Source organism: Hevea brasiliensis, chromosome 1 (genome assembly GCF_030052815.1).
Source record: "Hevea brasiliensis isolate MT/VB/25A 57/8 chromosome 1, ASM3005281v1, whole genome shotgun sequence".
NCBI classification, from domain to species: domain Eukaryota; kingdom Viridiplantae; phylum Streptophyta; class Magnoliopsida; order Malpighiales; family Euphorbiaceae; genus Hevea; species Hevea brasiliensis.
The window spans coordinates 2,546,134-2,681,891 of NC_079493.1; the positions used below are offsets into that span (position 1 = coordinate 2,546,134).

The 135,758-nt window shown below is 35.3% G+C and overlaps 9 protein-coding genes, 2 long non-coding RNA genes and 1 pseudogene across 26 annotated transcripts; 6 read left to right on the forward strand and 6 right to left on the reverse strand.

The window, feature by feature from the left end:
- Positions 1-32,480: 32,480 nt before the first annotated feature.
- Positions 32,481-36,339, forward strand: LOC110659935 (DNA-binding protein REB1). 2 transcript variants are annotated; one of them, XM_021818044.2, is made up of 2 exons: positions 32,481-32,815; positions 33,914-36,339. In XM_021818044.2, the coding sequence occupies exon 2, from the start codon at positions 33,972-33,974 to the stop codon at positions 36,108-36,110; it is 2,139 nt and encodes a 712-aa protein (XP_021673736.2). In that variant the 5' UTR covers positions 32,481-32,815; positions 33,914-33,971; the 3' UTR covers positions 36,111-36,339. The 2 variants fall into 2 exon arrangements, with proteins under 2 accessions (XP_021673736.2, XP_021673737.2); XM_021818045.2 differs by lacking the exon at positions 32,481-32,815 and adding an exon at positions 32,912-33,306.
- A 5,581-nt stretch (positions 36,340-41,920) lies between these two features.
- LOC110659937 (transcription factor TCP22) lies at positions 41,921-47,325 on the forward strand. Of its 7 annotated transcripts, none has more exons than XR_009145391.1 (5): positions 41,921-42,108; positions 44,129-44,254; positions 44,830-44,920; positions 45,037-45,166; positions 46,414-46,912. XR_009145391.1 is itself a non-coding variant. In XM_058138879.1 (2 exons), exons 1-2 carry the CDS (start codon positions 45,756-45,758, stop codon positions 46,578-46,580), a joined length of 729 nt encoding a protein of 242 aa, XP_057994862.1. In that variant the 5' UTR covers positions 45,716-45,755; the 3' UTR covers positions 46,581-46,912. The 7 variants fall into 7 exon arrangements, 1 of the variants encoding a protein (XP_057994862.1); XR_009145308.1 differs by lacking the exons at positions 41,921-42,108; positions 46,414-46,912 and adding exons at positions 42,123-44,012; positions 46,968-47,325 and having other exon boundaries at positions 44,129-44,268; XR_009145206.1 differs by lacking the exon at positions 41,921-42,108 and adding an exon at positions 42,123-44,012 and having other exon boundaries at positions 44,129-44,268.
- A 1,910-nt stretch (positions 47,326-49,235) lies between these two features.
- LOC131180277 (transcription factor PCF1-like) lies at positions 49,236-50,128 on the forward strand (annotated as a pseudogene).
- Positions 50,129-51,841: 1,713 nt separating this feature from the next.
- Positions 51,842-60,371, reverse strand: LOC110659938 (OVARIAN TUMOR DOMAIN-containing deubiquitinating enzyme 12). Of its 3 annotated transcripts, none has more exons than XM_021818047.2 (11): positions 60,186-60,371; positions 58,903-59,342; positions 58,624-58,796; positions 57,943-58,016; positions 57,632-57,686; positions 56,484-56,558; positions 56,318-56,391; positions 56,183-56,231; positions 55,097-55,181; positions 53,555-53,611; positions 51,842-52,317 (listed from the first exon to the last, which is right to left on the reverse strand). In XM_021818047.2, exons 2-11 carry the CDS (start codon positions 59,228-59,230, stop codon positions 52,214-52,216), a joined length of 1,074 nt encoding a protein of 357 aa, XP_021673739.2. In that variant the 5' UTR covers positions 59,231-59,342; positions 60,186-60,371; the 3' UTR covers positions 51,842-52,213. The 3 variants fall into 3 exon arrangements, with proteins under 3 accessions (XP_021673739.2, XP_021673740.2, XP_057995075.1); XM_021818048.2 differs by lacking the exon at positions 60,186-60,371 and adding an exon at positions 59,911-60,155; XM_058139092.1 differs by lacking the exon at positions 60,186-60,371 and having other exon boundaries at positions 58,624-58,791; positions 58,903-59,198.
- A 1,810-nt stretch (positions 60,372-62,181) lies between these two features.
- On the forward strand, positions 62,182-70,407 carry LOC110659939 (ABC transporter G family member 28). Its single transcript, XM_058138933.1, has 14 exons — positions 62,182-62,682; positions 62,785-62,861; positions 63,665-63,940; positions 64,435-64,498; positions 64,587-64,733; positions 64,921-64,955; positions 65,133-65,206; positions 66,188-67,095; positions 67,663-67,959; positions 68,119-68,601; positions 68,791-68,939; positions 69,175-69,464; positions 69,576-69,709; positions 69,791-70,407. The coding sequence occupies exons 1-14, from the start codon at positions 62,426-62,428 to the stop codon at positions 69,945-69,947; spliced, it is 3,348 nt and encodes a 1,115-aa protein (XP_057994916.1). The 5' UTR covers positions 62,182-62,425; the 3' UTR covers positions 69,948-70,407.
- On the reverse strand, positions 70,406-75,408 carry LOC110659885 (ATPase GET3B-like). 2 transcript variants are annotated; one of them, XM_058138990.1, is made up of 12 exons: positions 75,011-75,408; positions 74,107-74,318; positions 73,820-73,882; positions 73,592-73,702; positions 73,177-73,251; positions 73,014-73,082; positions 72,862-72,927; positions 72,361-72,435; positions 72,173-72,283; positions 71,546-71,680; positions 70,793-70,959; positions 70,406-70,668 (listed from the first exon to the last, which is right to left on the reverse strand). In XM_058138990.1, the coding sequence occupies exons 1-11, from the start codon at positions 75,135-75,137 to the stop codon at positions 70,822-70,824; spliced, it is 1,182 nt and encodes a 393-aa protein (XP_057994973.1). In that variant the 5' UTR covers positions 75,138-75,408; the 3' UTR covers positions 70,406-70,668; positions 70,793-70,821. The 2 variants fall into 2 exon arrangements, with proteins under 2 accessions (XP_057994973.1, XP_057994945.1); XM_058138962.1 differs by having other exon boundaries at positions 70,406-70,959.
- A 719-nt stretch (positions 75,409-76,127) lies between these two features.
- Positions 76,128-77,390, reverse strand: LOC131168830 (uncharacterized). The gene has a single exon (XM_058153031.1). The coding sequence runs from the start codon at positions 77,244-77,246 to the stop codon at positions 76,128-76,130; it is 1,119 nt and encodes a 372-aa protein (XP_058009014.1). The 5' UTR covers positions 77,247-77,390.
- Positions 77,391-79,804: 2,414 nt separating this feature from the next.
- Positions 79,805-81,707, forward strand: LOC131175342 (uncharacterized). Of its 3 annotated transcripts, XR_009145455.1 has the most exons (3): positions 79,805-80,387; positions 80,497-80,566; positions 80,680-81,707. It is a non-coding gene; the product is annotated as an uncharacterized LOC131175342 (long non-coding RNA). The 3 variants fall into 3 exon arrangements; XR_009145444.1 differs by having other exon boundaries at positions 79,805-80,581; XR_009145436.1 differs by having other exon boundaries at positions 79,805-80,566.
- A 1,642-nt stretch (positions 81,708-83,349) lies between these two features.
- LOC110659940 (lysM domain receptor-like kinase 3) lies at positions 83,350-85,068 on the reverse strand. The gene has a single exon (XM_021818050.2). The coding sequence runs from the start codon at positions 84,848-84,850 to the stop codon at positions 83,453-83,455; it is 1,398 nt and encodes a 465-aa protein (XP_021673742.2). The 5' UTR covers positions 84,851-85,068; the 3' UTR covers positions 83,350-83,452.
- An 18,845-nt stretch (positions 85,069-103,913) lies between these two features.
- LOC131175358 (uncharacterized) lies at positions 103,914-107,448 on the forward strand. Of its 3 annotated transcripts, none has more exons than XR_009145469.1 (4): positions 103,914-104,135; positions 105,048-105,357; positions 105,914-106,155; positions 106,801-107,448. XR_009145469.1 is itself a non-coding variant. In XM_058139266.1 (3 exons), the coding sequence occupies exons 2-3, from the start codon at positions 105,083-105,085 to the stop codon at positions 105,996-105,998; spliced, it is 360 nt and encodes a 119-aa protein (XP_057995249.1). In that variant the 5' UTR covers positions 103,915-104,135; positions 105,048-105,082; the 3' UTR covers positions 105,999-106,275. The 3 variants fall into 3 exon arrangements, 1 of the variants encoding a protein (XP_057995249.1); XR_009145473.1 differs by having other exon boundaries at positions 105,914-106,149; XM_058139266.1 differs by lacking the exon at positions 106,801-107,448 and having other exon boundaries at positions 103,915-104,135; positions 105,914-106,275.
- A 10,327-nt stretch (positions 107,449-117,775) lies between these two features.
- LOC110659943 (uncharacterized) lies at positions 117,776-119,525 on the reverse strand. Its single transcript, XR_009145508.1, has 4 exons — positions 119,297-119,525; positions 119,116-119,185; positions 118,922-118,967; positions 117,776-118,058 (listed from the first exon to the last, which is right to left on the reverse strand). It is a non-coding gene; the product is annotated as an uncharacterized LOC110659943 (long non-coding RNA).
- A 504-nt stretch (positions 119,526-120,029) lies between these two features.
- LOC110659942 (uncharacterized) lies at positions 120,030-121,856 on the reverse strand. Of its 2 annotated transcripts, XM_058139353.1 has the most exons (4): positions 121,336-121,855; positions 120,985-121,065; positions 120,836-120,895; positions 120,030-120,715 (listed from the first exon to the last, which is right to left on the reverse strand). In XM_058139353.1, exons 1-4 carry the CDS (start codon positions 121,807-121,809, stop codon positions 120,302-120,304), a joined length of 1,029 nt encoding a protein of 342 aa, XP_057995336.1. In that variant the 5' UTR covers positions 121,810-121,855; the 3' UTR covers positions 120,030-120,301. The 2 variants fall into 2 exon arrangements, with proteins under 2 accessions (XP_057995336.1, XP_021673745.2); XM_021818053.2 differs by lacking the exon at positions 120,985-121,065 and having other exon boundaries at positions 121,336-121,856.
- Between the last annotated feature and the right edge of the window lie 13,902 nt (positions 121,857-135,758).

A 135,758-nucleotide genomic window follows, 5' to 3' on the forward strand; every position in this document is an offset into this window, starting at 1 on the left:
TGAGAGTAGGAGTGGAAGTACTGCTGGATGCGCTTTGTGTAAAAACATGGAAGTTATAATTCTAAGGGATGGCATGGGTATTGGTAACCGAAAGCTGGGGTAGTGTTCTGATAACTGTCCTTGGAGGCACCGATAGTGTCAGTGCGGTAGGAGCAGAGAAAATCATTCTTGGAGTAGGGCTTGAGATGTCTTTACCATATCTAGCTGTATTCACTTCCTTCTCTTCTTTTGACTTTTGTTGACTCTCAAAATCCTGAGCGATAACATTCTGAGGACTTATTCTTTAAATTCATTGCAGTTTTCTAGCTCATGATCGCTTACTCCTTTATGGTAAGGACATTCTGGGCCAAACCAGCCACTTTTAAAGTTTGTTTCCTGTGGGCTTATACACCCTTCTTGTACTGCCATCATGAATATTTCATTAAAGTGCGGGGTCAACTGATCCATCTCTACAACTAACTCCTCATCTGAAAATTTTGCCATATTCACACCATTTGCCTCTCCTGCGTCATGGCTGGGTAATGGGTTAGTGGTCACATTAAGTGCAGAATCATTTCTTTCAATCTTTAACCACCCGTTCCTTATCAAGGACTATACCCTTCCTCAGAGTGCCCCACAATTATCTGTTGAGTGTCCAATAACCCCTCCATGATATTCACATCTGGCATTTGCATCATACCACCTTGGATACGGTGGCTGCACGGGGTTTAGTGGGATGGGCACTATCTGATTGATACCCAACAAGTAATAGTAAATCTAGCTAAGTGGGAGAGGGAGGGGCAGGTTTGGATTTCTTGGTGGTCTAGGGCCAGGCTAGGGAGCAGGTTGTAACACCCTCACTGTAGCAATTCTGTGAATTTTACTGTTCTGGTGACTGGTGTCAGTTCAGACAGCTAGAACGTCTGGAAAAATATTTAAACTAAAGTGAGGAACCATAATTAACTCAAATATTAATAAGAAAAATTTAGAAAAAATTTTAGAAATAAAATACAACCAAGTTAAATGAGCCGGTGCCCTAGCGATGGTAACCCAGTGGGAAGTTGCGATTCTCGCAACTAGGAGCCCTAGACCCGGGGGAAAATTCATAAAAAAAATTTTGGGACTCCAGAGAAGGGTCATTGAGGTTTCTATGGCATTAGAATGCCATGAAAATGCTTAGAAAAATTTTTCAATCGGTACAGATAATTTTGGTCTGTTAAGCCAAACGGAGGGCATTTTGGTCATTTCGCCTTCATAGGTGATTTTTGGCCGACTTGTCTAGTTAAGTAAATAATTATTATGACATAAAATGTGAATAAATATTGCTAAAAATTAATTTAAAAATGAGTAGAAAAGAAAAGGGACGAAAATAAAAGAAATTAGAATTTTGACATCATTATGATGTCATTAAAATCCTCATTAAAATCCTCCCACCCAATCAAATTATGACACTTGAAAATAACTCATTTAAAATGAGTAAATGGGTAGAAATTAAAGAAAAACAATCAGATTTCTTTATCTCTTCCCTTTGGTCGAACCAGCACCTCTCTTCCTCTTCCACCATTAAAGCTTCACCAAGCTTTGGGTTCACCCTCCAAACCACCTCAAAACCCTAGCCTCCCTTCATAAAAACTCATCCTCACACCTAGAGCAAGCTTTGGACAGCAAAAAGAAAGGAAGAAAGTGAAGTTTTGAAGCCTTGGAAAGTGCCTAGGTCAAGGTTAGTGCCAATTTCTTCTAAAAATGTTGTGTATGGTTGCCATTGAACATGGTGTTGTAAACTATGGGTTGTATGTGTATGAAAATTTTAGTTGTTAGAGTTAGGGTTTGAGGCACAAAACTTGGATTTTGTTCATATGTTGGTGAATAAAAGTTTAAATGGTCAATTAGTGACCATTTGGCTGTATATGATGAGAAAATGAAGAGAGTTGTGGCTTGGTATTTGAGATTTGGTATGCTGCCCTTGGTGACCTGCAGGACTAGGTGTGAGTCCAGCAGGTTTAGGTAGCTATAAATGGAGTTGTAGAGGTTCAATTGGTGCAAGTCCAATTGGACATGAAACTAGACACATAATGGCACAACTTTGGTGAAGAAACCCTGCCCAGAAAACCAAACTAATTTGACCAAAAAATTACCCTAATCTGGATGACTTGCATTCTGCCCAGGCAAAATGACCAAATGAACAGTGTTTATTCATTTGGTCATAACTCAGTGTAGAAAGGTTCAATTGACCTGAAATTTTACCAGCAGAAAGCTAAGACATAGACCTACAACTTTCATGAAGAACATAAATCCAAATTCTGACCATAACCTAGTCAAATTGCCAACCACACTTAGGTTACCAAATTTGGTAGAATCAGTTTTGCCTAGAATTTTGGGTTCTGTCCAATCCGGCCAGTTATGGTGTTTAGGCCATAACTTGAGTTACAAAACTTTAAATGGAGTGATTCAAAAAAGGAAATGTAACTATACACAATAAGAAACAACTTTCATGAAGAAAATTTTGCCAAATTTCTACTGTACAAATGACCAATAGAACAGTAAACTTAGTACTTGAAATCTAAAAATTGTGAATAACTAACACTAAGCTTTGAAATGGTATTGGCAACCAATACTAACAACTTTAGAAGGCAAAATGTGGTATGTTAGGGATATTAGAACCAATGTACCTATTGTCTATAAAAAAGTCAACATTTTAGTTGACTAATAAAATGAATAGTAACAATTAAACTTCAATTTCAAGAATTGTGTAATTTAAAAGTGTAACATGCCTTAGTACACCTAGTAAGATTGGTTTGGATAGGTTGGCACGCTAATAGGGTTCAGTTAGCAATACTGCACATGACATTATGCTATTCTATGATTTCATGGCTTTTAGTCATTCTGACATTATGTTGATACTTGGCTTTTGTGCCTAATGTTATTACAGTTTATTAGTTGTTCTGTTGCACACTGGGAGATACATATGTGATCGATGGTGTGACGGCCCGAGGTACTTGATACCCAGTGCCAGTTTACCCGTTTATCCAGTCCAGTCATCCAGTATAGGTTACTTGGGCAATCAAAAATGAAAGTGAATAAATTTAATGAAATTATGAATATAACAACTACAAAATAACCAATAATGATCGAAAAATTATCGGCATAAGACATCAGAACATGCACTGCAAATTTATTTTTTGTTATTTCTTTTTTTTTTATTCTATTATTGGCACCACTAAGCATTATTGCTTATCGTGTTGCTTTTTGCCACGCGTAGGTTCTGGAGAGACCGACCAAGAGCCCAGTAGACCACAGACTGGGTGAGACCTTCTGCAGCTCTGCATAGTATCCGTGTCACCTCACCATCATCAGTGCATTGGTAGGACACTAGGTTGTGTTTTGATATTTTGTAATTAACTTTTACTTTCTCATGTGAAATTGAGACTCATGTAATGTATTTTGTTATCAATGTAAATAGTGAAAATTATGTTTATGAATGAAAAAGTAAATATTTATGGATGACTTTTACATGAATAGCATATGAAATGAATGATTGAGAAATGGAAATATTGTTGAAAAATATTGAGATTTTGTTGATGAAATGGAGTTTGGGATTGATTAAAAATTTTGGAAGTGTTTTTTATAGGTTCCGAAAAACTGTTTTATCCATTTTTAGCCGGCACTCTGCCAGATTTTCTATAAAATTTGAGAAACCTCAAATAAAATATAATTTCAATAAATGACTTAAATGAATGATATTTCACGAATTATACTTCATAACTATGAAAGAAATAAATTAGGAAGAATAAAAATAGTTGAATTAAAATAAGGTATTCCGATACACTGTGTAATATATCTTACTCGGCTATATAGTAGACGAGTAAGGGGTGTCATATTTAATGGTATCAGAGCACGATTTAGGCGTTTCTGGGCCTAGATCGAGTCCATACCATGCATTGCATTTGTAAGAGTTGAGGTGACACTAATGTAGATCTGTTTGTCTTTGTTATTTTGATTAGGATATGGACCCCACATCTCAGAGGGCAGTTGAGGAGGAAGTGGAGAGTCATGCTCCACCTAAGACTGGGGGTAGGGGAGAACCTGCTCCGTCAGCTCCAGTAGAGCCTGCTCAGCCTCCACAGGCTATGTTCCAGCAAATGGCCGAATTCTTCAGTCAAATGGCTGGGGTAATGCCACCACCACCTCCACAGCAGAAATCACACCTGGAAAGATTGAGAAAATTTGGAGTAGTGGATTTCTTTGGCAAGAGAGAAGATGATTCTGTTGCAGCCGAAAACTGGTTAAATAAAACAGGTAGAGTTTTAAAACAACTCCACTGCACTCCAGAACAAAATCTAGAAGCTGCTGTATCTCTGTTGCAAGATGATGCCTACCAATGGTGAGATATAGTGTCTAGTGAAGTGCAGCCAGAAGTAATAACTTGGGACTTCTTCCTCTCAGAATTCAAGAAGAAATATGTGGGTAGTGTATACCTAAAAGAGAGAAGAAGAGAGTTCATTAACCTGAGGCAGAGACAGCTAATAGTGGCCGAGTATGAAAAGGAATTTATCAGACTGAGTCGCTATGGAAGGGAGATAGTCCCTAATGAAGCTGAAAGGTGTAAGAGATTTGAAGAGTGATTAAAGGACAACATAAAGATCATGATTACTGCCCTGGGAATCACAAACTTCACCAAATTAGTGGAAGCTACTATAAAAGTTGAAAAGGTTAGAATAAGTGAGCAGACCAAAAGAGAGAGACAGCAGAAGAGGGACTCGGGTCAATCTAGCTCATCACCTGCACCAGGAAAGAAGTTCAAAGGTCCACCTGCACAAAGTTCAGGTCAACCACAAGGTCAGGGTCAATCACAGGGGCCCAGACCATAGTTCACCCCTAGGAAAGGTCAGTCCACACCATCAGTGGGCAGTTCTCCAGGGATGGGGTTCAGGGGACCAGCCCCAGCATCTTCTACATGTCCGCATTACCTGAAATGGCATAAGGGGGAGTGTTGGAGAGTGACTGGTGCCTGCTTAAGGTGTGGATCGACAGAGCATCAGTTGAGGAACTGTCCACGTAGAACTGTTACAGCTGCTCCAACACAAGCAGACAGACCTGCCCCTGCACCACAAAGGGGTAGGAAATCTAGAAAATCTGAGGCAGTGGGACCATTACAGAGGCCTGCATCTGAGCCAGCAGAGAGGCCTCAGGGTAGAGCACGTGCCAGAGCCTATGCCATAAGAGCTCAGAAGGAGCAAGATGCCCCGGATGTCATCAGGGGTACATTCTCCCTCTATAATACATCTGTGCATGCATTGGTGGATCCAGGATTCACTCATTCATACATCTGCATCAACCTATTCGTAGAAACGGGGATACTAGTAGGGGAGAGTAACCAAGACATCCTGGTTACTAATCCATTGGGCCACAGTGTAGTGGTGAACAAAGTGTACAAAGGTTGCCCATTAAGGATTCAGGGGTATGAATTCTTGGCAGACTTGACTGAGTTGCCTTTTCATGAGTTTGACATGATTTTGGGAATGGACTGGTTGTCACATCATCAGGCAATGGTTGATTGTAAATTGAAGAGAATTTCTTTGAAAACTCCTAAGGGTAATAAGATTAAAGTTGTGGGGGAAAGGACAGATTTCTTGTCCAATGTCATCTCAGCCACAGTGGTAAGAAAACTGATGAGAAAAGGCTGTGAAGCCTACCTAGCATATGTGGTGGATACTAGGCAGGCTAAGCTAGATCTGTGTGACATATCCACAGTAAGAGACTTCCTCGATGTGTTCCCTGAAGAATTGCCTGGCTTGCCACTAGAAAGGGAAGTCGAATATGCTATTGAGATACTTCTAGGTACAGCACCAATCTCTATTGCTCCTTATAGGATGACACCCACAGAATTGAAGGAATTGAAAATCCAGTTACAAGAGTTGCTGGATAAGGGGTTCATACGCCCCAGTGTGTCACCATGGGGAGCTCCAGTGTTGTTTGTGAAGAAGAAGGATGGGACTTTGAGGTTATGCATTGATTACAGGTAGTTGAATAAAGTGACTGTGAAGAATAAGTATCCGTTGCCTAAAATTGATGATCTGTTTGATCAGTTGAAGGAAGCAAGAGTATTTTCCAAAATTGATCTCAGATCAGGGTATCATCAGTTGAGGGTTAAGGATGCAGATGTACCAAAGACTGCATTCAGGACCCGGTATGGGCATTATGAGTTCCTGGGGATGCCCTTTGGCCTAACAAATGCACCAGCAGCATTCATGGACCTTATGAATCGTATCTTTCATCCATACCTAGATCGATTCGTAGTGGTCTTTATTGATGATATTTTGGTGTATTCCAAGACCAGTGAAGAACATGATGAGCATTTGAGGATTATTTTGCAAACCCTAAGAGAAAAGAAGCTGTATGCTAAGTTGTCCAAGTGTGAGTTCTAGTTGGATGAAATTGCATTCCTTGGACACATAGTGTCAGCTGATGAGATTAGAGTGGATCCCAAGAAAATAGAAGTAGTGATGGAATGTAAGCCTCCCAAAAATACAACTGAGGTCAGAAGTTTCTTGGGGCTAGCTGGGTATTACAGAAGATTTGTGAAGGGATTTTCTTTAATAGCTGCTCCAATAACCAAGTTGTTACACAAGAATGTCAGATTTAACTAGAATGACAAGTGTCAGGCTAGTTTTGAGAAGTTGAAGGCTATGTTGACAGAGGCACCAATGTTAACACAGCCAGTGTCGGGAAAGGACTTTGTGGTCTACAGTGATGCCTCTCATAATGGGTTAGGATGTGTATTGATGCAAGAGGAGAAGGTGGTCGCCTATGCTTCCAGGCAGCTAAGGCCACATGAACAGAATTACCCTACCCATGATCTAGAACTTACAGTAATTATTTTCGCACTGAAGATATGGAGGCACTACTTGTATGGTGAAAAGTGCTACATTTACACAAACCACAAAAGTCTGAAATACTTGCCAACCCAGAAGGAGCTCAACCTTAGACAGAGGCAATGGATTGAGTTCCTAAAGGACTATGATTGTGTGATTGACTATCATCCTGGGAAGGCAAATGTAGTTGCTAATGCTTTGAGCAGAAAATTCATCACAACTTTGAGATCATTGAATGCCCATCTATCTTTGGCTCGAGATGGAGCTATTTTGGCTGAGTTGCAAGTGAGGCCAAACCTGCTACAGCAGATTTTAGATGGGCAGAAGGTAGATGAGAAGTTAATGACTACTATGAGTAAAATCTCAGAAGAGAAGGCAACTGACTATAAGGTAAAAGTAGATGGGTGTCTGTATTGCAAAGGAAGAGTATATGGACCAGATGATGAGAAATTGAAAGCCAGTATTATGAAAGAGGCACACACCAGTGTTTATGCTATGCACTCAAAAAGTACAAAAATGTATCATGCTATGCACTCAGGAAGTACAAAAATGTATCATGACTTGAAGCTTCATTATTGGTGGCCTGGTATGAAGAAGGGCATAGCTGATTATGTGACTAAATGCTTGACATGTCAGCAAGTCAAGGCAGAACATCAAGTTTCATTGGGTTTGCTACAGCCTATACGCATACCTGAATGGAAATAGGATCGGGTCACCATAGATTTTGTAAGTGGTCTACCTCTCACCCAGAGGAAGCATGATGTAGTATGAGTGATAGTAGATAGATTGACGAAGTCAGCACACTTTCTGTCAGTTAGGACTGACTACTCACTGGAGAAGTTAGCAGAATTGTATATTAGTGAGATAGTTATACTGTATGGAATTCCATTTTCCATTATATCTGATCGAGACCCAAGGTTTACATTGAGATTTTGGAAGAAGTTGCATTAATCCTTGGGTACACAACTCCACTTCAGCACAGCTTTCCATCCTCAGACGGATGGGCAATCAGAAAGAGTAATCCAGGTAAACAACTGAAACCAATTGAATTAATACAAATATTGAATTGAAATGATAATAATAACATGAAATATATGTCAGGTCCTTGAGGATATGCTAAGGAGTTGTGTCATTGAGTTTGAGGGAAGTTGGGATAGATACCTTCCACTGGCAGAATTTGCATACAACAAGAGCTACCAAGCTAGTATCTAAATCGCCCGTATGAAGCACTGTATGGGAGGAAATGTAGAACTCCAGTGTGTTGGACTAAATTAGGCAAAGATAAACCGGTAGGGCCAGACCTGGTGAAACAAATTGAGGAGAAGGTAAAGTTAATCAAAGCCAATCTGAAGGTTGCCTTAGACAGATAAAAATCTTATGCCGACCTAAAGAGAAAAGAAATAGAATATGCGGTTGACGACAAATTGTTCCTCAAGGTGTCACCATGGAAGAAGGTACTAAGGTTTGGAAGAAAAGGTAACTTAAGCCCTAGGTTCATTGGCCTATTTGAAGTCATTAAACGTGTGGGTCCAGTGGCCTACAGGCTAGCTTTACCACCAGAGTTGGACAAGATCCACAATGTGTTCCACGTATCTATGTTAAGAAGATACCGCTCAGATCCTTCACATGTCATCTCCATGGAAGAAATTGAAGTACAATAGGATTTGACATATGAAGAAGAACCCATACGGATCCTAGCTTGGGAAGTGAAAGAGTTGAGGAATAAGCAGATTCCATTGGTGAAAGTGCTTTGGAGGCACTACAACACTGAAGAGGCAACTTGGGAAAGTGAAGAGACAATGAGGCAACAGTTCCCTCAACTGTTTGCATCAGGTAAATTTTGAGGACGAAATTTAAATTAGAGGGGAAGAGTTGTAACACCCTCACTGTAGCAATTCTGTGCATTTTACTGTTTCGATAACCGGTGTCGGTTTGGACGGCTAGAACATCTGGAAAAATATTTAAACTAAAGTGAGGAATCATAATTAACTCAAATATTAATAAGAAAAATTTAGAAAAAATTTTAGAAATAAAATACAACCAAGTTAAATGAGCCGGTGCCCTAGCGATGGGTAACCTAATGGGAAGTTGCAATTCTCGCAACTAGAAGCCCTAGACCCAGGGAAAAATTTATAAAAAAAATTTTGGGACTCCAAAGAAGGGTCATTGAGGTTTTTATGGCATTAGAATGCCATGAAAATGCTTAGAAAAAATTTTCAATCGGTACAGATAATTTTGGTCTGTTAAGCTAAACGGAGGGCATTTTGGTCATTTCGCCTTCAGAGGTGATTTTTGGCCGACTTGTCTAGTTAAGTAATAATTATTATGACATAAAATATGAATAAATATTACTGAAAATTAAATTGAAAATGAGTAGAAAAGAAAAGGGAAGAAAATGAAAGAAATTGGTATTTTGACATCATTATGATGTCATTAAAATCCTTCCACCCAATCAAATTGTGACACTTGGCAATAACTCATTTAAAATGAGTAAATGGGCAGAAATTAAAGAAAAATTTTTATACTATTTACTCATCGATTAGATATTTAAAATCTCCGTAATTTTTATAAAAATTTCGACAGAGTGCCGTCTGTATTTTGAGAAAACAGTTTTTCAAAACCTAAAAATAAAGACACTCCCAATATTTTTCTCAATCACAACTCCATTATTCAATCTCCTTTCACAAATTCGCATAAACAACTCAATCCACCATTTAAATCAAATCAAATATTGAAATATCTCATTATGATAAACAAATTAATTTTCATATTCATGGGAGCATTAAAATTTAATAGTGCAAAACTTTATAAGTATATAAAATCTCAAGAAAATATTACAATAATTTGTATTTGATTACAATCGAAATATATATTACAAAATAGTTGGTACAACTGCTCAAAATAAATTTCATACATATAATTACAGAATTACATCAAAATCTAAAGTATAAGGGTATACCTATAATATACCAGAAGATAGTCTTACTATGCCTTTTAGTAACCTTGCTCAGCTACTTTATATTTTCTTTCACTTGCGACAGCATACAAAACTATCGCTGAGTGGTGAACTCAGTGGTGCACAAACTAATAATTTAAATCTTAATACAAGTTATGCTTGACAATTCATAACAAATAAAAATTTAAAATTTCTAAATTATTCAAAATCCATGACCTTCAAAAATCAATATTTTCATTCATGCAAATTATTCATTTGAATAACATTTTGATCAAATAGTAACTATTTATTTACATTTCTTTTAAATTCCAAAACAATATAAAAATATTTTGAATCACTGACAATTTATTTATTTCAATTATAATTTATCAAATTATGCATAATTTAAAGGGCGTTGCTAACAATTCACACAGTTGAACCCATGACCCAAAATTCAAATAGATGCCGTGTTGTACACCACGACATTTCACACTCTCCCAATAACTGATGCTAAAAGGGAGGAACAAAGACTAGCTAGTATATATGAGTACTCATTCAAATTCTTCCCCAACTGGCAAGTCAGAGAGGAAGGAACTCACCCCATCTAGTGGAGGAGATATCTCACTAGACAAGCTAATGAGAATTCACAACATATTTTGCCATGTCAACTGTGGTTTCAAATCATATTCAAAACAATTTCTATTTACAAAGTGTTTATAAATCATCAATATATTTAATCATCATAAATTCATGCTCAAGGTTGGCAACATATCAAACTTAAAATTTACAATCCTCAAAACCATGCAATAAATCCTTAAATGCATAAGAAAATTTACATTTAATTTATATAATTTCATTCAACAAATTAAAATCCTCAATACAACAAAATTATAAATCATAAAATAAACTTGTTCAAATCAATTTAGAAGTGAAAAGTAACAAAATAGTTAGTTGTGCACAAATCTTAAGCGAGTCGCCTCTTGGCCTTAACTCGATTCCTCGGGTTCTTTTCCAGTATTCTTTTCAACTGAAAAACACAGTTTTATAGTGTTTCAGTATCATAACTCATCGTAAATCCAAAAATAAATTTAAATTCACTTATACCTAGCTTTAATATGCTAAACTTGGCGTTCTTTAAGTTTTGTATTTCGAGGTTACTATTTACGATACTATTTAAGTCAATTTGTTGACTTTCTAAGGCTTAATAGATATGAGAATTCCAACTTCACCCACATACCACATTTTGGTTACTAAATTTGTTGGTTTTGGTTGTTTACTCAAATTCTAAGTCTTTTAGGCAAATTTGCAAATTTTTAGTTTTGGTGTCTTATGTTACACTATTCCATTGGTCATTTTTCTGTTAGAATTTGGCAAAACTTTCTTCATAGAAAATGTTTCCTATTGTCTTAACTTTATTCTCCTTTTTGAATCACTCCAATAGGAGTTTTGTAGCTCAAGTTATAGCTATTTGAATCATGGCTGCTGGATTAGACTTAACCCAGATTTCTGGGCACCAAACTGGTTCTGGCAGTTTTAGGTCACCAACTTTGGGTGGCCAAATGACTTGGTTAATGACATAATTTGGGTTTGTGTTCTTCATGAAAGTTTTAGTTCTCTATCTCAACTATCCATTGGTAAAATTTCAGGTCATTTAGACCTGCCTAGCTCAAGTTATGGTCAAATGAACAAACACTGTTCATTTGGTCATTTTTGTACAGGTAAGACTGAGAAAATTAGGATTTGGTCAATTTGTTCACTAGGTTTTGGTCACTTTTTAGGCATGATTCCTAAATGAAAATTGTGTCATTTTGTGTCTATTTTCATTCCCAATTGGTCTCATACCAATTGGACTTGTAAATTTTCAGTTTTGGTCCCTCAAAGGGACCTTGGTCCTGCTGCCTGCAGCATGACCATTCTCAATCCGAATTCACTCTCACTTCCAACACTTCCAACACATCTCAATTGGTCACAATTGACCATTTTTCATCTCAAACCAAGTCCAACATACCATTTAACCAATTCTCACACTTTTGGCTTCCAAACCTAGATGCCAAAACCCTAGTTCACCTATTTGATGCATTTAACTAATTTCAAGCATACTAGCATTACTTCTATACTCATGTAAGCTTACCTTCACTTTGAATTCAATCAAATTCATGCACACACATCAAAACCCTAGCTGGCTGAATTTTTTTTTAATCCTCCAACAATTAATTTCTTTTCATTTTAAGCATAATTCTAAGTTAGTTAAGCTATAAATACAGTAATTAAACTATAAATTCCACATTTAGCTACTAACCTTAAATGAAGCTTTTCAATATTCAATTCCCTCAACTTTTTCTTCTTTCTTTCTCCTTTAACCTTCTTTCCAAGATTTGTTTATAATTTTTCTTTAAGAAAATTAAAGGATTTATGGTGGAATTTAGTGTTTAGAAAGCTTAAAAATAAGCTTTCATGGAGGAAAATTTGAGAGAGAGAACTTGGGAGAGAGAGAGGCAGCAATGAAAGATGAAGTCCCCTTTTTTTTTTTCTTTTCTTTTATGAGTTAGCAAGACCACAAATTTAAATTAAATAAATTTTAATTATAATAATTATGGCATCATGCATGATGTCACGCATGATGTCATTTCTTTTCACCTTTTTCATTTTCTTTTTTTTTTAATTTATTTTTTCATTAGTTCTTTAATTTAATTTTTGATCCCAAAATTTTCTTTTCTCTGATTTTATTTGACAGTCAGGTCAAGAGTTAGCTCTCGAGGTCAATTGACTAAATTTAATATTTCTTCCGGCTCCCTGACCTAATTATTTGACTGGTTTAATAATTCTTTTTCGTGATTTTCTCTTTTCCACTATGTTCGTAATAGTCCTAAGGACCGCAGCGTTATATTTTACGGTTCAAAATTTGAGTTTAAATCGACTGCGCAGTCCTTCTCGAGAAGGTCACCCATCGCTATGACTCTCGGCTCGTTTAACTTCCTATGTTCTGTTTTTCTTATTTATACTTAACTAATTGGCAATTACTAATTATTTGTGTTTATAGTTTATCTAGTTGTCTTAGATGTGGTTCTCATCTCCTTAATTGTCTGGACCGACACCAGTCACCAGAACAGTAAAATATACCAGGCTATACAAATAGGGGTGTTACACCACGTATCTCTTAAACGACATCTTGAGATCAGGAGGAGTCCAAACTATAGGAATAAGATAGGTAGAGTGTAGGGTAAGGGATATTTGTAATTGCTGATATGAAGAGATCATCCAAATGATGTAATCTAACCTTTGAGAAACGAAATAGACTTTTATTTACTTATTCTGTTTTTATTTTATTTTATCTTTGTTATTCGCATTGCATTAATCATTTTTTTGATCTCTAATAAATTTCTCTGATCTGATCCCTAATTGAACCCAAATTCCATCGATCTCTTTCGTCTGAATCCCATTGATATCCGCTCTATGGTCACTCTCTCCAACTGACCTTACTTATCTGATCTCCTCCCTATGCTTCTGGAATTTTCTCTTGACGCAAAACTGAAATGATTGGGCTTTTGCTAATCAATGCGTCACCTAGGGTCTCGCGAGCATTTAATGCTCGGACAAGTATAAATAAGAGAGGAGGGGTAGTCATTCACACACTTATGCCATTTCCAATTTCTCCACGCAACCCGATGTGCTCCCTCAGTTTCTGAATTTTCTAGCACCGATTTACACACTGGTAAGGGTCTTAGTCTTTTTTCGATTAAATTTATCTTTATTCTTCGAAAATGAGCGATACCGAAGGTCAAAAAGTTGCAAGCCCTCCTTCCGTTCACATTTCATGGATCTCAGAAGAAGGCGATGCGACCGGATCGAGCGGTGATTTGAACCTACTACAGCTATTATTCCGATCTCTAGTCAGCCAGCTGGGTCAAAACAAGCACAAGCTTCAGCTATAAGGAAAGAAAATCTACTCATGGATGAACTACCATCGATCCTCGGGGAAGCCGAACTCCAATCCATTAGCCAAGAATACAATCTCCCAATCAACTCTTTCAAGCTTATCAGATGCCATGGGGATCTTCAAGCCGATTATTTCTTTGATGAAACTGACCTGATCATGGTGTATGAAGAACAATTAAAAGCCAGCCTGCGATTTCCCTTGGATGAATTTTATAAAGATGTTCTGAATTTTCACCGAGTTAGTGTAGCTCAAGTGCATCCGAATTCTTGGCGTACTATGGTGGCCTTCAGAGGTCTTTGTCGAGCTAAAGGACTTGAGCCCACAGTGAAGGTTTTTACCTAACTACACAGACTTGCTCGGTGAAAAGATAATGAATATTAGTTTTTCCAAGCAAAGTCGAACTGCGGGTTCTTCACTGATCTCCCTTCTTTGCTAAAGAACTGGAAAGATCAGTTTTTCATACTCAAGAGTAAAGATCCTAATGGTTTCTAGGGCATTCCACATAGCTGGAATTATTTGGTCCCCAAAGCACCAAAGAAGATCACTCTGAATAATGTCGAGGACGCAATGGTGAAGGAATTGAAGAACCAGATGATTACTCACAAATATTCATGTTCGGACGTGATTATGGCTGAAATAAAATAATGGATGATGGGAGTGATCACCTGCAAAAACTAAAAACTACAACTCTCTAATCTCAACCCTGGTAAAACCTGAACCTTAGGTCTTTTAGTCTTAGCGAACTCACTAACTTATTGTATGTGCAGGTATAGCTGGGGGCAAATCCGCAAAGGAGAGTCGCAAGCAAAAGAGGGAGCTCACTCGAAAAGTGTTGAAGATGAAAGAAGCCACTGCCGCTGCCCAAGCTTAGAGACGGGCTTTGGTGGAGGTGCCGAGCTCCCCATTCCTACCTTAAGAGCAGCCAGCCTCGAAAGTAGAGGTTATCGTTTCAGAGCCCCCACCCCAACCAGCTGAACCTCCTCCTCCACCTTTGGTCTCTTCGGATGCAAAGGGCGATTCTTCTAGACCAGTCATCCTGGCCGCCCGACTGCTTTCCCGAGGTGCTCAAGTTCTACTTCAATCACTGAAGAGGAACTGTAACGACCCAGCCCAGCCCAGTCAGTATTGTCCGCTTTGGCCCGTGGGCCTCACGGATTTGTCCCTTGGGAGGTTTCGCTCCCAAAAGCGCGCTGACCAGTTTAGGCTGACCCCCACATATATGGCCCAGATTCCCTTCTCCCATTTCCGATGTGGGACGGGCGGCACCTGCAGGCGTTACGTATCGCCGTCCCCACAGTCCGTTACAACCCACCAACTTCCGCTGGGGGCGTCCTCGCACCCACTCGTACTGGAGGGAGTCCGGCTCTGATACCAATTGTAACGACCCAGCCCAGCCCAGTCAGTATTGTCCGCTTTGGCCCGTGGGCCTCACGGATTTGTCCCTTGGGAGGTTTCGCTCCCAAAAGCGCGCTGACCAGTTTAGGCTGACCCCCACATATATGGCCCAGATTCCCTTCTCCCATTTCCGATGTGGGACGGGCGGCACCTGCAGGCGTTACATATCGCCGTCCCCACAGTCCGTTACAGGAACCGCTCAGTTTGGGGAAATCTTTATCTGGCTAAAGTCTTGGGCGCTTCAATCTAATTTTCAGAAGATCGGACTCGGATGGCCTAAGATAGCATCGAAGATCTTCTAACTCATACGATGAGTTTGGGCTTGGAGGCAGTTGCGAACCAGCAAGTGATCAGAGAGAAGGCCCATCTCTTAAGGAGGGAGGTCATCAAGGCGGTCTAGGATGCGGCAGCTACAAAAATGTCACACCTATTCCCTTATAAGGCATGACATATTCCCGTAGCATACCTAATGAATTACCGAACTTCACCTATCAATAACCCATTAATTATGCTACAAGAGATTTTAAACAAATCATAACTTTTGATCTTATAAATTCTTTTGCAGAAAACTGCATAGGAATAGTTAAAATTCTATATAAACATTCATTGAAAATAATGATAGACTAAATATTGCAAAAGTTACATTTCCATAAGTCTTAAAATAAAATACAAATAGTTACAAACTCAAAATATGATAGCAATGTAATGCTTTTAAATACAAGCTGCTCAATGTCCGTACATACATATATATAGGTACAAAATACATCAAAAGGAAATTACAGGGGTATACCTACGATATATACCTACAATCAAAACCAAAATGCTGCTTCTAAGTCTCTCACTAGGTAGCCTTCTCCTTTCCCTTACCTGCAACAACATAAATAAGCTATCGCTGAGTATATCACTCAGTGGTGCACAACTAATAACTTTAAAACTTAAGGTAAAACACAACTTGTCAAAGCATAATAAATCACATTTTTCTTAAGCATGAAAACTTCATAATAGTTCTAAGTCCATAAGAGCCATTTATTGGAATAACATTTCAAATGAGAAATCACACTTCATAAATCACAATTCATAAAGCATTAGTGTTGCCAACATCAACACACAGTTTAGGCCATGACATAAAATTTTACGATCAGTGTCGTATTGTACACCATGACAAAGCAATTTCAACCTCACTAACCGTTATTAATGAGGGAAGGGCTAGCTAGCTAATGTGTATTCATGTAGTCTTACCCCACTAACCGTTATTAATGGGAGACATAATCAATATCCATTATCAACCCCAAGTAGCCATTACTACTGGGGAGTTCCGAAAGGGACTGTCATGCTAAATGTGGTTTTAAAACAGTTTTCAAAAGTTTTCCACTCAACAATCACATTTATAAACCAATAAATACATTCAAATCATCATAATATTCATATAGAGGTGGCAACACCCAAATTTCTCAAATGCAAGAGAAAAGCCATATTTTAGTCAAAGTAAACTTATTCAAAGCAAATTCATTCAAATAAACACATTCCAAATAATTTAAAAGTTTAAAAATGAAGAAAATGTTAACAAACCTTCAATGAACTCCTTTATCTTTACTTACTTCTCCTTGTCCGTCCCAACCTCTTTATCTACTGAAAATACACAAATAGAATACCTCAATACTCATCTCAATTAAAGTACTCATTATATAAATGTCTAATGCATCCCAAGTTAGCTTGGGAATTTTCAAAGAGTTTTGAATTTTAGAAATTTTGGTGGCCTAATCTTTGAACGAAATTTCTATCTAGTTCCCATCATAATTTGATGAGGTATTTTTTATGAAAATTGTTCATCTGGGTCTTAACTTTATTTTTCTTTTTGAATCGCCTAATTCAGAGATGTGTATCTCAAGTTATGACCAAAACAGTGGTTACTGTTTATGTTACTGTTCACAGGGCTATTGCTATTCTGGCAGATTCATTGGTCTAATTTTGCTCAGCAATTTGATCAAGTTAAGTCCATAATTTGGTCTAACATTCTTCATATAAAATGTTCTACTATGTCTTAGGTTTCCATCGGTTTAAGAATTGCCTAAATTGAAGTTTTCTAGAGAGAGTTATAGACTTGCAAAGTTTACTGTTCATATGATCAACCAGATTCTGGCAGATTCGATGACCCGAATTCGTTCAGCAATTTGATCAAGTTAAGTTCATAATTTAGCCTTATATTCTACATATGAAATGTTCTACTATATCTTAAGTTTCCATCGGTTCAAGAATCACCTAAATTGGAGTTTTCTATAGAGAGTTATGGCTATTTAAAATTTACTATTTATGTTACTATTCATGTGCTGGCAGATTCATCAACTCAAGTTTGCTCAGCAATTTGGTTGGGTTAAGTCCAAAATTTGGCCTTAAGTTCTTCATATGAAATATTCTACTATGTTTTAAGTTTTCATTGGTTCAAGAATCGCCTAAATCGAAATTTTCTAGAGAGAGTTATAGCCATGCAAAGTTTACTGTTCACATGCCTAATTCTGCAGGTTCCAGAATTTATCTCCAAGTTCAAGCCAAGTTTTAGGCAATTTCTGGGCAGTTTCTGAGTTAGGTCTCCTCATGAAAATTATAGCCCTATGTCTTAAGTTTCATTTTCAATTAGTTTCACACTAATTGGAGTTGTGTAGCTCAATTTATGGGCTGTCAAACACACTGAACTCAGTGTGCAAAATTCTGCCCTAAGTTCAAATTTTCATTTCTTTAATTACTTTCACTAGCCAATCTCAATTCACATTTAATTCATCCCCAAATGACTATAATTTAGCATTGACACATCCATAGCACTCATAGCACAAAAACCCCCAATTTTCCAAATCCCTAGTTTGCACTTTTTGTAACACCCCAAAATTTTAAATTTATGAGCATTTTTGGTATTTTAATTTTATTTAAATTTTAGGAATTTTTTTGAGATTTTTCGGATTTTAAAAATAGGGTTCGATTTTCCGAAAATATAAACTTTGATGATTTTTAAAAATTAATTTAAAGACCACGTGGCAAAACTAAAAATATATTTGGAGTCTACGTATTTTTCTCGAAGTTTTACAAATTTTTGAATTTTGGACCTCGTTTTGGTCCGAGGCGTGATAAAATTCAAAATTTTGTATTTCGAATCGAACTGGCCGAATCGAACCGGACCGAATCGAACTGGTCGAATCGGACCGGCTCCCTTCCCTTTTTTCTTCCCCGCGCGCGTCGTTCCCTCTCCCCTTCTCTCTCTCTTTTCTCTCTCCTCCCTCCCCTGCCGCCGGCCAGCCACCTCCCCCTGCCACCCCAGCCGACCGGCGCCGCCACCCAGCCTCGGCCCGGTAGCCGCCTCTCGAGCAGGAAACGCGAATTCCCTCCCTTGCGCGAGCGGCGTTTCGGCTTCTTCGGCCAAAATCCGGCCGATCCGGCCACCAATTGGACTGGGTCTTGTGTCTAAAATCATCTACTCGGCGAGAGCTTTCCATAGACACCAAGAACGCCGAAATCCATCGAGCGGTTTGTCCAATTTTTGCTCGGGAAGATTTTAGCCCATTTCGACTTTTGGGCTAGATTTCTCGAAAACCGTGAATCCCACGAGAAAACCGAGCTTCGCGGCGACATAAATTTCAAATTTTTTCGACACCGTTTTTCGATGGGTCCCACGGAACTTCGCAGTGTTTTTCCGAGCATTTAATGAGCTTAGAAAATTCTGAAAAATTTATGTACTAACCCCCGTGTTATGGGCTTCGTGTAGGTATCCTCGATTCGCGGAAATTCGACAGTTGATCGGGTCTGCGAAGTTCCGGCCAGACAGACCCGTTACCGGAAAAGTCTCCGAATTGGACCGAGATTTTGGCTAGCCCCCCCATTGTTAAACGTCCCGAGCGCGTCCCCGAAGTCGGAATCGGCAAAGGTAAACCCGAACCTTGCTTTTTCATAATTTTCTAGTGCTTAAATAGGATTAAAAATCCATAAAATATTCGTGGTAGCTTAGAAAATTATGATTCTTTTTGCAATAGCTTAGTAATATTGCTAAGGACCTCGGGGCAAAGTTTTAGAATTTTTAGAGCTTAATTGGGCAGTTTTTGCAAAAATGGTCAATTATAGGGACTAAATTGAAATTTTACATGTTGTAATGGATGATTGATTTGGTGGGCCCAGGAGGGGCTGTGTGATGTGATTGAGTTGTGGACATATGGATTGTGAATATAGAAGTGTGTTTTGAGCCCTTTTGCAGGTTGGGTAGGTCCTAGGTATAGGGGAGACTCTGCCGGATTTTCGGCACGACTTAGGACGTATTGGTCTTTTTCTTTGTTTGTATTGAGTCAAATTTATTAAATGATTGTAATAAAATTGTCAGGTGAGCCGGGACAGCCTTCTTCCTCCGCCCAGCCGCCTCAGTGACCACCATCAAGTCTGAGTAAAATATTAATTTTAATTGTAATTTCGATATTATTATATGTTCAGCATGCCCATGCATCACTTATATGCATATATTTATGTAGTTAAACTCTAGGCACGATTTATGATGCATTGATAACTGTTAAAGTGCCATGATGTTGTTGTGGTAATTTGGAGCAGTGTGCGTGCGTTGGCGTGCGTGTGATGTGGTGTGGACTATGGATAGGACGGGTAGTCACGGCTTGAGTTCTTCGCTGGGACCCTCGATTTGGTTTATTAAGCGAAAGTCCGGCTTGAGTTCTTCGCTGGCACCAGGTTGGATTTAAGAGAGCTGTATAGGGGATCAGCTCCCATATGTTATGATTGATGCTACAGGGTGCGTGAGTGCTCCAAATTACCTTTTTGATGTTATGATGTGAAAATGATGTTGATGTTGCATTTCACTCTACAGGGTGCATTAGTTTTAGATAGTTATAGAGATTATGGTTAAAATTGATATTTTACTCTCTGAGTCGAACGCTCACTCCTGTTCAATATTTTTTCAGGCTACAGGAGGATTTTATTTTGGTTAACCTGCTTTTCTCCTTTGCAGGTTGTTTATCAATATTTGTGTAATTTTATTTACTCCTAGAATTTCCGCATGTGTTAGAAGTATTTATTTGATTATGGTCTGTAATATTATTATCATGTTGGACCTGTAAACGTATAATGATATGCATGTTTGATGGATTGGATGAGGGAGCTGAGCTCCCATTTATTTTTATGAGGATATGAGTATGTGGAGGGTGAGCTGAGCTCCCCAATTGAGTATTTATTGTGTTTACAGGTCGGGTGAGTCGAAAACCCCCCGTTGGAAAGTCCATTTTATGGCCGGACTCTGTCCGTTTGTTTTCTTGATATTGGGCCCAAATGGGCCTTAAAGTTGGGTTAATGAACAGTTAGGCTTACTACGGGCCTCGGGGGCTTTAGGCTGGCCCAGGTCCTAGTGTCGGTTCGGCCCATAGGTTGGGTCGTGACAAATGTGGTATCAGAGCTTAGGCTCCAGATTCTTAGGGAATGTTTGTCTAAAGTGTTGGGAAGAGTCTACTAGGAGTCACATTCGGAAAAATAGGGTCCACATTCGTCTTGCATTGTTATCTTTGCTTCTAGTTTCTGCTCCATATATTGTGTATAAATATGAGTCTATAGAGCTGTGTAATGTACAATTTTGAATTTTGTGGGCTAATGCTGCTGAATTTTAGGAAAATGCGTAGAAGCAGGAGAGCTGCCACTGCACCAGAACCAGATGTGCCCGACGAGGTGTCGGCACAGGATGAGGCGCCTGCCCCGAGGAGGCGGGGTAGGAGGCCTAGAGCTGCTCAAGTAGAGGAGCAACACCCCCATCTGAGATCGGTCCTTTATGGCACAGGTCCCATGGACCCCATGGCGCCTACTCTAGGTAGTGCAGAGAACCATCGATATGATGGCGCAGTATATGGTCCACCCTCCACAGCAGCAGCAGTCCACCGCACCAAGAGAGGAATCTTACAAACAGATCATAAATTTCAAGAAGTTGGTGCCTGGTACTTATGATGTGTCAGACGATGCATATCGATTTTTGGATTCCTGCATGTGCAGAAATGTAATTACAATTGACTGATAGAAGACTGATAGAGTGTATGCAGTATGTCATGGGGCCTATGCCTAGACAATGGATGAATGACTACGTGTTACCCCGGATGGAGGGTTTGACATGGGCTCAGTTTGTGGAACTTTTTATCAATCGGTTTGTGCCAGAAAGCTTCAGAGATCAGAAGCAGTGGGCCTTTGAGGCCTTAAGACAGAATGGCAGGTCTGTAGATGAATATGCTACAGAATTTTTGGAATTGAGCAGATATGCCCCTACAGCAGTAGCTACAGAAACTATGAAGGTGAAGAGATTCTTAAAGGGGCTTGACAGGAGGTATGGGAACCTGGCCATGATGTCTAATCAGTCTTTTGATGTGGTGGTTGATCGAGCGAGCATTGAGATTAGCTATCTTTGCGGATGACAAAGGAGAGCAAAGAAAAACAGAGCAGAGGGTTCCTCAGGTGTCCCTTCCATGGGTACTCCGGACAGTGGTGGCCAGAGTAATTACAGAGGAAAAAGTAGGAACAAGAAGAGTGGTTTTAGACATAAACCTCGAGGATTCGCACTGAGTACGGATCCGGAATGGTCACGATTCAGGTACAACGATTTTGGGTGCAGTTCAGATCCTCCTTGGCACCTTGTGCACAAAGTGTGGAAGAGGACATTCAGACCTTGTTTGATGGGATCGAGTATGCTTGGTGTGGCCAACCAGTCACTTTGCTAGAGAATGCCCGTTTTCGATGAGCCACAGATGGGGTCACGAGTTACATTGCAAATGTTCCTCGCCGATTGTATCCGGTACTTCCAACATGGCGGCGATCGATTCGATGTAGGCCGAGGACAAGGGGACGTGGATTTGGAGGCGGTCGAGGTAGAAGTCGAGATCAAGGTTACGCCACTCAGGGTAGTGGTCAAGCTCGGGTTTTCACCCTGACCCACCAGGATGCTCAGGCTTCCAATGCAGTTGTGGCAGGTATTCTTCTGGTCTGTTCTTATGAGGCTCGTGTTTTGATAGATCCGGGTGCTACGCACTCATTTGTCTCCCCTGTGTTTGCCATGAGGTTGGGTAGAAACCCTACAACTTTAGAATGCCCTTTGTCGGTAGCTACCCCACTTAGTGACAACATAGATGTAGATATGGTTTTTTCGGGTAGCCCAGTGGTAGTGGATGGAAAGATCCTCCCAGCAGACTTGGTTCCTCTACCAGTAATGGATTTTGATGTAATCCTGGGGATGGATTGGTTGTCAACTCACTATGCCACTTTAGACTGCAGGAACAAAAAGGTGTATTTCCACATACCTGGTGTGGAAGAGTTTAGCTTTGATGGTGACAGGAGCGTGGCTCCATATAATTTGGTGTCAGCAATTAGTGCTAGAAAAATGTTGAGGCGTGGATGCCAAGGGTATTTGGCATTGGTGAGAGATACATCTGTAGAAGGTGTCAGCATGGAAAATGTTCCTGTTGTCAGAGAATTTATGGATGTCTTCCCAGGAGCTTCGGGGTTGCCACGGGAAGGGAAATAGAGTTTTGTATTGATGTTGTGCCGGTACAAACCCCATATCCATGCCACCTTACAGGATGGCACTAGCGAGTGAAAGAGTCAAGGAGCAACTACAGGAGCTGTTGGACAAAGGTTTCATACGTCCGAGCACTTCACCCTGGGGTGCTCCTGTTCTATTCGTGAGAAAGAAGGATGGGTCATTGAGGTTATGTATTGACTATAGACAACTGAACAAGGTGACTGTGAAGAATAAGTATCCACTTCCTCGGATCGATGACCTGTTTGATCAGCTCCAAGGGGTTAGATTCTTTTCCAAGATAGACCTGCGATCAGGCTACCATCAATTGAGAATCAGGAATGAGGACGTGTCCAAAACGGCTTTCAGGACAAGATATGGTCATTATGAGTTCTTGGTGATGTCTTTTGGACTCACTAATGCACCAGCAGCCTTCATGGACTTGATGAACAGGGTGTTCAAGCCATTTTTGGACCTTTTTGTCATCGTATTCATAGATGACATTCTGGTATACTCTCGGACCGAGGAAGAACACGTGTGGCACTTGAGGATGGTGTTGCAGACGTTGAGGGAGCACCAGCTATATGCCAAATTTTCAAAATGTGAATTTTGGCTAGAAAGCATCTTATTCTTGGGACACGTGGTTTCTAGGGATGGCATTCAAGTGGATCCCAAGGAAATTGAAGCTATGACTGATTGGCTTAGGCCTACAACAGTCACTGAGGTGCGAAGTTTTCTGAGTTTAGCTGGCTACTATAGGCGTTTTGTACAAGATTTCTCCAGGATAGCGGCTCCCCTAACTAAGTTGACCAGAAAGAATGTTCCATTCATTTGGACAGATGACTGTGAGGTGAGTTTCCAGAAGCTTAAGGAGTGTCTAACCACTGCCCCTGTGTTGACACTACCTGTGAGTGGTGAAGGATACACCGTGTATTATGACACCTCCAGAGTTGGCCTAGGGTGTGTTTTGATGCAGAATGGAAAGGTAGTGGCTTATGCTTTAAGGCAGCTGAAGTGGCATGAGCAGAACTACCCCACCCATGATTTGGAAATGGCGGCTGTAGTCTTTGCACTTAAAATCTGGAGACACTACCTGTATGGTGAAGTGTGCGAGATATACACCGACCATAAGAGTTTGAAGTACATCTTCCAGCAGAGGGATTTAAACTTGAGACAGAGGAGATGGATGGAGCTTCTGAAAGACTATGATTGCACCATCCAGTACCACCCTGGGAAGACCAATGTTGTAGCAGATGCCTTGAGCAGAAAATCTTCTGGTAGTTTGGCGCACATTTCAGTAGAGAAGAGACCATTGATTCAGGAGGTACATGAGTTGATGGATCAAGGTTTAATCCTAGATCTTTCAGATGAGGGGGTATTGTTGGCTCACTTTTCAGTGAGGCCAGACTTGAGGGACAGAGTTAGAGTTTCCCAACACAGAGACCAACAATTGATGAAGATTATAGAAAGAGTACAGCAAGGTGAAGGTGGTGAGTTTGGATTTGCCAATGATGGCGCCCTAGTGCATGGTTCGAGGATATGTGTGCCCGATGTAGACAATCTCAGAAATGAAATCATGCAAGAGGCACACTATACACTGTACAGTGTCCACCCAGGTTCCACCAAGATGTACCATGATGTGAAAGATAGCTATTGGTGGAATGGCATGAAGAGAGACATAGTAGATTTTGTGTCCAAGTGCTTGACTTGTCAGAAGGTGAAGTTTGAACACCAGAGACCGTCAGGGAAGCTGCAAGAGCTCCCTATCCCAGAATGGAAGTGGGAAATGATCACTATAGATTTTGTGACTGGGTTGCCTCGTACCACGCGAGGATATGATTCAATATGGGTAATTGTAGACCGTCTAACCAAATCAGCTCACTTCTTGCCTGTAAAGACTACATACTCTGTGGCACAGTATGCCCTGCTCTACATTCGAGAAATAGTCAGATTGCATGGAGTTCCGGCTTCCATAATATCTGACAAAGGGCCCCAGTTCACTTCTCGGTTTTGGAGAAAGTTGCAGGAGGCACTTGGCACCTGATTGAACTTCAAGATGCGGCTTTCCACCCTCAGACAGATGGACAGTCCGAAAGGACAATCCAAACACTGGAAGACATGCTTCGCATGAGTGTTTTGGATTTTGGAGGTCAATGGGATGAGCAGCTAGCTTTGGTGGAGTTTGCCAACAACAACAGTTATCACTCCAGTATAGGGATGGCACCCTATGAGGCACTATATGGAAGAAAGTGTAGGTCTCCTCTGTGTTGGACAGAAATGGGGGAAGCGAAGGTGCATGATGTAGACCTAGTGCAGTACACTTCAGAGGTAGTTCCTTTAATCAGGGAATGACTGAGGACAGCTTTCAGGAGACAAAAGAGTTATGCAGACCCCAGACAGAGGGATGTGGAGTTTGCAGTGGGCGACTATGTATTCCTGAAGGTTTCTCCAATGAAGGGAGTCATGAGATTTGGAAAGAAGGGCAAGTTGGCACCTCGGTATATTGGACCTTTTGAGGTTACTGATAGAGTTGGAGCTACCACCCAACCTTTCTCACGTTCATCCCGTGTTTCACATCTCCATGCTCAGGAAATACATTCCCGATCCTTCTCATGTACTACAGCCGGATGTGATAGAGCTAAAAGAGAACTTGACATTTGAGGAGCAGCCTGTAGCCATAGTGGACTACCAAGTGAGGCAGCTGAGATCCAAACAGATCCCTATGGTTAAGGTTTTGTGGAGGAGTCAATCAGTGGAAGAGTGCACCTGGGAGTCAGAACGGGACATGCGTAGCAAGTACCCTTATCTGTTCAATGTATAATCATGTGCTTTATTCTGCCTTGTGTAAAATTCGAGGATGAATTTTCTGTAAGGGGGGAAGAATGTAACACCCCAAAATTTTAAATTTATGAGCATTTTTGGTATTTTAATTTTATTTAAATTTTAGGAATTTTTTTGAGATTTTTCGGATTTTAAAAATCGGGTTCGATTTTTCGAAAATATAAACTTTGATGATTTTTAAAAATTAATTTAAAGACCACGTGGCAAAACTAAAAATATATTTGGAGTCTACGTATTTTTCTGAGTTTTTTAGAATTTTTTCGGAATTTTTGGACCTCGTTTTCGGTCCCGAGGCAGAGTAAAAATTCAAAATTTTGTATTTCGAATCAAACCGGCCGAATCAAACCGGACCGGATCAGACCGGTCGAATCGGACCGGCTCTCTGCCCTTTTTTCTTCCCCGCACGCGTCGTTCCCTCTCCCCTTCTCTCTCTCTTTTCTCTCTCCTCCCTTCCACCTTGCCACCACCTCCTCCCACCCACCCGGTAGGCCGTGCGCCACCCGACCTCCCGGCCGCGCGCCGAAACCTGTCGCGAATTCCCTCCCTTGCGCCTTGTGGCCGTTTTCCTCGGTCAAAATCCGGCCGATCCGGCTACCAATTGGATCGGGTCTTGTGTCTAAAATCATCTACTCGGCGAGAGCTTTCCATAGACACCAAGAACGCCGAAATCCATCTAGCGATTTGTCCAATTTTTGCTCGGGAAGATTTTAGCCCATTTTGACTTTTGGGCTAGATTTCTCGAAAACCGTGAATCCCACGAGAAAACCGAGGGTACCAGCACGCTCCACTCGTCGAGAGCTTCGCGGCGACATAAATTTCAAATTTTTCCGACACCGTCTTTCGGTGGGTCCCACGGAATTTCGCAGTGTTTTTCCGAGCATTTAATGAGCTTAGAAAATTCTGAAAAATTTATGTACTAACCCCCCGTGTTATGGGCTTCGTGTAGGTATCCTCGATTTGCGAAAATTCGACAGTTGATCGGGTTTGCGAAGTTCCGGTCAGACAGACCTGTTACCGGAAAAGTCTCCGAATTGGACCGAGATTTTGGCTAGCCCCCCATTGTTAGACGTCTCGAGCGCGTTCCCGAAGTCGGAATCGGCAAAGGTAAACCCGAACCTTGCTTTTTCATAATTTTCTAGTGCTTAAATAGGATTAAAAATCCATAAAATATTCGTGGTAGCTTAGAAAATTATGATTCTTTTTGCAATAGCTTAGTAATATTTCTAAGGACCGCGGGGCAAAGTTTTAGAATTTTTAGAGCTTAATTGGGCAGTTTTTGCAAAAATGGTCAATTATAGGGACTAAATTGAAATTTTACATATTGTGATGGATGATTGATTTGGTGGGCCCAGGAGGGGCTGTGTGATGTGATTGAGTTGTGGACATATGGATTGTGAATATAGAAGTGTGTTTTGAGCCCTTTTGCAGGTTGGGTAGGTCCTAGGTATAGGGGAGACTCTGCCGGATTTTCGGCACGACTTAGGACGTATTGGTCTTTTTCTTTGTTTGTATTGAGTCAAATTTATTAAATGATTGTAATAAAATTGTCAGGTGAGCCAGGACAGCGTTCTTCCTCCGCCCAGCCGCCTCAGTGACCACCGTCAAGTCTGTGAGTAAAATATTAATTTTAATTGTAATTTCGATATTATTATATGTTCAGCATGCCCATGCATCACTTATATGCATATATTTATGTAGTTAAACTCTAGGCACGATTTATGATGCATTGATAACTGTTAAAGTGCCATGATGTTGTTGTGGTAATTTGGAGCAGTGTGCGTGCGTTGGCGTGCGTGTGATGTGGTGTGGACTATGGATAGGACGGGTAGTCATGGCTTGACTTCTTTGCTGGGACCCGATCCTTCGAGGGGTAGTCACGGCTTGAGTTCTTCGCTGGGACCCTCGATTTGGTTTATTAAGCGAAAGTCCGGCTTGAGTTCTTCGCTGGCACCAGGTTGGATTTAAGAGAGCTAGCTGTATAGGGGATCAGCTCCCATATGTTATGATTGATGCTACAGGGTGCGTGAGTGCTCCAAATTACCTTTTTGATGTTATGATGTGAAAATGATGTTGATGTTGCATTTCACTCTACAGGGTGCATTAGTTTTAGATAGTTATAGAGATTATGGTTAAAATTGATATTTTACTCTCTGAGTCGAACGCTCACTCCTGTTCAATATTTTTTCAAAGCAGGAGGATTTTATTTTGGTTAACCTGCTTTTCTCCTTCGCAGGTTGTTTATCAATATTTGTGTAATTTTATTTACTCCTAGAATTTCCGCATGTGTTAGAAGTATTTATTTGATTATGGTCTGTAATATTATTATCATGTTGGACCTGTAAACGTATAATGATATGCATGTTTAATGGATTGGATGAGGGAGCTGAGCTCCCATTTATTTTTATGAGGATATGAGTATGTGGAGGGTGAGCTGAGCTCCCCAATTGAGTATTTATTGTGTTTACAGGTCGGGTGAGTCGAAAACTCTCCGTTGGAAAGTCCATTTTATGGCCGGACTCTGTCCGTTTGTTTTCTTGATATTGGGCCCAAATGGGCCTTAGAGTTGGGTTAATGAACAGTTAGGCTTACTACGGGCCTCGGGGGCTTTAGGCTGGCCCAGGTCCTAGTGCCGGTCCGGCCCATAGGTTGGGTCGTGACACTTTTCCTCAAATCCTATCATTTCATTACTTCCATTCATAAACCCAATATCAATTCAAACTAAAGGAACCTCAAATGACCATAATTTAATACTACACACACTAATTTCACTCTCTAGTACTAAAGCCCCAATTTCCCCTTGAACCCTAATCTCCCATATTTCAATTTATGCAAATCTCATGCAATTTTTTTACCCTAATTATGCACACTACTTCAACTAAGCTTGATTTCATCATCAATTATATTAAAATACATCGAACCCTAATTTTTTCCAAATTGGCTAAAACCTTAGATTACCCAAGCTAGCCAAAAATCCCTTTCAAGATTCATGCATGTTTTTCATGTTTTCTCATATAAATTCATCACACCCAAACTTGATTCAAAGCATACTTAGTTAATCAAGCATGAAAGAGAGAGCTTACCTCACTTGATGATTTTTTCCACTTCAAATCTCTTCCAATTTCTTGTTCTTCTTGTTTAAATCTCTCAATCAAAGTTTGTTTTGATGTTTCCTACTAAATAGATGAAGGACCCATGGAAAGAAAGTGGGAAAATCAAAGATGGGGAAGAAGTGTTAATGGATGAAGTGAAAAAAAAAAAAAAGAGAAGAGAAAGAGAGAGTGGAGAGGGTGGTGGGCCTGGTGGCACAATGGGGAGAAAGAGAGAAAAAATTATCTTTTTAATTTTTGGTGTACTTGTCTCCTTTATATATTTACCCTAAAAATTTAATTTATTTTAATTATAAGTTTTTAATTTGTGTCATAAATGAAATTAAACTTAAATTTTATTTCTTTTCTTTTCTTTTCATTTTATACTTTAGTTTTTTTCTCAAAATTTCTTCATAGTTCAATATATTATTTTTATTTAATTTAATTGATATTTTGGTCAAAAATCAACTCTCGAAGTGAATTAACCAAAATACCCCTCATCCGATCATAATCTTTCTTTTTCATAATACCCGATGAGTCCTTAGATTTTTTATTCACTTGAATTTTTATTGTGTCTATCTCAATTAATTTTCCTTTAATTTTTGGTCCTTAAGGTGTCTTTGAATAGTAATAGTCACAGACCAAAAATGGTGCTATTCATAACTCAATGGTTCGGGGTGTTACAAAAAACCCAACTCTCAGTTGCTAATAATCGGATCACTGACTTAGAGAGCCAGGTGAGGTCTTATGAGGAAAGAATGGCTCAACTAGAGAGAGAACTGAAAGATGCTCAGGCCAGCTGAGCTTTCGATTTGGCCCAATTTTCTAAAGAGATTAGGGCCAAGGAAGAAGAGGCTCTGGTGAAAGTGACCGGTGCTTATGTAAACGCCCACAGTGATCTCTTAGTCGAGCTGGTGAAGCGCTACCCTGAAGAAAACTTCACCTGGTTAGAGAAACTCACCCCTGGTGTTGAGGCCAAGAGCGAGGAGAAACATGAGAGAGAGGAGGGAGAGAATATTGAAAATGTATCAGAAGAGCAGGCTAGGGAAAACCCTCCTGCTGAATGACTTTGTATTTTTTCTCTTGAAATAAATTAAGTTTTTTTGTGATAAATTCTTGATGAGATCGGAAAATATCAAACCAAGTTTGCATGAGTATTGAATCAACTCCTAATTGATTGGATAAGATCGAACATAAAACCTGAGATCGGTTATTGATCATAAAACACAAGACCGCTTAAAGAGATTGGAGAATATTACTCGCGAACATGAGAACAGAAGACTTTATGACTGAATATCAATTGAAACTTTGAAGCATTTGAGGAATGAATTGTAAAATTATAAAGATAGGAAATGACTTGAGATCGGGTCCTAGTGAAAATAACTTATTAGAGTCGGGACAATTATTTAGAGATCGGATAAAATATCAACTTGGTTAAGAAATGCTTGAATAATTTGAGCGAGATGCATGATCACGAAATTACCCGCAATTTGGGATTTTGAACACAGAGAGATCGGAAAGCAACAAAATGTAAGATTAGGTGTTCCGAATATTCGACACCAATCTGAACAGGTTGAGTAGAGACGGAGAGATCAGAGAAAACTTGATTTGAACGTACATGAGGTCGAATAAACTTGAAATTTATTATTTATTTGGGAGATAACTTAAGATTACTATCAGTTCAGAAAAATGACTTATGGTCAGGTAACTGGCTGAGATCAGATAAAATATTAACATGGGAGATCGACTAAATTACAACCCTTATTAAAAATTGTATATTAATTACACAAGTTATGCCTTTTGAAGATCAACCAAAATATGGTGTCTACAATTCATTTAAATAAGAAAATTGCCGACTAAAATAATGTTTTCGTGGTTTTGTTAGTACGAGCAGAGCAAAATTGGTCTCAAAATTGCCAGTCAAATTGACAGTTTTATACATTGTTTCATCACCTGTATATGTTGTCACATCAACTAATTGTGTCAATTTATACACTAAAATTATCATTTTATTTGGCGATTTTAAGAGAAAATTACAACCCTATAGCAATGCATAGGAAAAGAAATGTTTCAGGGATGCAAAAAATTTATTTCCTCTACTCATGCGTGAGTTTTTGTTGCCCGCGAGTTGTTGCTAGCTTTAAAAACTACAAATAAGTCTTCAAAATTGAAGGCTGTCTATCCCTTGAGCATCAGGTGCTCTCTTATTTCCTTATTTTATTGATTTCTTTCTTTTTTTTTTTTTTCCAAATATAACTTAAATTTACATTACCTGAATTTATGTGAAACTTTTCCTTAAAATATTTTTATAATTTTTTTAATATTGAAATATTTATAATATAAATATTTATATTTATAATATAAATTAAAATAAGAAAATTACACTCATAAAAAAATGTAAATAAAATATAGTTACAATACTCTTAATTTATTTGAAATTATTCATTAATTTTCATTTTAAGGAATAATTTCAAAATAAATATTTGTATGTTTATTTATTACAATAAATAGACATAAAATTAATAAATATAACATAAAATGTTTTATAAAAAAAAAAGAGAGAAATCTATATGCATTAATCAAACTAAATATATGAAGAACTAAGGAAATTATTGTATAAGAGAGAAAAGAGAAGGAAAAGAAAAAATAAAAGTTTGGAAGTAACAGGAGAACTCTAAAAGCTTCACAATCTTCTCTCTATATTTCTAAAATTTGCATTCTAAGTAGAGGAGAAGGAACTTAAATTTGCATTGAAGGTTTAGTGTGTCGGTGGGGTAATAAATTTTCTGTATATCACATATTTTAAAGTTTTGATAAATTTTGACACATGTTTAAGAAAACGTCAGTTGGAATGGCATTTTCATAAGCAATCTGACACACTCTGAAAATGCTAATTTGACTGACGACTTTGTGTATATCTACTATACTGATACGTTTATGCTGAAACATGATTTTATTAACTTTGCCCTTGAAATTGACTAATTTTGTTAGTCAAATTACTTCTTGAATTTGTGATTTTATAGTTATTAGTTAATCATTGAAATTACCTTTTCAGTTGATATTTTTACAAGCACACATTATATTTATAAATAATTTTATATTTACATTATTTTGGTAAAAATTTTTAAAAACATATTATTTAAATAATTAAACCTAAGTTAAGGGTGATAAATTGGGCATTTGAATTTCTTGTTGCAGAAGAGGCAAGATTGATCGAGGCAGAAAGGGAATAGGTAAGTGATAGTATAGTATCTCTATTGTGAGGTTAGCCTGATTTGAGTTGAAATAGCAACGAGATAAGTCAGAGTGAGGATGGGCGAGGGCGGCTCCCCCTTCCTTACCTCATAAGCGTTCGAAATCGAAGCAAGCAAATTTCTTTATGAGAACTTTTCTTTTTATTTTTTTAATTTATTATTATATAATATAAGTTAAAAAATATAAATTTTAAATATAAATTTAATAATATATATTTTTTATTAAAATCATAATATTTAAATATATATAAATAAATATATATAAATAAATTATTTTTAATAAAATATAATAATATATCGTCATGTGAAGCAAGTCATGGTATTCTTATTGTCATATCCTTCACTCGATCAAAATTAAAACAAAATAAAAAAAAATCGATCGAATTTGGAGCTAGTCGAATATGATTAAGAACAATTGCCATTCTAGGAATAAAAATTACAGGGCCATGTCCTTTTGGAGGAAATAATATTTATTTTATTTGTTTATTATTATATTAATACTATTTTTTCACAATATTAAATAAACGAGCATGCTTATAAAAAAAAAAAAAACCCTATACACGAGAAACGGGGCTAAATGAACATGTGACCTTTCATAAATGTACTTATTTGTTAGGTCTTTCCCAACCTCCATTATTTTCTTCAAGTCGTCCGCTTCTGCCATGCCTGCGCTGCCCCTGCATCCCCCCGATTCCCCAATTTGCCCCATCCCGCTACCCGCATGCCTCTCTAGTCTCTTAGAGTTCTGGTTGAGAGTGCAGACTGCTCCCTTGTCAGGGAGTTCCCGCAACCCGCATGCGTATCTAGTCTCTGAGAGTTCTGGTTGAGAGTGCAGACTGCCCCTCTTTCAGAGAGTTCATCATCTGTGCCTGCGCCGCATCCTCGATTCCCCATCTGCGCCTTCTCCATTGATGTGTGTGCCTTTGCCTTGACTGTGAATTGTGACAGCGACGCCTTCTCTCTGCTTTCAGCTACCATCTTGAGTCGACTGGTAAGTCCATTTTATTGTATACTTCTGAGCCGTGATTTGTGTGTTGTGGATGCATGTTGAGAAACTGTGAACTCGTAAACGGAACCAACTGATTGTGAATGTATAATGCAACTACAGGATCGTCATTTCGTGACTACTCAATTTGAACAGCTTTTGTTCTTTCAATTTTTGCTTAGAATTTATTTATTCTTTCAATTTCAACAGCTTGTTGCATTTTGTTGCTGTAAGCATTCTATCTGCAATTTCAAATAATTGCTACAATACGACACAAATTGGCCGAATTGAATTGAAATATATCGGTTTGGTTCAGTTCGGTTCAATCAACACTACGGTCCAGGTCGGTTGATAAATATAATTAATTCCGTTCGAAATCGAACCTACTGATTGTACATCCCTACAATCCTCCACCTTCTATGTAAGCATGCATAGCTTTTTAGCGCTCCCTGGTGAAAGATTTCAGTTGCTAATTCGAAAGCTGATTCTATAACTAGGTAAAACTAAATCCCAATCCCTTTAAGCCTTGTGGTTTCATCTTTGTGGATCTTTACTCTGTTTCTATAACAGAATATATCGGCCTTTTGGTTTTTGATGCGATTCAAATTGATGCATGTGCTTTAACCCATTTTACCTTAAGTGTGTTTCTCTCGATCCGTATATCTTAGCTTTCAGAAGTTTGTTTGCTCCTTTGTTTAGTGTATTTTTTTGTGTTTCTCTCGTTTTCAAGGCACATCAAGAGGTTCTTAGTGTGTCGTGGGTTAGGTTGTAGATATTTTAGGGTTTTAGGTGTTTGTTATTTTGGATTTTATGATTTAGGGTTTAATTGGAGGCGACAATTTTTTGTTTTTTTTTGGGTGTTCACTAGGTGGAGGTATGGAAATACTGAAAGGGATTTCGGATTGCCCAATTAGAATGTGTATTGACCCGCTGCATATGCTGATTGTGGAGATGGTTTCATATGGACCCCCTTATGTAAATTGGTGTTTTATAGCACATTTTAAGCCAATGGGGTTGTAAAATTTGAAATTTTATGAAGGGGTTTATATTAATTATTGAAATGACTGGTTATCTGACTTCTCCTTGTGTATCTGTTGTTTTCAGATTTGTATGAGGGATTGACAATAACCAGTCAAAAGGTTTGAAGGAAATTCTTATCTACATGGGCAGTAAAACTGTTGGGAGGAAAGGGCATGAGGGAGAGAAAATGAACAATGGAATGCATTCCTCGAAGGATGTAAATGCTTGTGCAAATTCATCAGTTGTGAGTACAGGGGAAGGTTTGACTTTGAGTAATGAGCATAAGAAAAAGAAGACTAAGAGGCATGAGGCTAATGGTGATGACGTTGAGCTAAGTGCTACTGATACTGGGGCTGTTGGCCTAGATGGTGACATAGATCTAAGTAATCATGAGATAGAGAAGAATAGGAAGAAGAAGAAGAAAAGGAAATCAAAGAAGATTAATGCTGAATCTGATGTAGTATCTCAGAAAGTTAGGAAGCGAGACAAGGCATGTGATGGTGGTTGGGAAATTGGTGCAAGTAAAGAAAATTTGAAGGAGGGTCGCACTGGAGTAGGGGAGAAGGTGAGCTTGCAGAAGGATGGCAAGAAGTATATGGAGCGCAATTTTGAGTCCGGAGTACTAAAATATAGAAAAAAGAAGCACAAGGAGAAAAAGAGCAAAGATAAAAATGAAAATGGAAGAAATCACCTGGATGAAAATATCATGGACCATGATGAGTCTGCGAGGATGGAGAGGAAGCAAAAGAAGCAGCAGCTTATTGTTAATTTGGAGGCTAAATCACTGAAACTCATGGCTGAAACACCTGGTAATTTTAGCAATGCAATAGAGGAAAATGGAGGTAATATAGATTCAGGTGAAGATGAAAACCTAGGTGCTCATGCTTTTAATGCAGAAGACGGAAGAAAAGATGAAAAGAAGAGAAAGAAACGAAAAAGAGATAAGGATGTTAGTGATACAGGGACAATGATTAATGAAATTAATCAAAAAGATGTTGGAAATATTATGGAAAAGGTTCAGCATTCAAGGAAGAAGAGTAAAAAAAGGGAAAAACATAATGTTGATTTGGCAGCTGCATTGCAGGAGAAAATGAATGGGAAATTAGGTAGTAAAAGTAATCCAATGGGAGAAAATGAAGGTAATGAATATTCAATTGAAAATAAAGTGGGAGGTGGAAAAATAGAAGACCATACTGTTAAGAAAGTCAAGAAGAAGAAGAAGGTCAAGTCAGTTGTAAATGGTTCAGAAGGAAAAGGTAGTGATAGAGAACAGAGAATGGGCAAAGGTGTCGAGGGTACCAATCCATTGGAAAAGTCTACACTGAAAGGGACATCTAAGAGAGTAAGTTTTTCTGAAGAGGTGGAGGTTTTCCCTTTATCTGATGATGGTCCAAGCAGTAATACTGTTCAGAAAGAGGAAATGGTGCGAGGGAAGCGATTCTCACATGAGGAAGATGAGATGGTTAAAGAGGCTGTTTTGAACTACATGGATGCTCATGGATTAGGTGAAGAAGGCCTACAGATGGTTCTGAGCTGTAAAAAGTACCCTGAACTTAAAAATTGTTGGAAGGAAATAGGGGCAGCCTTACCTTGGAGGCCTTATTTGAGTGTCTATAATCGAGCCCATATCTTGTTTGAAAGGGATGAAAAAGGATCTTGGACCCCAGAAGAGTATGAACTCGTGCATAAGTTTCATGAGAAACATGGTTCTGATTGGAAAACTTTGGCTGAAGCACTTGGCAAACACAGGATTCATGTGAAGGATACATGGCGGAGAATAAAAGTTATCAATAGGAGAAGGGGAAAGTGGTCCCAAGATGAGTACCAGAATTTATTTGATTTGGTGAACATGGATTTGCGTATGAAAGCTTGTGAGGAAATGAAATCATCCAAACATGGAATGTTGCGAGATAATATCTGTTGGACAGCAATCAGTGAGAAGTTGGGGACTAGAGCTACTCCCATGTGCTGCATGAAATGGTATCACCAGTTAACTTCACCTATGGTAGCTGAAGGTAAATGGCTTGATGTAGATGACTACCATCTTGTGATTGCACTTTATAACTTGGACGCTTGCTGCATTGAAGATGTAGACTGGGACAATCTTTTGGATCATAGATCTGGTGATTTGTGCCGAAAGAGATTGAACCAAATGGTCAAACACATTGGGGAGCATGGGAATAAGTCATTTGCTGACCAGGTTGAAATTCTTATAGAGCGATACTGCCCAGACGTGCTTGAAGCAAGAGAGGCTTATAATAGCATACCTGTAGTTCCCTGAGTTTATGGTCCTTTTTTCCTCTTTTTTTAGGTTCTTTTGTAATGTTCTGAAGCCTAAAGATGTTGCAATCTGCATATCTACACGGGGTTGGGAACATTGGGTTGTTATGTACTGGTATAAAGTTTTTCGTGGCCCCGGTTTAGTTTGGGACTGATATTAGTCTGATTATAGGAATATCATGTTGCAAAAAGAAATTGATTGCACAAGCTCAGAAAATCTTTTATGATTCCTTTCCGTTTTATTTTATTTATTTTATATTATTTTTAAATATTACAGAGTCCAAGATGAAGATAATATTAGGCAAGCACTTGATGTTATTGGGAGAAACACTTAAATCAACTAAACCTTTATTCCAAAAATTTGGGATCGGCTATATGGATTCGCTTTCTTCACTCTAAACGATTTTGGGTTAAATCCTCAGTGATGTGAAATGCTTCTAGATCATGTTGTACTACTCTCCTCCAAGTCAATTTAGGTCTGTTCATTTTTTTCTTTTTATCCTCTAACCTACTCTGCTCTACTTGTCTAACTGGAGCCTCTGTATGTCTACGCTTCACATGACCAAACCACCTCAATCTCCATTCTCTCAACTTATTCTCAATTGACATCACTCCTACCTTTTCTCTAACACTCTCATTACAGACTTTATCTAATCTAGTATGGCCACTCATTTACCTTAACATTCTCATCTCTGCAACTCTTATTTTGGGAGAAACACTGTATAATTTTATTTATTACTTCATTTTTTAAAAAATTTTCTGGTCATTTCCTTTATTATTATTGGTAAAATTGGTGATCATATTCTCATCCATGATTTGGTTGTTTCATTTGGCATGGAGCGGGGCTCCAGAATGTGTGTGATAGAATGGAGAGGACTTACTTGCGACAGTGTATTATCAACAAATGATGGACATTAATTTTTGAATCTCTCATTCTTATTTAAAAGGCATTTTTTTATAGAGAGAATTGTTTATCTTCTTCACATTTGGTAGGATTCCTGCCAAAATTTTATTTGGGCCTGTTGAATTATTCTGTAATTATTTTTCTGGCATTTAAATTGGTTTGGATGATTTTTATAGGAAAACTCTAGGCTGAAGTTCATAATGTTTGTTTAGAGCATTGTTCTGCAAATAAATTACCAAATCTTTGTTTGAATGCCTTCAGGCCAACTTTTCAAAAGTGACCGGGAAGTGCTATTTATTATCCTTTCTTAAAGTCCATATCTAAAAAGACAAATTATAGAGTACATATGGTGCACTAAAAAATTTCTATTATGCAGAGAAAGCCTAATAGATGGCGTTGTTTTGTTTTCAACGTAAGGTTTTATTTTTTTTAATTTCACATATAAATTCTAGCTAATTTTTGTATGCACAATCAATTGCCTTGTAATTGGCTTACTGCCACTCCTAGCCTTCTTTGGTTAGCTTGTTGAAATGATGCCCCTGAGGTCTTGCAATGCAGTATATGTTGCATCTCCTAAAAAAAAAAAAGAAAAAAAGAAAAAAAGAAAAAAGAAAAACTGGGTTGGCCTCTTGAGACTGCCTCCAACAAACAATTAGAAACTACTTTTTAGTTGTTTTGGAGCTTTTATGTCCAAAACATGTCAGAAAAAAGTGTTAAAATCAAATTTTAATTGCTTTTAATCAAAGGATTTTTGGGAGTGCTTTTCTCAATCGAAACAGCTTCAATAATACCAAATGCATTAAATTGTGTCCTTCTCTATTGCAAATTTCTCTCTCTCTCTCTCTCTCTCTCTCTCTCTCTATCTGCTGAACTCTTGTGCCTTGTACGGATGTAATATACCCTTGTACGGATGTAATATACTGCTTTTGGTTACTTTGTGGTGAGTGGATGCCTCTTAAAGTTCCTTCCAGGATTTGATTAAATTCTCATACCTTTTGTGCGTGTATTTGCAAGCTGACATTGGTTCACACTGGTTGTTGGTAGAATATCTCGCAAATTCAATTTGTTTCTTTCAATTGAAAGCACTGATAATCTTTTGAATATTTTTTCTTAAGCCATCAAGAGATAAACGAGTCATCATAAAAAAAAAAAAATTCTTACTTCTCTGCTGGCAACAACTGGCAGTGAACTTTCTGTTTCATTGTTTATATGTTTGTATGTTGAAGAAGTTTGAAGGTTGGAGCTGCTTACTGTTTACATATATGCGTAGATGATTGAAGTACAGTGTGACAAAGATTGTTTCAATTTTAGAGTACTATCGTTACTATTTGTCTATTTCTATATACTGTCACCACTTACTAGTGTGTTCCATTAATTTGTAAACTACTTGACTGTAATCTGTATCCATGTATTTCAAGTTCTTGTCTCATGGATGCATGATGTCCTTGTCATAAATAGAATATTATTTTTACTACAGGTGATTGATAGACTTAATGGCAGATCGGAAGCACAGAATCTTGATGGTTTCAGATTTTTTCTATCCCAACTTAGGTGGCGTGGAAAACCGATTCTATTACCTATCACAATGTCTATTAAAGCTTGGTCACAAGGTTAGAGGTTGTCAGTCAGTTTGTAAATTTGTCAACTTTGTCTTCGAGCTTGCTGTGTTATTACTTATTAGGCATTGGTAGAATGCAGGGACCGAGGAAGAAGATTTTGGGAAATGCATATATTTGGTTGAGAAATGAATTAATGGGGAATAAGTTGGACATAAATTATTTTAAATATTTTTCCTTTTGTTTGGTAAGATATAGAGTAATTTATTTCCTAAAAAGTTCTTACCAACCTTACTTTCTCTCTTTTTTGCTTTTTTCCCCCAAAACAGGTAGAACTTCATTGACAATTGCCCACTCTTATTTGTCTTTATTCCTTTGTTCAACTTTTCTTTTCTGGTTTTTCTTATCATTTTGCTTCCAGTGTATTGGTTGTTGAGCCTTGTATCTGCCTGAAAGTAGCATCAAATTTAATTTCCTTGTTGGTTTTTAGATATTGCTGACTTCATAAATTATTTAATATGTAAGTTTTCAGGTGGTTGTTATGACTCATGCCTGTGGTAATCGATCTGGGGTCAGATACATGACTGGTGGCGTGAAAGTTTACTATGTACCATGGAAACCATTTCTTATGCAGAACACATTACCAACGTTTTATGGGACACTTCCAATTGTAAGGACTATTCTTATTCGAGAAAAAATATCTTTGGTGCATGGTCATCAAGCTTTCTCGACTCTTTGTCATGAAGCTTTGATGCATGCACCAACTATGGGATACAGAGTTGTTTTTACTGATCATTCCCTCTATGGTTTTGCTGATGTTGGGAGCATACACATGAACAAAGTATTACTGTTTACTCTGGCAGATGTGAGCCAGGCCATCTGTGTTTCTCATCCAAGCAAGGAGAACACAGTGCTACGATCAGGTCTACATCCAGAAAGGGTCTTTGTGATACCAAATGCTGTAGAGTCTGCCATGTTCAAGCCTGGTCCTGAGCGACCTCAGGGTAATGAAATTGTTATTGTTGTCATAAGTAGACTGGTTTATCGGAAGGGTGCAGACTTACTTGTTGAAGTCATTCCCGAAGTTTGCCATTTGCATCCAATGTAAGTTGTTCTGACCATGTTATCATTCGGGCTTTTATTTGTGCTTTTACACCTTTAAGGCATTTGCATTTGCTTTTGTGGTTTCTTGGCACAATGGTTTTTCTTCTATTTAAGCAATAAGTAATTTTTCAAAACAGCATAGATTAGGCAACTGGGTGGAATATGCCCATCTACATAATGATGGATCAATAAATTTACTATCATTTTTCATCATATCAACACCCTCCACTCCAAAAATAAAATAAAATAAAATAAGAAATAAGTGTGACTAGTTCTTCTGGACGATATACTCTCACTCCTAATTTTACTTTGTAATCCTGTGCTATTTTGCCTTTATGTTGTTCCAATACAAATATTGATTTTTGTGATGTTAGGTTTAACATGATGTTGGAGTAAATTTTGATTCATTTATAGTCTCGAAGAATACTAGGAATATCTCTTATGTACTCGTTCATAGTCACAAAGTTTCCATTGTTCCAATTCTGTTGGATCTTTTTTTTTTTTTTTGTCAGGAAGATGCTACATGCTCTTTATTGAGCTCATTTTTCTGCTCTTCCTCAGCTTCTTTATCAACTTAAAAAAAAGAGCAATGTGTAAAGCATGGTTGATGATTTCCATTCCTTAGGACAATAAGCTTCATGAATCAGCTGTGAAAAATGTATACGTAGACTAAATCTACAATATTGCTTTTTCACATAGAATTCAGGAAAATTCAGGTATAGTCTTGCGAGAAGTAAAATGTTCACATACATTTTCTTTTCTCATGAAATTCGTGAGAAGTTTGTTTTCATGTATCATTTACTCATTTGTGACTTTGGTGCCATAGCAAGTTTGCTTTTATCATGGGTTTCAATCCCATCCCTTCTGGAAGAACTAGCAACGAGTTGAGAGGACCTCCTGGTGGAGTCCTTCAATTAAATACTTGGCTTCTAGCAGCAGATGGCCTGTTACTTTTTTTGCGCTGGCGTTTATTTGATATTTAGCATGCCTCATGGTCATCATTGTGACCTGCAGGTCATGGATTCAAACCTCTGAAAGAACCTGCCCAATAGAAGGGGAAGGATGCTTATATCTAACTGATGCAGTGGCCCTGTCATGGCTGGAAAGATATTATCCTCTTTGGAAATCTAAAGCAAATTTTTGGTCTAAGAATTAGTGCCCTTGATAGTTTTCAGGACTATTTATTTCCTATTTAGAATTATTTTAGAGCTTTTTCTAGTTTGGGATTCCTAAATCCAAATGAGAGGAATGCCAAAATGAGCAAATTTAGGTTGTTTCTTATTTAGTATTGTGTGGATTTTTCTATTTGGGAGTCCTAACTCCGATTAGGATTATAGTTATTAAGTCTGTAATTACCTATGAAAGCAGCTTTTTTTTCTTCAGCTTTTGATGATGGAATTATAAGTATTTGATTAGAAAGGCTTTTTGTTAAGTGTGTAATTACTTATGAAAGCAGTTTTTTTTTTCTTCAGCTTTTGATGATGGAATTATAAGTACTTGATTAGAAAGGCTTTTTGCCTACTTCGTATCTCTCTCCTTACTCTTTTTCCTTCCCTGTATGCCACTGCTTCATTCTTCTGCTGCTGCAGCACTTTAGGTACTGTTCTCAGGTTCAAAACAACCAGCAGTTTTTCCTGTCTTCAATATATCTAATTCAAACTCTTAACCATGTTTCCCTTCACACTTAAATTAGAACCCCAAAACTTATAAATTTTTTGAGATTTGTCAAACATAAAGCTTCCTTAACCTCTCCTACATCACTGACTCTCCTTAAAGCCTGTAATGCAGGAAGCCTCACACGATAAGACTCTCTTTTTAAAGTTCAAAATTTTGACTATTTGAGAGTTTTCTCTCTTGGATTTGAAAAGTGGATATAATTCTTTCACGGATGTTTCGTTTATATCAACAAAATTCGGTTATTCTTGACACACTTTGGTGAATCATTTCATTTCCTGAAATTTCAATATCAATATCACATTAATAAAATTTCATATTTTTAACATACTTTGATTTTCATTTGAAATAAAGATCAACACTTGCTTCTGTGCCCTTATTTGGTTATCTCAAGTAGTTCTCATAATTGATGTGTAAAACTTTGCGGTAAAAAGGGTTTCACCATATGAACTGGATGCCATCTTTGTTCTGTAACTAGGGCTAGTCTCTGTTAAGTCTATTTATTTCGATCTAGGTAAATTCTGTTCTTATTATATATATATATATATATATATATATATATATATATATATATATTGTGTCAACTCATTGGGAAACTTGTATTGAGGTTCGTTTTGTTGTTGGTGGAGATGGACCTAAATGTGTGCGGCTGGAGGAGATGAGGGAGAAGCATTCTCTTCAAGATCGAGTCGAAATGCTGGTGCTGTGCCCCATGCTTGTGTACGTTTTGTCCTGATTTCTGGCCATATATTCTTAAACAGGTATAAAAGCTTCTACAGTTTCTTAACTCTGAATTTAATTTGTACCATTTGATTTGGCTGCTTGATCAATTTACTTGCAATTGAAGTTCTTCAATATGAAAGTTCACTTAAATTCCTGATCAGCTGATAATTATTAGATTTCACTTTTGATCACTTGGTCACAAAGAAAAATAGTTTCACTTGCTATAGGCTTAACCTTTCTTTGTCATGGACAATATGACTTGTGTACCATAGCAATAGCTCTTAGGGCCTTTTGTTGCAAATAAACATAGCAAGTGGGTGTGTAGCAGCTTTCCTTAAAGAAGGTAAAAAATTTTGGTCTTCCATCCCTCTTTTTAGTTCATTTCAGAAATACTGTAAAAGATGCCAGTTTTATTGCATATTTTCTGGCTTAAACAGAGCTTTACATTGCACAACCACAGGTTTTTATAATCATTCAGGAAATAAAAAGAATGGATGAAAAGGCTAAAACAACAAATTATGGGCATTGCGCTCACCATATAGATAACTGCTAAATTAAACCTGAAGGAGGAACAGCTAATGCTGACCAGGAAAAGGTATGTTGAGATTTGGAAAATTAGATGGGGGTAGGGGGAGGTTTAAGTCATATGATGAAAAGATCCACTATTCTCCCCTTGAAGAGTATTCTGACTTGTGAATGTTCTTCCAAATTATTTATAGAACCACAAGGAATCGAGATTCTGTGAAATATGAAATCTTCATTCAGGCCCAAGTTTATATTTAGCTTTCTATTAAAGGAGTTAGAACATTCTGAACAAATTAAATGTGGCAGATATTGATCTAATTGGGGCCTAATAATAGGACCTAGTAATGGTCTGAATCTATGTCTTGGCTTTTAAGGCATGGAATTAAGGATATCCCACTTCTTAGTTCTTGAAATATATGTTGCTTTTTTGGACTGAATATCGGAAAAGGAAACACACAGAGAGAAGCTCTCAAATGCTCAATTTGTTTACACGTTGTTTGATTCAAATGAATTCCTCAAAATTTTCTAGAACTCAATTGAATTCCATGTTTTGCATGTTTGATTTGGAAAAAAAAAAATTTCAATTTCAATTTCAATTTCATAAATTCAATTCTATGGAATTGAATTCAACTAAATCCAATTCTTATCAAAATAGGTGAAATTTCTAATGAATTCCATAAAATTAAAACAATCACATTTTTCGATCAAAATGTCAATATCGTATTGTCTTTCTCCCACATTTTCTTTCTTTCTCCTATCTATCTCTCTCTCTCTCCCTTCCCACTCTCTCTCTTTTGAAAATAAAAATAAATTAATTTTAAATTATATAATAAGGATAAATTTAATCCAATATATTGTTTAGGAAGTCACGATTTTTTTCTCATTGATGATATTTTAGGAACGGATAAATGAACTTGAGTTATAAAATTATATCAAACATGAAGTATAGGGAATTCAATTGAAGTCGTCATTTAAAGTTGTATCATACTAAGCACAAGAATTCATTTCCAAGCAAATTCTAACTAGCATTCACTTAAAATGAATTCTATGTTTCTAATTTCTAATTCATTTGAATCAAATGGGGTGTTAATAACTGCATGATATTGAAAATGAAAACAGAGAGATCAATCGGTAACTCACATTAAGAGGTAGCGGTTCATGCGTTATTAAGTCAGAGTAGTTTCCCCAGAGATATTCCTTTCTTCAATTGCTTTAGCATGATTTATATTTCCATTGAATTATTGTAATATCATTTTTTTCTTGTTTGCCTTATTTTTTTTCACACTTTTGATCGTTCTTTAACCGAAGCATTCTGCATAGCAATGTTAGAGGCTGCTAGTTGTGGATTATTGACAGTCAGTAGACGTGTAGGAGGTGTCCCAGAGTCATGTATCATGAGGCAACTTTCTCCAATCTGGTTAATATGATTGTGCATGTTTATTAGTTTTAAATATTTGCTAATAGCATGTTGGAGTGATTAAATTTCTGAAAATTCTAAACTATGTGGCCAACAAACTTTTTTCTCCATTGTAGGTTCTACCAGATGACGTGATTGTACTTGCAGAACCAGATCCTGGTGATATGGTACAAGCAATTAGAAAGGCAATTTCTCTTCTTGCAAAAATTGACCCACAAGTTATGCATGAGCGTGCAAGTGTGGTAAATTATTTACGGTAACCTGGATCTTTATGAAAATTTTTACAACTTGTGCAATGGTCTAATTTTTGTTTTAATGTTTGCTATTAGATGAAGAAACTCTACAGTTGGCATGATGTCGACAAAAGAACAGAGATTGTATATGACCGTGCTTTGAAATGCCCAAATCAAAATTTTTTAGAGCAACTCTCACGGTCTGCAAATGCAACATATTTTATTATCAGATAATCATATTTTGTACAATTTATTAAGATGAGCTTATTATGTCGACTGGCTGATCTGTTTTGTATAGATTTATTTGCATAACAAGAAACTAAAGTGCCTGTATTTAGTGCTTATGTGATCTAAAAATAAAGAACATTTGAGCCATCTAATTTTGTGGAAGCATAATGATGCAATAAAAATAAGGTTAGTCTGAAGCTTAATTGTTTTACTTCTGCCATTCATGCATGGTTCTCCTGAGAAAATTTTTATGGTGAATTTGAAGTTATAATTGCTGGTATGCAATGTCCAAGAGTCTGAAGTCAATTAAAGTTCATCAAGAATTTTGAGGCTTGCTAACATTTTTTGTTTATTAGGTATCTCTCCTGTGGTGCTTGGGCAGGGAAGCTTTTTTGCTTGGTTATGATAATTGATTTTTTGCGATGGCTTTTATTGCAATTATGGCAGGTATGAGTTATGACCCTTTTTTCCTAGGTATGTTTTTGACCATTTTCTTTTCATTTTTGCAAACCCTTAGTTTCATGATGTTTATTTATTTAATTTTTCTTTTCATATTCCTTTAGCCAACAGGGGATATTGAGGAGGTGCCTGAATTTACTGTTTTCAATAATCACCAAGATTTAGATAGATGTTCTTGAATACCAGCGAGAGCCAAAGCTCGAGATGATCTATTCGAAGACTCGGTTTTCCCAGGTATCTTTTACCCGATTTGTTTCTGAATAGTGAATGAATGTCTATGTTAAAAGGCCACTTGATCATCCCTCAAAAGATGAACAACTCCCAATTCTACATTGTGGTGCTTTCTTAGCAAGGACTGCATGGGCTTGATTTACATATACATGGCATGGATGCTACTCTTTTTTCTCCTCTTGATTGGTTTGTTAGTACAAATTTTCTTTTTTGGGTTTACTAAGGAAGGGAAGGAAGACTCAAACTTGGGATTTTGTCGTGAGTTGCAATGTTTATCTACCACTAGGATAGGCTTGTAAACGCATAATTCAAATTGATTATTGTATTAAGCATTTCAAAACCTTGATGTTTATTCATAGTTTATTTTCTATCCTTTATTTTCTATTGTTATTAGGGCTATTATTAAAAACAAAAATAGAGTTTTAAAAAAATTAAAAATTAATTTAAAATTAATTTTAATATAAATATTGAAATAATTTTTAAGAATATTGAAATAATTTTTAGAATTTAACACATTAATGATATGGGATTTACACTTATAATATAATTATGTGATAATTTTATTTCAATTCAAACTCTCTTTCTTCCTAATATGTATAAAAATGTTTTAATTATAAAACCCCAATCTCCCTCTAAAATTTTGCTATTGAGAACGCCATTAACCCTAACAATGGTCTCCTCCTCTCAAGAGAAACCAATCGACCCATCACAATTCTTCACAAATTTCTCCGCAACCCAACAACTCCTCCCTCCAAATACCACGACGACCACCACTACACCGGCCACTGTTACCGCCCGCAAAACTCAAGAACTCCTCCTCTCTCTCAACAAGCCCCACTCTAAGGACCGCCACAAGAAGGTGGAAGGCCGTGGCACCCGTGTACGTATCCCGGCGGACTGTGCAGCACGTATCTTCCAACTGACCCGGGAGCTCGGCCACCGCACCAGTGGCCAGACCATTGAGTGGCTTCTCGACCACGTGCCTGCCTCTCACTTTCCCACCGCCACCACCGCTGCGGCCACCAGTTCTGATAATATAGCAGTTGCAACTAATTCTACACTCTGTGTTTCGCCTTCAGAAACCAGTAATGCTGCTTGTAATTCTGCTAGTTCTTTGCCTCGTTCAAAAAAGAAGATATCAGGATTAAAGAAGAGTAATACGCCTTTGCATGATTCTTTAAATTCTCGTGCTTCTCTATCTGGTGGGTTCTTTCCTACTTCTAATTCTTTGTATGCTTCAACTTTATCAGCACCCACAAGAGAAGAAACAGAAATAGCGAGAATTCCAATGGCAGTGGTGGAGCCAGAGAGGAAAAAAGAGGATTTGAGGGGTGAATTTGATTTGTTTCCTGGTGCACATGGGAGTTTGCCCAACATGTCTTTCACTTCCTTGTTGATGCAGTTGGAGAGGGAGTGATTAATGATGATGGATGGGTTCCACAACCTTCTGTTTGATTTTTATTTTTTAAATAGCTCTGCTTTCTGTTCTTAGGTGCAAATAGGCTAACTTATAATCTAGTTTAAGGATATAGAATTGCCATTCTTGGCCTTTTTCTTTGTTGGATAACTTAGTAACATGTAGTAGTTTATGGGGATGAAAAGTTTACCCTTTTTGGTCTGTTGATAATTGATCTTGTGGCCCTGGTTGTAGCTTTTTTTAACAGTGCTTTTGATTCTCCAGCCAAATATACATATTATTAAGTTGAAGAATATCTGTGGAAATCAATGTGAAGATCTCAAATTTGCAGACTCGTGTATTTCATGGAATCTGGTTAATAGTCTATTCACTGCTTTGTTGAAACAGCTGAGAAGTTGTTGAGATCTTGTAGCATGCAAGAATGTGTTCAAGTTAGAGGAGATCATTACAAGAAGTAAAATTCTACATCTTCTGGTTCTTTAACCGCAGAGGAAGGCTGCATATTAATTTGAAGATGAATAATAGATCGAATTGAACTGGCTTACACATTCATATTCTCTGTAATAATAATTATCTTAATTTCCAACAACTGGATGAAAAAAACTTACCGTCATTGCTGTTGTGAGGTTAAGCAGATAGGATAGTATTTGCAGATGAATCTATATTGCTTTACCAGGAAAATTAATCTATATGAGCACATTCATTGTCTTAACTTTCTAACATGATGGGCAAATCAATATAAGACCAGAAGACTTGTATTTGTCTATTTTTATAAGAATTTATAATTTTAATTAAACTTTTAATTTTATTTTATTTATAATTTTTAATTATTTAGATATTTATCAACTATTAACTATATAAAAAGTGTCTTATTTGTTTATCCAACTCATTCATTTGTTTTGATATTTATCAACTATTAACTATATAAAAAGTGTGAATCGAACACCCTTTTAGAATTCACTTAGAGTTGTGAGTCCTGAGCACAACAAGAAATATTTTTCAACGTATTTGGGACTCTCAAAATATTTTTCTGCAATCAAGCAATTGAAAATAATTTTTTTGTAAAAAAAAGAGAAAATTATACAAACAAATTATTTATTTTTTTTCTTTAATAGAACACGAGTGACTACAAAAAATAATACATTTAGCTGCTCAATTGGCCACGGAATAAAATCAGTAATAATTCAAATCAGCTAAAATTAGTGACATTTTTCTTAACTCATCAGCGACGGATCACCGTCTTCTCTCGCCATCCCTGTTACTACTCCATGTCGTTGGCTCTCCTCATCGCTGGTACTGGTATGTTACATGTGCTTCAACTGTGTTTTGCTCCGTATATCACTGAAGAAAGCTAGGTCTGCTGACATTTTTGGTTTTCCATGCCAAGTGAGGTTGCTATATGAGCTGCAAAAACTCTTATGCAGTGGAGTTTGGGGGTTTACTTGAGTCGACTGAGAGAGATGCTATGTTTGATTTTTATGTCCTGCCATGAGTGTGTTGTTTCTGCTCTGTTTGATTCAATGGGTTTGGAATTTACTGCCAAGTTATGCAATTCCTGTTGAGCAAGGACTTCCTGCCAAGTTATGGAATTTGTTGTTCATGAATTTCTTGCTATTTGTTTTCCTTTCCTCTCTTCTCCTTTTTTTAATCTTATATTGCTTGTTTGGATTATAGAATTTTATAAAAATTTAATTTAATTAATTTTTTTTATCAATTTTCATATTTAAAGTGAAAGATTCAATTTTTGTGAGTACAAATATATATATAATTGATTGCAGTTTACTTATCGCCTATTTGAAGTATTATTAAAAAAAATTTATAAAAAAGTGTTAAATAAAGACTTTTTAAATTTAAATTTTATCATAAAAATTTCAAAACAGTGAAATAATTTTTTTTTAATTGTTTTTTCAATAACTTTAAAAAGGTAGTATTTTTTAAAAAGTAATTTTAAACCAACCTTTTATATATCCTCCCAGTCACAATCTTAAACTGTGCCTTCGTGCCCTCAAGCAAAGTAAGGTCTTAAATGAGTTAATGTGAGCCTCTTCAACAGAACTTACATATTACCATTTCTTATAATCCCTTTTCAGTAAGAAAGTAAAACATCAAACACCTTCCTCAAAAATCAAAGCCAGTTTACCTTTTCTATTGTTAGCCAATATTGGATTAACAACCTTTTTAACATAGTATTTAGTATTTTATCTATAGTAAAAATATTATCTTTTTTATTTATACTTTTCAATAGCATCAATGTTTATATTAGCGTTTGAAGATTGAATATATTGATTATGAAATTTTTTTCCTACTAACTTTTAAGGTAGTGTTTAGGGTTCTTGACTAAAGTTAAAAATATGATACTATTATGTTTATACTTGATAGTTAATTTTTATTGAATACTTATATTTTAAATCACTATAAAAATAATTAATTATTAATAATTAATAAAATAATTAACGGTTATTAGAATAATTAATTACTACTAGAATAATTAATATTTAGCTGGGATTGTCTTACAATGTGGCTCACCAAATGTTAACTCAATGCTGGGCTTACATCACTTTTTGGCGTTACAAAGAAGTCACCTCAAGTCTCAAGATTTCATTGTACATTTGTACAAAACCCACCAGAATATTACATTCACAGATTGGACAAACAAATTTTGCCAGGTCTTTCCCTTTCTCTCTCACCTTCTTTATGAACCCTAAAAACCCTAGTCTGGCAATTTCTCTAGTATAAATGATGTACGCAAGGTTTTGTCTAAATCTAGTTTTTGTCTAAATCTATGTGTTAAAACTTAAAAGTTCTTATGGTTGGATGTCATGACTCTTCCTAGTCCCTCCCCAAGGAGGAGAGCGAAACCCATTTCTCCAAACACTTCAACAACCTGAAAAACCAAGCTCATACTCAATGCCAAACCCAGAAAAGACCGTCACTCCAAGGTGAATGGTCGAGACCGCCGTATCCGGCTGCCGGTTATCTGTGCTGCTAGGATCTTTCAGCTCACTTGGGAGCTCGGTAACAGGATTGATGGTGAGACCATTGAGTGGCTTCTGCGCATGGCTGAGCCATCTATCATTGCAGCCACGGATAATGGTACTGCTTCTGGGGTCACTCCTATATGTGCTTCTGCCAATACTTCTCCTCCTCCTCCCACTCTTGCTGCTTCCAACACAGCCTTTATTTATCCTTTCGCCTCTGGCCAGATTCAAATGGGTTGTTTGGATTTTTCAGGTCCTATTGTTACGTACCCTTGTGAGGCAAGGATTGGTGTACCTGAAGCCCATGGGATTGAGCTCAAGAACTGTGAGTTTTCCAAGCCTGAACAAAATTTCCCATCTTTTGATTTTGATCCGATTGCTAATTTCGATAATGAATTTCCTGTCAACGATATGTTCCAATCAGTGAAAGGGAATGATCATGATCAGGGAGAGGTGCAAGTAGAAGTGTGAGAAAAAAAAAACCTACACATTTGACCTTTCAGAATTGCATAATAATAATAGTTTAATACATTGCATATTTTTCTTTATTCCTTTTTATTTTAATGTGTATAATTGATCACGTGTCACGAAATTTAAGATATATATAATCACTTAAATTAAATATTATAAAAGAGAAAAAAAATAAGAAAAAAATTTATTTGGATCATAAAGTTTATGTCCGCAGCAAAATAAGAAAAAAAATTTTAATATAAAAAAGAGTAAAATATAATCACTTATAACTTTTAAATCCTAACTCTAATATATTTTTTGAATCTTTAAAAAATTTATCCCAAAAGGTAAAATATTACATTATCTCATACCTTTTATTACAATCACAAATCTTACCTTTTTTTTTATTCTAATCAAATTATAGTGTAAAATTTTTGAGTCGAATTATAATTCAAATTTATAAAAATATAAATATATTCAAAATTTAAGTTACATGAAATAATTAATGCAAAAGTCTTAAGCAAAATTTACAATCATTATTACTAGGAAAAAAAAAGTCATGGATTCATTCTTTACAATTCACTTGTATTTCATTTCTTGATTGTATCATGAAATCTCGAGTCTAAATTATCTATTTTTTGTCGCCAGCTTGATTTATTTTTCTTTAAAAATAGCAAGGATAATATAAGAGGCCAGATGAACTAACTTCATTCTTTTCAACCGTTATCATTACACAGATTCTCTAATATTGGTCATAAATGTTTCAGTTTCTGTGATGTTTTTCCCACAAAGTTTAGCTACACGTGCTGCCATTTTGGCTGCACATGGCAATTTCCCACTTTTTTTTTTTTCTAATATTGCAAACAGACCTAAATTAATCTATAATGATTTTCTTTTAACCATTGGTTTTATAATATATTCACAGAATTTATATTATATATTAGAAAATAACTCAAAATTTTTATAAAATTTAAAAAGAACTTAAAGATTATACGCTTTCATAGAATTAAATTTTTTTTATTTTAAATATGATAATAAAAAAAATAATTAAATTGAACTTTTACAAAATTCAACATTCCAAGAAGCATTACAAATACAAAAACTCAATCACATGGAAATATTTCTAGTCATTAGAATCAGTATAAATAGTAGTAGATTTACTCCATAATTGATCATCTAAAGAAATCTCACTAATCAGGAGGATTAACATTAATTATAATGAGATTTACTCTCCAACTTATTGTTCTAGATTTGATTCTCATAATCATCTCTCAAAAGATAATTTTTAAATAAAACCAACAAATTTATTTGAAAAGTAAATTAACTGTAAAAATAAAAAATAATCTCGAGACTAATTGATTGTAACTATTAAAAAAATTTATCTAATCAATTGGATGAATAAAAGTTTGGGAACAAAGTTAAATCATATAGGAAAATACTTACCTACACCTGAGTTTATATACCTGTTTAATCTACACCTGAGCTTATACATCCGTTTAATCAACAAATGCATATTGATTTTAGTTATACACCCGTTCAATCTACACCTGAGTTTATACACCCGTTTAATCTACAAATGCGTATTGATTGACTGCATAAAAAACCAGGTGTGGATAAAATTTCCCCCAATATTAATCACTAGAATATCAATATTTAACAAATCATTGCTAAACTATTACATGCCCACAATAATTATAATCTGAACTTACAAATTTCTTTTACTTGTATATACTAAAAATTAATGAATGAATTAAAAAGAAGAAAAAAAAAAGACAGGAACGTAATTATGTAATGATCGTGTGATTTGCAAGGTGTAGATAAAAACAATAGTAATATTCCAAAACTCTGAAGAAATTTGCCATTGGTAATCAATAATTTCTTCAGTAAATATAAATATGCTTCTATGAAGCATGCAACTGCAAAAACTAGCATGCACAATTTAAGAACATTCAGAAAGAAACAAGAGTAGATAATAGTGAATAGGCATGAGTAACAGGTTGCAAGGAATGTTGCACATTTGACAAAATTTATTTGATGTGGATTAGGGTTGCATCAATAAGGAGATGATCAAAGAAGGCAAAGCATTGCTAGAGGATCAATGTAGCTCCCCTCGTGTGGTGTCCTTAAAATTGCTGTTAAATCTGGCAGAAAATTGGCATGAGAAAGCTTCTACTGCCAAAAGCTGATATTGCAGAATTTAGCGAGCTAAACTCTATAATAACAGTCATTGGTATTATCTAGTGATTCCAAATGCTTGTTCCAAAACATCCGCCACTTCTTCTTCTTCTTGGTCTCATATGTAGGCCAATCTGAGAGTACAGTGAATATCATACTGTGAATGGTTACTAATTGCTGTGAGCCAATGACTCAAAACTTGTTTATTTTGTTGAGAGAATTACATTTAAAAAAATATTACACCAAACCCTCACCCCCCCCCCCCCCCCCTTCCCCCCACGCCGGGCGCAAGCAACAATAATGAAAATTAAACCTTAATGCAGAAAAGGCTTCTCTCCATACAACAACTACCAGGCATTTGGCTGATTAGTCCCTATTGTTCTTCACCCAACAATGAACAAGGCTACAAGGATTTGAGATTTGGAGATATTTCTTCTTCAGTATTCTTTATGCAACAATGTTTTGCTTCTTGATTGTGCGAATGTCTCAAGACATATAAGTTATTATCATAGAGCACTACGTTTGGTATTTGGTAGTTTTCTTAAAAAAAGAAGTATAGTTCCTTTAGTATTTTTCTTTATCATATTTCATGTTATTAAACTCAAATTTAAATGCTATATCGAAATATTAAAAGGTAAGTTATGTAGATTGTAGTAGTGCTATAGATGTGCACATTATTGCTAGACAATTATTTTTTAGTAGATAAAGTTCCCCAGTTTGGAAATGCTTCAAGGTCAAGTAGGTAAACAGCAAATTTCAGGAGCAAGTCCCTACAAATAAAAGAATTAACTCTTTCAGGACTGTCTGAAAGAATAGAAAGCTTGGTTTGCTAGATTTTGCCAATATTGCCACCTAAAATTTTTTTCATTTTCTTCGTTGCTATTCTCCACTCTTAAATAATTTTCCTTCTCCCTGAAATTCTCAGGAATACCATTTTACTTGCATATTTTGCTTTTCTAACACTTTCACTGCCTTCATTAATTCTAAAGCAACACATAATCTCTCATTATCCAATGGCTTCCCACACCAGGAACTCACACCCAACCTTATCCATCACCACTGTATTCGAGAATAAAACCTTCATTTCTCATTTCAACTCTTCACTGTCTCTTTTACAGCTAATTTAATCCAGCATGCTCCTTTCTTTACTTTCATTCAGGGAAATCATTTTCAAAAATCCAATTGAAAAGATGAGACATCTGATAACCCTAGATTTGGCCCTATAAAGTCAAATATCATCAAATTCACGTTGCATTGCAGTTCAACCTCAAACCAGTTTAAGAATAGAAAATAACAAATCCCATATTTTATGTAGTAAACCAAGAAGTTGAGCTGCTGCAATCTGTGTCAATTTTTAGAAGAAATTGTTACCTCCCTGTGCAAATATTGAGTTGTAGTGCACCTCTGCCCAGAAGCTTAAAAGAATTACTGCACAGAAAATATATATCAATAAAATTCATCTCAATTTCCTAAAGAATCATCAAGGAAGTTGGCCTAGGAAGTAAAGAGAGATAGCATTTTTGTTCTTTCGCATATGGCTTTTGAGAAAGCAACATTTTAGCTGGCAGAGCTGGTGTAATCATAGAAATAGAAGGAAAAGAAATAGGAAACATAATATCTAATTCACAAAAGCTGTTTGGGCTGGTTGTTTGTAATATCTAGAGAAAATGATGATCAAATACAAGAAGATATTAAAATCAACCAGTCTCAATCTCATACATTCTTACCATTTCATATTTATTTGAGTGGTTGCCTACACTAAGTACCCAATTAAGATGGTGTGACCAACCAGAAAACACTATGGCCATTTTATTCCCGGGTGACTTCTGTATTCTAAGTACAATTCCAGTGATCTTGATATGTTAGCACATCTCTAAAAAATCTGCCAGCAAGTACTTTTGAAATTTTCCATTCTTTGATTATTATTTGGAGGGTGGGAAAGGATGGGAGGAGGGAGCACTAATTTTATTCTTTTCATGCTTGAATCGAATGATAGTTCATTAAGAGAATAGAACATCTGCAGGGTCCATGTGCCAATCAGCCAAGCTTGGCCCTGCAAAAGTTCCTGGATAACTTAACAAGCAAGCTGGATCTCATGCTTGACTTTATTAGGCTTGCAAAGACGCATATTCAAATTGAGACTTATATGTGACACACAATATTGGAAGGATTATTTTAGATGGGAGGTTGTCTGTTATCAACAGCATGCTGAATAAAACACATGAAAGTGATAATATTGTACTCGTACAGTATGACTGACAACCATAAAAAGGTATATATAAAAAAAAAAAGATTGTATGAGAAACAAATGCTTATACAGAATCAAGCTCAACAAAAGCTTAATGATCAATAAAGAGTGGGAAAGAAGACCCAAACTAGAGTACCATGCCAATGTATTGAATTTTTTCTTTTCAAACTATTTTCAGTGAGATAAAACAAAACTTTAACAAAAAAATCAAATCTGTATGAACCCAGCTGGCCTGTTTACAGACTTACTAAAAAGTCCAGGAAGTAATTCAACTCTTTTTGAGGTAGATGAGGGCGTTACTAATATGCAAGTGCAGCAAAATAAAATTAAAAAAAAAAAAAAAAGTGGTTTTCTCCTAAGCATTCCACGTTGGGAACATATCCTAAAGAGTCCACAAGTTACAGAAAGCAAAACTATGGTTCTCAGTACCAGTTTCTTACAAATTAATATGCTTGCTTTCACTGTAAGACAGATAAACAATCTTATGTCTGCATATATTCTAGGAGTCCAAAAATATAACCACTTTGATGGATAGTGATCAAAATGCCTTGAAATTTAAGTTGTTCACAATATGTTACTTACAACAAAATACAGATATTTACAACTGAAATTCTCTCCAAATAAACCTTATTTAAAATTAAAAGTAATTAGATCAATTAATGTACCTCTTTTTGATCGTTGAACGTTTGGAAGGATCTCAATGCAGCAAGTATCCTTGAAAGATGTTATGACAATTATTTTGACGCCATACTGCAACAAATTATTAACAAAAATTAGGCAGGATAGACATCCACAATCAAGCATTTAAGCCACTCATGGCATTGTTTGCATTGGATAATCCTGACTCCTAAGAGATCCTAAAATTTGATGATGAAAAATATAATTCAGCTAACTTGTTATACTTGTGAAAATATCAGAGAGAGAGAGAGAGAGAGAGCGAGAGAGAGAGTTATGTGTGTGTGTAATACTGTAACACAGCATGTTTATTACTAGATTAGCAGCTATCCATGATAAGATATTGTAACCCAGCATGTTTATTATTAGATTAGCAGCCATCCAAGATACATACATGATAATAAAATTAAGGTAAGGGGAAGAAATTTTCAGACCTTCGAATGATATGTTAAGAGAACATAAAAGCTTGTTTTGGTGTAGCCAACCTTTCTTAACAAAGATAGAAGACAAAATTGGGTTTTAAACATCATTTTAAATATTCCATTTCATGATATTTCTTTATCTGCAACAGTGATTCATTGAGTGAAATCAAGCTGCTCCCCACCAAAATACCATACCCACTCTCTCTCATTGGTGCTTTGACTTCCCTTAAATAATCATCCCCTTAAGAGAGCAGCAGATGGATCACATCATGCCAAGTGATGCCACAAATATAAGAGAGCAGCAGATGGATCACATTATGCCAAGTGATGCCACAAATATTTTAAGAATAAAATTATCAGAAACATTGATGCCAATAACTCTAATATATTCTCCACTTCCAATCAACAATTATGGCAAAATGGGAATGTGCCAAATCAGCTCATGCCTCAAGAATTCAAGATGTTACATGTTCTCAGGAGTTCTGCTACCTACCACTCAAACTTTTGCCTTTTAGATTAGTACATGGTAAAATTTCAGCTACTGGAATTCTGATAAAAGTTACTGAACCTATAAGAACTACTCACAGAAAGTCATTTAACAATTTGAAAATCATGAGGAAAAAAAAATCTAACACATAGGTCTATAAAGCATACCGAATCTGCAGCGGCCTGCAAAGTGACATGATCACCCCATTCACCGCTCCTATTTCATCCAAATTATGGCAAAAGCAAGGTCAACTTTTACCCAAAGAAAATGACCAAGTTAACAGAAAGGCCGAAAAGAGATACCTGGACATCTTTTCCAAATAGTCACCATAAGCCATGGGAACGTAACTCTCATATGTCTCCGGATTAGACTTAAGCTGATAATTCATCACAACATAAGAAGTCCACAAACTTACATCAGCAAAATTCTACTGAACCCAGAAACTGAATTTAAATAAAAATGGCTAACCTGTTTTACAACTTCTTGTCTCACAAATTCATGGTGCTCAGGAGTTAGATAAAATTGATCTGACAAAGCGCGGAACTGGAGACATAAATAAAGTATTAGTGAGAAAGAATGTGCAAAGCATATATTTTCAATGAACAAAATTTTTGGTCTCAATAGCGTCTTTGTAACAATTATAATGTTTGGCATGCATTGATAGTACTTTGTAAAATTGTGTTACAAGCAGAATATATAAAACACAAATATAGCAAAGAGGACATTCACACGCTTGCACACAGAGATCCAAAAGGTAGATTGACAGAAAGCCTCAAAAAATTAGCATAGTTGCAATTTAACTCACTTCCAAACCTGATAATTGTTTGGTAATCTGTATGATTTTATACCCATATTCCAACAAAATTTGCCAATCTGGCTCACTGTTATGGAAAGGTCAACACGCATAGACAGTGCACACACATAAATCCTGGCAAATAATAATCTTTATAATACAGGCATCTAGAATGGGATATTGCTCAGTGCAATAGCAAAGTTCCCATTCCACCAAGCGTAAGTGCAGAGCTACAGATCTTAGAACAGCTGCTTCAATCAAAACTGCTAAAGGACAGGACTAGATCCAGACTAGCCTCTCAAAATCCTGTGATCTTCATTTAGCCTATCAGAAGAAAATCATTAACCACCCCCTCATTTCCAAGATGGCTACAATGCTGGATCTAAAAATTAATGCCAAGACAAGTGAATGATAACAATAGGAGACCTTCTGAAAATATATACGTAGCAAACTGATTAATAGAAAGTAGAGCTAATTCTAATGTGGATAGGATGAAAGAAAATCAAATTGTTAGTTTCCAGGAAGAAATGAAATGAAAGTTTTAGGTAAACAGGCAAAATGGAGAGGCACAGAGACAAGAAGAATAGAAACAGACTCCTAATGTAAGCACAATCCAGTACATACAGCTCAATTTAAGAAACAATTCTGAAAATATTTTAAAAATCAAAGCAAATGTATGCGCAGAGAGAAATTCATACACAGATCTCAAACATCTTTTCTAGCAATATTTCTCCTCTTATGGACCAACACTTCTGCAATTTATGCTATCAGACATTACATTAATATGGATTTAGTATGCACGCTCCAAGGTTAAAGAGCTAACCTGACAGTTACCATCTCCTTGAACTTTACGCTCAAATAAATCATATACCTGCAATCTGAGGAAAAAAGGCATTCCTATAATCATGTAATTCCCATTTGGAAAGGGAAAGATATCCCTGTTTTATAGCTCACCAATGTCCAATGAACTGAAAAACCATAATTGTATGATTCAAACATCAAGTAACCACAGAAATAATTTGCTGATGCATTGAGGAAATTGCATGATACAGGATCTTAAAAATGGAAAAGGAAGGCTTACAAAAGAGAATAAGCATATTCAAAATTATGCATCCAAAAATAAAGACAGGCTACCTGTCTAATAGCCTTTGATGATCTAAAGTTGCTTCATCAACTGAGGGTATTTCTCCATTGATTCTAGGAACATGCTGCAAAAAGCCAGCCATAAAAATCAAGGTATAGATTACAACCCAGTTTTAGGATATCTAATTATTAAGAGGCCAATACATGCAATTAATATTCTACATGCCTGCAGAAAACATGTATCATCTCTAAGTGTGCATTTCATTTTCAGTTTTTATCGTAATCAAGGCATTTGTTGATAGTGAAACCAAATCTATATAAGTTTCAGATGGAGAACAATAGAATTTACAGAAGGGACCAGACCTCTTAAAGATGCACCATGGATTAAGTATTAACTCTCAACGTAGTGGTGGTCAAAAGTTGAGAGACCACCACTGAAGAAATATCATCCCAAATACTAAATACAAAACCAACATGCAAAAAGCACCCTGAATGTAAATTAAAAAAGCAACAATTTGAAAGAACTTCATATGACATGAGATGCCAAAACAAGAATCCCACAATGCTGAAATGTATTATGAAAATGTGGTGCAACCTAAAGCACATTGGTGACTTTACCTTTTCTCAATGGGACAGATTTGAAGGGATCAAAGGGGTGCAAGCCATTAGAAAAATGAGAGAATCATTTATGAGATAGAAACCACAGCAACCTTACTTTCATACTTCACTTACAGGAATAGGGACCATTTCATTCAACCATTTTCCCACTTCACCATCAAAATCACACTCCTCTGCTAGCTCCCGTGAATATGACCAGTCTTCCACAGAGTAAGAATTTTCTCGAGGGCTAGAGCATGAACTAGAAGGTCCCACATCATCTGCCTCTTCCTGACCACCTTCCTGCCCTACATAACATGAAGAATATAAGCATAATGGAGCGAAGCCATAGAACCTCCCCATCCCCAAACCAAATAAATATTCAGATTTGCATCCTTATTTTTTAACATCTACCAGAACCATAATTCTCGGTAGATTGACCATGCCAATCTGGTTGGAAAGAAGAAACTTGCAAATGTTCATCCTCTTCATGTGGAGATTCGGGAGCTTCTGCAACTGAGAGTTGTGATAGTTCTTCTTGAAGAGCATGTGCAATAAGCTCATCATGCTCTACAGTGCAATATTCTGTATCATAATAGCCTTCCTTGAAAAGCTGCTCAGCATGATAATCAACATCATCTTGTCTAGCAGTGTCACAATACATCAAATTAGAATAGGGATTGCTTTCAAACAACTGCAGTCCCCACTGAACAACATCAGAATCTTGTTCATGCTTAATCATTTGCAATATATAAAACTTTCTAGCTTCACGCGGGTTCACTTAACGGAAATAAAATATAATCAATCCTTAGTCTTGATATTAAATCCCAAAAAATGTTGTTCACAGCTTCTACCTGAAACAAATATCACAAAACAATTTATCTCTATGAGATTGAGAAAATTTTTTAAAATACATGCAGAGCAATACAAACAAAACTTAAATTTGCAATCAATTATTTTTGGGTACCAATCAACTCAGCTCATCATAGATCCATACATAACCACACAAAAATATTTGCAATTCTGCATCACATGAGTGCAAAAAATTAAAATGCAGGCAAAGAAAATTAAAATCCACAATGATCCCGCCTCAACCTCAAGTGTTAATGCAGGCGAAGATAAGTCAAACTCTGCAACGATCTCCACTAGTTCAAAATCTTGTATAGATAAACAAAATCAAGAAATAAAGTTGATCGAATAAAAAAAATAGATACATAAGCTCGCATTTAGCCATTGTTAAGTATTCTTGGTAAAACGGACCATACAAAGCTAAGTGCATTCGAGCCTTTTATTACTCAGGTGAGGTCCTAAATTGCCCTTTTCTTTTTTCCTGCATTTTCTCAACAACCAGTCATATCGTACACTTCCACATACAAAATATTCAAACATCAAATAAATAAAAATTAATGAATGAATCCAAACCTCTAAACTTAATCAACGGCACTTGAGATCATCAGATTTTACTCGTACGGATAAATCAACAAAAATTCGAAAAAATAAAAACAAAAACGAAAACAAAGATCGTGAGATCACAGAAGAAAGTATTTCAGTTTCCTCATGGAATATAAGTTATGCTCTAATTTGATTAATGTGATAGAATGGAGATTAAGTGGAGATTAAATATAAAATTAACCAAGGCTTGCAGGTTGAAGGCGCAGTCGAAACGCCACAAAATGAGAAGCAGTGAGTGAACTTACAATGGGGTGACGTCAGGAGGTGAATGGCTGTTCTTGGGACGTTTCGTTTCGTTTGGACACTCACTGAAAGTGAGAGGTGGGAGAGATTGGGAGAGAACACAAAATAGACGTCACTTCACGGCCAAGGATCTAAGATTTCTCTCTCTCTTCTCCTCTACAGTCAGTCCCGTCCGGTTAGATCCTTTTCTTTTTCTCTATTCATATTTTTATACAAATAAATAAAAATTATTTAATAAATTAGTAATGACTTATCTAATAATAAAAGTAATATTGTATAAATAGAATGATCATATAATATATCGAATTGTCTCAATTTTAATCTAATTAAATTTTAATCTTACTTAATAAATATAATATTTTTTTATAATTTAAAGTCACAAAAATCATATTATATAAAAATTTTATAAGAGGTCACATTGAATTTTAACATGAGTGATTATTAATAAAATGAAAATAAGTGATTTTATTAAAATAAATTAATTAAAATAAAATAATTATTCTCTGATTGGTGGCTAGTATAATTGTTGGGTGTAGTTCGTAACCGGAGGGATTTATCTACTAGTTATTTAAGGGTAGATGATTATGGGTGGAATTAATTAAGGGAAAAGAAGGGTATAAAAGCGCGATTCATGCTTCTAATTATAGTTCATGCTTCTAATTATAGTTAATGCTCCACTAATTACCTTCTGTAGTACGAGGTTTACAATAGATAATTAAATTAATTATGGATTATGACCTTTCTATTGCTTTGGACCACTTATGGTTGCCTACAACAATCAACTTAATTTATTTGATTTATCATTTTAAAATTTTTTTTTATCTTCAATTTTCTCTCTTATATTAAAATATTTTTGAATTAATTTATGTATTAAATGACTTTCTTTTTTTTTCACTTAAAATTTTCTTTAAATATATTAGTGAAATACATATTTTAAAAATTTTTTTTATCTAAATCGTCTATTATAGATCTGAGATATAAGACATACGAAGAAATATATTTATTAAATACATAAATTTATTAGTCTTGGATCAATAATGAATCGGGTTAAGATAAAAATTTTTTATTTTTTATTTTTTATTTTTTAATCATAATTTTTTAAAATTAATTAATTTTATTAATATATAAGTTATTAGATTGAAGTTTGAAGGTAAAATAATATTTTCAAAACAAATATTTTTTTTAATTTTTTAATTTATTATTTTCTTCACAAAACTTATTAATGCAAACAATAATGGTAGGAAAAATATAAAATTATATGTTTCTTGAATAACAATAATTTATTTTATTTTAATTTAAAAAAATAAATTATTTTAAATTTATTAAAATATCATAATGAAGGGCAAATCAAAACTTTCACCAACATGTGCTTATATGATCACATGGCAACCAATTAAAATCTGGCTTAAATTTTCAATTACACTAAAATATTAAAAATCCTAAAATTAAACCAAAAAAATTATAAAATAAAATAAATGAAAATGATTAAAAAAGGGAAATTCACAATTTAGTTCTTGAATTATTTTATATTATATTTTAATTTTTAAAATTTTAAAAAATTAATTTTTTAATTTTTGAGTTATACAATATTATACTTTAGTCTCTAAATTTTAAAAATTAATTATTTAATTTTTAAATTTTACACCATATCATATTTTAGACTTTATAATTTTAATGTATAAAATAATTTAATTTTTATTAATGGATAAAATTATTGTAAATATTAAAATTATAAGAATTTAATTGTTTTATCTATTAAAATTAAAAAAATTAAATAATTTAATTTTTAGAAATTAAAATGTAATATTATATAAAATTTAAAAATTAAATAATTAATTTTTTAAAATTTAGGGATAAAGTGTAATGTAGGGAAAATTTTAAAGATGGAATTAAATTTCACTAAAAAAAAATCTTAATAATCAATTAGATTTTTGTCCCGTCATGGTTTTTCCCTCCCGTTTCAAGAACCCCTCATGTCTAAACGTCTCCTACAACATCGCCATCTCTTTCTCTCTGCCATTTCTTCCACCGAGAAAACACCAATCCTAGTTAAGTCCCTCCAATTCATTGGCCCCTATTCCTCCACTTTCATCATCTCCATAATCTCTCTGCTACCTCCATAACTAAGCTTTTCTTTTCTTTTCTTTTCTTTTCTTTTTTTTGTTATGTGCAATATTGGTTCCACCGCAAGGTGCCTTTCAATCTTTTCTGAGTCTTGCACTACTTTCTTGGATAGAAAGACATGAGCAGAGAGAAGGGTAATGGACAAAGTAGTAGTTGTTTTCTCTCTTTAACCCATTTCTTTGTTGTTACTTTCTTCAAATTGAGTGTATTATTATTATTCTTGCAACCCATTTCTTGCCAAAATGTTCAAAGCTACAATAACAGTCCAGCCACGAAGGAGCTCTTCAATCAGCTGGTTTTTAATAGTTTCTCGAATTTCACCTCTGTCTTCAAGAAAGACATCACCAAATACTTTGGTTTCTGCATAACGGACGTGTGCGTATATGATCATCTCTTTTCTTTTTTTTTTTTTTTCCCTAAAGATATTTTGGAATTGATTTACGTGATAAGTGTTAATTAATTTGCCTCGGTTTGCAGGGATTCAGATTGGAATATGGCATTCAATTTCTCTAAAAGAAGTGAATTCATTACCAACTGTGCCAGGAAAACCAAAGGTATGAAATACATATATATATATATATATATATATATATATATATATATATATATATATATATATATATATATATATATATATATATATATGTTATGGTGATCAATGAAGGATCTGCAATAAAAATTTGCAGAAACATTTTTTAGAAGGGGAGGGGCGCTAGAGAATGAACCCCTTATCTCCTGCACCATGAAGCAGGAACTCGATTACTGGACTATAAAATTTATAGAACCGTGAAGAAGCTGTATTTGCTTAGAAATTCAATGGGTAGGGTCGAATTAATTTCTGTTTTCAACTTCAATAGAAGCTATAAAACTTAGTTCCATGGAAATTTCTTTTGCAATTCTGTTTCCTATATACGGAAACTAATTTACAATTGGTAAGGAAGAGAATGTGCCTTTTTAAAAGTTGGTTCATGAATTGAAAAGGAAGTTTGTGTTTTTGTGGTAAGAATAGGACGCATTTGGGTAAGCAATACATGAAGAAGTTAATTTTAAGTTTTAACAACTAATTAAGTATTAATTTGATGCATTAAAATTTAAAGGTTTTGTTTTATTCATTGCTTTCTTTTAGTTTTTTCCCTTCTGAGATTCTCTGCTTAGATTACTCAAATGTAAGCAGCCAATTCACTCTGTAAGGATCTTATGGTTTGAGTTAAATTGGTTTCATTCTATGCATTCCCTTTTTTTTATACAGCAAACAGCTTAAATTCTTGAAGATTATCTTAACTTCATTAGTGTAATTGAGTATCCTTCAATTATGCTGGTATCTTAAAAATTCTTCTACGGTATTTTGATGAATCAGGAGACTTGACACAGCGAATATGCACAGCGGCAGAAGTGAAATTCTACTTCAATAGTTTCTTTTCAAAAGGATCAAAGAGTACCCATTATCTGCAACCTAATAAGAACTGTAATTTGAGCTCATGGGTTTCTGGATGCGAGCCAGGATGGGCTTGTAGTGTTGGTCGTGGTCAAAAGATTGACCTGAAAAATTCAGAAACTATGCCTAGTAGAACTAATGATTGTGAACCTTGTTGTGAGGGGTTCTTCTGCCCTCATGGAATTACATGCATGATACGTAAGTATTAAAAAGCTTTAACCATGCAATGACTAATTTTGGGCCCTTTTTTTTATATGTTTCCCTTAGTACTTCTTGTTACATGCTTTATTAACTACAAATTTCTACATTGCTGCAAGTAAATCTTCCCTTAAATTACTTTAAATTGGTGATGAACAATTTTTTAACTTTTTCCTCGTTATCTTCATGATCTCATTCGTCAAAATGTGGTTTTCACATATCCATTCCAAATGATCAAATGCCACATTTAATCTTCTACTTTAAGACTCCATTCATAATGGTTGTAGCTAACTGTGTGGTTGTACATAGAAAGCATTAGCGGTGCCTTTTCATTAATATACTCAAGAGTTACTGCATTGAGGTATTCCTTATTTAAAAGAATGCTGGATTTTCTTTCTGTTAAAATTCTATAGTGGATGCACACGGTCTATGTTCTTGATTAAGCTGCGACTAACTTCTTTTTTGATTGCCATTTTTCTATCTTGTCACTGAAGCATGCCCACTGGGTGCTTACTGCCCACTTGCAACATTGAATAAAACCACTGGTGCATGTGACCCGTAAGTTCATTCTTATTTTGTACTCTATTACTTCTAGTTTCTTCGACTTTATCATACATTAATATTTATTAGCAGCACTGTTTTGCAGATACAATTACCAACCACCTGCCGGGAAGCCAAATCATACTTGCGGGGGAGCAGATATTTGGGCTGATATTTTGAGTAGTAGAGAGATCTTTTGTCCAAAAGGATCATATTGTCCATCCACAATCGAGAAACTTCCTTGCAGTAGTGGGTATTGATAACTATCCCAAAACTTCCAGCACATATGTATAGAGTTGAAAGTTGCAACTCTTTCTTTGTTGCACATTTTTAATTTGTTTCTCTAAAACTTGCCCCTTCCCCTTGCATATTATACAGTCATCCATTGCTCCATTATTCTTTTTTAATTACTGATGCAATTTCTTTTTCCCTTGTTTCAGATATTACTGCAGGACTGGTTCTACAAAACAAGCAGGTAGGTCTCTTCACCCCTCCCAAAGCATTAGTAGGTGTTAAACCTTGGATCTCTGACTTGAAATGGGACTTCCTATTGTGAAAATATGTTAAGGATCTATACCTTTGAAATAAAAAGTTTTATAATTAACATGATGATGGTTCTGGCTGCACATAACTTTTATTGATGACCTTGCAGGATGTTTTCGGTTGGCAACTTGTAAACCAAAATCATCAAATCAAAATATCACTGCATATGGCATCTTGGTTTTTGTGAGTGACAATTGCTCTTTTAATCATTGACACAATGAAATATTTGAGCTTCCATGATTATTTCATTTGCACTATGAACTGTTTCTTTAAATTAAATTTCAGATTTTGCTTATCTTATTGAGAATTGATGTTTGATCTACTGGTTGCAATCAAGCTTCAGAGAGTTATCATAGGGTAATTTAATTAAGAAACTGCCGCAGGTAGATAGAAAATTAGTAAAATGAGCAAAGAATTTTCTAAGAACTATAATTAATGATAACTTCTTTCAAAATGTCAATGAAATGATTGGACATTTTATTAATATATGTTCTTGGAACCATCAAACATTCTATGATCTCAATCATGCATATATTTTCAGCTTCAGAGAGTTATCATAGGGTAATTTAATTAAGAAACTGCCGCAGGTAGATAGAAAATTAGTAAAATGAGCAAAGAATTTTCTAAGAACTATAATTAATGATAACTTCTTTCAAAATGTCAATGAAATGATTGGACATTTTATTAATATATGTTCTTGGAACCATCAAACATTCTATGATCTCAATCATGCATATATTTTGTGAGTGACAATTGCTCTTTTAATCATTGACACAATGAAATATTTGAGCTTCCATGATTATTTCATTTGCACTATGAACTGTTTCTTTAAATTAAATTTCAGATTTTGCTTATCTTATTGAGAATTGATGTTTGATCTACTGGTTGCAATCAAGCTTCAGAGAGTTATCATAGGGTAATTTAATTAAGAAACTGCCGCAGGTAGATAGAAAATTAGTAAAATGAGCAAAGAATTTTCTAAGAACTATAATTAATGATAACTTCTTTCAAAATGTCAATGAAATGATTGGACATTTTATTAATATATGTTCTTGGAACCATCAAACATTCTATGATCTCAATCATGCATATATTTTCAGCTCAATGTGCATATAAAAATTATCTTGTGCAGTTTCAGCTCTAACATTTCATTTGTCAATGTAGGTCGGATTGAGTTTTCTGTTCATCATTATTTATAACTGTTCTGATCAAGTTCTTGCAACCCGAGAGAAAAGACAAGCAAGAACTAGGGAGAAAGCAGTTCAAAGTGTGAGAGAAACAGCGCAAGCACGTGAAAAATGGAAATCTGCAAAAGATGTTGCCAAGAAGCACGCAATTGGATTGCAAACTCAATTATCACGTACATTTTCTCGCGCAAAATCTAAAAGACAAGCAGATCTAGTAAAAAGTACCGGTCAAGCTAAACCTGGAACAGATGCTGCCTTAGCACCTATGCCTGGAGATACCTCATCTGCACCAACAAAAGGAAAGAAAAAGGACAAAAGTAACCTTACAAAGATGCTGCACGAAATTGAAGCTAACCCTGAGAGTCATGAAGGCTTCAATCTGGAGATTGGAGATAAAAATATCAAAAAGCATGCACCGAGGGGTAAGCAGTTGCACACTCAGAGCCAAATGTTCAGGTATGCATATGGACAGATTGAGAAGGAAAAGGCTATGCAGGAGCAGAATAAGAACTTGACCTTCTCTGGGGTCATTTCAATGGCTGGTGATATTGAAATCAGGAAAAGACCCATGATTGAGATTAGTTTTAAAGACCTAACTATCACTTTGAAACATAAACGCAGACATCTGCTAAGGTGTGTGACTGGGAAATTATCACCTGGACGAGTTTCTGCTGTCATGGGCCCATCTGGGGCTGGAAAAACAACATTTCTTTCTGCTTTGACTGGAAAAGCAAGAAGGTGCCATGTGTCTGGTATGGTTCTTGTAAATGGCAAGGCAGAGCCAATCCAAGCATACAAGAAAATCATTGGTTTTGTGCCTCAAGATGATATTGTGCATGGAAACTTGACAGTGGAGGAGAATCTTTGGTTCAGCGCAAGATGCAGGTATGCAACAGTAAATTCAATCATGCACGGTTAACTATTAGCCAGCCTTTAAGTAGCATGTACTGCTTATAATGGGTGTCTTCAAAGTGATTCTGTAACCAATAGAGTGGCAGCATTAATTTCATCTAACAAAATTTTCCAGCATATTTCCTATTACTAGTCCTATATGCTTTTAAAAAAAAATGTTAGAACATAAATTCCTGAAAATTGGAAATAGCACCTGGCTTTTCTGTAACAGTGAAACAGCTGATCCTGTGAAGTGTGAATGACATTTGGGTATAACTAAGAAACAGAATATATCTGCATTTCAGACATATGGATTTGAAATCAATCAACATTTAAACTTATGATTGTTATTAGAATATTATGTGGTGTACAGAGTACTTTGTTTTTAAGCATTTCATTGGGAGTTAGACTGATCTGACTGTACCTGTTATCATGATTGGTGCCATTCTATCTAAGCCTGAACACTGAGACTTCCAGTTGTACATCCATACATACTGGAACTAGCAACAGTATCTTTTTACCAATTTCTTTTTTCTGTGACTGGATTTTTTATTATTGTAGACTCTCTGCTGATCTACCAAAACCAGAAAAAGTTCTAGTTGTTGAAAGAGTCATCGAGTCCTTAGGGCTGCAGGCAGTGCGGGATTCTCTAGTTGGGACAGTGGAGAAGAGAGGAATTTCTGGAGGTCAAAGAAAACGAGTAAATGTTGGGCTTGAAATGGTTATGGAACCTTCACTTCTGATATTAGATGAACCCACATCTGGTTTGGACAGCTCATCTTCGCTTTTGCTGCTTAGAGCTCTTCGACGTGAAGCACTTGAAGGAGTAAATATTTGCATGGTTGTCCACCAACCAAGGTAAGTTTAAGCTTTGCGTTACATGAATGCAGAATGCTATCTGTGCTTATTCTTTTCTTCTCTGAAACATATTTTTATTCATCTTTCCAGTAAATAAAGATATTAGAGTATATAATAGAGTTTCTACATGAGAAAAATAATTTTTTTCCCCTTCCTCAGCTATACATTGTTCAGCATGTTTGATGATTTGATACTTCTAGCGAAGGGTGGCTTGACAGTATATCATGGACCAGTAAAGAAAGTTGAAGAGTACTTTGCTGGCCTTGGGATTACTGTACCTGAGCGTGCCAATCCTCCAGATTACTTCATAGACATTTTGGAGGGGATAGTAAAACCTAGGTCAGGGGTGAACTATAAGCAGCTTCCAATTAGATGGATGCTTCATAATGGCTACCCAGTTCCTATGGATATGCTGCGAAGTGCTGATGGAATGGGAGAATCCTCAAATGATTCAACACATGGAGCACGTTTAAGTGAAGCTGAATCTGAACAAGAGTCTTTTGCTGGAGAGTTTTGGCAGGATATGAAGACTAATGTGGAGTTGAAGAAAGATAATGTAGAAAACAATTTCTCAGACACAGAAGACTTATCCAATCGGAAAACCCCTGATGTCTTTCAACAGTACAGATACTTCCTGGGGAGGTAAGGCTAATCTTTGTTTTTCATAAACATTTGGCAAGTAACCATTCCATTTTCTTAATATAATCAATATTATGTGAATTGGGATTTGCTGAATAATAGGCCCTTGTACTTCGAGCAAAAGTCTTCAGTTCCATTAGGTTTAAGTTCATCTTAATGATTCAAACATGACTAATTTCTTCTTCTTTGCAGAATTTGCAAACAGAGACTACGGGAAGCAAGGACACAGGCTGTGGATTTTTTGATTTTATTACTGGCTGGAATCTGCTTAGGAACATTAGCTAAAGTGAGCGATGAAACTTTTGGAGTGATTGGTTACACATACACTGTCATTGCAGTCTGTAAGTTAAAAAGCCTTTTTTAAGTTTTTTGTGCCTGAAATTATCCACAACTGTAATTTGATTTGGCCTTTACTAGGTGCCTGAAGCTCTGAATGAGTATGTGTAATGCCTTCAATTGTAAATCATACAGTAGACATGTGATTTGCAATCAGATTGTTTATTAAGGTCCCCTTGTGAAGAAATCTTTCATACAAGGTTCCATTTCTGACCAGCCTCATATTCTGATTGATTTCAGCTCTGCTCTGCAAGATCACAGCTTTGAGATCATTTTCTTTGGATAAGCTACATTATTGGAGAGAAAGTGCTTCTGGCATGAGTAGCTTGGCTTATTTTCTTGCAAAGGATACCGTTGATCATTTCAACACAGTTGTCAAGCCACTAGTGTACCTATCAATGTTCTACTTCTTCAACAATCCAAGATCAACAGTCACAGATAATTATGCAGTTTTAATTTGTCTGGTTTATTGCGTGACCGGGATAGCTTATGCGTTAGCAATTTTCTTGGAGCCTGGTCCAGCTCAACTGGTGAGTATTTTGAGTAGTTTGCAATGAGCAAAATCTTTTACATAAACACAGACAAACAAAGAGATGTTCTTTTTTCATTTCCCCTTGCAAGCTAACTTTTGGGTCATGCAGTGGTCAGTGCTTCTTCCAGTTGTTTTGACCTTAATAGCAACACGGGGTGAAAACAGCAAGTTTGTTAACAAACTATCTAACTTCTGTTACACTAAATGGGCATTGGAAGCATTTGTCATATCAAATGCTAAAAGGTTTGTGAGACTATACTCGTGTGGTAATTAATCTTTGTACATATACCAGCTTAATCTTGATTTACCCTGTCTTAATTTCAGATATTATGGTGTATGGCTGATAACAAGATGTGGTTCGCTTATGGAAAGTGGTTATGATCTCAGTCATTGGTATCGTTGTTTAATCTTCCTCATTGTTTTCGGCTTAGCTGGTCGTATTATTGCCTTCATTATTATGGTTACCTTCCAAAAGAAGTAAATTAAACCTTTCTATGACTAATCCTTTCTGTACAAAGTAGAAAAGATCAAAGCCAGACATTCTGCTCTTGCAGTAGAAACTTACATAGGAATTCAAAAATACTGAGAAAAATATGATGGATGGTCCTTGAAGAAGTTGGGGATTACTTGCAGTCATGGAAACCTGTGGAAAGGAATCTCAGAGTATTTTGATATAGATGACTGCAGCAATGTAAACCATGCTAAGATAATTCCATTCGCGCATGATGATTTGTGTAAAGGGATCATCGATTTTTTTCTTTTTCTACCTATTTTTGTGAACATCACACATATAGGAGTAGGAATTTAATGAACAAGGCACGCCAACAGTAGTGTCTCTCTCCATTTGTGCATGATGATTTGTGTGAAGGGATCCACACCTTGTTAATCACAAAATATATACTGCTAAAGAAGAAAAAAAATGGTAACCATGTTGTCTCATTCAAGACAATGCTCTTTCTGGGTCTCATATTTCATTTAAATATTTAGAACATTGTTCTAATAACACCAAATGAAAACATTACAGAAAATATGCTAACAGCATGGGACATGGAACATGAAAAATAATTTTCTCAGGATTTCTTTTACCTTCAATTTGCATGCTACAGCATTGATATCTCCATACCACCTGCTGGTTTGAAGCAATGTAAATTACATGTCCAAATAATCCCATGCTGTTTGATTTCTGTCAATCTCAGATGGACCTGTGTGTGCAGGGAGCATTTCCCTAAAAATTAGAGATTGTATTCCTCAAATCCACTTAACAGAGAATCATTAAGTAAATTATATAAAAGGGGGAAAATGGTTTTCAAAATTTAGGTAGATTACCTAATGATGCAGGTTTCAAAAAATAAATTTTATCTCCAAACCTTATCACCCATAAATTTAAGAGCTGGGACACCTCTTATCTCTACATCAAATAGGGGTGCCTGGATTAATCTCAAACTACTGAGCTCTGGATCATTCTGGATGATATCAAGTGCACGTCTTTGATCCTGCAATATTTGGAACAAAGCTGAAGCTGTAAAGCTTTAACACAAAGCAATGAGGTTGCATCCGTGTTTAAGAACATTTTATGAGGATGTGAGAAATATCTAGTGAATGGGCTTCATGGTGGTTCATAATTAATAAATGCTTTGCATTGCTCACATTGTTAAGAAAAGGATATCTAGGTTAAATTTTCACCAACAGAAATCAAAACAAGATATCCTACTAGGCCAGTACAGCCAATATCTCAAAGATATAAAGATAATCCACTTCTTTTGGCAGTTATCATGGACTTTTAACAAAACTGCAAGGGAACTGTTCAAAACTTCCCAAGGATTCATCCAATTTTGGACTTTATTGCTTCTCTGCTTAAGCATGGACAAAAAAAAAATAGAGAGAAATTTCTCAATTTAAATGCCCAAAAGACCAAGGTGATACCTAATCCTAATTTCAAACTAGTAATGGTTGAACAAAAGTTACACGGATCTCACTTTTTTGGCACAAACACTAACCTACTAAGAGTAGAATTTAAAGGAATACTGGAAAACTTTTAAATACAGAAGCTTTTGTTGAGAATTGAAATATCAGATGTACCTTCCTTTTCATTGCACAGAACTTGCAATCTGATGTAGATGGAGGTAGAATCTGATTGACAATAAGCCTCCTAACCGGAATACTTTCCTTCCTCAAGGATGCACGCAACCTTGCTGACTCATTTACTGCCATAACCTTAAATGGTCAAAAAATAAACAGACGCTAGGTGATTAATTAAATTAATGTTAAAGCAAGTACTTGAAAGTCATTTTTCTCTGCAAAGCTGCTTTGTGACAATCAAATATTACCATGGATAAATATTCCAAAATATTTGTTTCATATAGAATAATTTACTTAGATGAAGGAAAACCATGCAAAGCAGTCAACTGCAATCCCAATTCATAAAAAGGCAACACTTTTATGAATGGCAAGTGGATGGGGGCAATAGAGTATAGTCCATGTGTGGGTGTGGGTGTAATGGCAGCATAAAAGTTTTGCCAAATTATGTTCATTTAGTTACATGCTTTGGAGAGGCATGCTCTATGTCTATGAAGCTAAAATTAATAAAATTAAAGGGATTTTAAAAAATTGCAAATTCACCAAAAGCTTTGGATTTTTAGGTCATTTGGCCTTTATATTACCTAAGAAGTTACTGTCCATATCAGAAAAGGAGATCTGAGGGCATACCGTTGGAATTGTCACTATAACAAATTCAGTGGAGTCTGAGTCTTGGAAAAGGTCTCGCACTCTAGCCATCTTCTCTCTTAATTCCCCAAGTTTGTCATCCAGTTTTTCAGACTACAAGTTAAAAAAAAAAATGTATGGATCTTAAATAAGGCAAGGAACACACCAAAAACAGCAAAATCCATGCTTACAGTATCTTGCCGTGCCTCTTCTTTCCTAAATACAGACTTGAGAGCTGAAGTTGCTGAAGCTAACTTCCTTTTCAGCTGGATTTAGTAAATAAATTGATATCACTATTTCAACAAATATATAACAACATAAAAATGAAAGAACAATTACACAAACAACTAAAACAGTTCAACAACTACCTTCTTTCTATTATGATAGTGTTCAAAATAAACAGAATTACAGCAGCTTGGAATAAAATTAGAAAAACCATATGGTAAAACATTCTAAAAATGATTATAAGACCTACAAAAGTCTTTTAGACATTTTGGAATGGACCTAAAGATAAAATTCAGCCATATTTCACTTAACCAACGTTTTTGAAAACATTGCCAAAAACAATTCCACCACCACACCCCGCGCCCCACACCACAACCACCACCCCCCCCCCCCCCCCCACACAACCCCCAACAAACCCCGTTCCCTCTTTTTCTCTCCCCACATGAAATCTGGGTTTGGACTCATACCTTCATCATTTTGCCTATAGATGCATCCAAGAAGTCAGGCAGGGATAGAAGCCGAAGTGTATGACCCTACAAACCAACTCAGAGAGAAACAGATAAGCGACAACCACAGATGAAGTCTAAAGTAATCTCTGAAGTTCCAAACAATGACTAACCGTAGGTGCAGTATCAAAGACTATCCGCGTAAATATATTATATTCTTGGGATTCAACAAATTCCATAACCTGCAAAACAGTGGTGCAGTTAGAAAGACTTCCATGAAGTCTTAGTAGAACAATTTAGCAAATAGATTGAGGGAGAAAAGGATGCTCTACATGCCTTGGAAATTGCAATAGCTTCATCTAGACCTGGCGGAGGAGTGTCCAACAACTCTCCTAGTTTTAATTCCTCTAACTACAATCATTCACAAGAAAACCCACAAACATATCAAGTATAACAAAATGAGTCAAAAATAAAACCCATGTCCATGACAACTAAGCAATAAGTTTTTATAGTAGATTTCAAAGAGATACAAGAAACTAGCAGTCTGACTCAAACACAGACTTGGCAAAGTTTTAAATCTTTTGGTCTGCAAAAATAAGTGCACAAGACACAACATTTAATTTACCACTTGCTACATGTCCACGGAAACAAATAAAGAGAGTGGGGAGAGGACTGATAATACCAAAAATTACATGGGAGTATTTATGCCAATCACAATTAATAATGCAACGATAGCTAAAGACATGCTAACCTGGTTAGAAAGCATGCCAAGGCCCATGCCATCCATAAAGTTTTTGACACCACTGCCACCAGGCTTTTGATTTCCACTGCGAAATTCTTCTCTAGCTTTCTCAGGGCTTATCTGTGACAATGCCAAATTTAAATATGCATATCATATAAACTCGTAAAGTGGAGATCAAGTAACAGCCCATCATAAAAATAACAACATATTGACAATCAATGTCATTTAAACAAATACCTCAAGAGCAAATAGTGGAGAATCCGCTCCTTCAACAGGAACAAGCCTCCCTCCTGTCAAATCCTGGAGATAATAAACCAAATGGAGTGCATTTTAGAAATTTAAGTCATCATAAAATAGTTTAGTATTAATGAAGACATAGAAAAAGAAAGGAGCAGGAGTGGGTTTTTTTTTTCTTGGTTGGGGGGGGGGGGGGGGGGGTGGGGGTGTTGGTTGGGGGGTGGGTGTTGTTGATGTGGGGCAACCATTTAATTCAACATATAAAAAGAGGAAGTAATTCTTAATACCTGGGCAAATGAATCACTTAGGGAGTGAGCGGGATCAGTTGAAACCACTATTGTAGGGTGCCCATGGCTAGCAAATTTCACGGCAAGGGAAGCAGCACAGCTTGTTTTTCCAACGCCTCCTTTTCCACCTAACATGTAGTACTTCCGCTGGGTCCCAGCAACCATCTCATCAAATCCCACAACATCATCAGCAGGAGTCACTACTGACCTCACTACAGGAAGAAATATGCATCTGAATATACTTAAAACAACCCTCAAATTGATTCAACTGAATTTAGTTACAATGTTGTTTCACTTTGAGCTTGCAGAGCATCTTGATTTCAACTTTGAGCTTACTCGTTGACATCTTAAGAATGTCATATCTAAGCAACTTACCAGTTTTCAATCTGTGGAGTCATATAATTGAACGGTTCCCTTCTAACTATAATAGCCCCAAAGGATCCCTTCTATGGAAGTTGAAAAATAAATAATTGTGCATCATTCAAATTTTAGTACTAAAACAAATTCTGTACGCTCATTTTCTTTCTTTGACTTTCTTGTTCTCGTAATAATAAGAACTCAATATTCCTAACTAAACCTGTGAGCAGTGTAGCATCAAATATAAATAGGTACGTTTTACAATATAAACAGCAAATGGATTATTATTTTGCTATTGCTAACCATATCTAAACTAAACCCTTCAAATCTATGTTACAGAACTTCTCAAAAATCAAAAGATATCAAATATTAACAACACTAATTTGATCAAAGGATTTGCAATGCAATGCTTCACTGTTTATCATCCATTTTCCCCGTTGGCCATTTCTTAACACAGAAACTTAATTCTCATTAAAAAAAAAAAAAAACCCACAAGGTAGATTGCACTAGATAAGCATAATCCATTGAAGGCAGAGAAAAGGATTACCTTGAAAAGGAGCTCTAAAGGGTTTTGTCTGGATTGGAGCTGAGATAGAAGAAGTGAAACTTCTATTGATTCTACAAAGAAGACTAAAGTTTTGGGTTTTGGACATACGACGGAACAGAGCTGCCATGGCCAATGAATTATTCTTTGTCCCCGAAACTCTGAATTGAAACACACTGAAAACGAGAAGTAGCGAAATACAATTCTAGTTTTTCGTTTGATTACTGGGAAAGCCAAAAACAAAAAAGAACAAACGAATATCCAGAGAATCGTGTTGTTTTAATACTGAAAGTGGACTGTGGCTGTGAGTGAATTGTTTGGGATTTGCTTATTTGCTCTGTTTGGGTTATGGAGAGAAGGACATGGCTTCAAGCCCGGAGGCCGGGAGACGTTAGGGTTTTGATCAGGGTTTTAGAAAGGGTAAATTATTAAAAGGTCCTTGTATTTTATCAAAATTAACTACTTGACCTTTATTTTTTAAAATTTAATAAAAATTTCTTATATTTTGTAAAATTAAACTCCTTAATTTTTATATTTTTGTGAATAATATAAATATTTAAGGTGCTTTTATTTTAATAAAATTAACTACTTGACCTTTATTTTTTAAAATTTAATAAAAATTTCTTATATTTTATAAAATTAAACTCCTTAGTTTTTATATTTTTGTGAATAATATAAATATTTAAGGTTAAAGTAAATTAACCAACGTGTTCTTTGATAGAATGATTAAGGAGTTTGAATTTACAAAACATAAAAAAAATTTTAATTGAGTTTTAGAAAAAGAATGACCACATAATTAATTTTGACGAACTAATGTTCATATTATCGATTTTCTATATTGGAATTTTGTTTGAAAAAATATTCTTAAATTTGAATTTTAACCACAAAGAAATAAAAAATAATAATAATATAAGACATGATATGCATATATTAAAAAATCAATGGAAGGATAAAATAATATTATTATAACAACTAGTTAATCAATCTTAAAAATAATGAAATACAGTTAATCAATTCTTAAACCATCTAATAAGACGGGAGAAATTCAACTTGAATTTCACGTTTATTTCTTAAATCTATGGTAAATCAAATTTAGATAAAAATTTTCCTTTCATCCCTTTCATTCTAGTCTCATTCCTTTGAAAGTTACTAGGCTTGTTCTAATTGTAGGTACTTCCATTATTGGTATATTACACACAATCTTTTCCTTTGCAATACTATAAGCTAAATAAAGGCACCCCGTGAACCAAATCAACCCATCTATTGCCCTATAAGGCTCAAGATCATGATCCATATATGGTCCTTTCTTCAAGAATTTCAATGGGATTACAGTCTTCTTTTCAGCCCATCTTCCTTTCTTGTAGTCTTTCAACACCAACACATGTAGCTCATAGTTAGCTATTTCAGCTAGAGCCAAGCAATCTTCCCATCTAAAGGCATAAACTTTACTGCTATCTGGGAAGCAACTCCTTGCCAGAACACAAGTTGTAAAACTCTCATTCTCAAAATCAAAAGACACTACTTCATAACTCTCTGATCCAAGCTTACTCGTTCTCACAAAATAAGCAATCCTTCCTATTCCAAATGACCAAAATCTTTCTTTATTTCTGTTAAAGTCGCTGAAAATACTGGTATCAAGGGCTCTCCATGATTGTGTCTCTTCTCTACCAAGTGTAAGAATTTCAAATCCTCCACATTGATTGGTTTCCTTGCCACAACCATATGCAGAAAGCACTTTGTAGCAACCTTGATGAACATAAGAAGGGAGCATGCCTTCACTCTTATGGGGTGGAGTTGGCATATCAAATACTCTGTGCAATGCCAAGTTCTTGATTCTGTACTTGTTAAAGTCCGTGCTTCTCTCCATGATCAATCCATCAAACGTGTAAAACGATTGAAATGTTTCCCCATTTTCTTGGTAAGGTTCTCGATAATGAAAACTGCACTCCCTGTTTCGATGCATATTTTTTAGCATGAAGCTGCGATCTTGCATTATTTCACACCATTGCTTGCACACGATCTTGTTCCTTACCAAACAATCTACAGGCAACCAGCTCAGAATTTCTGATATGATTTCACTAGGAAGACATGGTGGTTTTCTTGTGGGAATCATACGTTTCTTCCTTCCTTTTCTTCGAGTGTTGAGTACTGGTTTGCTGATGGGAGCTGAATTCTTCTTGTTTTTCATGCTTCGAGTAACCATTTGTTTCTTGCTTCTAGTAATCATGTGATGACCCATATTTGATCCTTCACAGTCTGCTTCTGTTTAACAAATGTGAGAATCGATAATTTTCTGCCTTTCAAGTAAAACAAAACATTAGCTTGATGAACAAAGATTTTCTACCCTTCGCATAAACATGCCCGATATGTAGCCATGACCATGCAAATAAAGTACTCTTTTTCATTACTGGATCTTGTCTAAACTCAGTTTATGTAAACTAATTAATACACAAGAGGAAAAAATAAAATTATATGTAAATATCTATATCAGATTTTTTCGGGTTTCATAGCTGTCCCTTTCAATAATATCTTTTCCGTGGATTAAATCTGAGTACTCCCCTTGGTAGTACAGTAGGCCTAATTGCTGCACCCAACACTCATTGGTTACATGCAAATATGTCTTTACAAACCCTTTTAGGTTGGAATTTAGACAAGAATTTTTCTATTTTCTAATGTAAAATTAAGGGTCTTTGGCCTTATTCAACTATTTTCAAGAACCTGTTGATGCAGACAGTTTAGGTGAACCTAGAACTAGAAGCAAGCCTTAATCAACAAACAGAAATTATTAACAGATATAGAAGATTGGAAAACAAAGAGAAGAAAAAATAAAAATCTATGAGATCAATCAACATCCTAATGATCTTAATTAATATAATTGAAGAATAATCAAGTTCAGAAGCAAGAAATAGCATACCTCTTGGAGACTTGACGTTGCAGTGTTTTAGACCCAAATTAGATTAAAGGGAGATACACATATATGTATATATATAAGCTTGCTAGGTAGGTCTGCCTGCCCGTCTGTATTCTGCAAGCCAAAAAGCCTTATTTATTTAGTCTTCTAGTCCAAATATGAAGAGGTTAATCAATGGAGTAATGGTTTCCCAAGTAGTAACTAATAAAGACGATGGTTCCTAATCATATACATCTACTAATCATTCAAGCAATTTACTTTTGTATCCAAAGCTATAATGGTGATTGAACATTAAAGATTTTCTATTAGAAAAAGAACTTCTGATAGAAGAGGTTTGTGATCTTAATTTCCTCTTTTGGCGATTCCTATTTTCATTTTCAATTAATATTTTGTGTTTATGATGATTAATGAATGATAAGAATTTGATATATAATTATAGTAGAATTATAATAGATCAACTTTTTTAAAAAAATATTTTTAATTTCATTTATAATAATTTTTTTAGAGTAAATTTAATTGATGTTTAATTATTTTTTATTTATATTTTAAATTTTTTTATTAATTTAAAGCTTTTATTACCATCGGCGATGATGCCTTGAAATTGTTGTAATATGAACTAAAATAAAAAATTAATAAAGTGGAATGCTCAAGAAAGAAAATCAATTCCATCAAATTCCAAGAAAGGATTCCAAGAAAAAATGGGACGTTCAGTCTCCTAACTCCAGCGCCTACAAAATCACTGCCCAAATGCAATTCTATCAGAAGAGACCAACATCCAGCAGTGTCTGCATTCCCAAGACTTCTGCCGAGAAACTTGCTTGATTTTGCCTTGGACACAAAGTCATTGCTGGAATGGGTTTGTAATTGCATCAATTAGCCACGTCTGGGACATATGGAATCATAAACAAATAATAACTAGACATATATAAATGTATGATTATTATTGTTATTTTTTTAAATTACAAAGTGGTTATAAATTTTGAGACCCACGTGTGTATATATTTACTCATTGAACCTAACACATTTATGCAACAAGTAGAATTTTTACAGATATCCAATCCGACTGAATCTAATAGGATAAGTTTGAATATTATATAATCGAGGTTAATAGGGGTTCGAGTTTAAAAAATAATAAACATGATGAATTCGAGTTTTACATATTGGGTATCTATTATCCAAATCAGTTTATATAAATAATTAATTAAATATAAAAAATATATATTTTTATAATAATATTTCTAAATTTTTATATATTTTATTTTATATAAAATAGAATTTAAATATTTAATGAAATTATTACATTTTTAAAATATAAATTATTAATCAAAATAATTTTTTATACAAAATATTAATTAAAATACATAAAATTAAATGGGTTAAATTTTTTTCGGATAATAATAATCGGATTTGGAATAGGTTCAAATAGTTGAGAATGAATTTTAATCAATTTGGGACAGGTATGGATTTTGATAATATTAATCAAGTTCGAATTTAAATAGAGTAATTTTTGTAGATACCCTGTTCATTGTCATCTCTATATATGTCTATTTATTATTAGATTGTCATTCCATGTAAGAAATTTTACTTGAAATTATTACTTTATTATATAATTTCTCTTATCCATAATTTTATAATAATTTAATTTAATTATTTTTTATTCTTATATTTTAAATTTTCATAAAAGAAATTTATTTTAAAAAATATAAATATTTTAGAAATAATATAATTGTGGAAATTGAATTAAATTTTCTTTTTGTAAATGATTTTTTTTTTCAAATGAAGCCCACTAGCCCAAGAAATCAATGGCGGACAGTTTTGGAGCCATAACAGTGGCAAAATAACCACCGCCTTTGTTGACAATACATCAAAAGTAATTTGATTTTATCCCACCGTAGCCTTCCATTCCCCTATTCCCGCTATCGGCTCCCCATCCCACTGTTTCCTAGTCCGTCCATCGACCCACGACTTCCCTTAACCCCATCACCTTGGTCCGCCATATCCTCCACTGCGAGCCCCCCCGTAAACCCAACCTCCACCCACCACCTCCCCTTCACTTACCCTTTCCTCGTCTGACGTCCAAGAGCCATCTATACACACGCAGCTCCCTGCTAATTTATTTATTTAGTTCATATATCCTGTGTCGTCATTGTGTGTTTAGAAGGTGGTAATACTAATAATAAAGAATATGGACAACGAAATCACATTATTACTATTAGTTTAATTAGTTTTGACAATTTGATCTTTGTTTGTGTTTACTATTGTTTGTTTACTTATTTTATGATCCTGAACTGCCAATTCAAGTACTCCTCTTTATGAAACTTTGGATGTATTCTCTATTTTGTATATCAACTGCTCCTTGTGTGGTTCAAACACCAGGTGCTGGTGCAGTCCATGGAATCTGGGAAAAGTTTATGGAGCTTGTGGAGACTAGGAGCTTTTTCTTTAATCTAGACTAGGACCTAAAAATTTGTAAGATATGAATCGAATGTTGATAGGAACACATTCATGTTTTTCGTTTTTCTCTTAGAATGCTTAAAAAAAAAAGGGCTTCCACTTGATGGTGGTTATGTATTTGTAGGGGGACAGCAATAGGCCTCAAGTCACTAAGGAGAAGGTTCTTCTTGGAGATCTTAGTATTGATTCCACATGTGAGGAAACATTGGGTTTGTCCTTACAGAATTATCCAACCTTGTTTGATAGCTTTTGTTAATAAAAATGCTTCTCACATTACCATCTGAAACTTCTTTTCATCCCCAACTAGGTGCTGAACCAGCTGATGAAGTTCCCAATTTGAGCAGTGTTTCATGGACAAATCCTGTCTTGGAAATGCGGGTTTAGTTTAGAAAGCCGCTCTTCACATTTCCAAGAAAGAGATTGTCATTCTGAAATATCCAATTTATCTTCTTGAAGGGAAATAGTGCTTGAATCAGCATGTGACAGGGATCCCCTTTTGCTCGACAAGATTATATCCCAAGATCTTCGTCTAGTCTTCAGCAGAATATTTGGGTGTGAAACATCAGTTATGGACAAGGAATGGCTGAATCGCCATATTTTATTTGGTTTGCGGAGCCGCAGTGAATTAGTAGATGGTCTGAACTTGTTGGAATTTGGTGGAACTTCCAAGATTTATGGAGAAAAAGCTGTATTTTTACTGTATAAAACATTGTCTGGAAGTGCTCCTCACTTGACAGATATTTTGGACAACCAACTCAAGAAAAGAATGTGAAAAGGCAACGGCTTTCTGGTTGCAACTCTTTGAAGAGTGTGTCTTCTCCAGTTAGAAGGGTTGGATTTGTTCTGCTTCTGCAGATGAAAGTAATACTGCTGATGCACTTGTTACACAAAAGCAAACGCACAGGCCTACTAGGATATGCACCAAAGGACTGCAACAGCAAAACTTAAGAGATCACCATAGAAAATATGGGGTATCCTATAAGAATGCAAGAGACTAGTTCCTGCATGTTAAAACAAACAAGCAACATCGGCAAAAGAGACTAGGAACTACACACATTGATTTGTCCAAAAGAATCTCCTAAAGGATCTTGTATTCAGGTTCCATTCAGTTTTCCAGTCCAGATAGGGAAATCAACAAAAAAAATACTTGTTTGGTAAGTAACACTGATAAATGGGGTTGCTTGAAATTTGTTTGTTCAATTAAGCATGACCTGTGAATCATGTTGTTTCTTGCATTGTCAGGGTATGATCTTGTGCTTTCCTAATAGGTCATCATTCTTTTCCTTCTTGAATCTATCCTGCCTTTATGCAAGTTTGCAGTTTAAATTTTTTGCATATTTCGTCTGTGCATTTTAGCAGTTTGGAATTGGATTTCAGTTGTTCATGATACTAATTATGACCATAGTGCTTGTACTGTATCAAATTTATGGCCATCATGCTCTTTGTAGCTCAATGACTAAGAAATTAAAAAAAGAGGAAGGTCAGTTAGAAGAGTAACTGAAAGTCCTTAACTTGATATCTTCAACAATAACGGTTTTATTATTATTCGTTCCCCTGAATGGAGGCATTCCTGATAAGAAGAGTAATCGTTTACCCTTCTTTTTTAACTTTTCACTGAAAAAAGAATTAGAAGAAAGCCTTTTGCAATGGCTCTGCTGTTGACTAAGGAAACTGGCACTGCAAGTTGAGCTGCTCTTATCATGGGAATAGAATGACCAAGATAATAATTTCTGCGGGGGAAACAGAATTATCACACCAACTATGAGAGTCCATTTGGCGTCAGATCAGGGAGCCGGCTATCATCTATTCATATCCAAGGGAAAGTGAGTCCAAAGTATCATGCACTACTGTGGCCTCATCGACCGCCGCTAGTATTGCTAATTCCTTTAGGCCTTTGACAAGTTTGGGGCTAGTCAACAAAGAAACCACTGGAAATTTCTTGGACATAGGTAAATACCCCACCAGGCTAAAAGAAAAATGTACAGATGATACGGCATTTTCTTGCCATTTCATGTTTTATTTTTTTCCAAAAGTTGATTTTACAGATGACTGATCAACCATTTCTGTATTCTGCTGGAGAATGGGAATTTAATGCTGCTCTTTTTACAACCTTCTTGCTTTGGAAAACTTTGTGATGTACATGGTTTCCATTTCCCATTTAAATGTACCAATTGAGCTAATTTCAACTGGACCTCCAAAGAAACAATGAGTGTGAACTTATAATTTTGACCCTTTGCTGGTGATCCCTACAAACATAATGGACTTCTCATGTCTTATGCATTCCCATACAGTTTTCAACTCTTTTCGTGGGGTTTGACTTTTGGCTTCTTTAGAGATTAATTTTCTGACCTCGCTCAACTCCAATGCTGGGTGGTCTCCACCAACCATTAGAAAGCAAAGCCTCAATTCAATCCTTCTAAGAAGAGGCTGCGCTGCTACCAGTTCAGTTTCGGGAAAAGTTCATGATTCGTTTCATATCATGAGAGAGAGCTCTTCCAGCCTAGACCCCGTAGCTTGGTTTCACAAGGCATTTCTCGAAACCTGATCAGACCATGTTCGAGGCTCCCCTCCCCCTTTTCCCTGCACCTTGACGACAAAAAAAGAGAGAGCTCTTCCAACTTTCCAATTTTCTGCGGCGAAGCTTCCTCGATGCTTACGACACCCACTTTCGTTGACATTTTCAAGTACATGGCCTATCTTTCCTTGGTATTCTTCTTGATTGGAATAAATGGCGACTTATTTCCTCAAATAAAACAAACTTTAATTTTTTTTTTTTAAATCTGCATACTAGCATTACATTAGTCAATTTATTCCACTCCTGTCCCCTCATTAGATTATTAAATTTGGTATGGGTATAATCTTATTATATAAACGTAAAGCTTCTTTGTCTTTCAATAAGCTATCTTCAATGATAAAATATACAGAGTCCACTACTTCTGTCATCATCATCATCCATCAGAATGCTTCGACAAAAAAATAAATAAATAAATGCCCAATAATTTCTATTTAAAAATTAAATAAAAAATAAAACAAAATGCAGCCAGATTTTAATTTTCCTTTTTTTTTTTTTCTTTTCCAGCTCATCTAGGTGCCAAGGAGACTGAAAACTGACCAGACACCATCCGCAAATTATCGGACCAGGTTTTCGAAGCCAAATACCACTTGGAAATCTTACCTGCCACGTGTCCCATATCTGGCCGCTTATCTGGATCCACGTGTACGCATTGTAGTGCTAGACGCGTTAGTTTCTCCGCTATGTCCACCGGGAACGAGTCATTCAGCCTCCTATCCATCCACCTCCTTAACCTTCCTTCTCTTCCTCCATCACCACCGGCATCATCGCCGCCACCGTCTATCGCCGCTCTTGCTGTATCTATCAATGACGTTCGTATAAAATCTCCTGTGCTCTTATCGTATTTGTATTTCAGCGGCTCCTCACCGGATAATAACTCTAATATCAACACACCGAAAGCGTACACGTCGGATTCTTGCGTCGCGATTCCACTGGCTTGAAATTCCGGCGACATGTAGCCTCTCACACCTTCGAATTGCATAACTCCACTATTAGATCTCTTCAATTGTTTCGATTTATCTTCATCTTCCTCACTAACTTCAGTGATTTCACTCTTCTCTTTCGAAATTGAACTCTTCTTTCTTAGGTTCTTACTCTCTTGCGGTTCTCCACACAGCTGTGCAGTACCAAAATGACAAATTTTGGCATTGAAATGTGGCTCTGTAACGATAATACCACTGCTCTTGATGTGGTTATGTACTAGGGTTAAGTTTAAGCCTGTTTGGTTGTGGATGTAATCGAGTCCTTGAGCCAGGTCGGCGGCGACCTGCATTCGCGAAATCCACGATGAAAGAACCGTAAAGTTCGGATTCCTCGCATTGCGTAAACAATCGGCGAGATTCGCGCCGGCGATGAATTCGTAAACGAGGTAGATATGTTCTCCTGATAGCGAAACGCCCAATAATTTGATTACGCTCCTGTGGTGACCCCGGCAGATGACTCCCAGATGTTCTCTCAGCTGCGACATTTCCATTTTCCGGCGGAACTTTCGCTGGAAGACTATCGTCTCACTGTCCCTTAGAGTACAGCGCCAGCAGGCGGTAGAAGACGTGGAGTAACGTTTTGCGAGGAAATTGTTGGTGGCTGCTCGAATTTCAGAGATGTCATATATGTTAGGGCTTTGAGAGATGGATTGGCGGAGGCTGGATAGGGAGGTTCGGCTGGATAAGGTGGACGACGAAGTAGTAGTGTAAAACCCACCCGAGGTGTTTGAGGTTGAGGGAGCAGAGGCAGCAGAGAAGGAGGTGGACGAGGCGGTGCTGCTGGCGAAGGTTGGCAATCTAGGCGTGGAAGGCGTGCGTGGAGATTGAGAGGAGCGAGTCCGGGAAGCTTGACTAGGACGAGTTCGGGTGGAGCGGGCTGAGTTGGGGTCTGACGCGTCGACTGCCATTTTGGTTTTGCACATGTACGCGCCTGGAGAGAAAATGAAAACCAGAAAAAGAAAATTTACAAAATTTTAGAAATTGCGAAAGGGTAGAAAGAAAAGGAGTAGGCATAGAGAGGAAGTAGTTAAGACCTAAACTAAAAGCGAGTCATTGACGCGATTGAGTAATCTGAAAACTGGAAAGTAACCAGAAGGCTGCTTGGTCGTGCTAAAGGGGGCGCGTAGGGCCACGCACTTTAGCAAATTTCCCCAAAAAGAAATTTTAAAAATTATTAGAAGGATTCCATATATATATATATCACATAACCATATAAAATTTATTCTATATATTATAAAAAAAAAATTACTTTTATGTAAAAATAGTGTCTAATATTTCTAGTAATTAATGGGCTACTTTTTCCGGTTGGAGCCTGACAAAACAACCAGCAGTTCTGTCCAAGAGCTTTGTCGTTCTTCAAATCGGTGAGCAAATAAATACCCTTTGCCTTTACCTTTACCTTTACCTTAACCCAATTTATGTCTCCGATTTTACCAACAAGAACATTTAAGACATTGGCTTTTTTTCTCATTCATTGAATTTAGTTAAAATTTAAGTCAAAATTTCATAGATAAAATTTAATATTATCAGGTTAAACATGCAAACATAGACAAGGATGTTTATGCCAAAGTTTGTATTGGAAATTAAGAATACCGCTACCCGTGAGATGATTAAAAAAATTTTGGGGGTTGGGGTCCATGTTTCAAGTATGGGATGGGTTGGTGAGAGTCAGGAGCAGTAGTTGAGGAAGAAGGGGGATGAATTCAACTGCCTGCCCCTTAATCACATTTGGATAGATAAACAAACAAAGCAAATAATTGCATTAGAAATCAATTAAGTTTAGAGTTTTTCTTATATTGATATTATTATTATCTTCCCTTTTTTTGGCCAAGAATTATTATCTGCCTCTTAATTTATGCTTGTGCCAATTTAGATATTATAATTTGTTCTTCTGTGTAGGGTTGAATGTTTTATACAAGATTAAAATGTTAATGACGATAAAAATTTATAGACCAAAAAGTTTGTAGTAAAATATATTCACTTTTTATTAACAGTAAAATTTTAAATAAATAAACGAAAATAATTGTTAAAAATTAAACTTTAATATTTTTATTATTTTTTAAAATTTAAATTTAAATATTAATTATGATATAATATAAAAATATTGTTTAATTATTGAAATTTTTAATATACTCATAAATTATATTAATTCAAATTTATATAAATTTCAATACTTTTAATTATTATATCTGAATTATTTTTTAATAACAATAATAAATTCCAATAATAAACAGACTCATTTTTTTAATGATTAGTTTTCGTTAAAATTTAAATATGAGACGTTGAAAATTTTTTAAAATTACTCCCATACTATTAAAGTAAGACATGCCCTTATTATTAAGATGAAAATTTATAAACTCAAAGCCCGCAAGCTTTAATGTTCCCTCCCCTAGGGGAGAGCAGTTTTCGGTTTAAATCAAAAAATCGAATCGAATCGAATCGATTCAATTCAGTTCAATTGGTTTGATTTTAATTTTTAATAGGTTCGGTTTGATTTATAATTTTGATAATTTTGATTAATCGGTTCGGTTCGGTTATTTTCATAAAAAAATCAAAAAAATCACACCGAACCAAAATTATTAATATATATAGGAAATTAAAGAAAATCGAACCAAATTGAATCGAACCGAATTGAACCGAACCGAAAATAAAAAATCAAACCGAACCTTAAGATTTTTTAGTTTTGATTTCTAGTTTTTTTTGTTTTTATATTTTTATTATTTAGATTTAATGTTAAAAATATGAAATTTTATAAATTTCGGTTTGATAGGTTTAAAACAGAACCGAACCGATATTTATTGATTCGATTCGATTCGATTTTTTCTTATTAATAGGTTCGGTTCGATTTTTAAAATTTTTAATTTTCGATTTTCGATTTTATCGATTCGATTCGGAACCGAACCGACCGTTTGCACACCCCTACCCTCCCCCACAATTTGTGGACAGAACGCCCTATTTAATAATATTAGCAATATTAATTATTTTAATTATTTTAGGTTGTTTATATAATAATTTAAAATAAAAATATTAAGTAAAAAATAATTATTGAATTAAATATCAAATATAAAAATAATAATATCATTTTGTTAATCATAATCAAAATACTCTCTCAACTTATGAAAAAAAAATTTTCATAAACTACTTATTCAACCTCTAAATACTAATATAAATATTATGCTACTAAATAGAATAAATAAAATTTGATGGATCTTTTCTTAAGGCATTGAAAACAAAAATCTTCATCTAACAATATAATTTAGATGGATAAGTTTTATAATTATTTATTTGTTTTAAAAATATTTAATCGGTCTAATTGTTACGAAAGTGATGGTTTTTACTTTGAATAATAATGAAATAACGATAATTTCTGACTTCATTCGTGACACAAGTTAGCATTACCATGGCATGAAATATGGAAATGTCAAAGTCGGAAAATCAAAGCTAATACCAGGTCCTTGATGGTATGAAAACACCGTATATAAGAATACAGTTTGATCTTTACAAACCGAAGATATCAATCCTGCAAGGATCTTTTTTAATTATTTTTAATTAATAATGATTCTTACATATAAATATTGAATTCATAAATCATGTATTAAAATATACACTCATTTTACATTAAGATATAGAAACATATTATTTATGCAAATTGCTGGAGAATAATAAATTAATACATATTCTTGTTTATTCCTTTACCATGCATGTGTCAGTATGTAAGGCTTTGAATAGTCCTAGTCTTTCCTTTTAAATCACGTGGATTCCAGATTTTGACTGCTGCAACGATTTCTCTGGGGGCTGCTACAACAATGGCATAATCAGTTATCCATCACGCTAAGCTTTTAATTTGGGTTTTAATTTTGGGGTAATTAGATTTTTTTTTTTCCTTCTTATATTTTGATCCCTTTTGATCATAAAAATTTCATAAAAATTAAGTAGGAAAACATCATATATGCTAAAATGCAGATAACGTAACAGAATTGAGAAATGGAAAGAGAAATGCTAGTTGTATTTTTTCCTCTGGTTTTGTCAATTTATATATATAATGAAATGTTCAATATGAAAGCTAAAACAGTTACAACAGAATTCGTAACTTTCTAGCTCCAGCTCAGCCCATGTGCCTAACTACTAACAAAAAAACTCCAGCCACATAATTTTAAATACATTCCTTTAGCCCCCCTCAAGATGGAGATGGATTCAGAGTAGCAAATCCCATCTTGGACAAAAACTGGTGGAAACAAGGAGTGGTGACAGGCTTAGTGAAAATATCTGCAAGTTTTTCTCTTGCCGGAACATGAGTTGTAGCAATGAACTTCGCTAGCACCTGTTGTCGAACAATGTGATAGTCAATGTCCAGGTGTTTGGTAAGTTCATGAAATACTGGATTTCTGAGATGTGAACTGCTGCCTTATTGTCACAAAAGAGGGGAATCGGTAGATTTGGCTGGATTTGCAAGTCCCGTAAAAGATAGGAGATCCATTGTAGTTCACAAACTGTTGTGGCCATGCTCTGATATTCAGCTTTAGCAGAGGATTGAGTAACGGTGGATTGTTTTTTCGACTTCCATGAAATGAGAGCTGGCTCAAGAAAAATACAATAGCCTGTCAAAGATTTTCGCGTCAGTGGGCAAGTAGCCCAATCAGTGTCACAGTATGATCGTAGCTGTAAATTGACATTGGAAGGAAAAAATAATTCTTTTGCAGGGGATCCTTTTAGATATCAAAGAAGAGCTTGTAGGGCATCCCATTGTGCTTTTCGTGGTAATTGCAAAAATTGACTTAAGGTCTGAACTACATAAGAAATGTCTAAACGTGTGAGATTCAAGTAAAGGAGACGCCCAACAATTCGTCTATATGCCTCAGGTTCCAAAAACAAATCAGTAGTGTGATCATCAAGTTTAAAAGTTTTGCTCATCGGAAATTCCTTTGGTTTACAATCAAGTATATTTGCATCCAAGAGGATGTCCAAGATATATTTGCGCTGGGTAAGAAATAATCCTGAAGGGGATCTTGCAATTTCTACACCCAAAAAAATACTTATCATAGCCAAGATCTTTAATAGTGAAGGAGCTATGTAGAAATGCTTTAACAGCCAATATATCAGATTCATCAATGCCTGTGACCAACACATCATCTACATACACGAGCAAAGCAGTAAAATGATCACCTAATCCTTTAACGAACAAACAATTATCATGAACTGATTGGGTAAACCCAAAAGACAGTAGCTTTGATGTAAGTTCCTTGTTCCATTGGCGTCCGGCTTGTTTGAGGCCATAAAGTGACTTTTTCAATTTACATACCTGACCAATCTTAGGTACTGGATAACCATCAGGAGGTTTCATGTATATCTCTTTATCAATGACCCCATGTAAATAAGCGTTATTAATGTCTAATTGATGTATTACCCAATTGCGAGCTGATACTAGTGCTAGCAAAATACGGATTGTCACGGTCTTTGCTACTAGAGAGAAGCTAGCCGTATAATCGAGTCCTGGTAATTGGTTATAACCCTTAGCGACAAGTCGGGCTTTGTAACGCTCTACCGAGCCATCTGGCTTATACTTCACCTTATAAATCCACTTGGAATCGATGGCCTTTTTATGAGATGGTAAATCAACAATTTCCCATGAACTATTGTCTTCTAATGCCTGTAATTCTTTCCTCATTGCCTCAAGCCATTATGGATTGCTTTTGGCTTGACTATAGTTAGTTGGTTCATGGATCATAGACACATTTGCAAAAAATTTAGGATAAGAAGAACTGAAAATGGGTTGAGATAGAAAAAAGTTACCTGGTGGAGGAATAAGAACCAATGAACTATCTTCACATGATTGATTAAGAGAATGAAGGGGGCTATATGAGTGAACAGATGCAACAAAATCTCGAAGCCAAAGTGGTTGGGATCTAACTCGTGCACTTTGCCGTAAAGGTTGTGTAGCATGTTATTAGATAGGTGAGGCAACAAGGGTAGATTATAAATGTGAATCAGAGTTGTTTATGGACAAAGATGGATTTGGCATGGATGGTGGGAGAGATGGTATGGTGCTGTTGGGAGTTATGTTTGAGGAGGATGTATTTGGTGTTGGATGGGGTTCCGAAATAAAATGTGGTATGACTGGGATTTGTGGATCATCGAGGGAGGAATGAGGTAATGAAGAGTTAGCAAAAGGAAAGATGTGTCCTTGAAAAGAACATCTCGAGAAGTGCATAAAGAATTTGTGTCAAGGTTGTATAATTTGAATGCCTTTTGTCCAAGTGGATAGCCTAAAAATATGCACCTATAGGCTCTGGGAGCAAATTTTGATTTGTGAGGAGATACATTTGTGGCATAACACAGTGAACTGAAAATCTTGAGGCATGAATAGTCTGATGGTTTATTATTTAGTATCTCATAAGGTGTCTTCCAATGTAGAACTTTAGTTGGAAGCCTATTGATTATAAAGGTGGCTGTCAATAAGGATTCACCCCAAAACTTCTGAGGTAGGCCAGATTGAAACATCAAGGAACGTGCAACTTGGAGCAGGTGTTTATGCTTCCTTTCCACAATCTCGTTTTGCCGAGGAGAGTATGGAGATGAGCGTTGATGGATAATTCCTTTTGATTGAAATAATTTTGCACAACTTGAATTAATGAACTCACTGCCATTGTCACTTCGGATGATTTTTACCATGACTTTGATACTGATTCTGTACAGTATTGATGAATGTGGAAAGAATTTGTGATGTTTAAGTTTTGTCATGAATCAAGTATGTCCAAGTTGCACGGTTGTGATCATCAACTAAAGTCAACATGTATTTGGCATTTGTAATAGATGATGTTTGATAGGGACCCCACAAGTCAATATGAATTAGCTAGAAAGGAAATGCAGCATGAGAGTCACTGACTAGGAAGGGTAGCCGCTGTTGCTTTGATAAATGGCATACATCACAGTCAACAAGTGGTGTGTAAGATGAAATTTGAAGAATATGTGTGATTGCAGAAGCAGATTCCTATCCTAGCCTGTAGTGCCACAAGTTATTGCAAACAAGGGAACTTTTATTTATGGTAGTACATATATTGTTTGTAGCGTTACAACTTTGAGCAGCACAATGAACTAGTGCAGCAAGTGAGATGGGATTCTTTGGCTCAAGAAATGATGATTTATCCAGTCGATATAGGCCCCCCATTATCTTCCCAATAACAATCAATTCCCTAGTCCATTGGTCATGTAAAAGACATTTATTAGGGAAGAAAGTTACAATTATGTGAGAGGTAGTTGTGAGTTGACTGACAGATAGTAAATTATACCGAAACTTGGGTAAGTATAGTACTTTCATCAATTTTAGTTTAGGGTGTAAGATAATAGTACCTATTTTGTCCACTATTTATTTGGATCCATCTGGTAAGTATACATGTGTATTAAGGTTAAAGGGTTGGTATGAATCAAAATAAGTGGGGTTAGATATCATGTGTGTGGATGCACCAGTGTCTATAATCCATTCACTTGTCCAACTAGAATCATCACCAAGAAAACAATTCACATCTGCCATACCTACAAATCCAGCAAGACCAGAAAAGTTGTGACTATTATTCTCCATAGTCATTTTACCCTTAAGGTATTTCATTACTTCTTGCTTCACTGCATTGGAGATTTCTTTATTCCACTCATCAGTTTTCTTCAATGTACTAGACTAAGCCTCATCTGGCGGAGTATCTTGCAACACCATATTTGCTTGCGACCTATGAAATTTCTTTTGCTTGAACTCTTGGAACCATTTTGGATAGCCGTGTAACTTGAAGCAAGCATCCCTTACATGCCCTGACTTGTTACAGTGTGTATAATAACGATCCTCCTTCTTCTCCCGTTTCTTTGAAGACTGAGATTTGTTTCCTCCTGCATCCTTCTTCACATAATTGTTTTTAACCATCATTGCCACTTTTTCACTTACATCGACAGTAGCCTGTACATCTTTCTTCTTCTCTACACGCAAAGCCATGGAATATGCTTTGCTAGCACTTGGCAGTGGATCCATGAGTAAAATCTAATTGCGGACATGATCATAATGGTCTCCTAGTCCCATCAAAAATTGAATTAATTTTTCATCTTCATCAAAGTCTGCTATTGCTTTTGATGCACTGCAAGTGCAGTTGCCGCAAGTGCACACAGGAAATGGCTTCAAGCATTATACCTCATCCCATAACTTCTTCAACTTGGTGAAATACTATTTTGGCTGAGTTGCAAGTGAGGCCAAACCTGTTATAGCAGATTTTAGATGGGCAGAAGGTAGATGAGAAGCTAATGGCTACTATGAGCAAAATCTCAGAAGGGAAGGCAACTGACTATGAGGTGAAAGCAAATGGGTGTCTATACTACAAAGGCAGAGTGTGTGTACCAGATAATGGGGAATTGAAAACTAGTATTCTAAAAGAGGCACACTCCAGTGTTTATGCTATGCACCCAGGAAGTACAAAAATGTATCATGACCTGAAGCTTCAGTATTGGTGGCCTGGTATGAATAAGGATATAGCTGACTATGTGACTAAATGCCTGATATGTCAGCAAGTCAAGGCAGAACATCAAGTTCTATCGGGTTTGCTACAGCCTATACGCATACCTGAATGGAAATGAGATCGGCTCACCATGGATTTTGTAAGTGGTCTACCTCTTACCCAGAAGAAGCATGACGCAGTATGGGTGATAGTGGATAGATTGATGAAGTTGGCACACTTTCTGCAAGTTAGGACTGACTACTCACTGGAGAAGTTAGTAGAATTATATATCAATGAGGTAGTTAGACTGCATGAAATTCCATTTTTCCATCATATTTGATCGAGACCCAAGATTTACATCGAGATTTTGGAAGAAGTTGCATGAATCCTTGGGTACACAACTCCACTTTAGCACAGCTTTTCATCCTCAGACGGATGGTCAATCAGAAAGAGTAATCCAGGTAAACATTGAAACCAATTGAATTAATACAAATATTGAACTGAAATGATAATAATAACATGAAATATATGTTAGGACCTTGAGGATATGCTGAGGAGTTGTGTCATCAAGTTTAATCATCGAGTTTGAGGGAAGTTGGGATAGATACCTCCCACTGGCAGAATTTGCATATAACAACAGCTATCAAACTAGCATCCAAATGGCCCCGTATGAAGCATTGTATGGGAGGAAATGTAGAACTCCAGTGTGTTGGACTGAATTGGGTGAAGACAAACTGGTAGGGCCAGACTTGGTGAAACAGACTGAGGAGAAAGTAAGGTTAATCAAAGCCGATCTGAAGGTTGCCTCTGACAGACAGAAATCCTATGCCGACCTGAAGAGAAAATAAATAGAATATGCAATTAGCGACAAAGTGTTCCTCAAGGAGTCACCGTGGAAGAAGGTACTAAGGTTTGGACGAAAGGGTAAGTTGAGCCCTAGGTTCATTGGCCTATATAAAGTCATTGAACGTGTGGGACCAGTGGCCTACAGGCTAACTTTACCACCAAAGCTGGACAAGATCCACAATGTGTTTCATGTATCCATGCTGAGAAGATACCGCTCAAATCCTTCACATGTCATTTCCATGGAAGAAATTGAAGTACAACCGGATTTGACATATGAAGAAGAACACATACAGATCTTGGCTCGGGAAATGAAAGAGTTGAGGAATAAGCAGATTCCACTGGTGAAAGTACTTTGAAGGCACCACAACACCGAGGAGGCAACTTGGGAAAGTGAAGAGACGATGAGGCAACAGTTCCCTCAACTATTTGCATCAGGTAAATTTCAAGGACGAAATTCAAATTAGAAGGGAAGAGTTGTAACACCATCACTGTAGCAATTCCGTACATTCTACTGTTCAGGTGACCTGTGTCGATCCAGACAGCTAGAACGTCTGGAAAAATATTTTGACTAAAGTGAGGAGCCATAATTAACTCAAATATTAACAAGAAAAATGTAGGAAAAATTTTAGAAATAAAAACAACCAAGTTAAATGAGCCGGTGCCCTAGCGATGGGTAACCCAGTGGGAAGTTACGGTCTTCACAGTTAGAAGCCCTAAACTCAGGAGAAAATTCATGAAATAATTTTTGGGACTCCAGAGAAGAGTCATTGAGGTTTCGATGGCATTAGAATGCCAAGAAAATGCTTAGAAAAATTTTTAGATCGGTACAGACGATTTTGACTCAATAAGCAAAACGGATGGCATTTTGGTCATTTCATCTTCAGAGATGATTTTTGGCCCACTTGTCCAGTTAAATAAATAATTTACAAGACAAAAAATATAAATAAATATTGAAGAAAATTTATTAAAAATAAATTAAAAGAGAGGAAAAGAAAACACAACAAATGAAGTTAAAATTCCATTTATGACATAATAATGATGCACTTAGACTTTTTCTAACCAATCACATGTGGACAACTTCAAGTGTAAAAGCTAAATTAGGGATAAATTGTATTAAAAACACCTTCTTCTTCCTTGGTTCTCAAAGTGGCCGAAACCTCTCTCACTCCACCTCCAAAGCTCTTCCATCTTCATATCTTCAATTTAGTTGATTTCCCACCATAAAACTTCTTACTCATTTCATTAAAATTTCTTTTTGCACCTTGGGCAAGCTTGAGGCAGCAAAAAGAAGTGGAAATAAAGAGGTTTGTCAAGCTTGGAAGTTAGCTCCAACAAGGTTAGTGTCCAAATCCTTTTCTCTTTCCTTTAAATTTCTTGTTAGAATAATAAATTGAACTAGAATATGTGAAGTTTCATAAAAAATAAATATGTTAAAGTGTCACCCCATTTTTGGCAGCCATGGACTTATTAGGGTTTTGATGATTTCTTTGGGTTAAATGAGTATATATAGTTGCCCTTGATATGAACTTAACACTTAGCACATTGAATTGTAAGTTAATGGAAGAGTAGAGAAATTGAGAACTTAGGGTTTTGTGCAAATTGGAGTTTTGCTCCTATAATGGTGTAGAAACATTTTAATGGTCAATTAGTGACCATTTGGCAAGTTTTAAACTTAATATGAAGTGAATTGAGTCATTGATTGTTGGAAAAGGTAGGCTGCCTTGTGTGATGTATTATAGACTCTTGGAGTCCAGTATGTTTGGAGAGCCTTAACTGAACTTGTATAGCTCTAACTGGTGCAAGGCCAATTGGAGGTGAAACTAGATACATAATGCCACAACTTTGATGAAGGAACCCTGTCCAGAAACTAAACTTAGGATGCCCTAAAAATTGACCAAATCCGAGTAGCACCAATTCTGCCTGGGCAAAATGACCAAATAAACAGTGTTTATTCATCTGGTCATAGCTCAGTGTAGAAAGGTCCAATTGACATGAAATTTATATCAATGGAAAGCTGAGGCAATTTAGAACAACTTTCATGTAGAACATAAACTCAAATTCTGAACTTAACTAAATGAAATTACTAGCCAAAGTTGGACTACCAAATCTAATAGAACCAAAAATTGCCCAGAAATTCTGGTAAAGGCAATCCGACTAGTTATGGTACAATAGCCATAACTTGAGCAAGAAAACTCCAATTTGGATGATTCGAAAATTAAAATGTAACTAGACACAATAAAGAACAACTTTGATTAAGAACACTTGGCCAAATTCTTACTGTAGAATAGCCTAATGGAATAATGAACTCTAGCACCCAAAAATTGAAATTTTGATTTGTTCTCCATTGGTTAGAAGTATGGATTGACAACTAATGCCAACACTTTTGGGAACCAAAATATGGTAAATTTATGTGATTAGGACTCATGTAACTATTATATCTTGGAAAGTCAATAATTTGACCTAAATAGTAAAATGAATAGTAACTTTACATGTAAAACATGAAATTCAATTAATAACTTTGTAATATGCCCTAGTACACCTAGTAAGATTGGTTTGGATAGGTTGGCATGCCAATAGGGTTCAGTTACTAGTACTGCACATGGCATTATGCCATTCTGTGATTTTATGGCTTTTAGCCATTCTGATATTATGGTGATACTTGGCCTTGTGCCTAAAATTATTACAGCTCATTAGTTGTTTTGTTGCACACCGAGAGATACATACGTGACCGATGGTGTGACGGCCCTAGTTACTTAGTACCCAGTGCTAGTTTACTCGTTTATCCAGTCCAGTCATCCAGTATAGGTTACTTGAACAACCAAAAAAATGAAAATGGATAAATTTAATGAAATAATTGATATAACAAGTACCAAATAAATAAACTACAAGTAATTACCAAAAATTTGCCTGCATGAGACATCGATATATATACACACTGCATATTTATTTTTTTTAGTTCTTTTTATTTTATTATTGATACTACTAAGCATTATTGCTTAGCGCGTTGCTTTTGCCACGCGTAGGTTCTGGAGAGACTGACAGAGAGGCCAGCAGACTACAGACTGGGTGAAGCTTGTTCACATATTTGCATAGTGTCCGTGTCACCTTACAAACCTCAGTGCATTGGTAGGACACTAGGTCCCATTTTAGTATTTTGTACTGTTTGCATTTTGTAATTAAACTTTTATGTTCTCATGTATAGTTGAAACTCATGTAATATATTTTGGTATTAATGCAAATATTTGTAATTTGTGTTTATAAATGAAAATGTAGTATTTATTTATGATTTGTACATGATTATTATGTGAAATGAATGAATGATAAATAGAAGAATTTTTGAAAAATGGTTGAGAAATATTAAGATTATGTTGATATAATGGAGTTTGAGAACGATTGAAAATGTATTGAAAGTGTTTTTTACAGGTTCCGAAGAACTGTTTTCTCTATTTTTAGCCGGTACTCTGTCGAAATTTCTATAAAATTTTCGGAACCTCAAATGAATTTATAATTTTAATAAATGACTTAAATAAGTCAAATTTCACAAATTGCATTTCATAACCATGAAGAAATAAATTAAGGAATGATAAAAATAATTGAAATAAAATATAGTGTTCCGGTACACTGTATGGCATATCTTGCTCGGCTATACTGTAGACAGGTAAAAGGTGTCACAAATACACTATTAGGGGCATGTTTCCTTGAGTGAATAAACTGATCTCACGTTTAATGTTGTATACCAAGGTCCATTACTCTCCCCAAAGCATTGCTCCAATTCATTCCACAAATTTTTAGATGTGCTTGTGTATAAGAATGCTTCAACTAATTCTTTTGAAATAGCATTTAGTATCCAAGAAATTACCATACAATCTATATGTCTCCATTTTTCAAACATAGGAGAATTCTTGCTTGGTTTTTCAATTTCTGTAACGCCCTCACTGTAAGTAGTCCGTACGTTCTACTGTTTCGACGACTAACATCTATTTGGACAGCCAAAATGTTTGGAACTACACTTAAACTTGGACGAGGAGATAAAAATTGATGAAATAAAGAAAAAAAATTAAGAAAAAATAAAAGAAATGAAATGTAACTAGGTTAAAAGAGCCGGAACCGCGATGTGTACTGGGAAGTCACTGCATAGACAGTTGACGACCCCAGACCCGCGAGAAACCCTAGGAAATAATTTTTGGGACCTAATTAAAGGTTTACTGATGTATAAATGACATTGAAAATGTCAAAGAAAATTTAGTTAATTGGTACAAGTGAAAATAAAAATGAAATAGACAATATAAAATTAAAAGAACAGTCGGGTTAGGAATTTAGTTAGTATTACAGAAAAAAAAAATTTGACTATATCCCGAAGAGGGGCATTTTAGTCATTTGGCACCTAGAGTTGACTTTTGACCTAAATATTTATTAAAATGAGTGATGTTAAAATTTTGAAAATCTCATGAAAACATGAAACTATATGTAATGTAATTAAAGGAAACATGAGGGGAATTATTAGAATTATTAACACTTTAATTATTATAATGAATAAACAAATTCTTAGTGGAGTATAAATAGCATAAGGTGACAAAATTAATCCACTTCACTTCATCTTCTTCCTCATTTCATCACCATAGTCGAACCTAGTTCTCCATTCTTCCTCCATGATTTCTCTCATCCAAGCTTCAAATTCCTTCCATTCTCACCATAATCCTCACAAGTTCCTTCGCAAAAATTAGTCCCCACACCTTGAGAAGTCTATAGGCAGCAAGAGAAAAGAGAAATCTTGAAGTTTTCACAAGGTTGAGAAGCAGCCATTAAAGGTTAGTGTATGTTTTCTCTTCTTTCCTTTGTTAAATCTTGAATTAAGGTTGAAATGAGTGAGTATAACATGAAATTGAAAGAAAATGATTAGTAATTTAGAATCCTTATTTCAGCAGCCTTTGAAAATATGGGAGATTAATAAATTCATGCATGTAAATGGTAATTAGTGATGCTAATGGATAAGTAGATGAAGTTGTATGTGTTAGAATGTGATTGCATGTGTATGTTATGATTGACAAATTGGAGTTAGAGTTTTGACCTAACTATTGGAGACTTTGTGTTATTGCTAGAATTTGATTTTGTGAGATGAATTGATGATATTTAGAAGTGCCATGAATGTCAATTTGTAGTTTGGGAGTTGGAGGAAATGAAATTTGGAAGTGTATATTTTTCATGCAGGTTGAGACTTTGAAATCCAGTGAATATTTTGAGCCATAACTGAAATTGTGTTACTCCAATTGGTATGAGGCTAATTGGAGATGGAACTACACCTAAAATACTCCATTTTCCATGAAGAAACCATGTCCAAATTCAGTCTATAAATTGACCTAAATTCTGTCCCAATCTAGATGACCATATAGTGAACTCAAAAAAATAACCAAATGAATAGTACACATTCATTTGGCCATAACTCCCTCTAGACAAGTCCAAATGACCTGAATTTTATACCATTGGAAAGCTTAGACATAGGACTACAACTTTCATGAAGGACACAAAGCCCATAAATGTCTCTAACCAAACCAAATTGTTGGCCCAAGTTAAGTCACAAAACTGTCTAGAACCATATTACCCAGAAATTGCTAGATATAGGCTTACTTGACCAGTTTTGGCAAAGAGGCCATAACTTGGTCTACAAAAATCCAAATGCAATGAAATCAGTGAAAAAATTTCCACAAGACATCAATCTACAATATTGGTATTTTGACCAAAACTTAGAAATTAAGGGAACTAGGTCAATTTGCTAGGTCAAGTTAGTATGCAAATCCTGGAAATTGCCTAAGTGACCACTTGACCACAAAATAGTCCTTTAGTCATATCTCCCACTAGGAAACTCCAATTGGGATGAGCCATATTGTTCTGGAAACCTAAGGAATATGACTCCAACCTTGTTTTAGACACTTTCCTCAAATTCTGAATGTAGGAACCCTAAATGTTGAGTCAAAGCCATTGACCTAAACTAGAATCCTGTTGGCACAGGGTACTTGAGTCTAGGCCAGTGATTTGGCTATAATTAATTCTACAAAACTTGAAAAATTACAATCCAAAATTCTGAGTGACCATATGATATAGGACAACAAATTATATGAAGAATACTAAGCCTAAAAGTGACTGCAACATGTTCAATTAAATTGGTAAAATGTAACTTCAAAATTTGCCTAGCTAAGGATCCAGAATTTGGAAATGAACTAGTTATGGTTATTTGACCATAACTTGAGTTCTAGAAATCCAAATGACATGATTCAAAAAGGGAAAATAAGACAAGACATACAAGAATAACTTCCATTGAAGGAAGTATGGTTAAACAATGGCCACAAAGTGATTAAATTGATAGGTAAAGTTAAGACATTAAAACTGAACCTAATTGACTAGCAGGTATCAATCCAATCCAAGTTTGGAACACTGGATAGCTGTCAAGAATATCCTTAAGTACTTGAGAAGAACTAAGGATTTATTCTTGATATATGGAGGTGAAGACTTGCAATTGGATGGTTATACTGATTCTGATTTCTAATCAGATATCGATGATAGAAAGTCTACCTCTGGATATGTGTTCATTTGTAATGAAGGTGCAGTCAGTTGGAAGAGTTCCAAACAGAGTACGACTGCAAATTCCACTACCGGGGCTGAGTATATTGCTGCATCAGATGCTGCAAAGGAAGCTGTTTGGATATAAGAAATCTCGGTCTCACTAGAAATCCAAACACATAGAAAGGCACTACCACATTATCAGCTAAATAGTTGGGCAAGGCGATACAGCCATGCAGAAAATAGCATCAGCTGAAAATTCAGCTGATCCATTCACTAAGCCAATTCTCACTTATTCAACCTCAATTCTATAGTTATAACCCAATTGAAGCTAAGAAAAAGACTTACCTTAAGTGAGCAGAATTTGTGTCCCCAAATCTTTAAGTTTTCTTGATTTATTTACTCCCAATCTTCTTACCAAGTTTAATTTAGAGGTTTTAGTGAAGAAACTACAAAAATTAGGATAAACTTTTGGGAGTTTAGAAGCTTGGAGTGGCTTGGTAATGGTGGAAAATAGAAGAGAAATGAGAGAGAGATGAGAGAGAGTGAACGACATCAAGGTAGGAAGAAGACTAATTATTTTCTTTTTAATTTGTCTCTAAATAGTGTAATTAATTAATAAATTTCTTTATTACATCATGCTTATATAAGGTGATGTCATAAAGCTTTTTCTTTTTGAATTTTTCATTTCTTTTTCCTTTTCCTTTCATTCACCTCTTCAATGTGAATCTATTTTTCATAATTTTAATTTTTTACATTTTAATGGATATTTAAGCCAAAAGTTACCTCTAAGGGTGAATTGACTAAATTGCCCTTTACCGGTCTAATTCGTTTTATCGATAGCACTATATTACTTCCGAAACTCTAATTCAATTTTTCGAGCTGATTCTTGGTTCATTTATGTGGTTTTCATATTACCATTAGTTTCACAATAATTCTTAGACCTGTGGTGTCATAAAGTCTCACTAAAAAATAGGACAGCGATTGACCTCGCAGTCACTTCCCGGTTTAATCACTCATTGCTTTAGCCTTGGCTCATTTAACCCATTATGCATTGTTTTCTTCATTTGCATTTAACCTTCATGTAATCGCTATTAATTTTCTTTGTGGTTTTTCTCGGTGACATAAATATAATTTTACACATCCCGACTGTCCTGGTAGACACTAGTCACCAGAACAGTGAAATATACGGAACTACTGAACATAAAGGTGTTATAATTATTTTCTTTAAAATTTAATTTTTAAAAATTAAGACCTTTTTATGATTAAATATAATATTTAAAAATTATTCATATTATTTTTTTATAAATTCATTTATGCAAAAACATTATTTGTCACATGTTATCCTTAATAATAATAATAATAATAATAATAATAATAATAATAATAATAATAAGTCATTGATGACCATTAATTTAAAGAAAATTGACTATTAATTTATAATCTAATAATCAACTATCATATAATTTAATCAACCTTAAATTATTTCATATCTTTAATGAATATTTTTATTACATTATTATATTTTCTATTATTTTTATTATGAAATATTTGTTAAAAAATTTGAGAGACAAAAAATGTAGTCTAAATAAAAAGTTGTAAAAATAAAATATAGAGATTTGATTTATTTATAATTAGTATATATTATTTTTTATGTTAATAATTTAATATTCTTTTTATTTTACTTTTTTAAAATTAATTAATGCTTATTATTATTATTATTATTATTATTATTATTATTATTATTATTATTATTATTATTATTGTCAACTTATAGCCATTTAATTGAAACGGTCAAGTAATTAGAAAATATTCTACTATTATAAAAATTGAATTTGAATGTTTTTGTTACCGTTTTTCAATTAAATAATATTTAATTATAAATTAATTTTTTATTTAAATAGTTTTCATTTATTTGTCTATATATAGTATGTTATGTAGGCATTTAATACACATTAAACACTTTTCTCTCATTAAATATTTTTATTTTACCTAAATACTCTTAAATCTTTTTTTGATTTACACTTTTTATTATTATTATTTCTTTCAAAAGTTATTAGTTATTATTCTTAAAATTTATTTATTTAAATATATTTAATTAATATTTATTTAATTATTAATTTTTTATAAATTTCTTATTTAATATTTCTTAAACTTTTGAATATTTATTACATTATAATTATATATTGAATGCAATTATAACTAATATTAGATTATCCATATTTTATTATCATTAATTTTTAATAAAATTATTTTTAAATTTTAATTAAATATCTATATTTTTATACATAAATTATCTCTCAATTTTATTTTTATATATAAGTAAATTTTTAAAGATAAATTGTAAATATGATTGTATCGAAAATTAGCTATAAATAAAGATAATTAAAAAAATTAAAGTTGCAGTATTAAAATTATAGAAATTGTCTTTTGAAAAATAATATATATTTTTAATATTTATTATATTAATAGAAAATGACAATATTTTAAAATTTTATTTTTTATGAAATGTATTTATTTTATATTATAAATTTATGTAAAATAATAACTATTTTTATCAAATAATTATTTTATGAAAAATATATCATATTAATAAAAAAAATTTACACTTAGATATAATATTTTTAAAAAATAATATAATAGAATGTTATTTTTAATTAATAATAATGTTACATATTTTTATTATTATTAAAGTTAAATAATTTAATTCATTATTAATAATTTAATATTTTTATTATATTAATAATAAAAAAATAATATTATTTTATTATTAATTTAATATATTTTATGTAATTTATCGATTTACATAAATTATAAGATAAAATATAAAAATATATGAAAAATATATGAAATATAAACTATTTTTTAAATAAAATACTTTTATTACATTTTAAATAAAATAATCATGAAAATTATTATTAATATATGTATAAAAAGAATTAAGTAGGTATTTTAATTAATTACATATTATTAAATTAAATTAAATAAAAGAGAAAAATTAATTTAAAATTAATTTAATAGTAATAATTTATCTTATTTAAACTATAATTAAAAATTAAATTAAAAAAATAAAAATTATAAATTATCCTTACATAAAATGGATATTATACTAGTTTTTTTATAATTAACAATTATTACCTTTTGCTATTTTTATTTTAACTATCTCTATTATTATCGTTGTTATCTCATTTTTTATATTTTAAATAATTATTTTATTTATTAATTAATTGTCAAAATTCAAGCTTCAATAATTAAATTTATTATATTATTTTTTAATTTTATCAAAAATATAATTAATATTTTGTTTAATGCTCATGCATATAACTCATAATATTCATATATTTTATTATGGATCTATCTATCTATATAAAGTAGGTAAAAATTTTCCTTAAATTGTCACATAGTACTTATCTTTAGTGTTGCTACGTGACATTTAGTATACATAGATTAATTTCTTTATAATTAATGATTATTACCATTTATAATTAAGTATTTGATTTGTCTTTCTATTTTTTAATGATTTTTATTAATGTTATTATTATTTTAATTTTTATAATTTATATGATTATTTTATTTATTAATTAGTTAGAAAAACTTAAGGCCTCAATAATAAATTTTATTATATTTATTTTTTAGTTTGATAAAATTAATATTATTTTTTTTCTTTAATGCTTAAGCATGTATCTCACAGTATTTATATATCTTTATTAAAGATTATTTTTTCCATTTTCACAATTCCTTAATATGCTTTATCAAATATTCTACATTAATTTTATAACATTGATAAATAGATCATTTGAATCATATTTTATATAATTAATTTATGAGGAAGTGATAATTTAATTTAAAATAAGATAATAAATAAAATTAAAATTATACAATTTATTAATTATAATAATCACAAAAAATATTTTATTTAAAATATGTTTAATTAAAATATGTTTAATTATTTTTATATTATTAAAATTATTATTAACCACATATAAATTAAATAGTAGAATTCAATGCTCTTATCTGATAAAATTATTGAAGGAGTGTCCTTGTATGGAAATCGACACAGGCTGTCCACAGCTCGTGCTGTGTTGGGTTAATGAGATAATTATAAAAAATGATGACATTTCTTTTTGAAGATTGCATGTGGGCAATCAGCTATGTCAGGAGCTCAGGATATGAGGCAGCAGTAAAACGCAAAAGATGATGACGTTTTGAGAGTGTTCTTAGAGAATTTATATATTTTCCTTTTTTTTTTCCCTTCTCTTGTACATATCTGAAAAATAAATAAATGGGAAAGGAAAAATGCAGGCAGGTTTGATCTGTGTTTGCCTTTGTTGAATCTCAGGTAATTTTCGTTTCTTCTCTATTGATTTCGTCTTTTGTCGGTTTAATTTCACTTCAAATTTACCTTTTTCTAGCTAAATTAGCTGAGGTTCTTGATTCCCCTTAGGGTTTTCTAGTTCATTTTTTAGCTTGTTTAATTTGTTTGAAATTTTCGGGTTATTATTTCTCTTGCTCCTTGATCAGCTCAAATTAATGGAAGTTCTAACTTTTTAGTATTTTTGTTCGTTGAGGCAACTTAAGGGGTGGGGGATTGTGTTTGTGTTAAGGTGGACTTGGACAATGAGAAGTTGTATTTGTTCATTGAGATTGTTGTTCGTGGAATTTGAGCATTTTCAAACTTATGTCTGGACTACGTAGTTATAGCTGTTGGTTATTAATATTTTGAAGTTGGATGTGTTAACGGTAGAATTTCCTGTTTGGTTCCTGAGGAAATATAGGACCAAGAAAGGGAAATAATTGCTTTTGTTGTTAATGTTGTCTAAGATAAAGGTATATTGACTTGAACTAGCCAAATGGTTGTTTTCTAGGTTCTATTGGCGTCTGGCAAAATAATTTGCTGTTTGGTTCCTGGAAAGGTATGAAAAAAATGAGAGAAAAATGAAAGTTGTTAATTTTTTGGAGTGAATCAAACAAGTTGACCAAATCTTTTTCCCCCTTTGGGGCCATTTTTTTCTAAAGTAATGCTTCCAAATCTCTACAGTCTATATATAGGGTCATGGTCAGTATTGCAAATGATATTTTTGTCTGGGGTTTTTATATATTTTGGCTAATGTATGTTACCGGACAAAAGATGGGTTCTTTGTTAAACAAGATATATGTATTTTTTAAATCTATTTTGGTAGTTAGTCAACAAAAAACTTACTTTTTTCATAGAACATTTCTAATTTTGGTGGTCTTGGGCTGCTTTGAGCAGGTTTTGGCTTCTTGAAATAGGGGATTGAGAGCATAATGTTAAGTTCAGGGAATAATTTAAGCCGGGGAAGTGCCACAATGTCATCAGATGTTCCACCCTTGACACAGTGTTTATCTTTGGAACCAATTACATTAGGCTATCAGAAATATACTCGTTCTGGAGAGGTTAGGCGGGTTTTGGGTATCCCTCTTGGAAGTGCATCAGAGGACCATTCCTTTGGAGTTGCTCATGCCAAGCCTCCACCTCCGGTGACAACAGAGGAACTAAAACACTTTAAAGAAAGTGTGCAAGATGCTTGTAAAAAGGCCTGGTAATTTTCTTTATGTTGCAACAACCTCCCTGCTGCATATCATGATTGTCTTTAACATTGCTATTTCTGATGCTGACACGCGTTTCTTTTGATTGAATTGTAAATTTGTAATAACTTGGAACTTTTATTAAGTTTGAATTCCACTAGGTGGTGGGAGTCTTTTTCCCAAGGGAGAGAGATAACCCCATTCTTTGTCATCCAACTGAACAAAAAAAGTGCAATGGATGTGCATCACATTAATGATTGATTGTCACAGGATAATTATCATCACTTAGAAATTTATTGCCTGTGTTGCATGAATAAATGAATGATGTAAATTTTTCTTCTTCTTCTGTACATGTTTTCTGTCCTCCAAAATCTCTCCATTTCAAATTCAGAGAACCTTCATAAACATCGCAAGCCATTTAAATTCGTACTGCTGCCTTTTGTGTAGATTGTCCATGTTTTTCTTCTGGTTCTGGAACTAAATACATATTTTTAATATCTATTTGGTGTAGCATTTGCAAATATTTTGCATAGTTGTATGTTAATGGAAGATGTGATGTATTTCTATCAGGGATAGAACAAAAATGTTGCGTGATTCCTTGTTCAAATTGGATAAGTATAGGGAAGCGTTAAGCTCAAAGAAGCGACAGGAGTGAACTTTCATTAAATGAGAGGTCAAATGGAGCAAATGCGGGAAAGATGGGGAGTCAGATTCATAGAAATACTCATGATATAATGAATCAAAGATTGGAGGACAGGGCCAAGGGTGTTGGGCTGAATAAGCGTGTTCGTACCTCAGTGGCTGATGTGCGGGTTTGTACTTTTAAGAATTAGTGTTGATATTTGATCTACATTTACAAATTTGCTGTTATGATCTTCTGTTGTGAAAATACTTTATGGGCTGATGTTAAATGCAGAGGGGAATTATTCTTATTTTCCTGGTTTCCTGATCTTCTCTTACAACTATAGATTTATGCGGAACAATGTTTCTTTTGATTTTTATTATTACCCACTTTTACGTTGTGGAGGTTTACCTTCTTTAATTATTGATATCAAAGAAGCAGTTTCTTCTTATTATTATAATTGGTTATTTGTGTAATCTCCACAAGCATGCAGAACTAAAACACTTTATGTTTTGATGCAGTGTGAAGCTTGAAACAAACACACTCCATACATAGAGTGAAAATAAAGAGGAAAACCTCTGCTGGATTTTTATTGCTGAAAATCTAATCTGAAAATATATAAAATCTAGGGTATTTATAGAGTTTTTAAACTCCTAAATACAATAGGAAAAGATCTATACTAAATAGGAAGTTAAACTAAACCTAATTACTTTAGAAAACCTAGATAAAATAGGATATAAATTATAAAACTAATCCTAGATAAAATATGAAAACATAAATAAATCCTATATAGAGTTGGAAAATTCCTAATTTAATTCTAAAACAATTTCCACAGCTATTGTTGGTAAAACAGGAAGTGCCAAGTGAATTAGGACTTTGTTGGAGAAGAATATGGCCCAAAAAAAGACTGTTTTTCGCTGCTGGACAAAGGCACTGTTGCACTTGCTTGTGACACACCCTGGGGTGTGTGGTGGGCTGCTGGGACATGTTATGCCTTGTTTTCTGAGGAATTTCTTGCCCTTTTGTCCCTCTTTTCTTCCTTTCATGCTTTCCTTGTTTCTTAAGACCAATTCCCGCATCATACTTCCCCACTTGGAAAAAACTCGTCCTCGAGTTGGAACAATTTGCAACAAACCTAAAACATTGCCGTAACAACTATAGTTATTAAAGGTGCGCCTTTGAGGTGCAAGGCGCACCAAGCAAGGGGGTCTGCACCTTAAAACCCATAACGCGGTTGACCTTTTTAGGCACACCCAGGCGTGCCCCAGAGAGACTAGCACATCCATGAGTCCTGCGAGATTTGAGGGATTCCATAACCATCGCAGCAGTGAAGAAGAAGAAGAAGAAGAAGAAGTGGTGTTGTGGTTGTCCTTTTCTTTTTCTTAATTGTAACTTGTAAGTGAGGTTAGCGGCTGGCTGAGTATGTGGTTGTACTGTAATGGGCTTAAAGTATGTGGGCCTAAATCTAATTTAAAGTTTTTCATTTGTCTCGAGCCTTTTTTTGTAATGTGGATGTGTTGTGCATGCGGTTTAATGGTTATTGAGGCGAGATAGAGGATTTTTTTTTTTGAAGTTTTCTTTTGCATTTACTTATTTTTCTTTATAAATTCTATTTTTCATAAGTTAAAAATAAATGTAAATATCTTTATATAATTTAATTTAAATTATTCTAAGTTATATATAGTAAGGTATTATTAAATTAAATATTTAGTAAAAAATTTAAATTATAATGTAATAGAAAATTAAAATTATCACTTCAACTTTATATTTGATAAAAATAAAATTCATATATATATATATATATATATATAATGCATTTAATGATAATTTTACTCATTTGCAATTTAATTGACAATAATAGTAGTGCAATAAATAAAAATAAGTAATGAAATAAATAATATATTGCATATACTTTCATATGTAACTAACATTATCTTAATTAAGTTTATAATAATTATATAATTTATTTTATGCTTTTTTTTTAATTTTTGCATCTCGCCTCACTCAGGCGCAAACCTGTACCTTGAGCCTTAAATAACTATGATAATAACTTCTACACCATTCTCCCCCACTTGTAATAAATCCTCCCTTGAATTTTGAAGTGGAAGAGAATGAAAACCTTCATTAGGGAATTGCACCATATAGTCTTCTTGGTCAATGTCAAAAATGGTGAATCATGTGAAATTGAATTAAGCATCCTCACATTCTCCTCCGTATCCATAGAAACACTTGAACAAATAAAATCAGTAGAAACAATAGGAATTAAAGAGTTAGATAGTTCTTCAATAATGATCGTCTCCTTGACTTGATTTTTCCCAATGTCCAACATTATCTCCATAGATTGTTTTCCCTTATCTTTCACTGAAATCTCCATAGCATGATATTCTTCATTTCCTAAGACACATTCTTCAAACTCTTTGTCTCCAACTATCGCGCGAGGAAATATGATTTAAACTTCTTGTTTAGATTTCTCAAACTTAGACTTCTCCGCTTCAAGCGCATTGTTGAATCTCGAATCTCTCTTTGATTTCACTTTCTTGTTTTACAACCAAGAAAGACTTTGATTGGACCTTTTGTTGGCAAAGTTTTTGGAATAAAATCTGCTTATAATCTAGAGACAAAAATTCTTGTTCTAACAAATATTTTATCATATGCTATATATGAACTGGGCCTTTCCCTTCTCGCTTCCTTCTAGATTGTTGCCGTTCCCACAAAGCAGAAACATCACCTTTCAACCGTTAAGCCACCAATTTGAATCTTTTTTTGGGAGCTATGTCTACATGGTCGAAGAATCTATCCACTTTTGCAATCAAATATAAAATTCTTCTATGTTGAGATCAGTGCTATCAAAAACTCTAGGCGCCTTTAAAACGAGAAGGTCCTCCATCGCCCGAGGGGCTAGGCGCTTACCTTGGCGCTTACTTGAGCGAAGTGAGGCGCTAATTTATTCTAAAATAATAAATAATTGAATACACAATGTGAAAAAGTCTAATATATTACACAATCAATAAATTGCCAAATTTCATTTTCATATTTCATAATATATTATATGTTTTAAGCTTTAAGATCAAAAGTATTACTCTAATAACAAAAAATTGTAAAGCAAAAACCACAAAGCACATAATATAATTTAAAATTCTAGATGCATTGTTCAATTTCATTCATTATGAAAAGCAAACTCAAAATCCTAATTCTCTAGTCATCATGTGAATGCCAAAAGGTGAAAATAAATTAGGTTAGCCTTTTTCTTTCTCAATTTTTTTTTTTTTAAATTTCTCGTCTTTTTCTTGCCTTGTGATGCTTCGCTTGGCTTTGCCTGGAGGCTTCCCAGGCAAGGTGCTTGGATTTCGCATCGCTTGGGCACCTCTTAACAACACTGGTTGAGATTCCCATGAAAATTAAGAATATCAATTTTTAATTGATAATCCTTGCTTTCCCTTTCGATATATCCTACACACCTCTTCTCCTATCACCACCATACCATTGATGCCTATTGAACCGGGTTGGTTCATAGTCATCCTCGTCCTTTGAATCGTCGTTATATTTATATCATTCATGTGCAGGAATTGGTCAATAAATAGGGTCACTACGAGCTGCACCATCTCCTAGCCTTCTTTTGTCAACCCAATTCTTGTTTGCTTTAGTTGCAAAAGTTCTAAGACGATATGCAATTTCTTCGAAGTGTCTCTCGATATACTCGAATTTAAGATCCATTTGTTGTTCTAAATGTTGCTCCCATCGTTGCAACATTTTGACCTTATGGTAAAGGGCTCTAGCTCTCCGATTACTATTGCAAGAATCGCTGCAATCACCACCTCCATCAAGGTAATTCCATCTTAATAGGGGCAATTTCCTTGCTTTGATACAATCTGACGCAGCAAGAAGCTTGAACAAACACAAAAAATAAAGAGAAAAACCTCTATTAGATTTTCATTGCTGAAAATCTGATCTGAAAATACATAAAATCTGGGGTATTTAAAGATTTTTTAAATTCCTAAATACAATAGGAAAAGATCTCTACTAAATAGGAAGTTAAACTAAACCTAAGTACTTTAAAAAAACCTAGATAAAATAGGAATAAAACTAATCCTAGATAAGATAGGAACATAAATAAATTCTAGATAAAGTTGGAAACTTTCCACTTTAATTCTAAAATAATTTCCGCAGCTATTGTCAATAAAGCAGGAAGTCCTGAGTGAATTAGGACTTTGTTGGAGAAGAATCCGGCCCCAAAAAAAAAAGACTCTTTCTTGCTGCTGGACAGAGGCACTGTTGCACCAGCTTGTGACACACCCTAGGGTGTGTTATGCCCTGTTTTCAGAGGAATTTCCTGCACTTTTGTCCCTCTTTTCTTCCTTTCATGCTTTCCTTGTTTCTTAAGACCAAGCCCCGCATCATGGTTTCTGTCTTGTTGGTTTCAGACTAGAAAGTTGATTATAGAACCAATAGTTAATTTCAATTTTAGATACTTTATGTATTGACCTTCTGCACTTCTGCTTTGTTAAATTCGGAGAGAGTGCTGGTGAAATCACAATTAATTCATTTTAATTCGGGCTTATATAAGTGATTAGATTGCTTTACACATCAAAATGACTAGCCAAGTCAATGTTGCAATCTAACCACTTATATTTACCCTTTTATGTTTATACTTTCCCGATGTGGGATTTATAATCCCAACACTCCCCCCTCAAGTGCAAGCATATGGTTGTCACTTGACAATTAATTTATATTTTTAACCCAATACAGGCCCAATTATACAGTCTTATGGGTGGCTGAAACCCACAACCCAGTCCGGGCTCTGATACCAAGTTAAATTCGGAGAGAGTGCTGGTGAAATTACAATTAATTCATTTTAATTCGGGCTTATATAAGTGATTAGATTGCTTTATACATCAAAATGACTAGCCAAGTCAATGTTGCAATCTAACCACTTATATTTACCCTTTTATGTTTATACTTTCCCGATGTGGGATTTATAATCCCAACATGCTTCAAGGGAGTGTGAGGCATATTTATGGTCCATATGTTGCATTGCTTGCTTAGCTCCATTTTCTTTCCTTTTTATCTCCTTGTTTTTTTGAGAGGGAAACAAGGATTTTCAATGTTGACTGTCATACTGTGGGATAGCTGCTGTGAATACTGCAGAATGGCTACAGACCACTGGGCTACTGAATCAGTGGCTTGCTTTTATCACTATTCATCATATATATTTTATCTTCTTCATTTTCTTAATGGTCATTATTTTTTTTTTATCCTTTGATGCAATCAGGCAGATGGTAAGTCCAGCATTGCTTCAAGGCAGCAGATAATCATGGAAAAGGGTGGAGATATGCTCCAGGATGCTGCTGGGGTTGCCCCTAGGTTTGAAGAAAAGATCCATAGATTGCCTGCAGGAGGTGATGGATGGGATACAAAAAAAAAAAAAAAAAAAAAGCGTTCTGTTGGATTGGTAGGTAGTAGAGTTATAAATGGTGACCGAGATCTAAAACGAGATGTGCATCCAAAGATCAGTTCTGACTCTAAGTTGAGATCTTATGATGCTCAGGGATTCAGGTTAGTAAATGTGAGATGTATCTTCTGAGTTATACATTGGCCAAGTACTTAAGAGCCCAGTTTAAGTATTGACAACTTTCACTTTCTTCCCTTGAAGTATCGAGTACTTTCCCACTACAACTTGACATGAAATTTCTAATAAGTAATTGATAATACTTAATTGCTCAAAGTAAATCTAGGCTTATGTATATAGTTTAGATGGATTGGTATATCAATTAGGGACTACAGATAGCAGTACTGCCTACATGAATAATCATTGACAGACAAAATATGTCTGATATGATTGTTCTACAGGGTATATGCCTGCTTATTGGCTATTGAGTCTAATTTCATTACTGGCTTTAAAAGCCTGCTCGCTGGCCTTGTGCCTGACATGACAGTTATATACAGGGTAGACATATGGATGTCTAACCAGTATACTCCCATGTATCTAGCATTTATAGTCTGTTATAGGTTACTTGGGCACTGTTATAAATTAATTAAGACTGAAAATAAGAGAAATGAACAGAAAAGATACAATTAAATCTAATTGATCCCAAAGTCAAATAAATCTGTAAAGACTTAGAATTTATGAAATTAGCCTAGAATTATTATTTTTAATTATTCAGTTATTTTTCTTTTAAAAATATACACCACTAAGCAATTCGCTTAGCGCGTTAGTTTTCCATTGCATATGTAATGGTCAGGCTCCAACCACTAGAGGAATTGTCTGCTTTGGCCGTAATCATCACGGTTTTGACCCATTGGTGAAATGGAGAACTTCCCAGGAGGTCACCCATCCTAGGATTTCTCTCAAGCGAGCACGCTTAACGCTGAAGTTCTTCCACCTCTTCAGGCTATTCCATCAAAAGGCACCTCTAGTGATTAGTTCCCCCATTTTATATATCATTACCTTGTCCTCCCATTCTGACGTGGGACGTGTTTCCTTATCTTTCAAAGGAGCTTTACGCCACGTCCAGCTTAAGTCGGGCTCCTCATCCCCTTAAGCTTCAAGCATCCTCGCTCTCACACTGTACTGAGGGAGTGTCCAGCTGTGATAATACCACTAAATGTAATGCCCCTCACCCGTCTACAGTATAGCCGAGCAAAGTGTGCTACATTCGATGCCGGAGCCCTCTATCTTATCCTGTCGTGTCCATTGTTAATTTTTAAACTTTGTAGAAAATATGTGGTAATATATTTTTTTTATTTTATCACAATTTATTTCTATGAAAACCCGGACAAAGCCTCCTCTGATTTATTGGCATCTGTCAGGTTTCAATAGTTACCTGTTAAAAACAATTTCATATCATAAGTTCAATCCATATCAATTTACCTCTTGTCATATCCATCTCATTATCTTTCATGTATCACATCATATCATCAATTCATATCATACGTCATATGAATTCATATAAAACACATTTACTTTTATTAATAGAATTCGTATACAATAATTTACAATTTATTTTACAGTCTCAAAATGAATTACATCTTTGACTTATGTACATAAATTAAAAATATAAAATCTAAATACATATGGGTCCTATCAAAAATTACTCTGCTGAGGTGACTCCCACACTAGTGCAGATCTACTCAGAATCTCTGTCTGGACTCTACTAGTCAATATCTCCAATACCTACGCGAGAAAACAATCCATCGCGCTAAACATATTGCTTAGTAGTGCATAATTTAAAATAAAAATAACTAAATAATCAAGGATAATTATTTCAGGTATAATTTCATATAAAGATTCATATTTAATGAACTCTGAATCAATTACACGTTTACTGAACTTTAGAAGCAATTAAACTTATCGGGATCCTTTCTAATTTATTCCATTTTCAGTCTTCTTAATTTCATATCAGTAGTCTCTTCATGTAATTATTTAATTTTTAAAGCTTATTACTTATAAGTCGTTTCATAACTTTAGTTGCTCCATAGGAGCATATTAATTTATTGTGATCTCTTCATATAATCAATTGATTTTTACAGCCTATTACTCATATCTGTGATCTTTTCAGTACTTAATCAAATTTAAAACTCATTACTCATATTTGTGCCCAAGTAACCTCTAACAAACTGTAATGCTAGATATACGGGAGTATACTGGTTAGACCTCCATATATCTATCCTGTATACAACTGTCATGTCAGGCACAAGGCCAGCGAGCAGGCATAAAGCCAGAAATATAATTATGCACAATGGCATCTGTCATGTCAGGCACAAGGCTAGCGAGCAGGCTGTTAAAGCCAGAAATACAATTATGCACAATGGCATCTGTTATGTCAGGCAGAAGACCAGCGAGCAGGCTGTTAAAGCCAGAAATATAATTAGGCACAATGGCCAACGGGCAGGCATATAGCCTGTAGAACAATCATATCAAACATATATTATCAGTCCATGACTTTCCATGTAGGCAGTACTACTATCTGTAATCCCTAATTGGTATACCAATCGATCCAACTATATATATAAGTCTAGGTATACTTTGAGCAAATTAGTATTATTAAGCACTTATAGTTTTATTATTTCATGCTATGTACTATTAAGAATTCATAACATATTGTTATTTCACTCATGTACTATCTATGCTTTATACCATTTTCATGTCATTATATTGGGAACATAGATTCCAAGTACATATTCGTATAACTTATATATTTATCACTCTCATTATTTAATGTCATGTACTATACATATTCATAGTATTGTTATTTCATATATGATAGAAACATAGGTTTCAAGTGTGTTTTCATATGACTTATGTGTTTAACAAACCATTTAGGTAATTTACATTTTATATAGTAACTGATTTCATGTCACCTTGTAGTGGAAAAGTAGGTCCCACATACCTATTTCATGTAATTTGGCATGTAGTGACTTATCAGAGATAAGTCCTTACTAAAAATAATTTAATTCAAGAACATTTCTTTAGATTCAGTTTTACTGTTTTGACTTTACATATCAAATTGAGCAATTTGTGGATACTGTTTAGCCCCACTTCCTTCATTGAAGTTATTCTTCTATGTCTTGTCTTTATTTTTCTTTTTGAATCATGTCCTTTGGATTTGTATAACTCAAGTTATGATCAAATAACTATAACTGATTCAGTTACAAATTCTGGTTCCTTTAGCTAGGTAGTTTTGGTATCATATTTTGTCAAATTATTTGGACAGGTTGTAGCAACATTTAGGCCTAGTGTTCTTTATAGGATTTGTTGCCCTATGTCTTATGATCATTCAGAATTTCTAGTTGCAATTTTTCAAGTCTTGTAGAATTAATTATAGCCACATTATTGGACTGAACTCAAGTATCTTGTAGCAACAGGATTTCAATTAGGTCAGTAGCTTTGACCTAATATTTGAACTTCTTACATTAATAAGTTGAGGAAGATGTCTAAAATAAAGTTAAAGCTTTATTTCTTAGGTTTCCAGACTTATATGGCACATTTCAATTGAAGTTTTCTAGCGGGAGATATACTTAAAAGACTATGCTGGAGTCAATGGTCACTTATACAAATTTTCAGATTTTGTATGATGTCTTAACCTAACTAAATGACCTATTTCTCTTGATTTCTGGGTTCTAGTCAAAACAGCAATATTGTAGGTTTATATCTTATTAAAATTTTGACACTGATTTCATGTCATTTTGAGTTCTATGGACCAAGTTATAGCCTCTTTGCCAAAACTGGTCAAGTTGCTAAGACAAAGGCAATTCTGGGCTGTTTTGGTACTGGACAGTTTTGGTGTCCCAATTTATGCAAGCAATTTGACTTGGTTAACGGCATTTCTGAGCTCTGGTGTCTTCACAAAAGTTGTAGCCCCTTGTCTAAGCTTTCTAATGGTATAAATTTTAGGTCATTTGGATCTATCTGGAGTGAGTTATGACTAAATGAATGTACACTGTTCATTTGGTCATTTTCTAAGTTCACAATTTGGTAATCCGGATTATGGCAGAATTTAGGTCACTTTTTAGGTAGATTTTGGACATGGTTTCTATATGAAAATTTAAGCATTATAGGTCTAGTTTTACCTCCAATTGGCCTCATACCAATTGAAGCCACACAATTTCACTTATGGCTCAAAACATTCACTGCCTTCAACAAATACTCAACCTGCAAGAAAATTGTACACTTCCAATTTCATTTCTCTATCTCCCAAACTACAATTGTGGCATTCATGGCTCTTCTAATATCACCAATTCATTTCAACACAAGGAAATTCTAGCAACATCAATCAAGTCTCAATTGATTAATTCAGAATCCTAATTCAATTTGTCAAGGTCAATATACACATTCCATAATTTTTCTAGTACATGTGACTTCAATTACCTATCCATCAACATCCTTAATCTCAATTTACATGTATGAATTAATCACACTCCCATGCTTCTCAAGGCTGCCAAAGTGAAGCAATTACACAATTCTCATCAAACAATTTCAATTTGCCAATTTGAAACAATTACACAAAATCCCCAAATTATCATCAAACCCTAATTCAAGTTTCCCCCAATTTATACATATCACTTCCATTGCATTTAGGTGCATCAACTAACATCAATAAACATCATTCTAATTAAGAATTCATCAAACTCTCAAGGAAATTAAGGCTGCCGAATTGAACTTCCATATGTATTTCAAAACCCTAATTTAAATTATCAATATCCACATACACATGAAATCAATTTGCTAGAATATCTAATTACCTTAATCAACATCACTACCCATCATTTACATGTAAAAATAAATTAAACTCCGTTAGTTTTCATGGCTGCCGAATTGAAGGCTCCCCAAATACTCATTAATTTTTATCAATTTTCTTAACATATCAACTCATCCTAAGCTCAAAACAAGAATTAAGGAAGAAAAGTGGGAAGATTGAGCACTAACCTTTAATCAAGAATTTTCCAACCTTGTCAAACTCCAAAATCTCTACTTCTTGTTACTGCCTAGAACCTTCCCAAGATGTGAGGATCAATTCTTGTGAAGGGAACCTTTGATTTTAGGCTGAAAATGAAGAGATTGTTAAGCTTTGCATGTGAGAACTTCTATGGAGGAAAATGGGAATGAATTTCAGCCATTTGAGAGGATGATGAAGATGAGTGAAGTTAGTAGATGTAACTTTGTCTTCTAATGGCTTTATAGAGTCCACTAACAAATTAATTTATTAATTATAATAATCAAAGTTTTGATTTTTCAAACTATTCCCCCATATTTCCTTTAATTACATTACACATGTAATTTCATTTTTCATGGGATTTTCAAAATTTAATACTACTCATTTTTAATGGACATTTTTAGGTCAAAAGTCAACTTTAGGTGTCAAATAACCAAAATGCCCATCTTCGAGTTATAGTCCAACTTTTTCAGTAATATCGATTTAAATCCTGATTCGACGGTTCCTTTAATTTTCGTTTTCGTCTGTACCGATTCATTAAATTTTCTTTGACATTTTTAATGTCATCTGTATCTCAGTAGACTTTTAATTAGGTCCTTAAAATTATTTCTTGGAGTTTTCCCTCGGTCTGAGGTCGTCAACTGTCTACGTAGTGACTTCCCGATGCGATCACCTATCGCTACTGTTTTGGCTCGTTTAATCTAGTTGCATTTCCTTTCTTTTATTTTCTCTTAATTTTTCTTGTATTTTCTTACCATGTATTCCATCATTTTATGTCTCCTCACTATCATTTAAATATAATTCCAGACATCCTGACTATCCAGATAAACATTAGTCATCAGAATAGTAGAATGTACGAACTACCTACAATGAGAGCGTTACAGCATAGGTACTAGAGATCAGATACAGTCGCAACAGTAGTGCTCTGACAGAGATTTGACCAGATCTGACAGTGTCTGCTAGTCACCTCAGCAGTATTTATTTTGGTAAAGCCCATGTTATTAGATTTTTCATTTTGTTTATTGTACAGTGTAACTCATTTTGAACATTGTAAATAAATTCTAATTATATTTTGGATTGTAAATAGAGTTTGTAAGCTTTTGTATATAAATTTTCATATGAATGAGTTGTATTATTTTCTTGAAATTACATGAAAATTTGTGAATGACATAATGTGTATGGGAATATGAGATAGATATGAAATTGTTTTTAAAAGGTAAATATTGGAACCCGCCAGATGCTAATAAAACAGAAGAGGCTCTACCGAGGTTTCCACATAAATAATTTGTGATAAAAAAAAATTTAACACAGGTTTTCTATGAAGTTTAAAATTAACAATGAACAGGACAGGATAAGATAGGGTACTCTGGCACCGAATGTAGCACACTTTACTCGGCTACACTATAGACGGGTAAGGGGCGTCACAATTTCACCAGTAACAAACCCTATCTTATCTTTTGCACACAAAGCGATCTTCATAGCTCTACTTCAAGTCAAATAATTTGTACCATTTAGAGGAGCACTTACCAAGATTAAACCTGGATTATCTGAATTTTGCACGTGCAGCGCATTCTCCATTGATTTCTCCAACGATGCCTCACTTGAACTTTCAGACTCCATGATTACAGAAAATATTGGCTTCAAGATGCGTAATCAAGTAGATCTGTATTTCCTAATCAGTTAGATCAAGATTCTAAAAAAAAACAGTTATAAAAGAGAAGAGTTATTCACACAGGAAAACCTACTCTAATACCATGCTAAAATGCAAATAACATAACAGAATTGAGAAATGGAAGAGAAATGTCAGTTGTATCTTTTCCTCTGGTTTTGTTAATTTATATATACAATGAAATGTTCAATCTGAAGGCTAAAACAGTTACAACAGAATCCATAACTTTTTAGCTCCAGCTCAGCCTATGTGCCTAACTACTAACAAAAAACTCCTGCCACATAATTTTAAATACATTCCTTCAATATATAGTTTGAAATATAACCCATGATGCTATCTAATAAAAGATGAGGACTGCACCCATCAAAGAATGAGGCAATGTTGCCTGTCCTAGTTCTTGTTCATAAGCTTGGATATTTGAGCTTCATCTCCCTGGAAAGGTAGTAGTAACCTCCACTCAACTAGGGTATCTTTGTCTTGTTCAAGAGAATCAAGGACTTGATGCTCTAATTTATTGACCTTTGTTGAATGCTTGCTTAATGTCTGTCAGCATCTTATCTATGTTTGGGCTTTTACACTCACAAAAGAACAACCAGGCTTCCAGTTAATGCAACCCATCATCACTATTAGTCTCAAGCGTGTATTGACCAAACTTCAACTTTAGGCATTCTAATAGGAGAGGTGGGCATAAAAAAAATAAAAAAATAAAAAAAAAAGGCATCAAGTGATCATTAACAGAGTCGCATTCAATTTGAGTATCATTCAATAAAATGAGAATAGAAAACTTTAGTCCATCGTATTACTAGATCCAAACAATAAACAAAGAAAGTACTACAGGTTCTTTCAAATAAACGCACCTGTAGCTAAAGCCCTGGAAAAAGAATCCCAGAAGCACCACTACAACTGCTAAAACCCAAAGCAAAAGCATGTTATATATTTTTACTGATCTTTCCAGGAAGTGAAATAAATACTTAATATGTTACGGATGCAAATTCATAAAAATAACAGCTATTAAATGATCTCTCCAATTGTAGCAAGAACATTCCTGAACCTTTCTATGGAGCAGCCAGTGGAATCCTGCTGCAAGCAGTCTATCATTGTTTCTTGGCATTCCAACGGAGCTGTAAAGTCAATAAAACATTCTTTCAGTTGATTATATTGTATCTGTGACTTTGCTAGACTCTCAAAAGCCTTACAAGTTCCCTAATTCTTATACTGGAATGTATATTTACCTTCATATTTTGGACCATACGCCAAGCTCTTAATGTATCCTTAAAAGTGAGAAGCACCTGATCTCTAATCTGATCTGCAATAACATAGGTACCAGTCAATATAGACTCAGCCAACAAGTCTTGCATTTCAATTCAGTAAATAAAAATACATATACATGGATATTAAGACACATAAATGGGAATATAAATACAATCACTTAAATTCACAATTAATTAAATTAAAACAGCAGCAGACTTACAAACTTGGCCTCAGCCTCCGGGATTGTACAGCCCTTCCTTGCAAGTTGCAACATGTGTTTGGAAAAGGTAATCCTGTCATACTTCTCACCATTCACTAATATGGGCCATCAAATTTGCAACTTCAACATTTTTCTTTGCTTCGCAAAGGGAGTAGTATCCACATGGTGTATCTGTCTTCTTCAAGAGTCAAGACTTATTTCCAATTTATTGACCTGAATTAATTCTATCAAAAGAATGCGATTGATGCACGCAGACATTTTTTTTATCAGCACGCATGCAGATATTGTACCTTGTTTATTCTGCCCTATGAATTTTCATTCTGGTTTCTATGATTCTATCTACCTCATAATTTATGTGTTTGGCTTTTCATAAAACATAAAGGTAATGATAACGCAGCCAGAGTGCCAGACTATCATCAAGCAAAAAGTAAGCAGATATATACACAAATGAAATGGCCAAAAAGAGAGTGCAAACATGAGAGCGAGGAAAAAAGTACCCAGAAAAGTATTTTATTGCAAAGAAATAATGGCAAGGCATCAATTGAGGCATTTCTGTTAGTTGCCTCTTTATCTTCACGATCTATTGATGTGTTTGGTACAATAGTAATTGGAATATCAGTAAAGTTGAATGTAAAGCTTCATGCAGGTATATTCTCAACCTAATATCAATCACTTGCTCTGATGAACTGAAAGAGGAAAAAAGACTAGAGCTAAACCTAACTGAGCATGGTTCTTAGCAACTGGAGGAAACTCTTACAAGCAACAACTATTGTAGGCAAAATTCAGTGAACACAGGCAACCTCTTTCTTATTCTTGGACCATGAAGAACACTATGAATATAGGCATCAACATCTTTTCTGGGTGATGAGTATTTGTCAATTTCACCTGGCAAGGCAACTTCAATGTCATCATCCAAGGGCGACCAGTCTTGAGGTTTGACACTGGCGGCGGGGGTTTTGATGTAGACTTCTGGTTTGGTGCAGTGCATAGGTGTGATGATTGGGCTGGTGTTCTTGCTGAAGTATACAGATTGTATGGTGATGACAGGGCTCTTGTTCTTGTAATCAGGTTTGGAAACAGAGGCCGTTTGGCTTGCTGCCACTACTGCTTCAGCCATGAGGAAACGCGACTTCTGGCCATAAGAATATGATGCGGCTGAATGCGACTTGAAAGTATGTGTCTACATAAACAGAAAACAGATAAGCACCATTCGTCTTAATCTTTGATATTTTTCTGCTAATAACTAAGAATCAAGAATTTATGATTTCCTTTTTCTATAAGATCAATATAGAGCGTTTACTTCTGCTTCGTTCTTCATGGGGTAACAAGTCGGACGAAGCTCTTCTTTTCCATGCACAAACTGCAAAATACAGCACAAAATTATATTATCCACCATATTATGACCAGAAAACAGCAAAGTATTTTCTATTGTTTTCCATGGCTACTCACCCTAATTCTCCGATTTCCTTTATCAGGCCGCATACGAAAAGACAAGGCTACGCACACATATACTTTTCTAATTGCCACCGCCTAAGGAATAAAATCAATGAATTACTTAAGGAACATTAATTGAGCTAGGCTCTTTGTAGGACCCATCAAGTTGTAGATTACAGAATGATTCTCCTTAATTCAGTGAAAATCAGTTCTGTAGTTTCTTAATCAATAAGCATATCAAATTCATCACCGTCCCTACTTTTAAATCGCCGTGAAAACATTGGACTAACGACTAGTCGTCCTTGCAATTCCAAATAGAACAATTAAAATATATATCTAACGGTCTTAAATTGATCAGAGAGAGACCTGGCATTTGGAGCCATATCGGCAGTGTCCAAAATCCTCCCAAGACCGACAAAGCTCCGTTTTATACACTCGAATTTGGGGAGAAGAAGAAGAATTGGATGGCGAATCACTCGAATTCGACGACAGAGACCTTAAAACCTTACCTCCAGACAAGGAATCCACCAAAATCTCATCCATGACCAGCACTTCGTCATCCACAACCTTAACAGGGGTCCCATACACCGGCGATGACATCACATTTTCAACTGACGACAACGGCAACAAGGACCTCCCAAAGTTGCTGCTGTTGGCGGTGATCGCCCGAGAAGAGAAGGCGTCATTGGTGGCGTTGCAAGCAGAGGATGATATCCGAGATCCACCGCAAAGGTATCTGATGAGCGTGGAGTCGGAGTTGAGCAGGGTGTTGAGAGGGGAAACGCTGCCGTTTGAGGATTTGAGTTTGGGCATTTGTTTTGAGCTGTGTAGGGCATCCATGGCTTCCGCGATTTGGAGATTGTTTTTGTTACATTTGGTCTGGTTCGTTTTCTCTTCAATTATATATATATATATATATATATATATATATATATATATTGGTATGCCAATGAAGTTGAGGGAGCTGTGCGCTTCTGTTTTTAAAATGTTTGATTTTACTGATTTAAAATTCCCGCCTAAAGCTTATTTGTAAACTTATTTATCCTTAAATTTTAAAGAGATTTTATTAGATGCTGGAAGAGCTCATAATGCTTCTCACAATGAGATGGAATTATATTCCATAATTTATTAAATAATTAAATTTTTATGAGTATACGATGCTCTAAAAATTAATGTATCAAAAATATTTTTTAAATTTTATTATTGTTAAAATTTTCATTTCTCTATTTAAAAAACAAATTAAAACATCTCGAGTTTAATTTTGTCAAGCACTATACTTTAATTCTTTATCTAGGATTGTGACCTTTTTAATTTTAATTGAAAATTTGCACAAATCATAAATTTTTAATTTTTAATTCATCAATTTGATCGAAATCAACTATTTATGATTTTGTAAAGATGTGAGTGCAAATCAAACTCTAAGAGTATAATTTTAGTTTTAAGTCGATTTAAATTTTAATTTATTTTGGGCCAATTTTGGTTTGATTTCTATTTGAAACTAAATATGAATATTAGCCGTGGTGTTATACTGAAAGGATCAATTTAAGGATAAATTTTAAGAGTCGTCCCTAAATTTAAAAGATTATAATAAAATTATCCTAAACTTAAAATTGTAAAATAAAACTTTTTGAATTTTAAAATTTTATATAGTAAACTTTTTCTAATCCTCAATAACTAATATATATAATTTAAAATAATAGTGACGTGAATAATTTTCTCTTCTATGTGATAATAGTAAAATTAATTATAATTTTTTTACAGATTAACGATAAAAAGAATTTTCAACTGTATGAAATAATGAAATATTAAATATATAATAATTGATTAAAGTGACTCTATCTTAAAAACAAAAAATCATTAATGTTATTATTATTTTGGATTATTCATATCAGTGTATTACTTATAAACCAATTATTGAGAGTCAAAATAATTTTACTATGTAAAATTTCAAAGTTCAATAAATTTTATATTATATTTTTAAGTTAAAAAATGACTCTGTTACAATTCTCAAAATTCAAAAACAGCTATCGAAAATTATTCTTCGATTTTGTATAGAAAGCTTTGGGTTTGAATGAGAGACATGGTTATAATGAATGTTATATGGCAGATTCTACAGTGCACATATATTATTTCTTTAAAAAATTATGAGCTTCTTCTTTCTTTTTTTTTTTAAAAAAAAAAATTAATAGTTAAAAGTGCATAATTTTTTAATGCTATCGATCTGTGCAATAATTAACCATTGTATGGTTTAGGGATTAAAAGAGAGAATTTTTCCCTTTTCAGTGATAAATAATATTGAGCTTAAGTCGATTGCCTCTATTTGATGTTGGAACAATGATAATAAAAATCAAAACTATTGATTTAATTAGGTATCATCTATGTTGAAAATAAATGAAGGTTTTCGTGATGTCTATTTTCTTTTCAATTGTTATTATTATTATTATTATTATTATTATTATTATTATTATTATATGAAAATTTGAAACTTAATTTTTAAATTCTAATCGAAACTTAATTTAAAATTTTAAAAATTACCAATTTAAATTTTAATTAAACCAAGTCATTTTTGAATTGAACCAAATCATAAACATTGAAGAGTATATTTTTCTAAATCAATTCAAACTAAATTAATAGTAAAATTGAATCTGATAAAAAAAATTAATTGAATTACCGTATTTTATTTTTTTTAATTAATTAAACTGGATAAAAGATTTTGATTTTTTAAAAAATTTATAATAAAAATTAAATTAAAATAAAAAAATAAAACTAAATCAATTCGATTATATTAAAACCATAGTCGCGCTTAAATTTAAGCATGAATTTCTTGTCAAGCGCAACCACTTCAATTGTTCCATGCCTGATGATGATCACGTAAAAGAACCAATTTCATAAAATCTATGATTTCGAAAAACAAAAATTTAGTTATTAAAAAATTGAGCTTCTTTGATTCTTTCTTCAAACACAATTACTTCCGTCGTTCCATGCGTAATGGTGGGAAAAGTCAAGTGGGAAAATTTGTGGGAAGCTCCATGGAAAAGAATTAATTTCTTATATAAAATCTTCAAGTTGAGAAAAAAAATCTATTATAAACATATTAGATAATAGGTTTATGGCAAATCTACTGCATGATCTTGTAGTGTGTAGATGATCTGGTGATGCAAAGTGCCTATCATAGATGACATCACCTGTTCTGCTCCTGTGAACTGGACTTGTACTTTTAGTGTGGTGCAGAGATGAGGATCTCGTAGTGAGAGATTATAGTTTGGAAAAAACATTAATACCACATTCCCAGCATATGGTTGTGGTTTAATTTCGAGCTGAAACTAAAAATGGACTAATAGTTTCAATTTTAAGGATTGGAATTTGAGATCAGATTGATGGGTTACTCTCGATTTTTACTTTGATCTGATTTTCATTTGATTTCATTTTGATTCAATACGATTCATTTGATTTGATCAAATTTAACAATCATATCTTTTTAAAAGTGTTAATTTTTTTTTTAATGTGTTATGCTTTAAGTTCAAAATCAAACCGAATAAATTGAAATTGATTTGATGAAATTTGATTGATTTCAATCTATTTCAATCCAAATTTTGAGACATGATCCATGGCTTAATAAAGGAAATTTCACTTTCTCAGTGATAAATAAGATGAAGCACAATTCGATGTGAGAAATTCAATGTTGGAAATAAATGAAGGTTTTTGTGAAGTCTATTTTCTATGCAATTTTTTATTATAAATAAAAAAATTTGAACTTTTTTTTAAATTTAATTTAAAGTTAAATTTGAGATTTTAATGATTATTACTTTAAAATTTATTTAAATTTTAATTAAATTGAAAAATTACATGTACTTATCCATTCTATTAATAAAATTCATAGATGAAGTCGAGTGAAAGTTCAAAGTTAAAGAACTTCAAATTCTATATGAATGAATAAGTTCCATCATCATCATCATATTAATATGATATTTGTGACTGAATTTTTTTATTTTTAAAATATTTTATTTAAAATTAATTTATTATAAATTTAAAATATAAAATATTTAAAATATTTTATTTATATTTTTATATTAATAATAATATTTTATGTAACATCCCTAATTTTTAAATATATTATTTTGGGGCAAATATTGATGTTTTAATTTTATTTAAATTTTAGAAAATTATTTGAAATTTTTCTGATTTTGGAAATCGAGTTCGATTTTCTGAAAATATAAACTTTGATGATTTTTAAAAATTAATTTAAAGACCACGTGGCAAAACTAAAAATATATTTGGAGTTTACGGATTTTTTTGAGTTTTCTGAAATTTTTTTGAAATTTTTGGACCTCGTTTTCGGTCCCGAGGCAGAGTAAAAATTTAAAATTTTGTATCATAAATCGAACCGATTGAATCGAACCGGTCGAATCGGACCGGTCTTCTTCTTTTTCTTCCTCCTCCCCGCGTGCGTCCGACCTCCCTCCCCTTCTCTCCCGTTTTCTCTCTCCTCCCTCCTCCCCTTGCCGCTCCACCACCTCCCCTTGCCGCTCCACCACCTCCTCAGCTTGCCAGCGCGTCACCCCACCCCTCCCCTACGGCCGGCCGACGCCCCAGGCGGCCAGAAAACGCGCGCGAATGCCCCCTTGCGCACGCGCAACTTTTCGACTTCCCGGCCAAAATTCGGCCTATCCGGCCACCAATCGGATCGAGTCTTGTGTCTAAATTCATCTACTCGTCGAGAGCTTTCCATAGACACCAAGAACACTGAAATCCATTGAGCGGTTTGTCCAATTTTTGTCCGGGAAGTTTTAGCCCATTTTGACTGTCGGGCTAGATTTCTCGCAAACCGTGAATCCCATGAGAAAACCGAGAGTACCAGAGCGCTCCACTCGTCGAGAGCTTCGCAGGGATATAAATTTCAAAATTTTTTGACACCGTTTCTCGGTGGGTCCCACGGAACTTCGCAGTGTTTTCCGACCATTAAATGAGCTTAGAAAATTCTGTAAAAATTTTACACTAACCCCCGTGTTGTGGGCTTCTTTTAGGTATTCTCAATTCGCGGAAATTCGACAGTTGTCCAGGTCTGTGAATTTCCGACCAGACAGACCTGCTACCGGAAAAGTCTCCAAATTGGACCGAGGTTTTGGCTACCCCCCATTGTCAGACGTCCCGAGCGCGTCCCCGAAGTCGGAATCGGCAAAGGTAAACTCGAACCTTACTTTTTCGTAATTTTCTAGTGCTTAAATAAGATTAAAAAATCCATAAAATATTCGTGGTAACTCAGAAAATTATGATTCTTTTTGCAATAGCCTAGTAATATTGTTAAGGACCGCGGGGCAAAGTTTTAGAATTTTTAAAGCTTGTTTGGGCAGTTTTTGCAAAAATGATCAATTATAAAGACTAAATTGAAATTTTACATATTATGATGGATGATTGATTTGATGGGCCCAGGAGGGGCTGTGTGATGTGATTGAGTTGTGGATATATGGATTGTGAATATAGAAGTGTGTTTTGAGCCATTTTGCAGGTTGGGTAGGTCCTAGGTATAGGGGAGACTCTGCCGGATTTTCGGCACGACTTAGGACGTATTTGGTCTTTTCTTAATTTGTATTGAGTCATTTGTATTAAATAAATGTAATGTAATTGTCAGGTGAGCCGGAACAACCTTCTTCCTTCGCTCAGCCGCCACAGTGACCGTTGTCAAGTCTGTGAGTAAAATATTAATTTTAATTGTAATTTCATTATTATTATATGTTCAAGCATTCCCATGCATTACTTATATGCATATATCTATGTAGATAAACTTTAGGCACGATTTATGTTGCATTCATAACTGTGAAAGTGCCATGTATGTTGTTGTGATAATTTGGAGCAGTGTGCGTGCGTTGGCGTGCGTGTGATGTGGCGTAGACTATGGATAGGACGGGTAGACACGGCTTGAGATCTTCGCTGGGACCCGGTCCTTCGGGGTAGACACGGCTTGAGTTCTTCGCTGGGACCCCGATTTGGTTTATTAAGCGAAAGTCCGGCTTGAGTTCTTCGCTGGCACCAGGTTGGATTTAAGAGAGTCAGATAGGATCAACTCCCATATATTATGATTGATATTACTGGGTGTGTGAGTGCTCCAAATTACCTTTTTGCTGTTATGATATGAATTTATTACTGATGTTGCATTTCACTCTACATGGTGCATTGGTTTTAGATAGTTATAGAGATTATGGTTAAAATTGATATTTTACTCTCTGAGTCGAACGCTCACTCCTGTTCAATATTTTTCCAGGCCACAGGAGGATATTTTTGAGGTTAACCTGCTTTCTCCCTCGCAGGTTATTTTTTTTATGTTTGTGTAATTCTATAAATTTCTAGAATTTCTGCATGTGTTAGAAATATTCATGTGAATTGAGTCTGTAATATAAATTGTTATTTTGGACCTGTAAACTTAATATTTCATGCATGTTTGATGGACTGGATGAGGGAGCTGAGCTCCCATATATTTTTATGATGATATGAGTATGTGGAGGGTGAGCTGAGCTCCCCAATTGATTATTATTGTATTTACAGGTCGGGTGAGTCGAAAACTCCCCTTTGAAAGGTCCATTTTATGGCCAGACTCTGTCTGGTTGTTTTCTTGAAATTGGGCCCAAATGGGCTTTAGAGTTGGGTTAATGAATAGTTAGGCTTACTACGGGCCTCGGGGGCTTTAGGTTGGCCCAGGTCCTAGTGCCGGTCCAGCCCATAGGTTGGGTCGTGACAAATGTGGTATCAGAGCTTAGGCTCCAGATTCTTAGGGAATGTTTGTCTAAAGTGTTAGGAAGAGTCTACTAGGAGTCACATGCGAAAAATAGGGTCCATATTCGTCTTGCATTGTCATCTTTGCTCCTAGTTTCTGCTTCATATAATTAAGTATAAATATGAGTCTATAGAGCTGTGTAACATGCTATTTTGAATTTTGTGGGCTAATCTTTGAATTTCGTGAAAATGCGTAGAAGCGGAGAGGCTGCCTTGCACGAGAACGGATGTGCCTGACGAGGTGTCGGCACAGGATGAGGCGCATGCCCTGAGGAGGCGGGGTAGGAGGCCAAGAGCTGCTCAAGTAGAAGAGCAGCTGCCAACAGTTCAGGATCAGTCTTTTATGGCACAGGGTCCCATGGACCCCATGGCAGCTACGCTAGCTGGGTTGCAGAGAACCATCGATATATGGTCCACCCTCCACAGCAGTAGCAGTCCACAGCACCAGGAGGGGAACCTTACAAACAGATCATAAATTTCAATAAGTTGGTGCCTGGTACTTATGATGTGTCAGACGATGCATATCGGTTTTTGGATTCCTGCAGACAGCGAACAGAGTTCTGATTGGTGATAGAAGACTTATAGAGTGTATGCAGCATGTCATGGGGCCTATGCCTAGACAATGGATGAATGACTACATATTACCTCGGATGGAGGGTTTGTCATGGACTCAGTTTGTGGAACTGTTCATCAACCGGTTTGTACCAGAAAGTTTCAGAGACCAAAAGCAGTGGGCCTTTGAGGCCTTAAGACAGAATGGTAGGTCTGTAGATGAATATGCTATAGAATTTCTGTAACTGAGCAGGTATGCCCCTACAGCAGTAGCTACAGAAACTAGAAAGGTGAAGATGTTCTTAAAGGGGCTTGACAGGAGGTATGCAAACCTGGCCATGATGTCGAATCAGTCGTTTGATGTGGTAGTTGATCGAGCCAGACAGATAGAGATTAGCTATGCTGCCGATGACAGCGGAAGAGAAAAGAAAAACAGAGCAGAGGGTTCTTCAGGTGTTCCCTATATGGGTGCTCCAAATAGTGGTTGCCAGAGTAATTTCAGAGGAAGAATTAGGAACAAGAAGAGTGGTTTTAGACATAAATCAGGGTTCGCACCAGTGCGGATCGGCGGTAGTCACGCGTTCGAGTGCAATGATCTGGTCCGTCACAGATCCTCCTTGGCACCTTGTGCACAGTGTGGAAGAGGACATTGAGACCTTGTATGATGGGTTCAGAGTATGCTTCAGTGTGGCCAACCAGTCACTTTGCTAGGAATGCCCCGTGTTTAGTGAGCCACGAGATGGGGTCACAGTGGTTCATTGCAAATGTTCCTCGTCGATTGTATCCGGGTGCTTCGGCATGGCGACGATCGATTCGATGGCCAACAGGCCGAGGACAAATGGGACTTGGATTTGGAGGCGGTCGGGGAGAAGTCGATCGTGGTTCTGCCACTCAAGGTAGGGGTCAAGCTCGGGTTTTCACCATGACCCATCAGGATACGCAGGCTTCAAATGCAGTTGTGGCAGGTATTCTTCTGGTCTGTTCCTATGAGGCTCGTGTTTTAATAGATCCGGGTGCTACGCACTCATTTGTCTTCCCTGTGTTTGCCATGAGGTTGGGTAGAAACCCTACAACTCTAGAATACCCTTTGTCGGTAGCTACCCCACTTAGTGACAACATAGATGTAGATATGGTTTTTCTGGGTAGCCCAGTAGTAGTGGATGGAAAGATCCTCCCAGCAGACTTGGTTCCTCTACCAGTGATAGATTTTGATGTAATCTTAGGGATGGATTGGTTGGCAACTCATTATACTACTTTAGACTGTAGGAACAAAAAGGTGTATTTCCACATATCTGGTGTGGAAGAGTTTGATGGTGATAGGAGCGTGGCTCCATATAATTTGGTGTCAGCAATTAGTGCTAGAAAAATGTTGAGGCGTGGATGTCAAGGGTATTTGGCATTGGTGAGAGATACCTCCGTAGAAGGTGTCAGCATGGAAAATGTTCCTGTTGTCAGAGAATTCATGGATGTCTTCCCTGAAGAGCTTCGTGGTTGCCACCGAAGGGAAATAGAGTTCTGCATTGATGTTGTTCAGGGTCCAAATCCCATATCCATGCCACCTTACAGGATGGCACCAGCAGAATTGAAAGAGCTAAAGGAGCAACTACAGGAGCTTTTGGACAAAGGTTTTATACGTCCGAGTACTTCACCTTGGGGCGCTCCTGTTCTATTCATGAGAAAGAAAGATGGGTCATTGAGGTTGTGTATTGACTACAGACAGCTGAACAAGGTGACTGTGAAGAACAAGTATCCACTTCCTCGGATCGATGATTTGTTTGATCAGCTCCAAGGGGCTAAATTCTTTTCCAAGATAGACCTGCGATCAGGCTACCATCAGTTGAGAATCAGGGATGAGGACGTGTCCAAAATGGCATTCAGGACAAGATATGGTCATTATGAGTTCTTGGTGATGTCTTTTGGACTCACTAATGCACCAGCAGCCTTCATGGACTTAATGAACAGGGTGTTCAAGCCATTTTTGGACCGTTTTGTCATCGTATTCATAGATGACATTTTGGTATACTCTCGGATCGAGGAAGAACAAGTGTGGCACTTGAAAATGGTGTTGTAGACTTTGAGGGAGCACCAGCTGTATGCCAAATTTTCAAAATGTGAATTTTAGCTAGAAAGCATCTCATTATTGGGACACGTGGTTTCTAGTGATGGCATTCAAGTGGATCCCAAGAAAATTGAAGCTGTAACTGATTGGCTTAGGCCTACAACAGTCACTGAAGTGCAAAGTTTTCTAGGTCTAGCTAGCTACTATAGGTGATTTGTGCAAGATTTTTTCAGGATAGCAGCTCCCTTAACTAAGTTAACTCGGAAGAATGTTCCATTCATTTGGACAGATGACTGTGAGAAGAGTTTCCAGACACTCAAGGAGTGTCTAACCACCACCCCTGTGTTGACACTACCAATGAGTGGTGAAGGATACACCATGTACTGTGACGCCTCCAGAGTTGGCCTAGGGTGTATTTTGATGCAGAATGGAAAAGTAGTGGCTTATGCTTCAAGATAGCTGAAGAGGCATGAGCAGAACTACCCCACCCATGATTTGTAAATGGCGGCTATAGTCTTTGCACTAAAAATCTGGAGACACTACCTGTATGATGAAGTGTGCGAGATATACACCGACCACAAGAGTTTGAAGTACAACTTCCAACAGAGGGATTTAAACTTGAGATAGAGAAGATGGATGGAGCTTCTGAAAGACTATGATTGCACCATCCAGTACCACCCTGGGAAGGCCAATGTAGTAGCAGATGCTTTGAGCAGAAAATTTTCTGGCAGTTTGGCGCACATTTCAGCAGAGAAAAGACCACTGATTCAGGAAATACATAAGTTGATGGATCAATGTTTAATCCTAGATCTCTCAGATGAGGGGGTATTATTGGCTCATTTTTCAGTAAGGCCAGACTTGCGAGACAGAGTTAGAGTTTCCCAGCACAGAGACCAACAATTGATGAAGATCATAGAAAGAGTACAGCAGAGTGAAGGTGGTGAGTTTAGATTTGCCAATGATGGCGCCTTAACACAAGGTTCTAGGATATGTGTGCCCGAAGTGGACAATCTCAGAGATGAAATCATGCGAGAGGCACACTATACCCTGTACAATGTCCACCCAGGTTCCACCAAGATATACCATGATGTGAAAGATAGCTACTGGTGGAATGGCATGAAGAGAGACATAGCAGACTTTGTGTCCAAGTGCTTTACTTGTCAGAAGGTGAAGTTTGAACATCAGAGACCGTCAGGGAAGCTACAAGAGCTCCCTATCCCAGAATGGAAGTGGGAAATGATTACTATGGATTTTGTGACTGGGTTGCCTCGTACCACACGAGGATATGATTCGATATGGGTAATTGTAGACCGTCTAACCAAATCAGCTCACTTCTTGCCTGTGAAGACTACATATTCTGTGGTACAGTACGCCCGACTCTACATTCGAGAAATAGTCAGATTGCATGGAGTTCCGACTTCCATAATATTTGACAGAGGGCCCCAGTTCACTTCTCAATTTTGGAGAAAGCTGCAGGAGGCACTTGGCACACAGTTGAACTTTAGCACGGCTTTCCACCCTCAGACAGACGGACAGTCCGAAAGGACAATCCAAACACTGGAAGACATGCTTCGCATGAGTGTTTTGGATTTTGGAGGTCAATGGGATGATCAGCTAGCTTTGGTGGAGTTTGCCTACAACAACAGTTACCATTCTAGCATCGGGATGGCACCCTATGAGGCACTCTATGGAAAAAAAGTGTAGGTCTCCTCTATATTGGATGGAAATGGGAGAAGCAAAGGTACATGATGTAGACCTAGTGCAGTACACTTCAGAGATAGTCCCTTTAATCAGGGAACGATTGAAAACAGCTTTCAGTAGGCAGAAGAGTTATGCAGACCCCAGACGAAGGGATGTGGAGTTTGCAGTAGGCGACTACGTATTCCTGAAGGTTTCTCCAATGAAGGGAGTCATGAGATTTGGAAAGAAGGGCAAGTTGACACCTCGGTATATCGGACCTTTTGAGGTTACTGATAGAGTTGGAGCAGTTGCCTACCGGTTGGAGCTACCACCCAACCTTTCTCATGTTCATCCTGTGTTTCACATCTCCATGCTCAGGAAATACATTCCAGATCCTTCTCATGTACTACAGCCGGATGTAATAGAGCTAAAAGAGAACTTGACATTTGAGGAGCAACCTGTAGCCATAGTGGACTACCAAGTGAGACAGCTAAGATCAAAACAGATCCCTATGGTTAAGGTTTTGTGAAGGAGTCAGTCAGTGGAAGAGTGCAGCTGGGAGTCAGAACGGGACATGCGTAGCAAGTACCCTTATCTGTTCAATGTGTAATCATGTACTTTATTCTGCCTTGTGTAAAATTCGAGGACGAATTTTCTGTAAGGGGGGAAGAATGTAACACCCCTAATTTTTAAATATATTATTTTTGGGCAAATATTGATGTTTTAATTTTATTTAAATTTTAGAAAATTATTTGAAATTTTTTTGATTTTCGAAATCGGGTTCAATTTTTCGAAAATATAAACTTTGATGATTTTTAAAAATTAATTTAAAGACCACGTAGCAAAACTAAAAATATATTTGGAGTTTATGGATTTTTCTGAGTTTTCTGAAATTTTTTTGGAATTTTTGGACCTCGTTTTTGGTCCCGAGGCAGAGTAAAAATTTAAAATTTTGTATCCTAAATTGAACCGGACGAATCGAACCGGACCGGATCGGACCGGTCGAATCGGACCGATTTTCTTCTTTTTCTTCCTCCTCCCCACGCGCGTCCGACCTCCCTCCCCTTCTCACCCATTTTCTCTCTCCTCCCTCCTCCCCTTGCCGCTCCACCACCTCCCCTGCCACCCACGTCGTGCGCGCCACGCCTCCCCACGCCGACGCCTTGACGGCCGGAAAGCGCGAACGCCCCCTTGCGCGCGCGTGACTTTTCGACTTCCCGGCCAAAATCTGGCCGATCCGGCCACCAATCGGACCGGGTCTTGTGTCTAAATTCATCTACTCGTCGAGAGCTTTCCATAGACACCAAGAACACAGAAATCTATCGAGCGGTTTGTCCAATTTTTGCCTGGAAAGTTTTAGCCCATTTCGACTTTCGGGCTAGATTTCTCGTAAACCATGAATGCCATGAGAAAACCGAGAGTACCAGACCGCTCCACTCGTCGAGAGCTTCGCGGGGATATAAATTTCAAAATTTTTCGACACCGTTTCTTGGTGGGTCCCACGGAACTTCGCAGTGTTTTTCCGAGCATTAAATGAGCTTAGAAAATTCTGTAAAAATTTTATACTAACCCCTGTGGTGTGGGCTTCGTGTAGGTATTCTCAATTCGCGGAAATTCGACAGTTGTCCGGGTCTGTGAATTTCCGGCCAGACAGACTCGCTACTGAAAATGTCTCCAAATTGGACCGAGGTTTTGGCTACCCCCCCATTGTCAGACGTCCCGAGCGCGTCCCGGAAGTCGAAATCGGCAAAGGTAAACCCGAACCTTACTTTTTCGTAATTTTCTAGTGCTTAAATAAGATTAAAAAATCCATAAAATATTCGTGGTAGCTCAGAAAATTATGATTCTTTTTGCAATAGCCTAGTAATATTGTTAAGGACTGCGGGGCAAAGTTTTAGAATTTTTAAAGCTTGTTTGGGCAGTTTTTGCAAAAATGATCAATTATAAGGACTAAATTAAAATTTTACATATTGTGATGGATGATTGATTTGATGGGCCCAGGAGGGGCTGTGTGATGTGATTGAGTTGTGGATATATGGATTATGAATATAGAAGTGTGTTTTGAGCCATTTTGCAGGTTGGGTAGGTCCTAGGTATAGGGGAGACTCTGCCGGATTTTCGGCACGACTTATGACGTATTTGGTCTTTTCTTGATTTGTATTGAGTCATTTGTATTAAATAAATATAATGTAATTGTTAGGTGAGCCGGAACAACCTTCTTCCTTCGCTCAGCCACCACAGTAACCGTTGTCAAGTCTGTGAGTAAAATATTAATTTTAATTGTAATTTCATTATTATTATATGTTCAAGCATTCCCATGCATCACTTATATGCATATATCTATGTAGATAAACTTTAGGCACGATTTATGTTGCATTCATAACTGTGAAAGTGCCATGTATGTTGTTGTGATAATTTGGAGCAGTGTGCGTGCGTTGGCGTGCGTGTGATGTGGTGTGGACTATGGATAGGACGGGTAGACACGGCTTGAGATCTTCGCTAGGACTCGGTCCTTCGGGGTAGACACGGCTTGAGTTCTTCGCTGGGACCCCGATTTGGTTTATTAAGCGAAAGTCCGGCTTGAGTTCTTCACGCACTGTGTTGGATTTAAGAGAGCTGTATAGGGGATCAGCTCCCATATATTATGATTGATATTACTGGGTGTGTGAGTGCTCCAAATTACCTTTTTGCTGTTATGATATGAATTTATTGCTGATATTGCATTTCACTCTACATGGTGCATTAGTTTTAGATAGTTATAGAGATTATGGTTAAAATTGATATTTTACTCTCTGAGTCGAACGCTCATTCCTGTTCAATATTTTTCCAGGCCACAGGAGGATATTTTTGAGGTTAACCTGCTTTCTCCCTCGCAGTTTTTTTTTTTTTTTTTTTTTATGTTTGTGTAATTCTATAAATTTATAGAATTTTCGCATGTGTTAGAAATATTCATGTGCATTGGGTCTGTAATATAAATTATTATTTTGGACTTGTAAATTTAATATTTCATGCATGTTTGATGGACTAGATGAGGGAGCTGAGCTCCCATATATTTTTATGATGATATGAGTATCTGGAGGGTGAGCTGAGCTCCCCAATTGATTATTATTGTATTTGCAGGTCGAGTGAGTCGAAAACTCCCCGTTGAAAGGTCCATTTTATGGCCGGACTCTGTCTGGTTGTTTTCTTGAAATTGGGCCCAAATGGGCTTTAAAGTTGGATTAATGAATAATTAGGCTTACTACGGGCCTCGGGGGCTTTAGGCTGGCCTAGGTCCTAGTGCCGATCCAACCCATAGGTTGGGTCGTGACATTTTAATAAAATTTTTCATGTAATCAATTGTTATTAACTCACTTAAATTATTATTTAATTCATATATTTGAATTTACAATTTTTAAAAGTTTTTATTTAATTTTTTTACATTATTTTTATATTTTCTATATTGAAAAATAAATATTACTTGATTTAGATATTTAAGTAATCAAATTAATAATAATAAAAAATTAATCCCCAAATAAGAAAACACATTAAATATAAGAATTTAGTCTGCATAAAATAAATTTTTTATTTTTTTAACTATAATTATGATTTTTAAAATATAAAAATTAATTAATTTTATCTAAATAAAAAATTTTAATATAATATTTTTTAAAATATAAAAATTAATTAATTAATTTTACTAAAATATAAAGATCGGCATTCACTAATTAAAAATTTAACGAAAATGATA

Coding starts and splice junctions, on each gene's coding strand:
- LOC110659885 (XM_058138990.1), bottom strand. CDS start 75,137: ATGGCAGCTCTGTTCCGTCGTATGTCCAAAACCCAAAACTTTAGTCTT. Junction 73,883..74,106: donor TAAGTGATTCATTTGCCCAG/GTATTAAGAATT, acceptor TATTATCTCCAG/GATTTGACAGGAGGGAGGCT. Junction 73,703..73,819: donor CTCCACTATTTGCTCTTGAG/GTATTTGTTTAA, acceptor GCATTGTCACAG/ATAAGCCCTGAGAAAGCTAG.
- LOC110659942 (XM_058139353.1), bottom strand. CDS start 121,809: ATGGATGCCCTACACAGCTCAAAACAAATGCCCAAACTCAAATCCTCA. Junction 121,066..121,335: donor GATATGGCTCCAAATGCCAG/GTCTCTCTCTGA, acceptor TTTATTCCTTAG/GCGGTGGCAATTAGAAAAGT. Junction 120,896..120,984: donor AAGGAAATCGGAGAATTAGG/GTGAGTAGCCAT, acceptor TGTATTTTGCAG/TTTGTGCATGGAAAAGAAGA.
- LOC131168830 (XM_058153031.1), bottom strand. CDS start 77,246: ATGGGTCATCACATGATTACTAGAAGCAAGAAACAAATGGTTACTCGA.
- LOC110659940 (XM_021818050.2), bottom strand. CDS start 84,850: ATGTGCAAAACCAAAATGGCAGTCGACGCGTCAGACCCCAACTCAGCC.
- LOC110659939 (XM_058138933.1), top strand. CDS start 62,426: ATGAGCAGAGAGAAGGGTAATGGACAAAGTAGTAGTTGTTTTCTCTCT. Junction 67,096..67,662: donor TGGTTCAGCGCAAGATGCAG/GTATGCAACAGT, acceptor TTATTATTGTAG/ACTCTCTGCTGATCTACCAA. Junction 68,940..69,174: donor ATACACTGTCATTGCAGTCT/GTAAGTTAAAAA, acceptor GATTGATTTCAG/CTCTGCTCTGCAAGATCACA.
- LOC110659937 (XM_058138879.1), top strand. CDS start 45,756: ATGTATAAAAATGTTTTAATTATAAAACCCCAATCTCCCTCTAAAATT. Junction 46,318..46,413: donor GATATCAGGATTAAAGAAGA/GTAATACGCCTT, acceptor CAACTTTATCAG/CACCCACAAGAGAAGAAACA.
- LOC110659938 (XM_021818047.2), bottom strand. CDS start 59,230: ATGATTAAGCATGAACAAGATTCTGATGTTGTTCAGTGGGGACTGCAG. Junction 58,017..58,623: donor ATGAAATGGTCCCTATTCCT/GTAAGTGAAGTA, acceptor GGCTTTTTGCAG/CATGTTCCTAGAATCAATGG. Junction 53,612..55,096: donor CGTTCAACGATCAAAAAGAG/GTACATTAATTG, acceptor TTTTCTGTGCAG/TAATTCTTTTAAGCTTCTGG.
- LOC131175358 (XM_058139266.1), top strand. CDS start 105,083: ATGTTAAGTTCAGGGAATAATTTAAGCCGGGGAAGTGCCACAATGTCA. Junction 105,358..105,913: donor GATGCTTGTAAAAAGGCCTG/GTAATTTTCTTT, acceptor TATTTCTATCAG/GGATAGAACAAAAATGTTGC.
- LOC110659935 (XM_021818044.2), top strand. CDS start 33,972: ATGGGCAGTAAAACTGTTGGGAGGAAAGGGCATGAGGGAGAGAAAATG.